Source organism: Adiantum capillus-veneris, chromosome 24, assembly GCF_014529385.1.
Source record: "Adiantum capillus-veneris isolate H3 chromosome 24, ASM1452938v2, whole genome shotgun sequence".
In the NCBI taxonomy this organism is placed as follows: domain Eukaryota; kingdom Viridiplantae; phylum Streptophyta; class Polypodiopsida; order Polypodiales; family Pteridaceae; genus Adiantum; species Adiantum capillus-veneris.
Genome location: NC_140954.1, coordinates 1845816 through 1967711, shown reverse-complemented (window position 1 = coordinate 1967711; position 121896 = coordinate 1845816). Strand labels below are relative to the sequence as shown.

Below are 121896 nucleotides of genomic sequence, written 5' to 3'. Positions count from 1 at the left end.
TCCTTAGTAGCAAACATCTTGAACACATCTGTGTTGTTGTCAGCCATGGTAAATGCTGCACCAGATGTGAGAACTGCCCGAAAAGAGGAGAAACGAAGCGGGAACAACGCTTGGAGAAGACGAAAGAAGCTCAAGGCACACAATAGAGAGTTTGTTACTTAGTGTGCAATGGAAAGATAGATAGCCCTAGAGTGATGGGCGTATATACAATGCTCGGGGGAAAAAACCTCCTAAAGAGGGAAAAAATGTCCGGGCGGTCCTAGTGTGTTCACACACATCACTACCACATGTATATGGTAACAGCTTTTGGATGGAGGCTTTGGCGTTGATATCCTCCCGGAATTGGTATACAGGAAGATGAAGGATGCTTCGTTGGATCCTGCTCCATTTCGAGTAAAGATGGCAAACCAGTGAAGGATTCAACCTATTGGGTTTTTGAGAGGTAAGGAGACCATAATTTTGGGATTGGCCTTTTTTTTTAGTTAACTTTGTTGTCTTAAGAATGGTGGATATGAGGGAGGCCTATTCCATGTTACTAGGGAGACCCTTGTTTCGAGTTGTGAACCTAAAGCATGATTGCGAAAGTAATGGGGTGATGTTTAGGAAGGGAAAAAAGTAAAGTCGTGTAGCATGAATGATGAAATCGAAGTGGACAAAACAGTAAAACCATTAAACGCGCAGTCCATCCAGTTGGCGGCGGATGTTACAGATGATGAGGAGGATCTTTTTCTTCAGTCTAATCCGACTTTGACTCATGTGTTTGAAATTGATGTTGCAAAAATTAAGGATAGATATTGGATGACATGAAAAATGGATGTGGAATGTTGGTAGAGTGAGAGTGCAAAAAATTTGGTCGGGGAGGATTTTCAGCAGGTCACAAAGAAGGAATCGATAGATCAAAAGCTTACTATTCAGGAATCAGAAGCAGATCTAGAAGAATCAGTAAAGAAGGCAGACGTGGTGTATGAGCATACTATGGAGCAAATTACTTAAGTTCAAGAGGATGATTTGTAGGATTGAATTTGGGGAGTAAGGAAGTACCAAAGATTGTCAAGGTAAGTGTTCACATTGATGAAGACTTTAAGAAGCAGTTGTGGGCATTATTGATGGAGTTCAAAGATGTTTTTGCCTAGGAGTATTCGGATACGTGAGGAATGGATCCAAAAATATGCCAACATTGGATTAGTCTTAAGAAGGATGTTGTCCTAGTGATTCAATAGAGGTACATAATGTATCCTAATTATGTACATAATGTATCCTAATTATACAAAGCAAGTTAAGGAGGAATTGAATAAGTTGTTGAATGTAGGATTTATAAAACTAGTGGAATCAGTAAAGCAAGTAAAGCTGAGGATATGTGTGGATTACAAAAAATTGAATGCTGCCACAATATCAAACCCGTTGCCATTGCCCTTTATTGATACTCTTTTAGACGTGGTTGTAGACAAAGAGATGTATAACTTTCTGGATGGGTTTTCTGGGTATAATGAGATTATGATGGCTAAGGAGGATATTTCAAAAATAGAATTTATTACAGAATGAGAAGCTTTTGCCTATGACGTAATGAGCTTTGTATTGAAGAGTGAGCCTTAAGAGTATGCAAAGGCAGCAAATAAGACTTTTGAACCATAACTGACAGATTTCATGAAGGTGTTCATGGATGACTTCTATGTATATGGCAGGAATTTGGAACATTTGGAGCACTTAAGGAAATGTTTCATCCATTGTCAGATGTTTAGGATGTCTTTGGATCCCTTCAAGTGTGCCATTGCAGTGAGAGGAGGAAAGTTGTTAGGAAATGTGATTTTGGCACAGGGTATTTCTATTGATGCTAATAAGATTGAAGCAATTCAGAAGGTACATGTACCAAGGAATTTGAAAGAGTTGCAGAGGTTTAATGGACAAATTACGTGGCATAGTCAAAATTTACAATACCTGGTGGATATTATAGCACCATTGTCTAACCTAACAAAGAAGGATGTATATTTTTGTTTGGGGACCTGCACATGATAGAGCATTCAAGGTGTTGAAAAAGATGTTGCTGGTAGCTTTTATATTGTAGCCCCCAAAGTGGAAATTTCCTTTTCACGTGTTTTTTGACGCTTCAGATGTTGTAGTAGGGGCGGTTTTAATGCAAGAGGTAAGGCAGGGATGGTTTAGACCCCTTTTTTATGCAATTGAGTTACTTTCAACAACGGAGAAGAACTACCCACTGACAGAACGAGAAGCCTTGGGAATGCTTTATGCTGTACGGAATTTTGTCATTATCTTTTCAGCAATAGAGTAATTCTTCATGTGGATCATTAGGCATTGTTGTATCTTAACCGAAAACCTCACCTGGTAGGAAGATTGGCAAGACGGATGCCATTTTTGCGGGAGTGTGATTTTCTCATTGTCCATACACCAGGTAGGTTGCTTGTTATGGAGGATTTCCTAAGCAAGATGGAGCATGGTGAGCCATTTCAAGGCATTTCAAATGAGTTACGAGATGCTCAGATATCCAATGCTCAAGTTCAAAGTGAGATTATCCCCATCCAAGTGCACAATGAGGGATAATATGATTAGCTCTTGGTTTTCTTGATGGACGGGGTGTTTCCACAAGGGTTGACAGTGGACGAAAGGAGGATTTTTTTTAATAAAAAACTCAGCCATTTTTTGTGATTGTTGGTGCACTGTATAGAACAAAAATTGATCAGATAAGCCATTGTGTACTCGATGAGCAGCAAATGCGCTGTTATGGGAGGCTCATTTTGGAAATTTAGGAGGACATTTCTCCGAAGAAATAACATGTAAAAAAAATACAGGTTGGCCTATTGTGGCCAATAACTCTCACAGATGCACATATGTATGTTAAAGGATGTTTGCAGTGTCAAAAGACAGGCTAGCTAGGACCATATGATCGAATGTCAGATCATCCGGTTATACCTTTGGAGCCATTTTAGAAATGGGTCTTGACTTTGTCAGACCCATTAAGCCTAAAGCCTTGAGGATTGGGAGCAGATATTGGTGGCTACAGATTATGACACGAAATGGGTAGAGACAGAAGCATTGAAGGATAATAAGGAATCTAGTGTAGCAAGATTTCTTTATCGAAATATCATGACGAGGTTTGGATGTCTGATTGAACTGGTTTTTTATCAAGGGACACATTTTTTGAATTCTGTTATTGAAGAGTTGACTACTACACACATGATAATGCATAAGAAGTCGATGCCGTATCAATTACAAGCAAATGGACAGGCGAAAAACTCTAATAAGGTGTTGCTGAAGATTTTAAAAAAGATTGTGTCTAAGAACAAGAAGGATTGGGATGATAAGACTGATTCCACATTATGGTCTAGACAACTTATAAAGTTGCAACACAGGGTTGACTCCTTTTAGGCTAGTGTATGGTATGGAGGTAGTAGTGCCCATGGTGCATCTTGTCCCTAGTTTGAATAGCAGCAAAGCATCGGATGAGTCCAGAGGAGTCCTTGGAGCATAGAAGAAATCAATTACTAAAGTTGGAAGAGGATCGAGTCATCAGCTCTTACATAGTGGAAGTCATGCAGAAATGCCGACAAGCCAGGGGGAATAGACATGTGAAGTCAAAGTGCTTAAAGTGGATGACAAGGTTATGGTGTATAACTCTAAGTTGGGGCCACATCCAAGTAAGCTCAAATTACAGTACATTGGATTGTATTGGATCATTGCAGATATGAGTCAAGGCACATTCATATTATGAGATTATTTTGGGATGGATGTTTTGAAGCCAATAAATGGATTCCGGCTCAAGTTGTTTACATGGAGAATACCCAAGGAGGGGTAGCTACAGGGGGAGTCAAACCCAGTGGAAGCGGATATGCTGTTGGTGGGGAAACTTCTTAAATTGCGGGCTAATTCAAATTTTGGAGTGTCAAGTCATTTGATTAGCCTCGAAAAGTGGGCACATCATTATAAGTGTCTTGCAAGAGATATTTCACATGGACGTAAGGAGGAAGTAAGTCATATCACCCACTACACTCCTGTGTTTGCATGAGTGATTGTCACGAAGCTACCATGCATATATCAACACTGGAGAAGTTGATTAAGTTAAACAACTTGCAGAATCAAAGGCCGCTGTAGCACGATAGACTTCTGTAGCAGCTATGCCATCCCCCATGGCAACACCGTGAAAGGCAAAGGAAGAGGCTATGGTGAAGATGGGTATTGTAGTAGAATTTGCAATGGGAGCGTTCATAGATGTAGATGAAGAGGGTGATGAAGCACATGGGAGTGGTCATAGAGGCCGCTGCAATAGGGGTGACTTCTGTAGTAGGTATGCCATCCCCCATGGAGGTACTGTGCAAGGAAAAGGAAGAGGCTAGGGTGAAGATGGGTATTGAAGTAGCATCTACAATGGGAGTGGTCATAGATGTAGATGAAGGGGGTGATGAAGCACATGGGAGCGGTCATAGAGGCCGCTGCAGCAGGGGAGACTTCTGTAGTAGGTATGTCATCCCCCATGGAGACACCGTGCAAGGCAAAGGAAGAGGCTAGGGTGAAGATGGGTATTGCAGTAGCATCTACGATGGGAGCGGTCATAGATGTAGATGAAGGGGGTGATGAAGCACATGGTAGCTTGGTGGAGTCGCAAATTGATATGGCTAACCCCAGTACGACTGAGTGGCTGAAGTGTATTGGCTTATGAGAGTTTCCAACCAAACCAGGGAAAGCTTGGGGGGCGGTAGAGAATGCAACAAATTTTTTGGGTTTGTTGCAGCAAGGAGAGGGAGATACATTAGAAGGTGTGAAGATAACGATGAGGTAGCGTCCAGTGTATTGGCGAGTGGCTGAAGTGTATTGGCTTATGAGAGTTTCCAACCAAACCAGGGAAAGCTTGGGGGGCGGTAGAGAATGCAACAAATTTTTTGGGTTTGTTGCAGCAAGGAGAGGGAGATACATTAGAAGGTGTGAAGATAACGATGAGGTAGCATCCAGTGTATTTGGCGAGGGTTTCCAATCAATGAGCAAAGAAAATTAAGCGAAGCCAATTTTCGAGCAAATATGAGCAACAACCTCAGTTAAAGTTGGCATTTGTATAAGCAAGGTGCATCCGTGCAAGCTCAATACATCGATCAACATACCTAGGGAGGCACACAGTGGTGTCCCACATCTATATGGGATGGATAAGCAAAAGGGATGTGGAACAACACAATGGGAGTGGATGTTGTGACCTGAATACTTCATGCTATGCCATGAGGCACTCAAGAACAGGGGTACACAATGTGTTTAACATGGGTAGGGTAACTATGTTGAGAAATAAGAACATGCGTTATGTCTACTTGGGTTAGAGTTTCACAAGGCGATTGTAGGTAAGCCTATGTTTGTCATGAGGGAAGTGGAATCAAGAGAGTTCAAGCTTGTCAAGTTTTGCAAGCATGCGATATGGTGTGCTTGCTTAAGAGGCCATGCTCAACCCATGTCTCATGAGCAAGCACACCATATCGCATCTATAGACAATTTTATGGCATTTGGGATTCTGGAGGAAAATTTTCCATTTGGCAGCAAATAATGCCCCCAATGGTCTTCGCTGTTTCTCTTTTTTCCCTCTCTATAGACAATTTTATGGCATGTGGGATTTCAGTGGGAACTTTTCCATGTGGCAACAAATAATGCCCTCAGTGGTCTTCCTCGGTTATTTTTTTTCCCTCCCTCGACTTCAAGGTTTGCCATCATTTTTTTAGCATTATTTTAGAGAGAGAGAGAGAGAGAGAGAGAGAGAGAGAGAGAGAGAGAGAGAGAGAGAGAGAGAGAGAGAGAGAGAGAGAGAGAGAGAGAGAGAGAGAGAGAGAGAGAGAGAGAGAGAGAGAGAGAGAGAGAGAGAGAGGTGGCCAAAAGGTGAACGATGTTGGTCTCTTTCTCGCAAACATATCATTGAGGGTACACACACCTGTCTTCGACGCCTGCAGATGGACTATTTCGATGTGATCTTTTGTTCACAGACTTGACACTAGTACTCCTATCGAGGAAACTATGTGAGCCATGAACTACATCATTCACAAGGGGTGGGCCTTCTATTGGGGCACCATTGATTGGGATGCCCAACAGATTACTGGAGCTTGGGAAGTTGCCTCCCGTCTTGGCTTGATCCCCTACAGTTGAGAAACCTCAGTATATCAACCTGCTTGCACGTGATTGGATGGAGGTAGAGTATGCACTCCTCTATCAGAAGTTTGGTTTGGGCTTGACCTTATGGAGCCCACTCGGATCTGGTGTTCTTACAGGAAAATACTCTCTAAAAAGCCCTCCCCCTGCAGATAGCCATTTTGCCTTGGAGAACTACAAGAACTTGGCCAATAGGAAACTTGTTGATGAAATTATGTAGAAAGTGGATGCTTTGAGGCCTATTGCAAAAAGGTTGGGAGTAACACTTGCCCAGTTGGCCATTGCATGGTGTGTCAAGAATGAAAATGTCAGTAAATTATAGTTGGGGCTACAAAAGAGCAGCAAGAAGTTGAGAACATGAAGTCTTTGAGAGCTGTGGATTTGTTGACAAATGAAATCATGACCGAGATCGAAGATATGATAAAGGGCAGGCTTGAAAAGCCGGAGACATTTCGATAAATACAGCTTAGGATGGACCGTTGGTTTTGGTCAAGTACCCTGTTGATTGAAGAGCATGATCTTGTTAGCCATGGAGCCCTCAATTAATAAACGTAGTGTCCATGATAGACTCTTATTTTCTACATATATTTGGTTTAATTTTTATGGGCTTTGTGTATTTTGTTGCTTGTTCTAATGATTTGCAATCAGAGGATTGTTTAAAATAGCGCGAGCGAGCGAGAGAGAGAGAGAGAGAGAGAGAGAGAGAGAGAGAGAGAGAGAGAGAGAGAGAGAGAGAGAGAGAGAGAGAGAGAGAGAGAGGGGGGGGGGGGGGGGGGGGGGGGGGGGGGGGGGGGGGGGGGGGGGGGGGGGGGGCTTAAACGGATCCTTGCTAGGGCTGACGTTCGTCCTCTCTCTCAATTGGTTGGACTCCCACTCCTCTCTCCCTTTCACTGGAGCGGGTGGATGCCCCCCCCCCCCGTCCACTCTCCACAGCCAGAGAAACCTTATCACCACCATTGATCCCCACACTTTAAATGGCCTTATTATCATTGATCCTGCGTACACTCCATAACCTTGGCTTTGACCCGTGGATTCTTCATAACTCTTTGGTTGATGCAGCTCCCCGCTAGGCTTGCCAGCTCCATTACGTGCTCCCCCCCAAGCTCTGTAACTTGCCCCTCTTTAGCCCAACCAATAGCATTCCAGCACACCATGTGGCTAAGCATAGGGAGAGACTGACATGTGTCCCATGTCCCCTTTGAGAAAAGAGGTGCCCTTTGGGTGAGTGGGAGGTTAAGTCAAAGGTTCCCCTAACTTTGAGACTTTCATGCATGGGAAGCTTCTCAACAAGCACCTTCCTCATTAAGTTTGTAGGGTCTCTTTTTGACTCAAGCACCTTACCCCCCCCCCCCCCCCCTTGCATAGGAAGCTCATTTGGCCCCTCTTTAACCCAACCCATAGCATTCAAGCACACCATGTGGCTAAGCATAGGGAGAGACTGACATGTGTCCCATGTGCCCTTTGAATAAAGGGGTGCCCTTAGGGTGAGTGGGAGGTTAAGTCAAAGATTCCCCTAACTTTGAGACTTTCATGTATGAGAAGCTTCTCAAGCACCTTCCTCATTAAGTTTGTAGGGTCTCTTTTTTACTCAAGCACCTTACCTCCCATGCATAGGAAGCTTCTCAAGCACCTTCCTCATTAAGTTTGTAGGGTCTCTTTTTGACTCAAGCACCTTACCCCCCATGCATAGGAAGCTTCTCAAGCACCTTCCTCATTAAGTATGACAATCACCTCAAGTACCTTAGTCATCAAGCATGACAAGCACCTCAAGCACCTTAGTCATCAAGCATGCACCTTAGTCATCAAGCATGACAAGCACCTTAGTCATCAAGCACGACAATCACCTCAAGCTTAGGTTGGGTTCCCACCTCAAGCTCAGCCCTAGCTTGCCTAAGGTCAAAGGACTTTTAACACTAACCATTGGAGGTCTTTAATAAATCTAACCCTAAGGTCTTTTAAGCTCCATTATATGCCCATTGCTCTTTGATAGACTACCTCCTTTTGGACCCCTATTGAGATGTAACCATCTCTCCTCTTGGTCCCTTGTTGAGGTAAGTCTAGAAGTACTTATTGCACATTGCTCTTTGATAGACCATCTCCTTTTGGACCCCTATTGAGATGCAACGATCTCTCCTTTTGGTCCCGAGTTGAGATAGGTCTAGAAGCACATGTCTCTATTCTAACTCTTGTTCCCGTTTATTCTCCCACATTAAATGATCAGTTTAATATAAGAAAATCATTTGGTATAGTTAGATTTTATATTTTATGACATTACCTCTCTCTTGAAATCATAATCGTCCTCGGCTATGAGGTAGAGAAGATAAAGCCTAGTCATTAGTCCATGTTTCTTAGCAGGTAGAGGATCCCTTTTTACCCTATGACATCATTCCAAGATGAATGACTAATCCATTTGGTGCTTGGGAGACATAGCTACCGCAAGCATGTTTGCTCTTTAGTCCATATCACACTTCCAAAGTAGAGTGACAAATTCTACTTGGTGTTTGGGAGACGTCGTTACCACAAACATGATTCTAAGCATGCATACTATTTAAATTTGTGCACAATAAAAAGAGAACTAGTCTTATAAGACAAAAACATTTTTAATTTAAAATGCATTTTCATATGCTTACTCTAGTGCAACATTGTAAGCATTGATAAGGTTCAATATATCCTTAAGCTAGGTTCCTTGCATCCATTTAGCATCTTTAAAAGGATAATTCTTTAACTTAATAAGATATCATCAGATAATCTTACCGTTTCTTAATACCTTGTCTTCCTGTCCATAGGATGGACTTAGATTGAAGTACTTCTTCTTGCTCTTTGATTTTTGGAAGGTCTGCAACTATTGCTTCTTTTGATGGCGCTCCTTTGTAAGGCTTATGTAGGTTCTCATGGAAAACATTGTGCATGAGCCAACGGTTGGGAAACTTCAATTGATAAGCCATCTCATTGACTGGCTTAAGAATTTTAAGGACCATAGTATCTTTTTGCTAGTTTGCCATCATACTCTTGGTAGTCCATAGGAATCTTGCCCGTAGTATGCCTCAGATGAGCCTTGAGAAACTTTAGCAAGACCCACTCATTTTCCTTAAAGGCTAAGGCTCTTCTGTGCTTATTGGCAGCAGCCCTTTTTGCCTTTCTTGTGAGAAGGATATAACCCCTTTAATCTTTGGAAAAGATTCTTGTAGGTCTCGGCTATATTCATCAGCCAGCGAAGATCTTCCTATGTACTTTAAGTAGTAAGGGACTTTTGGATCTTCCTTCTTTAACCTCAAAAGGTACTTTCCCTATAGAAGTATGTACAATATCATTGTACGCATACACTATAAGAGGTAGGTACTTCTATCATTGAGAACATTGATCTACTTCCATGACATAGGCTTTTAGTAGATCAATAATCGTTAGGTTAGTTATTTCACTTTGGTCATCCGTTTGTGAATGATAGGTCAAAAGAGAAATTTAATCTACTTCCTAGATTCTCAAAGAGACCCTTATTGAAATTACTGGTCATTCTAGGATCTTGGTCCGACACTATGGATGTTGGAAAGCCACGATGCTTGAAAATTTGAGATCTAAAGAGGGTTGCCATTTGATGTGCCTTAATAGTCTTTTTGACAGGCATAGAGTGTGTTTTCTTGTTAAGCACGTCGACTGAAACAATCCAAGTTGCTTCCCTCGATCAAATTTCAACTTTTGGTATACCACACATTTTGAAACATACTCTTTTATGTTTATTTTTCATGGTAGACCAACAGAAATACATTTCTACTCCTCGAAGAGTAGATTATGGAATCCCTCTTTACCCCGCATAAGGAGAAGTATGGGATTCATACATGACTTTCGTATTGTATGGGTGATTAACACATAGCCTATTGCCGTTTGGAAGATAACCATCCTTCAAGGTGAATGGTTCTTTTTTTCTTCCCTATTGCAAAGGCTATAATTACGTACTTAAAGTCCTGGTCAGTAGCATACTCATCTATCATAAAAGATAGATCATTGTGAGTTGCTATAGACTCATGAGAGAGAAGCTTTAAACTTCACCATTTGGTAAGCACTTTGTCCTTTGTATCACTTGCAAGGAATTGCTTCATGATGGAAAGGACGATAACCATGGCCTTGCTCCCCACACTTAAAACATTTGTTGTCCTTACGAAAAGCTTCTAGCTCTTTAGGAGAGAGTTTATATTTACCTTTGTAAACTCCCTTCTCCTTGGACCAATTGTTGTTGTTGTTGTTGGAATGGCCTTGGTAAGAATTTTAAGCATTGGATTTCCCCTTGGCATCACTTTTGTCTTTATTTTCCATGGGCTTGACATTCCATCTAGCCCCTCGTTGGAAATTGATGCGCGAAGCAACCATGGTGTGGTGGATTAATTTGGCGATAGAACCAGGCCGTTGAGAGTTGACATACTCGGCTATGTCTTTGGGTAATCCCGCACAAAATTGTTTCTTTTGCACAACAAAGTCTATCTTTTGAAAGATAGTAGTCTTGAGATGTAAATCCCAAAACTTGTCCACATATTTGTGGATAGAGAGAGAAGCTTTAAACTTCACCATTTGGTAAGCACTTTGTTCTTTGTATCACTTGCAAGGAATTGCTTCATGATGGAAACTCGTAGAGTTTTCCACGTCTTTGGGGCTTCGTCGTTGCCACGAAGGCTAGCCCACCATTGACGAGCCGATTTTTGGAAGTGCATAGCTACATGGTGTAGCTTGGAGGACTCCATGAAGCCCTCGTTTCCAAAGGCCGCATCAAATTGTTGGATGAAGGCCAATACTTTTTTGGTAGCACCAAAGGTGCCATCATAGGTGAGAAAAGAGATACTCTTTCCTCCCTCTTTGAACTTCTTTAGATTTTGTGACCTTCGCCATGCAGGGTAAGATTTGCGATGTCCTCCCCTCTTGTATTCTCTAGGAGAATAGCAATAGCTTTCATCGATAGAGGAGGAAGGTGAAGAAGAAGGAGAAGACGATGACCTCTTTCTTGCCCTTTTCTTCCCTTGTTTCCTCTCTTCCCTTTTGGAGTGACGAGGAGAAGGACTATGGGTTAACCGTTTCTTCTTGGGAGAAGTTGGCAATCATCTAAACCGCCATCTTCATGGAGCCACATCTTTTGAGGAACTTAGGGAGTCATTACTTTCATGTTCTTTGGATTCCTCCTCTCGTATGGGAGTCAGTCTTTTTTTGGGGGTCTCACCAAGATGCCTCCTAAGCTTTCTCTCCTCTTTGAGAGGAAAGGAAATCCCATAAGCACAAAGTTTTTGAGTAACTTCGGCTTGCAAAGAGGGGTTGCCCATAGCTTATTGCAACCTAGTAACAAGATAATTAACAAACATGGGGGCATCATCATTAACACCTTCATGTGCAAATCAAAGTTATCAATGTTCATTCTACTCTCTTAGTTATTGTCAGCCATGTTAATTAAACTTAGGTGTTTACTTAGTGTATGCTTTGGAAATTCAAAACCTTAGTTGCTACTCCTCTTAGTCTTTGAAAATAGGCACTTAAGTATCTACACCCACGGCTCGAATTGGTTAATTATAGAGAGTAGTGGAATGAATCTAACATAGCAAAGTTGCCGAGGGATAGCTCCTTTCGGACTTCTTATGGGTCCATAATGGTAAAGCCGTAAGCAAGTCTAAAAAGACTCCATTATTAAGACCAAAGCTTCCAAAGTGTGCACCATATCTCACATAGTGGGCTCAACAAAACCGATAATAGATCCCAGTCCCACTTACCCTAATATAATTAACAAAATCAACCATTAATAGGCTACTTAAGGACCTCTCTTCTTAAGCAAGAAAAGAGAAACCAACTGCTCTGATACCAATGTAATGGAAATGGCCTATGAACTTTGAGAGTAGAGGAATTAGGAAATTAGATGAAGCACTTTTGTGAGATTACTTTGTGAGCATAGCGGGTGAACTTAATTGATGGTAGCAACATAAACATGGTACTTAGTTAACTTGGCATGAACAATACTTTTGCAAGAGAGAGAGAGTTTAGAGAACATGACAATAGTTGAGGACCGGATTCATACGGAGCCGGTCCCCCCTCCAATAGGCATTTGTATTATAACTTGGCATGAACAATACTTTTGCAAGGGAGAGAGAGTTTAGAGAACATGACAATAGTTGAGGACCGGATTCATACGGAGCCGGTCCCCCCTCCAATAGGCATTTGTATTATAGTTTCTCCCATTAAGAGAGACTTGGTACAATACAATCTTTGTGTTCCTTTTGACCTTGGTGATGCAATAAAGATGGAAATCTTCATGCATCACAAGCATAACATAAACTTTGTAGAAAACATTAACTATCCCAAGCCTCAGTCCCAAGGTCTCAAACACCTTCAAAGGTGGAGAGAGCTAGAGAGGAATGAGGGTAGGGAAGAGGGAGAAGAAACATTCCATAGGAGAAAGAAATAGTTACTCACTTATCATCACTCTTCTTGCTAGCATATATATTAGCATAGTAATGAAGATGGAGAAGATAGAAAGCTTAAGCATTGAAGCATGGCTCTTGGTTGGATTTGTATTACATAACCAAGAGTGTTGGTGTAGGCTCTTACTCTCACAAGCTTGCTCTTACTCTCACAAGCTTGGAGAAGGAGGTGGAGTTTCTCTACTTTCACCAAGTGAGAATGAATCCACAAAATGAGTGTGTGTGTGTGTGTGTGGTGTATATCCCCCCAGTACCCCCCTTGCTTGCTTGGGGTGAGTTGTAGCTTTTACACATGTTTCAAGCTCATTGGACCCCTCTCCCCCCTAGCCAATCACATGCAGCATGCATTCAAGTACATGGGTAGTCTTTGGACAAGTGTCCTCCTTACCCCTTAGAGAGAGAGAGCTTGAAAATATCTAAATATTTGTTGGATGGAAATAGAAGCTCATTTGACCCCTCTTTAGCCCAACCAATAGCATTCAAGCACACCATGTGGCTAAGCATAGGGAGAGATTGACATGTGTCCCATGTCTCCTTTGAGAAAAGGGGTGCCCTTTAGGTGAGTGGGAGGTTAAGTCAAAGATTCCCCTAACTTTGAGACTTTCATGCATGGGAAGCTTCTCAACGAGCACCTTCCTCATTAAGTTTGTAGGGTCCCTTTTTGACTCAAGCACCTTACCCCCCATGCATAGGAAGCTTCTCAAGCACCTTCCTCATGAAGTTTGTAGGGTCTCTTTTTAACTCAAGCACCTTACCCCCCATGCATAAGAAGCTTCTCAAGCAACTTCCTCATTAAGTTTGTAGGGTCTCTTTTTGACTCAAGCACCTTACTCCCCATGCATAGGAAGCTTCTCATGCACCTTCCTCATTAAGTATGACAAGCACCTCACTTACCTTAGTCATCAAGCACGACAAGCACCTCAGTCATCAAGCACGACAAGCACCTCAAGCTTTGGTTGGGTTCCCACCTCAAGCTCAGCCCTAAGGTCAAAGGACTTTTAACACTAACCATTGGAGGTCTTTAATGAAGCTAACCCTAAGGTCTTTTAAGCTCCATTAGATGCACGTTGCTCTTTGATAGACTACCTCCTTTTGGACCCCTATTGAGATTTAACCATCTCTCCTCTTGGTCCCCTTTTGAGGTAAGTCTAAAAGCACTTATTGCACATTGCTCTTTGATAGACCATCTTCTTTTGGACCCCTATTGAGATGCAACCATATCTCCTTTTGGTCCCGTGTTGAGATAGGTCTAGAAGCACATGTCTCTATTCTAACTCTTGTTCCCGTTTATTCTCCAACATTAAATGATCAGTTTAACATGAAATCATTTGGTATAGTTAGATATTATATTTTATGACAAAAATAGGCTATCAAGGATGTATAAAACACATTTTTTAGTAGTTTTGGTAGAATATGTTCATGATTTTAGACATAGTTTTGACTTCTCCCTATCCAAACTCCTCAAACTTAGAGAGTGGGCCAAAAGTGCTCTCCTAGCAACCTATAGAATTAATCAAATTGATTAAGATTGGATGGTGTGTTCTTGCGGCTCAAGCTTAAATACCAGAACCAAATCGAGTGTGGTGAAGTAGTCTATGTACTAGAAAGCATAAACACCATGAAACATAACAAAGCCATGAGCAAGATAATACTCAAACAAGTCATGGGATTGGGCACGTACATGCTCAACTAGGACCCAAACTTTATGGTCACGAAAACGCTTATGTTTGCATGGATTTGCCGGAGTACTCATTATGCAAGCAAGGTCAGAGGCACACTTACATGTAAAATGGGAGGCCCAAATGTCTTAAGAGGAGCACAAAACCATGGACAAGCATGTGAATGAGACACAACCCAGCCACTCAAAGGTTGTTGCACTTGTTGTTTCTTTTCAAGTTTGTGGGCTCTTTCTAGATGATTATAGAATCCTATTTTATAGGGACACATGAAGGCTTGACCATATATGATTGCTATACCTCACATTCATAGTTATTCATGTATAGAGGAGTCACATATGTGCATTTCCTCTACTATGACCTATGAGGTATCAACAAGGTACCAATATATCTTCTATCGAGGGCCAGTCCATGAAGGGATAGTATTAGATGCTTTAAGTAGTATGTGAATAGAGTGTCAGACTACCTAGGTTGCACATGCATGGACATTATTTTTTTTGTGTAGCAAAATAACCAAATTGAATATTGATCAAGGTGAAGAAATAAATCTTACACATTTCGGCTTCGATATATTTCTTCACATAGGTTGCAAAAGCACATGCATCATTATGTTTGTGTAGCAAAATAGCCAATGGATTAGGGTGGCGAAGTAAACTTTAAAATTTATTTTAGTAGCTCCCTGCCAACAACCTTCGTTTATCAACCTCTTTCCATAGAGTGCATGGTTCGTAAGTTCAATAGGCATTGGAGGCATTGTATCGATCAATTCGGGCAAAGAGGAGCTCAAGTCCCAAAAAATATAGCTCAAGTCATCAGTTCCCCACACAATTCTTCTTTTATTTCTTCTAGGGTTTATGCCCCTCAATCGGGATCTGCAAGTCAGCTCCGTTCTTCAGTGGCTTGACACGTTAGCAATTTGTGACAGTCTCCCGGTGACTATTGCAGCTTACGATAGCTTCTACAGTGTAGATTGCTTAGTCTGGCTTTCCTTGTTTTAGAGGACGTTTACTACGGAGATTTCTATATCTAGCCTAATTCGGGCGTACTAGATGAGCTCAAGTCCCAAAAAAATTCCAGTCTAGTTTGGACATGCAGCAATTTGTTAAAGTTAGCATCCCTGACCTGCAGATGAAAATAAAAAAACAGTATCCTTAGGCTTGGCATTTGGTAAGCTCCCTAAAAAATCCAATAGTTCCTTTGCCTCTAGATAGCCCAAAAGCACTTAGCTAGGCCTCAGTTAGGACTCCTATTTGGTTCCTTAGGAGAAATTGCTTCAAGTTTAAGGGTTTATTCAGGACTTGCAAAAGGGGGCCAGAATGGGTATGTTATGAAGACAATTGATGAGAAAGGGAGGGAGTGTCCCTTCCTCCCTATTACGTGTGCTGTAGATCCCTAAAGCGAGGTGTGCTTTAGCTAGTCTGTCACCTGTCCATACTGCTTCTTAAAGAACCAATTGAAGGAAATGGGTAGCTTGGTGCAAGAAGTTTATGATAAGGACTCTCTCTAGTTCAAATGATTGAAGATACAGAGCTTTTCTTGGACAAACTTCAAGCTATTATTGAAGAAGTCTCCTAGCACTGGGAACATGCATGTTGAACATATGTATTTTGATCAGCTAGCTATGCTCCTTATGTATGTCCCTCATGTATGCAGGCAACTATGTGAGTGATCCTACATTAAAAAGCGCTTTCCTGGTTTTTTAAAAAAAAACACACACACACACACACACGATTCATTTAGTACACTACTACACGGATGACGGAAAAAACACATAGGATGAAGGTGTGCACCGTGGGCTACTTATCAGTACATGAAACTGTAGTAACTTCATAAATGGGGAAGAACGTACATGAAAAGGGTGCCTAAATTATATGCAGGCGCGCCGTTTCATGAGCTGGGAAGCTTTACACTGAAGTTTTTTCCTCGTGGTCAGCTCAACCTCATCATCACCTTGGAAGATTTCTGCTGCAGTTTTCTGCGAGCATTTCTAGGTTTCATTTGAATAATGCTACGTGACGTGCAGAAGAGCAAAACAGTGTGGATCCCTGGGGTTTGCGGATCGAATGACAAAGGCAAAAGAAGCAACAGAATACCGCTTGGTGTATGAAAATGGCTCCTCGGGGTTTCTGCCCTTCTGTCGTTGGCAATGACTATGACTGATAAACGAATTAAAAGAGTTGCTAGCCACTTCCGAGGTCTAGGCATAATTGCAGCAGCTATGCACAATGTTCTGACATGACTAGAGGCTGTTCTTACTCAACAACATGAACTTCAAATTGCGAGATACCTCCACCTAGTGGCACTCGTGTGTCTTGGTCTTCATAGGCATGGAGGGCACCGGGGATAGCCACAGTGAGCTGATGCATCGTGCCCACACTTATTTTGAAGCATCTTCCCGGTCAAGTTCAACATCAAGTCCCAGCTCCAGCTCTGTTGCCGCAGCAGCTGCTTCTGTTTCCAGGGAGGATGCAGCTTCCCCATTCTTCAACCAGCTACAGCAGGCTACTTTCAAGTCCCAATCTCACAATCAAGCGCTCCCTCTGCATCAGAGTCAGCACTCTACTTATTCAGGTCTCTTTCAACAGTACCCCCTGGCCCAAGATGCCTTGTATCATCAACCACGCTCACTCATGGAGTCAAGTACGCATTGTCGTTCTGTTTCCCAACCATCTTCCTTCTTTCAAAACCTCTGGCAGAGTCCTTCATTCCATCATGGTGCCTCACTTCCTCACCATGATGGTATCCTAACCGTGAAAACCAAGGATGAGGCTCTTTATGTAGCCATGTCTCCTAACTCGGAACCTTCTCAGAGAGTGGCCTCACCCAGCGAAGTCTCAATGAGTGAGCAGGAGACTTCCCCAGCACCTAGTATATCTGGACATTCTATACCACCCCTCCCCCCCTTGTCCCCTTCACCAAATGCTTATCAATTAGCTTCGAAAAAGCATGGTACAGATCTCAATCAAGCACCGCTTGGCCAGATGATGCAGAAGGGTCATAGACGATCACATAGTGAGGTTCCTTTTGGTGTTTCAGCAGGCAAAGAGTCTTTGTTGAGCCGTCCTTTGCCTTTTGGTCAGAGTGAAGATAGCATGGATGATGTGCCTTTACACAAACTAAACAGGTCAAAGTCTAGTTCTATTAAAGAGCTGCACAGAGTGCCGGGCAGGATGGCTATGGAAGTTGTTGGCGAGAGGGAGGGAGAGGGTGTAGATGACCTTTTTTCTATGTACATTAATGTGGATAAGGTTGAGAATTGTCACAACAGTGCAATAGACGGGCAAGGTCGAGCAGACAGTACAAAGCCTTTGAAGAAAAGAGGGATTACTGGAGCTCCTTTACTTACTGACCATGTCAAAACACTATTGCCCTGTCTAGAGAAAGCCAAAAGCTTGCAAGAGGGTTCAGATAGTGACAAAGAAGAGAGTGACAAGGAAGAGGATAGCTTCATGGGGGATAGTCATGAGAGGGTTATTGAAGATGGGAATCAAAAGGGAGGGACTGTAAAAGAGGTTTCCGGTTATGCTCGTCATCAACGAAGTGCCTCCATGGACAATCTCACCTACTCAATGTTTGGAGGTGAGGATGCTCAACACAGTAGTGGTGCCTCGTACAGTAGACAAGTTCGGCACCACCACAGCCTCTCAATCGATGAGAGCCTCAACACCAAGTTAAACTTCTTGAATGGAGAGCTAGATGGGTTGGATATGAAGAAATTAATGGCCGATGATAAGTTGGCTGAAATTGCTCAAATGGATCCAAAGAGAGCTAAAAGGTGAATTCAAAACACTTGTTTTACATCCTTATCTTATTTGGAGCTAAGTGTTTATGAGTGATTTTTCCAGAATATTGGCAAATCGTCAATCCGCAGCTCGCTCCAAGGAGAGGAAAGTGCGATATATCTCAGAGTTGGAGAGGAAAGTTCAGACACTTCAAACTGAAGCCACGACATTGTCTGCACAATTGACCTTGATGCAGGTGTGTGGGAATTCTAGTCATGTGAGTGCGTGTTTGTTGAAGTTTATTAAGCCCTCTTCCCTTTTGCATGGCTATTCTCCTTTTGTAGGTAGGAAGGTCATCCACTTAATCACACTAATGTCATTGTTTGTAAGTTGATTTTCTGGGCATTGAGCAACATAGAGTTTTTTCGACATGGCTATTTCATTGCGGGTAGGTCGTCTATAAATCGTATTTGATTCTATTGCTAAGTATTTGTCTGGGCATTGAATAACATAGACTAATGATCAAATGCATGCTGAAAGCAATGTGAGCCATTAAGGTTAGGGACTGATCAGGTTTCTTGCCACATGCTCTTTTTGGGTTGATTTTGCAGGTTTTCAGTAACTTCTGATTTGGTACTAGAATGGCACGATAACATTCTCATGAGCAAAATGTTTATATATATTTCTCTCTTATGTAATTCTGAATTCAGAGAGAGAGATTCCATAGTAGTCCCTCTCTCTCTCTCTCTCTCTCTCTCTCTCTCTCACACACACACACACTCACACACACACACACACACACACACTTTTGTTAAGAGTTTTAGATTCTTGTTCGGTGGTGGCTCCAATATCTCCCAGAAGGAGATTAGGGCGTGGGCTTTTTTTTGGCTGTGCCCGGCCGTACTTGAGGTATACATACTTTCTTGATGGTGCATTCCACAGTCTTGCACACTCAGTACGCCTGCATGAGGGATCCTTGTTGGTAGGGTTTCTTGGAGTCGGAGTCTCTAGTGTTTTGCATTTTCCCTTCTAAAATGTGGGCTGTATGTCACTACAATGACTTTATACATTTTATTAGGCTTGGCATATATTTACTAGGTCATGGGGTATATCTGGCTGAGTATGGCATTTTTATGCCTGACCTATATAGGGATTTTATGCATATCAGTTTGGAGCAGAGCTTCCAGTGTTTGGGCCAACACTCTCTCTCTAGCGTTTTTGTGTGCCTTGTAGTTCATTCTCTCTTTAACGTTTTTTTCTCTCACTTGTGTCCAACTTGAGGAAATGGCCGAGAGGACAAGGGGTGAGAGTTTAAATACTCCAACTCAGAAGATTTGAACCGAGAAGATGTGGCCGAGAGGCCTAAGGGGTTAGGGTTTAAAAACCTAACCCCCTGCCAACTTGAAGTGCACCGGCCGAGGGGCCTACACCCTAATTATCAAAAGCTTGAGGGCTGGGACCGATTTCCGCAAATTGCATTGACATGCTGGCGTGGCAGGTTCTATGGATTTCCGCGTTTTGTGCTGGCAGTTTGACAACTTTTCATGTGAGGTTTTGGGTGCAGTTGCTTTTGGGGTTAAGTGCTTTTGAATTGATGCTTTTGGGGCTCTGCTCTTGGGCCTCCCTTGTATTGTTTACAATGACCCCTAGGGTTAGTCTCTGACATGGTATCAGTGCCACGGCGAGCTTTCGAGTTGGATTGGTGATTTGTGCGAGTATTTGGTGCTGAAATTTTGGGATGAGAAGAGACAATTTACTGTTTTTCGCTCATTTGGGACTGATTTCGGTTGGAGTGGATTGATTTGGAGGTATCCCTTTATCCATCTTGACCTAGCCTCGCCACATGCCTTATTTTTCTCGCAGAATGGAGAGGGGTGATGATTCTGATTTTAACTCGGTCCATGATGTAGAAGTACAACAAGAGGAAGTTCATGATGGAGGAAATGTCAATGAGGAGCAAGGAGTTTGGTCCCAGTTCTACTGCGGCGCGTAGGTGATGCCTATCCTTCTCACCAGTCAAGATGCCTATCCTTCCCACCTTTCCCTTGGATCGGTAGTTGAATGGCGAGAACTATGCCATTTGGAAACAACCATGACGGCGGTCTTCAAGCTTGGAGGTTTTGTCGACAGTAACTTTCAAAAGCCAAAGGATCTTGTGGGAGCGAAGCTATGTGAGCATGTCAATGCTCGAATCCAATCGTTTATCATCCTCAACAGTATACCATCAGTCACCAGTCACATTTGATCGATGAAGGATGCAAAGTAGATTTGGGATCGGCTTTCATCTTAATATGTTCGAGTTTCTTTGATGAAGTGGATTGCTTTGGAGGTGCAATTGTGGACACTAGATCCCAAGCGATCATACATGAGGGATCATATCAACAAGATGCATGTCCTCTTGTAACAAACTTGGACACCCGAAGTCAAGATTCTACCGCGACACAGCAGAGATTCACTTTAAAACATTTCACGAAAGATGACATGGCCTGGCGTAGTTCCGTGCCAAGAGGTATTGGCCCCAAAGACTGGCGCCCCTTTCGGTATTTCTTTTTATATTAATCTTTGAGCAAAGTACAACTCCCGCGGGTGCTCGCTCTTAGACTCTGCGTCCAGATGGTCTGCAGAGTGAGCCCCCTTGGGTTTATTATAAAGGTTACAAGGGATGCTAAAAGCAGAGCCCCAAAAGCTTCAAACTCAAAAGCAATAGTTCCCAAAGGCAACTGTTTCTAAAAATCTACAGTAAAAGCAGTCAAAATCAGCCAACGTAATTCCCGGAAGTCCGTACGGAATGCCATGTCACCAACCCAACGCAAATTGTGGAGGTCCGTATTGCCTGCCACTTCAGCCTGTTAGCCATAGAAACAGGGGACCCGGGGACGTGACCCTTTTTGGTAGGGACGGAACGGGGGACATAGGGACGCGGGACGCGACGCAGAGGGGTCCCTCACATGGGACGCAGAGGAGACGCGTCCCGGGATGCGGCATGCAGGGGGGACACGAACAGGGGACCCCACACCTTTTTTCTAGGGTTTTCAGAGTCTTGAGCTATATGTCAATGTTGCCCACTAGACTCTACTAATCCACTCTTCACTTGTACATCATTAATTTTTTCCCTCTGAGTATGATGATTGATCATCACATCAACATGTGTGGCACATGCTCGCCGTGTTCTTACCGCATGCCATATTTTGGTATTTATGAGTGCAAAACCCACTTTTTTTTTGCAATCTTGTGCTCTTAGTGTTGTTTAGTATAGAAAAAGTGTTTTTTAACACGCGTCCCCTGGCCCGTCCCCCGTCCCCTGTTTTGCGTCCCCGGGACCTGTCACCTCCCCAAAACCCATCCCCGTCCCCATGTGACTATGCTATCAACGCGTTTTCCGATGGGAATTGCGGCGTGTTTTTCGGCTGTTGCTATCACGTCAGCAGGGGCTGTGTGTATCCGGGGGCACTGCCACGTCACCAGTTTGTGACACATCTAATAGGATATACTTTATATGGGAAAGCTGATTAGTCTTGAGGAAATGGCCATCCAGCTTTTGGCCTAGTTACCTCCTTGGTATTCCAATTCTATTCTTCGTGATTATGAGTGGTGGAGAGGTTTAATGCGGGGAAGAAGTCAAGCTCCAAAGCCTTGGCCGGTTCTTCCAATAAGAAGCAGCAGCAGGTGAAGGGTAAGAAGACAAGCAACAACAATCCGAAGAAGTACGATGCTGAAAAGGATGCTTTGAAGGCAGATCGGCGGGAATTTCCAGAGCAAGTTGGCGATGCTTCGACTTCTTCGACGACGGTATAGTCACCAACGTTTTTTCATTTGGAGACTCTATCCTTAGAGGACTCTTTAGGGACATCGGAGGTTAAGACGGCTCTTGCAGTTCCATATGGTTGGGGTTGGATTCTTGATAGTGGGGCTTCATGACACTGTGGTACTTTTTTCATTGGCAACAAATTTGAAATTCCTATTCATAGTAAGGATTCCATGTAGTTGAAACTTGATTCTAGATGGTAGAGGGGGTATGCATACCTCAAAGGTTCTTTATGCTCCGAAGCTGGGTTTTCATCTTATGTTAGGCACGAGGTCTGCAAGCTAGGCATGGAGGTAATCTTCAGAGTCTGAAACCGGCCCGTAGGGCGGTAGGCGTTGGCTTTCACCCGAAATTCTTTACTTTAAACACACACACAGAGCACTTTGCAAAGAGAACCTGCGACGGGAGTTAACACTTGAATACACACACGGCTCGGAAGCTAGAATGCTCCGAGCAGACGCCGACAACCTGTAGGCCCCAAAATTGGCGCCCCTTTCGGTATTTCTTTATTCTTTAGGAGGGTAAATTACAAGGTAAGGTCCTGGGAATCCTTCACGTGTATCCACCTAGATACCATTTGATTTGGCCAAATTTGGGCAGCATAACAGCCCCAAAACTTGCGCGAAACCAATTCCCCTGCTGGAACTCGCTTGCACTGTCGTATACCCTCTGATTCCTGTCCAAAAACAGTAAATTCAGCATGCTGTATTTACTGGTTTTTGCCCTGTTTTCAGCCCCAAACAGTCCCCTAACTGTCCTTTGCCAGTGGGGCACGATTCCCAATGATCCTGGCGTCCGTATGGCTGAAAAACAGTCAAATTACAGCGCATACACAGCGCTGATTTTGCACCTGTACGGTGAGGTTATGACCCTCACCAGTGCCTGCTTTGGGGCAGCAGTTAGCTACCCCTGTTCCTGCTCAAGGAGGCTCTTGCCTCAGCACAAAAGCATGAACCCACACAACTGTACATCAGTCAAATGAGTAGCCCTCTTGTGGGGCATCACATAACTGCACGTAGGGGAGAAAGAGAGCAGTATGTAGCGTGCGGGGCATCACTCCCGTCACCATACTGTGCATAGAGGGCAAGGTAAGCATTCCATAGCTTCTGTACCTGTTGCAATCCGCCTGTGGCTGAAAATGGCGCCCCCTTTGTTGATATGCAGCTCGTTTTTGCCTCCCAGAGTGGCAGAATCGCTCACAAGCTGACACGTCGCCCAGTTTCCGAGTTTGGGCTTTCCCTGCTAAAAATATCTCAACTGGTGCGTCAGTTGACTTCGCGGCAGAGTTGTAAAGTGTTCCCCTAGTCATACCGAAGGTAATGACGCGAACACATTTCGTGGCCCAAAATAGCAGTTCCCTAAATTTTAGGAGATGCTTACGTTGGGCTCCCACTGGTCTTCTGACCATCTATCCTCATTGGGACCGCATCCAAAAATGCAATGTGGCCCAACTGTCGGATACTTTTTGTTGGTAGTCCCACCTTGACTTTATGCCTTAATTGAGTTCACTTCCTAGTATCCACCAACTTGCTAAGTGCGACGGGGGGACCTATATGATCTTGCTGTGAGCCTAGACATCCTCTTACCATACGAATTCCAGTGCCGACCACTTCCCGTCTGCGGGTGAATCTACCGTTCACATTGGCCATACAATGTCCGACCGTTTGCTACTTCAAGAAGAGGGTCTTAAACAAATAAAATAAACCCCATTGGAAAGAAACCAAAACCAAGGTTAGCAGTTGCCACATCTCTGTGACATGGTTAATAACTGCCACGTCCTCGTGACATACCCCCCTCTTGAAATCGCAAACGTCCTCGATTGCATACCATAAATACACGCCACTGATGATCTTGTGCTATTAACACTCTTTTATCATTGCATGTATCCGCAAGAAAGGTCGTAACATACATAGATACAAATGACTTAATGAGGCCTTCATACTTTTGCCATTTCCATCTATGGCACTGAATTCATATGTACATTTGATGTACTAGCTCTATCATTACCCCTCCTTTGCACACGTTGGGTTGGGGCATAAGTAGGCTGTAACCCAAAGGCTTCAAGGTAAAGCTGCAATACATTTGGTGACTCTGACAGTTCATGCTCTTCCATCCACTTTGCATCCATAGGCGGATAGTTCTTGAACTTCACCAAATAGCGTCTTGCAACTTGTCCTTTAACTTTTCTGTCCTTATGTGCCAAAACTTGCTCAGGTACCAGGATCTCATCAAGTTCCTCAACTTCTGGCTGATCCTCAACTGGCATATCTTCTGGCACATCACCCACGAAGGGTCTTAGAAGACTCACGTGAAACGCATTATGAATCTTCCACGCATCAGGCAGTTTCAGCCTGTAAGCCACATCGCTGATCTTGTTAAGTACTTGAAAGGGCCCATAGTAACGCATGCTGAGCTTAGGAAACAGCCGTTCCTTGCCCTTCATCTTCTTTAACCTTGCCTTTTCGAACCTTAGGAGAACCCAATCACCAGGTGATAGTAGCAATTCACGACGGTGACGATCAGCAGCCTTTTTCTGTTTTGCCTGAGTCTTCTCCAAGGCAACTTTAATCTTCTTATACATCTCATCCAAGTTCTCAACATATCGATCTGCCTCAAAGATCTTGTCCTTTGTATGCAAAATGGGAGGAACCTTTTTGCCGCCTTCAACAATTTCAAAAGGTGCTTTGCCAGTAGACGAATGCACTGTATTATTGTACGCATACTCAAGCATAGGCAAATACTGTTCCCACTTGCCCTTATTATCTGACACATAGCATTTCAGCAGATCTAAGACAGTAGAATTGGCCTCTTCTGACTGTCCATCAGTTTGTGGATGAAACGAAGACGAGAACTTGAGCGTAGTACCCATGTTCTCAAACAATCCTCTCCAGAACAAACTGGTCATGCGAGGATCACGATCACTGATAATCGATTGTGGCATACCATGGTACTTAAACACATTGTACATGAACAAGCGTGCCATCTGATCAGATTTTATCTTCTTCCTGACAGGGATAAAATGGGCCTGCTTGCTGAACCTGCAGATAATGGTCCATATACCATCATTCCCTGTTGGTGTCCTTGGAAGATCAAAGATAAAGTCCATAGCAATGCTTTCCCATGGCTTATCCGGAATCGGCAGTGGTTGTAACAACCCTGGTGCCTTTTGCCTGTCAAACTTGACCTTTTGGCAAACTATGCATGCTCGCACAAAGGCATCCACATCTCTCCTCAAGGTAGGCCAATAGAAGAACGTCTCTACCGCTTTAACTGTTGCATCAATGCCACGATGCCCTGCATACGGTGGGACATGACTCTCTTCCATGACCTTATGTCGCAGTGGCCTAGTGACACAAAGTCTGCCATGCATCATCATAAAACCATCTCTGAGGAGGTAGTGCTCGTGATGTTGCCCCTCTTGTAACTGTTCAAAGATCCTTGCAAAATCTTCATCAGCAATATACTGTTCCTTCATGTCATCTAACTCATGATGATAAGGAATTGACACAGCTGAAATTTGTGGCTTTCTTGATAACGCATCAGCCACAACATTCTTCTTGCCTTCCACATGCATAATCTGGAAGTGGAACATGGAAAGAATGTTTGCCCATCGCATATGCTTTTCGGATAACTTTGACTGTGTCAAGAAGTATCGCAAGGTCTGATGATCTGTTTGGACAACAAAATCAGCACCTAAGAGGTAGTGCTTCCAGCTAGAAAGCGCATGAATCACGGCCAAGAGCTCTTTCTCATAGACTTGCATAGTCCTCTCTGGCCCTTGCAAAATTCGGCTTTCATAGGCTACTACCCGTCCATCTTGCATTAGCACTGCTCCGATGCTACTGCCACACGCGTCACACTGGACCACAAATGACTTCCTGAGATCTGGCAGAACAATAACTGGATCAGAAGTCAACTTTTCCTTTAAGAGACTAAAAGCTGAAATCTCTTTTTGGGTCCATCTGAAAGTGACCTCTTTCTTTTGCAATGCGTGAAGAGGCGATGCTATCTCTGCAAAATTTCTGATAAACCTTCTATAGTAGGAACACAATCCCAAGAAGCTTCTGACATCGTGCACAGTCTTCAAGTCTGGCCATGTCTTGATAGCTTCGACCTTTGCGGGATCCATTCTAACACCATCCTTTGAGACTATGTGGCCCAGAAAGTGGATCTCTTCAAGGAAGAATTCACTTTTCTTAGGATTGACAAGCAACGTGTGACTACGCAGCTCTTCGAACACAATGGTCAAGTGACGCCTATGCTCCTCTTCATTCTTCGAATACACAATCATGTCATCGAAGAATGTTCCAACAAACTGTTGATGCGAGCGGAAAATCCGGTCCATCATTCTGTTGAACGTGGCTGGAGCATTTGTTAGCCCAAATGGCATCACTAGAAACTCATAAAGACCAAATGTCGTTCTAAACGCAGTCTTGTGCACATCCTCTGGGCTTATACGAATCTGATGGTACCCACTCTTCAGGTCTATCCTGCTGAAAATTGCAGCACCCTCTAAACGATCGAGAATATCATCAATGCGAGGAATAGGAAACCTATTCTTGATGGTATTCTTATTCAACGCACGGTAATCAATACACATGCGCCATGAGCCATCCTTCTTCTGCACTAGGAGCACTGGGGAGCAAAAGGGTGAGGAACTAGGCTGAATCAGCCCCTTCTCTAATAACTCCTCAACCTGGCCCATAATCTCTTTCTGCTGCGCCGCACTAACCCTGTAGGGAGGTCTATTTGGTGGGCTACACCCTGGCACCAAATCTATCCGATGGTCCTCAGGTCTCTCTGGCGGCAATTGCGACGGTAATGAATCAGAAAAACAGTCACTAAACTTTTGCAAAAATGCTGACCTTTCTTTATCTAACACAGATAAATTTGACTGATCCCTATCTGAGACATCACGTGCAAAAATCAAGTACACAGAAAGATGATTCTTTATTACAGAAGTGATAGCAGAAGCAGATACAATAGGGACTGACTCTCCTTTAAGCTTTACATCCAAGATGTGAGTTTTGCCCCTATGCTGTACAGTGATCTTTTTGTTGTAGGCATCCAAGACTCCATGCACTCGGAACATCCACGGGATCCCCAACAAGGCGTCACAACCTTCCAGCGGCATGATGTAAAACTCTTCAGTGTCCACATACGACTGAATATGCAGACGCAGTTTTCCAATGATGGGAGTAACACACTCTGAGTGGCCAGGACATGCCAACCCTGCCTCTGCTGTGTATCCCATCTCTTCAGCTTTGATGCCGAGCTTCATAGCTAACTCTGGTGAGATAAAGTTGGCTTTGGCACCTGGATCAAAGAAGATGAGTGCCGTCTGATCCCTAACTTTACCCCATGCCCTGCATAACTCACTGGCATCTGTGTTGGGTCTGTCACCCACCATGTCTGGCACTAAACCTGCCGTGAGTTTAGGCTTCTTGCCTTTCTGGTCTTCTTTATCCTCTGAGTCAGCTGGCCTTTTCCTTTGTGGACAATTGATAGAAATATGACCAGGCTGCTCGCATATAAAGCATTTGTTCTCAGCCATTAGGACCTTCTTTTCCTCGAGCGACTTGCGCACAAAAGGCTTCCTTTTCTGTTTCTTTGCCTGCGCTCCAGAAGTCCCAGCTGAATCCTTGTACTTGGTGGCCTTTTCTGACCCCTGTGACGCATCAGGAGCCGTCTTCACAAAGGGCTTCTTCGCTGAATTTTTCTTTTGCTGCCCTCCTTTATCACTGCTCGGAAATCCACTGTCCTCTCCTTTCAACAGGGCAAGACCAGTGTTCACAACTTCCATAAGCTGAGTAAGGGTAGCCACTCTGTTCTTTGTACAGTAATCGCGAAGCCCTTTAGGCAGCCCACAACAATACTTCTCTATCTGCTCTGTCAGTGGCACAAATCTGTAGGAGGTCACTAAGAGTAATGCTTTACAAAACCTCCTATTATATTCCAGCAAGCTCTTGCACGAAGCTGAAGTAAGCTGGTGCCAATCTGTCAGGACATCGGCTTCAAATTCATTTGATAGCCAAGCAGATGCAAACATTTGCTTGAAGTAAACCCAAGTGGCGGGTGCCTGTCCTTGCATTAACAATGTCGTCCACCATGTAAGCGCATTGTCCTTTAAGAAAGTGGCAGCTTTCCTGACCTTCGAGGCCTCTGCAAAATTCCCTCCCGCATAAGCTGTATCAAACTGCTGGAGGAAAGTGAGTGCCTTTTGTCTTGTCCTCGAAACCACTGAAGGTACTGAACTTTACTGCTGCACCACCCTCTTTGTAAGCCTTCGGCTTCTCTAGTGCCCCCAAGTTGTCATACGGAATGGTCTGCAACATGGGCACTGTACTAGGCATGATCGGCACGTGTTGGCCATTCACATTTTGCGTCAGAGGTGCGATATCTGGCTGCTGTCCAGAAAAACCAGCCATGCCAAAATGACCCTGTGGCACCCCAAACTGGCCCTGGTTGCCGTGGAAACCTTGCTGCATGCCGATAGTACCATACATGGGGTTTGGCATGATGCCTTGCATACCCCCGAACACTGTTCCCGGCATGTACGGCTGACTTCCAGACGCATAACCAGCCATACTTTGGAACACTGATCCACCCCCGAAATACCCAGGATGTACCGTGGGTGGTGGAAAAACTGAGTGCATAGCCTGGTATCCAGCTCCCTGTCCATTCAAGACAGCATGCTGGCTCTGAAAGGTGGCGGGCTGAACTGGCATAACCTGTGGAATAGGCGTTCTAGCCACCTGTTCAAGCACGGGAGGAACCTGCTTTGGAGCCCCCGACTCCGCAACATGCGAGTGTTCCCTTTCCTCCTGCGCCTCATGAAGTACCTGGGCTTGAGCTTCAACAAGCTCCGTACGCGGCGTAGGTTGCCTATTTTGATGTTGCACTGGTGGCGCTTGCAAGAATTCCATAAACCTCGGATTCTGCACCAGCTACGAAAAGACATTCACCGCGGCAACTAACTGAGTCTTAAACGCATCATCCTCAAGTTGCCCTGTCATAAAGCCCTGTACTACTGGAGGGACATTGACGTTGACAGGAGGTACAGACTGACGTGGCCGTGAGCTCTCGCCAATCTCAAAAACCATAGGAATCTCCTGCCTGTCCTTTGGAGAGGAACCCTCTTCCATAATTCCCTTCCCCTTGTCGGCCATAGTGTAATCCCCGTGTTCTTGCACTGTGTGTCTTTACCCTGAACAATCCAGGCTCACTCTTTGAGGAAAAAGTGATTGATGTCCCGGCAACGGAACCATGAAACCGGCCCGTAGGGCGGTAGGCGTTGGCTTTCACCCGAAATTCTTTACTTTAAACACACACACAGAGCACTTTGCAAAGAGAACCTGCGACGGGAGTTAACACTTGAATACACACACGGCTCGGAAGCTAGAATGCTCCGAGCAGACGCCGACAACCTGTAGGCCCCAAAATTGGCGCCCCTTTCGGTATTTCTTTATTCTTTAGGAGGGTAAATTACAAGGTAAGGTCCTGGGAATCCTTCACGTGTATCCACCTAGATACCATTTGATTTGGCCAAATTTGGGCAGCATAACAGCCCCAAAACTTGCGCGAAACCAATTCCCCTGCTGGAACTCGCTTGCACTGTCGTATACCCTCTGATTCCTGTCCAAAAACAGTAAATTCAGCACGCTGTATTTACTGGTTTTTGCCCTGTTTTCAGCCCCAAACAGTCCCCTAACTGTCCTTTGCCAGTGGGGCACGATTCCCAATGATCCTGGCGTCCGTATGGCTGAAAAACAGTCAAATTACAGCGCATACACAGCGCTGATTTTGCACCTGTACGGTGAGGTTATGACCCTCACCAGTGCCTGCTTTGGGGCAGCAGTTAGCTACCCCTGTTCCTGCTCAAGGAGGCTCTTGCCTCAGCACAAAAGCATGAACCCACACAACTGTACATCAGTCAAATGAGTAGCCCTCTTGTGGGGCATCACATAACTGCACGTAGGGGAGAAAGAGAGCAGTATGTAGCGTGCGGGGCATCACTCCCGTCACCATACTGTGCATAGAGGGCAAGGTAAGCATTCCATAGCTTCTGTACCTGTTGCAATCCGCCTGTGGCTGAAAATGGCGCCCCCTTTGTTGATATGCAGCTCGTTTTTGCCTCCCAGAGTGGCAGAATCGCTCACAAGCTGACACGTCGCCCAGTTTCCGAGTTTGGGCTTTCCCTGCTAAAAATATCTCAACTGGTGCGTCAGTTGACTTCGCGGCAGAGTTGTAAAGTGTTCCCCTAGTCATACCGAAGGTAATGACGCGAACACATTTCGTGGCCCAAAATAGCAGTTCCCTAAATTTTAGGAGATGCTTACGTTGGGCTCCCACTGGTCTTCTGACCATCTATCCTCATTGGGACCGCATCCAAAAATGCAATGTGGCCCAACTGTCGGATACTTTTTGTTGGTAGTCCCACCTTGACTTTATGCCTTAATTGAGTTCACTTCCTAGTATCCACCAACTTGCTAAGTGCGACGGGGGGACCTATATGATCTTGCTGTGAGCCTAGACATCCTCTTACCATACGAATTCCAATGCCGACCACTTCCCGTCTGCGGGTGAATCTACCGTTCACATTGGCCATACAATGTCCGACCGTTTGCTACTTCAAGAAGAGGGTCTTAAACAAATAAAATAAACCCCATTGGAAAGAAACCAAAACCAAGGTTAGCAGTTGCCACATCTCTGTGACATGGTTAATAACTGCCACGTCCTCGTGACAGAGTCCATTCAGGATCAAGTAAATAGATCAGAGGGGGCATGGTGGAGAATGGTCTCTATGCTCTTTCTTCAATGATTGGCACTCTCACAGGTGATTTATGGCATTATAGGTTTCCCCATTTGAACATTGATGCTCTTCGTGGTGCTTTTCGTAAACAATTGATTGAGGGCTTACTAGATGTTGGGAGTAAGCATGGGAAATATGTTACTTGCATTCGTGGAGAGCAACATGGAGAGGCTATTCAGAAGCACTCTACACACCGAGCTAATGCGGTTTTGGAGTTGGTTCACACTGACCTTTGTGGACCTATGCAGACTCCGTCCTTTGACAGAGGCCAACCAGAAGTTGTCACAGCATGACCCCTCAAATATAGCGGATTGTTGATCTCTCTAATTTGTGCTTTTGAAGAGTGGCAGGTAAACGAGAAAAGGGCTTGTCCAATCTCCCCTTGTTCCTCCATTGCACTCTGTAACAAACTTGGACACCCCAAGTTTAGATTCTACCGCGACACAACAGAGATTCACTTTAAAATAGTTCACAAAAGACGACAAGAGGTATTGGCCCCAAAGACTAGCGCCCTTTTCGGTATTTGTTTTTCTATTAATTTGTGTGCAAAGTCTGTGGGTACTCACTCTCAGACTCTGCGTCCAGATGCTCTGAGGAGTGAGTCTCAAAAGGATTTATTTATTCTTACAAGGGATGCCCAAAAGCAGAGCCCCAAAAGTTGACCTCAAAAGCTTCTCAAACTCAAAAGCAATTGTAACCAAAAGCTGCCAGCGTTAATTGCGGAGATCCGTACGTACTGCCATGTCAGCAAACCAGCGCGTTTTACAAAAAGTTTGCCATGTCAACAATCAGCGCAATTTGCGGGCGTCCGTATAGCTTGCCGTGTTAGCCTGTCAGCGCATTTCACGGGACTGTGCCGTGTCAGCAGGGTGTGTTCGAGGGCCTGCCACGTCACCAGTTTGTGACATACCCCCCCTCTTGAAAGAATTGTAATCGCCCTCAATTACGCCTGCAAAACAGACAGAGGCAATAAATTGTCTTAGTAGACACTGACTGTTAGTACCGACGCACTAGACACAGCGCATCTAGCACTTGTACAAAACGATAGTCACATCATCGGACATCACAGGATATCACATGACAAATCACATACAAATTCATTCCAAATCTCAGACCATGATCAATCGGCAACGTATTAAGTAATCTCATCTAGATCCATTCGGGATCTTACGGATGCCAGATTAATTAATCCTTATTGCAATCATGTCTATAGAGATTTATGAGACAGAAATGCTGCAGTCATTTCATCTTTCAGTTCGTGTACTCAACAAGTCAAGTACAAATAAATCATTTTTATTTTCAGAAATTGTAACTAAGTCAGACTTTGTAAATAATTAATTTATTTACGAGAAAAGAATTATCTAATTAGTTGTGTCACATCAGAATAGATTTAGCAGTTCTGGGGCCTCAGGTGCGCCCAAGTTTGGGCCAGTGCACCTCAGGGAGACCCTAGTAGAAAATACCCTGAAGCCCTAGCGATTGGGAAATCGGGTCTTCAATGAAGGGGTAGATAGTAGCCTCAGATTTCAGGCTCAGAAAATTACGCGCGCTACTGCAAGCACAGGAATGAGATGGGGTCCTTAGAATAATAATCCTAAGGCCTGAATCATTTTACGGCCTTAGGATAAGTTAGTTAAGGTATTTTTAAATTGTCTATGCCGGACCAAATGACCGGACAAGTGCGAACAGGTAATGCCAGAGCAGTGTCGGTACGGCATTGCGCTGGGGAGCAGCTAACAATTGTGTGTGCAGTTGTGAGTTAATTTGCACATGTCATTAATAGCCTAGGGATTTTTAAAAGTGAAAGTTGAAGGGTTTTTAAAGTTATTAAGTAAGTGTGCCAAGTGGCACACTTACCAATGCAAACTAACTCTCTCACTCTCACTCTCACCCTCTCTCTCTTCCTAGCGCCCCCTCTCCCTGATGGCTATTTAGGAGGCCCTACTCCCCCATTTTCAGTGTTGGCAGTGCTCCTACCCCCCCTATTGTGAGTATGCCCTACGCATTGGAGCCCTCCATGGAAGCTTGAGAGCAGCCCCTTGTGACATATGTGGTGGCCTCGTGCTCCCATTGTCTAGAACAAGGGCTCTCATAGCCATAGCCAGCTTTTGGTGAGGTTTCATCGCGAGAAGTTGCAGCAGGCACTCTCTTCGTAGAGTGTGGTGGCTGTAAATTCTCTGTTTTCAGCCCTTAATCACCTCCATTAGGTTGAATTTCAGCAAAATACATATAGAATCTAGTTCTTCTCTACCTACACTACGCGTACACCAAGTTTCGTGAAATTTCATCGCGGAAAAGGTCTCTTTTTCGGCTCTGGAAGGTGCTCAGGTAACATTTTCAGGTTATGTGCAGAAAATTACAGCAAGCATGTGTGCGTGCATTTTGCGTGTTTCTCCCTTGTTTTTGTTGCAGGAATAATTATGCATAAAGGGACTCAATTAGCGGAAGGTAGACTCTCATTTTCGAGAGCTTCCGTTGAGTTTTGTGGAAGATAGACTCTCGTTTTTGAGAGCTTCCCAAAAATCTCATAGCAGAGGGAAGATCCTCTCAGTATTCAGAGAGTAGCGTTCGCACTCTCTCAGTCAGAAGCAGAATGAAAGAATAGAGGACGGGCTATTGCCCTGTTCTTGTGCTTGTAAAGATTCTCCCTTAGTAATAAAGATATTCTCTTTATGGGGGGGGACCAGCCCATCTTCTGGTTCCCAATGAAGTGTCAAGCTTTTCCTCTCTCTCTCTCCAATTCTCTTGAGTATTTGAAGTACAATTAAAAGTCAGTTTACGCTTCCGTATTTTTGTGACAGAAATTCCAGTTATAAAGTCATATAACAAAATACTACTCAGCCCTTTAGTATCCCTGAAACCCAAAGGGGACATCAATGACTCTATTTAAAATCGGGGTAATCCGTTGACAAAGGAGCGGAGTGACTCCTCTCTTGTGCAAACCCGCTGCACTAGTTTTCACCCTCGCTGAAGTCGGGGTTCTATCAGAGTAGACTATGCTAAACCGAATGCTTCAAGGTAAAGTTCCAAAATTTGAGGAGTATCTGCTAGGTCCTCCTCCTCCATCCACTTCGCATCCAATGCAGGATAGTTCTTGAAATTAACCAAGAATTGCCTAATCACTTTACCTTTTATCTTTCTGTCCTTGTGTGCCAATATTTGTTTTGGAACGAGTATCTCCTCGCTTTCCTCCACTTCGGGTTGCTCATCAGGTTGCTCGTTATCAGGCACATCGCCTTTAAAATGCTTCAATAGACTCGCATGAAATGCATTGTGATTCTTTCAAGTATTGGGCAGCTTCAGTCTAAAGGAGACATCATTTATCTTTTCTTTTATCTGGAAAGGGTCATAATACCTCATGCTAAGCTTTGAAAAAAGCCGCTCCTTTCCCTTTTTCTTTCTTAGGCGTGCCTTCTCAAAACGTAAGAGCACCCAATTGTCTTCCTTTAATTTCAAATCGCGACGGTGTCGATCTGCTGCCTTCTTGTGTCGTTCCTGAGATTTCGCTAAAGCCTCCCGGACCTTGGCAAAAGCAATGTCCAAGTCCCTCGTGTACTGTTCGGCTTCAAAAATTTTATCTTTCGTGGTAAGGAAGGGTGGAACCTTCAGAGCACCTTCAATGATCTCAAATAGCGCCTTCCTTGTCAAAGAGTGGATCGTGTTATTATAGGCAAATTTCACCATGGGCAAATTTTTTTCCATTGAGTCTTCTAATTAGAAATGTAAGACTTCAATAAATCAAGTATAACTGAATTTGCAATCTCAAATTGCCCATTTGACTGCGGGTGGAAAGATGACGAGAACTGCAACCGTGTGTCAATGTTCTCCCAAATAGCCCTCCAAAACAAACTCGTGAATCGGAGATCTCTGTCAGAGACTATTGTCTCAGGCATGCCATGTAGTCTGAAAATCTGTGCTAAATGATCCGGCTTTACTGTTTTCTCATTGAAATTGTAACATGCAGCGGAATGAATTTTTGAACTTTGCTCAAGATGAGTGCTCCAAACTGTGCTCAAGGTTCCTTTTTCTTACGGATGGGAGAGCCTTCCGTTCTTTAATGAGAGAGTGCAATGGACACAAACAAAGTGAATGGACACTGTGCGTGAATGTGAGATCTATAAGGTTCGGGACTTGATCTGTGAGTGCTAAAGGCTGACAACTGAAAACGCTGGTGGTTCTTGATGTTCTGTCACGGTGAATCTGCAAAACGTCGGGGCTGATCTGCAAACCAAAAACGCTAGGGCTGAAATCTGTTCTGCTGTCGTCGGATGTCCTGCAAATGCAAAACGCTAGGCTGATCTGTTGTGTCGTGATGACGTCGGGCTGATCTGCTGTACACAGATTGCCAAGGCTGGTCTTGTAGATGAAAAACGCTAGGGTTGTCCTGCTGATGCAGAAAACGCTAGGCCTCTTGGATTCTGCTGAGAAGTTGCCTGTTGAGCGAGTGCTCCTGCTGCCTCTTCTGCCAGAAAGTGCTAGCGCTAGGTTTGCTTATATACAAACTTAGCAAAATTGCCCTACCTACTTTCCAACAAAAGTCACTTAAAAATAATAAGTGAAAAATGTCAAAAATAGGGAAAATAGGTCTATGCACTGTAAAAATGCTCCTGATGGGTTTTGATGGAAATCTGATGATTATGCTATGCGCAACTAGAGGATATGCATCTAATCTAAATGATTGGTCATGCATGGTCCGCGAACAGACTCACAAAAGTGCTAGAACACTTCTAATCTAGACTGACTGGATTGATGGAACCCTTGTCGTGCTGTAGCTTGTCCACGGACACATAGGGTTGGATGTGTCACGTGACATCCCGTCCTTTTCAAAGTGAGGTATTGGTACCGAACTGTATGGCGTCGAGGGAGATTGCCAAGAGCATCTGGAATCCCGGAAAGGACTCTTCGCCGGCCCACTCTGAAGTGCGGGTCTTGCGAAACTTGAACTTCATAAAGGTCTGCAATGCTTGCTTCTCTGGGCCGCGCCGAAAGCGACACAAAGGCTTCTGTAGCTCCTTCAATGCTTCAACTTTGTCTATGGACGTAGTTCCACCTTCTTCAAGAATCTCCAAGGCTGAAAATTCCTGAAACCACTTCCAACACAAAAACATGAATATACCTATTCCATGTAAAGTGACTGGAAAAAATCTCGTCTTCCTCAAAGACTGTGCATGCAATGCAGATGAACATAGAGATGGAGTACCAAACCGTTCATCAAACTCATGCAAAACATGGAATCCAAACGCGTCTTCTGATCTAAATCAATTAACTGTGGCAAATCACAATGGACATGCCGATGCTTGGTGCTCATACTTTCTTGTGCTCTCTCTATGATTGTGTCGTGTCAAGGAAGAGACCTGGAATGTGACTCCCTTGAATGCAAACATTTTATCTTTTCATGAGAAATGCGCATACATCCGTGCTCATTCATGAGTGAATCGTGCTCAACATACAATATGTCATGCCTATGACAAGGGATCACACAAACACGCTGACTAAAATACCGGAAACGATCACGAATGAAACTCTCGTACAATGTGCGCTGACTAATCATTTGAACAAATAGTACTTCTTGTGGGGGTTCCTTGGACCTAGGCTCGAGAGCCAAGATCGGTTCTTCCTGAGGGGGTTCTTTCTGAGGGGGTTCTTTAGACCTCGACTCAAGAGCCAAGATCGATTTTTCGTGATTGATCAAATCTGCAATGAGGTTAGCTTCACTAGAAAAAGTATCAAATAAACCATCATTCTTGTGAACGATCACATCCTCTTCATGCAAATCATCATACTCGTGAGAAATCACATCTTGATCGTCATGCAAATCATCATACTTGTGAGAAATCACATTTTGATTATCATGCAAATCTTGTGTGTCATGCTTGGGAGAAGAAGAGACTAAGAGAGTCTCCTTTTCCCGAATCTCTTCAATCTTCGCCTGCACATTAGAAATGATTGAGGAGGAATGAACAACGTTCTTGTGATCCAATTCTGTTTTTCTTTCTGCGTACTTGCGATCAAATTCTTTGGCCTCCAAGCGTAATTGCTCGCGCTCACGCTCCATGGCTGCCATTCTTGCTTTGTGCCATGTTGTCATCATGTCCATCATTGTCTTGCACCAAGCCTCCATAGGATCTGGTGCAATCCTTGGCGTAGATGGGGAAGGGGGAGGGTCGGAAAAACCTCCTTGTGGGGAAAATTCTTCTTCGCCTCTCTCATGCTCATCACCCCCAAGCGAAGTATCCATTCCACTTCGAGTGATGACCATCCACTGAAGTCGTGGGTTCTTGTGGGTTCTTAAGGGTCTTGAGGTTCTTGAGTGTCTTGAGGGTCTTGAGGTCCTTGGGTTCTTGAGGTTCTTCTTTCGCTTGCAATCCATGTTAGAGAAGGATCTTCTCTTCGCCCGAGTTCTACTCTTTTCCGTGGTCGCACCCCTTGGTGGCCTTGCGCTCACACCAAGGTTGCTTTTTCCCACCTCACGTCGATTGGCCGGCCGCTAAGTGCACGGTCCGCTCTTAATGAGTGAAAAGAGGCACAAGGGGAGGCTGGACAAGCCCTTCTTTCTTGGGTTTCTTGTCACTCTTCAAAAACACGATTAGGAATTGACACGCCCAAGCGAACTTGGGTTCGTGCAACCTCAACAAGCAAAAAAAATTATGTGGTTCTTGTGGTTCTTTCCTTGAGTGATACAGAACACTGCCAAAGCTCTGATACCAATGTAACATGCAACGGAATGAATGTTTGAACTTTGCTCAAGATGAGTGCTCCGAACTGTGCTCAAGGTTCCTTTTTCTTACGAAAGGGAGAGCCTTCTGTTCTTTAATGAGAGAGTGCAATGGACACAAACAAAGTGAATGGACACTGTGCGTGAATGTGAGGTCTACGAGGTTCGGGACTTGATCTACGAGTGTTAAAGGCTGAAAACTGAAAACGCTGGTGGTTCTTGATGTTCCGTCGCGGTGAATCTGCAAAACACCGGGGTTGATTTGCAGACCAAAAATGCTAGGGCTGAAAATTGTTCTGCTGTCGTCGGATGTCCTGCAAATGCAAAACGCTAGGCTGATCTGTTGTGTCGTGATGACGCTGGGCTGATCTGCTGTGCTCAAATTGCCAAGGCTGGTCTTGTAGATGAAAAACGCTAGGGTTGTCCTGCTGATGCAGAAAACGCTAGGCCTCTTGGGTTTTGCTGAGAAGTTGCCTGTGATGAGTGCGCAGTAGTGTGTGCAAGTGATAGAGCACGAGGAGAAGTGCAGGACTTGAGGCTTGGAGAGGTGGCGCTAGTATGCTGAGATGGGGGTGCTGCAGATCGAAGTAGGAGAGAGAGAGAGAGCGCTCGATATCTTGAGGGGAATAAGTGAGAGTATGTATTGGGCTCTCTCATTCCCTTTATTAAAAGTATAGGACCATTTTTAAGTTAGTGGCCAAGTTCAATGTGAACTTGGCCAAAGGTTAGTAACCTTTAAAAATATACATTAAAGGAGTCATTTGGGCCTTTAACCCAACAACCTCCCACTTAAAGGCATAAATGGCGCCTTTAAGCTACGTGACTTCCACTATCTGTATGCATAGCTGATGTTGTGCTTTGGGTAAGCACTTAGTGAGAGCATCTGTTGGATTTTGTGATGTATGGACCTTAACCAATGTAATAAGGCCATCCTCAAGCACTTCTCGAATGAAGTGATACCGCACATCAATATGCTTTGTGCGTGCATGAAACATGGCATTCTTTGCCAGACATATGACACTCTGGCTATCACAACCAAGCATAGGTGCCTTGTCAGGCAAACCAAACTCGCTACATAGACGTGCTAACCAAATGGCTTCTTTGGAAGCCTCAGTGGCTGAAATATATTCAGCCTCTGTAGTAGACAATGCAATCTTTTGCAATCTAGAACACCATGAAACAACACCTCTTGCAAGAGTTAACACATAACCACTTGTGGATTTCCGTGTATCCACATCACTGGCTATATCAGAGTCAGAAAATCCCTTCAACTCCAATGGTCCTTTACCATCAACAGAGGCACTTGTTTTTAGTCCCTTTCAAGTACCTCATAATGGACTTCACTGCATCCCAATGCAGCCTGCCTGGATTAGCCATAAACCGGCTCACAACTCCCACTGCATGGGCTATGTTAGGCCTAGTAGCAACCATAGCATACATAAGTGAACCACAAGCTGAAGCGTAAGGCACACTTTGCATGTCATTTGCTTCTTCCGTTGACTTGGGGCAATCATCCTTGGAGATTTTGACATATGGCTGTAATGGCACGCCAAGAGGCTTTGCTTCAGCCATGTTAAATCTGTCCAACACCTTTTCAATGTACTTTTCTTGCGACAAATACAATGTGCGCTGGTCCCTTTGCCTTTTAACCCTTACTCCAAGTATATGTTCAGCTGCCCCCCAAGGTCTTTCATTGAAAATGCAGATTTCAGCTGCCTTTTAAGAGCATCAACAGTGTTTCTTTTCTTTGCAGCTATCAACATATCATCCACATAGAGCACAAGAATGATAGGGCTGCCATCCTCATAACGTTTGGTATAGAAACAATGGTCTGCATGGCTTCTTTTGTAACCATGTTTGAGCATGAAGCGGTCAAACTTCTTGTACCATTGTCTACATGATTGTTTCAGCCCATACAAGCTTCTATTGAGCATACATACCAAATGTTCCTTGCCAGGAATAACAAAACCCTCAGGTTGCTTCATGTAAAGCTCTTCCTCCACATCACCATGCAAGAAAGCGGTATGTACATCCATTTGGTCCTTTTCCAAATCAAGGGCAACCACTATGGCAAACAATACACGCAAAGTGGTCATCTTCACTACAGGAGAGAACACTTCCTGAAAGTCTATGCCCTTGGTTTGAACATATCTCTTTGCAACCAGCCTTGCCTTATACTTGGGTTTTGCATCAACTGTCTTGATTTTATACACCCATTTGTTAGGAATAGCCTTCCTTCCTTTGGGCAATTCCACCAAATCCCAAGTATGATTAGCATGCAAAACTTTAATCTCTTCCTGCATAGCAAGCTCCCACTTGTCGCTGTGCTCACATGTCTTTGCCTCTTTATACGTAAGAGGCTCTCCCTCATCTGTCAACATAATGTAATGCAAAGAGGGATCATATCTACTCACAGTCCGTCTTGGACGAGTAGATCGCCTCACCCAATGATCCACATTATCCGGTAATGGGTCTACATCAGGTGGCATGATAAAATCATCAACAATGGGCTACTGTACATCATTTTCAGCATTGTTTCGTGGCTGCAAATGCCCTTCAAGAGCCTCAATTTGCTGCCCAACATCTTCTGGCTCAAACACCACTCGATCATCTACATTTTCAGCCATATGTGGTGCATCCTGAGGGTCAAGAATAGGCCTAACAGGTGGCTGCTCATGCTGAAATTTGACCCTTTTATGGTCATGCTTTGAGGCACAATTGTTTTGAAGCAGCCTTGCCTCATTAAAAACAACATCCCGGTTGCGTACAACCCTTTTGAGCGGAGGTAACCAAATCCTGTAACCCATTTCGCCTTCTTCACCATATCCCATGAAAAGGCCTTTAATGGACTTGGCATCTAGTTTGCTCCTCAACTCAGGTCTAATATGCACAAAAGCTTCGCAACCAAAAATGCGTAAGTGATCATATGAAGCAGGCTTGCCATACCACACCTCTTCAGGGATGTCACCTTTCAAAGACATGTGAGGGGATCGATTGCATATATGCACTGCAGTTTTCAAAGCCTCTCCTCAAAATCTATGAGAGAGATTAGCTGTGGACAGCATGCATCTCACCCTCTCACAAAGTGTCCTATTGAATCTTTTAGCCACACCATTAGAAGAGGGGCTGTATGGCACAATAAGCTCCCTCTTAATGCCCAAATTTTCACAAAATTTGTTAAATTGAGCACTTGTGAACTCCCCCCCATTGTCCGTACGCAAGCATTTCAGCTTTCTACTTGTTTGGGTGGTCACAAAGGCATGAAATTTCTTAAACGCAGCAAAGGCTTCATCCTTAGATTTAAGCAAATAAACCCAAATTTTTCCTAGAATGATCATCAACATAGGAGACAAAATAGCATGCACCTCCCATAGACTTAGTAGGCATGCTACATACATTAGAATGTACAAGATCAAACACACAAGATTTACGAGAGACATCGAAGTAATAAGAACGCTTTACTTGCTTGCCATATTGACATTCATTTAATTGTCAAGCTTTGTGTCTTTAGCATCAAGCTTGTTCAAAGTACAAAGCTTAGAAAGGTCCTTTTGGCTCATATGGCCAAGCCTCTTATGCCATAACTCCATGTGAGTTAATTTCAGCCAATGCAATAAACTTGCCCAACATGGCCTTTCCTTGCATGCAGTAAAGTGTCCCTTTCTTTGTGCCCTTTACAATCAGCCTTGAGCCTTTAGTCATTTTCCATGATCCTCTCTCAAACAAGATGCTGTAACCATGCATATCCATCTGACCAACAGAAAGCAGACTCTTCTTGATTCCCGGCACAGATCTAACATCATGCAAGACAAGCTCATTGTGCCATCTATGGAGAGATGCACAGTGCCAATACCCTCAATGGAACATGCATGATTGTTTCCAAGGTATACATGGCCATGCTTGCCTGCATCAAAATTAGAGAAACACTCCTTTATAGGAGTCACATGAAATGAAGCACCAGAATCAACTATCCAAGTCTGGGATAATGCATCATTGACAGTCAACAAAGCATCAATAAGATCACTCTTGGTGATCAGCATGTCCTGTGAATGAACATTAAGAGAGGCATCAAGGTCATAAGCATCATCATCTGACAAAGTGACACAAGATGTCCTCTACATTTGACAGCTCCTCAATCACAACACTAGAAGCCACATTAGCCTTCTCTTTGTAATTTGAGCTATCTTGTGCATCTGTCTTGACTTCCTTCTTCTCTTTCTTTTTGTCTCCGCCATTCTTTTTCCGTTCTAACTCAGCTTTGTAGTACCTGCAATCGGGTTTCTTGTGACCTTTTGTGCCACATTGATAGCAAGTCACATCACCCTTGCCTTTGCTGACATTTCCCCTTTCCTTACTCTTACTCTTACTCTTACTCTTACTGCTTTGTGCATAGACATTCTTCTTCTCTGTCCTACCTCTAACCATGTTGGCAGAGCTGCCTCCCTCTCCACCTGCTTTCCTCCTGATTTCCTCATTCAAGATAGAATCCCTAACACCATCAAAGGTCAAATTGGGGTTATTCGACAATGAGACCACCAATGTTTCCCATGAATCAGGTAAGGTCATAAGCAAGAAGATAGTATTCAGCTTATCATCAAAAGGAGGCAAACCTGAATCCTGTAACTGCGACAAAGTACCTGTAAACAACGACAAGTGCTCTGCAGCGCTCTTGGACTCATCTAGCTGCATGCCAACAAGTTTTCGCATCAAATGCACTTGGTTGACAGGCGTTGTATTCTCATACATCGCCTTTAATTTCTCCCACATATCAAAAGCATTTGTGAGACCTTTCAAATCAATGACTGTCTCATCGGTCATGGTCATTTTGATGTATGTAAGTGCCTTCTTGTTCAGGCTAACCCATGCTTCATCTGACATATTCTGTGGCTTTACCTGTTTAAGTGCCCCTTCACAATCCTTAAGAAATATGATTTCTTGGATCCTGTCTTTCCAAAGATCGAAACCTGTTCTATCGAACCTCCTAATCTCGAAGAGATTCTTTACATCCGAAGAAGATGAGACCATAGTTGCACGAATAAGAGAGCTAATATGCTGTATTTTTGGGCAAAATGCACCAAAACCGGAGTATAGGCTCATAGAAGTGTGCACTACAGCTCCAAATGGTCACATGAGCAATTTGGGGCAAAATAGGTCAATTTAGGCAAAAAAAACAATTTCTGAAATTTATGCGCAGGAAATTTCAGTGAGTGAATTGGTGCTCAAAACAACAATTTTAGTTGTTTTTAGCCTCACAGAACATACATAAAGCTAATGCATAGCCTTTAGAAGCATGTATGAGCAAAAGCCCCAATTTGTAGCATCAAATTGCAGAAAATTGAGCCACAAATGGTCATACATAGCCAAAACTTATCAAATGTGCATAAATTGCATCAATTTGCACTTTCCTCAATGTAGATACATAAAAAATACGCTTGTAAAAACCTGTGTAAATCTGAAATTTGCTGAAAACACTTGTTTTGGGACCTGTTTCTCGGCAATTTCTTTGTTTTCGGGTAGCGGGGACCTAGTAAAGATGTTCCCACATCTTAATACATGATTTGCAAAACCTGTATTTTGCTGTCATAACCTGTAATTTGCTGATTTTGACCTAATTTCAGCCTGTTTTAGGTTAATTTGACTAGTCGAGAGCACTCTAGTGTCCGGGGACGAGTCCTTTGGCGATAAAATTGCAAAATCTTGCGTGAAAGTTTACCTCCTTGGCTGAAAATCAGCGTTTGCAGGTTTGGAAGAAAACCCTAATTTTGCTATGATACCAGTTGATGAGTGCGCAATAGTGTGTGCAAGTGATAGAGCACGAGGAGAAGTGCAGGACTTGAGGCTTGGAGAGGTGGCGCTAGTATGCTGAGATGGGGACGTTGCAGATCGAAGTAGGAGAGAGAGAGAGAGCGCTCGATATCTTGAGGGGAATAAGTGAGAGTATGTATTGGGCTCTCTCATTCCCTTTATCAAAAGTATAGTACCATTTTTAAGTTAGTGGCCAAATTCAATGTGAACTTGGCCAAAGGTTAGTAACCTTTAAAAATATACACTAAAGGGGTCATTTGGGTCTTTAACCCAACAGCCTGTTGAGCAAGTGCTCCTGCTACCTCTTCTGCCAGAAAGTGCTAGTGCTAGGTTTGCTTATATACAAACTTAGCAAAATTGCCCTACCTACTTTCTAACAAAAGTCACTTAAAAATAATAAGTGAAAAATGTCAAAACTAGGGAAAATAGGTCTATGCACTGTAAAAATGCTCTTGATGGGTTTTGATGGAAATCTGATGATCATGCTGTGTGCAACCAGAGGATATGCATCTAATCTAAATGACTGGTCATGCATGGTCTGCGAACAGACTCACAAAAGTGCTAGAACACTTCTAATCTAGACTGACTGGATTGATGGAACCCTTGTTGTGCTGTAGCTTGTCCAGGGACACATAGGGTTGGATGTGTCACGTGACAGAAATGAAGCAAGATTGCTTGCTAAATCTGTCGATGACAATCCAAATGCCATCATGCCCACTTTGTGTCTTCGGGAGATCAAAAATGAAATCCATCACAATACTTTACCAGGGACGGGTAGGAATGGGTAAAGACTATGACAATCCCTGTGCCTTATGCCTATCAAACTTGACCTTTTGGCATACTATACAACTGCGTACAAAGTCGTCCACATCCTTCTTGAGTCTCGGCCAAAAGAAGTAATGTTCCACACCTTTCAAGGTGGTGTCGATTCCGTGGTGACATGTAAAAGGTGGACAATGGCACTCAGTCAGATCCTTTTCCTTCGATGGTTGTGTAACACACAACATTGCTTTCTTCATCAAGTAGCCATCCCTTATGGAATATCCCGCTACTACCTCCCCATTCTGTATTCGAATGAATACATCTGAAAAATCTGGATCTGTGATGACCGTGAAGTCGGCTCCAACTTCCAAGTATGTAATGTCGCCATTGAGTAAGAGCATGAATCACTGCCAAAAGATCTTTGTCACAAATCTGTGTTGTCAATTCTGGCCTTGAAAACAATCGGCTTTCATAGGCAATCACATGGCCTTCTTGCATTAAGACCGCTCCCAAACTACGACCACAAGCATCACAATATACTTCAAATGACTTTTGCAAATTCGGCAAAGTCAATACTGGTCCAGTAGTCAATTTCTCTTTGAGTGTCTGAAAGGCCGTTACCTCTGTGAATCCCCATGAGAAAGGGATACCTTTCCGTATCAGAAAGTGCAAAGGGGAATCTACCTCAGCAAACTTTCGAATGAACCGCCGGTAGTAAGAACACAAACCCAAGAAGCTTCTAACTTCACGAACGTTCTTCAAAGTTGGCCAATCACGTATAGTGTCAATCTTGGCCTGGTCCATCTATACTCTTGCTGCTGAGACGATGTGTCCCGAAAAGTGTATCTCCGGCAAGAAAAATGCACTCTTTTTGGCATTGATAACTAACTTGTGATCTCGCAATGCCTGAAAGACCTGTAGCAGATGGTGTCTATGTTCTGCTTCATCCTTAGAGAAGACTATAATGTCATCAAAGAAAGTGCTGACAAATGATCTATAGTCTCTGAAAATCCATTCCATCATTCGGTTGAGAGTCCTGGAGCATTGGTAAGGCCAAAAGGCATCGCCAAAAATTCATACAAACCGAAGCTCATTCGAAAGGCTCTCTTGTAGACATCCCTCGGCGCGATTCGAATCCGATGATATCCATTTTTCAAATCAATCCTGCTAAAACAAGAGGATCCCTGAAGTCGGTCAAGAATATCATCGATCCTCGGAATCGTGAATCTGTCCTTGATGGTGATTTTATTGAGAGCTTTGTAATCAATGCACATTCTCCAAGATGCGTCTTCCTTTATTTCTCCAACACCGGAGAGCAGTAGGATGAAGTACTCGGTTGGATAAGACTCTTTTCCAAAAGGTCTTTCACTTGGTTCATGATCTCTTCATTCTGGGCTTGGCTAACACGGGAAGGTGGCCGGTTCGGTGGTGTGCTTCCAGGAATAAGATTAATGGTGTGATACTCAAGTTGAGATGGAGGCAACTCGCATGGCAGGGCCTCAGAGAAGCAATCGGCATGAGTGTGGAGAAAATCTTGGCGTTCTCTATCAAGTTCAGACATGTTCGTTCTGTGTTCATCATTAAAATCTTTCAAGTAGATCGAGTAAATAAAGAGACTGGATTTCATTAATTTGGAAATGGCCGAAGCTGATACAATAGGGACGAACTCGCCCTTCAGTTTTACATCAAATACAAATTTTCGGCCCTTTTCATTCATCAAAGTGTTGTTCTTATGGTACCAAGGGACTCCTAGGAGGATGTCAACCTTCCAAGGGCATTATGTAGAAGTCCTCGTGCCCTAAATCCCCCTGACAATGCAACCCAAGTTTGCCAATGACAGGTGTAATGGCTATGTCCCGTCCGGGTGCCGTTAGAACTTCCTCTACTGGTGGTCCCATCCTATGGGGTGTAATCTCGAGCGGTACCGCCAATTCAGGTGAAATGAAGTTGGCCTTGGCTCCTCCATCGAGGAAAATCAAGGCTGCTTGATCTTCACTTTGCCCCAAGCTCGGCAAAGTTCTGTACTTTCATCAATGAGGCTTGGGCTGGTACCCATGCAATCTGGTACTAGTCCTACTTTCATCTTGCCTTTTCTGCCACGTTCGTCTGCTGCTCTCGAACTCTATGGCCTGTTTTCAGTTTGTTCTTGCTGTGCCTTATTGGGGCACTTTGCGGAGATGTGCCCATGTTCCCCGCAAGCAAAACACTTCCCCTCTCCGATGTAATTCACCCTCTCTCGAAGGGTGAGCCGGGGTCGTGTATCCTTATCCTTCTTTTCTTGGGAACTCTTTTTTCTTTCTACTTTCATTGTTGGAGGTGTGTCGGGTTCTTTGAGTCAGAATCTCATTTGTGGGGTGAGTCAAATTTTCCAGAAACCCCGTTTCATATGACCCATTAATTCTTAAGTAGAATTTGACTTTTGTTCCAAGCAATAGTCTCGGATGTCTGTAGGGAGTTTGCAACAAAACCGCTCAATCTGTTCCTTGAAAGAGACCTTAAATGAAGAGGTTGGTAGAAAAGAGTCCCAAAATCTCTTGCAATAAGCGTCCAAAAAATCTCCCTTGGTCATTCTTTCTATCTTTTGTGGTGCGTATGCCCTATCAACTACCTCATTTTTGTGCTAATTTTTCCTATTTAATGCTTCTTTTAGTGCTAGGCTTCATTATGGCTGAGTCTGCCCTTGATCTCCGGAGTCATGACAGAAACTCAGTACATTGAACTTTGTGTTGATGTATGCTCGTGTGTGTGTGTGTGTGGTGTTGTGTTTGGGAGCATATGTTAGTACCTAGTTCTACACCCACAATTGGGCACTGACGACGTTAGTGGGGATGTCGTGGTATTTAGTCATTACTATGCATGATGGAGTTGATGGTTATATTGTCTTGTGGGTGACTACCATGGGTCTATAACTTGCACTTTCCTTTATGGGTGAATCTGGGCTTATTTTGGATTCATCTAGGTATATATGGTTCCAAGCGGTTCGTATATCCCGTTCGTACTCGCAGGTTAGCCAAGAAGAAATAAAGAGCCTTTTGAATTTCAACCACTTCCTTCCTCAGAAGAAGAGTGGACCACCATGTTCGAGCATTGCCTTTAAGAAAAGATGCAACCCTCAGAAAAGATGCAACCCTCCTAATCTTGGAGTGCTCTGAGTAGTGCCCTCCAGAGAAGGCTATGTCAAACTGCTGAATGAATGCCAAAGCCCTTGGAGCATCTCAGAACCAAAAAAGGATTCAAATTTTATCGACTGTCCACCTTAGCTTATTAGCTGTTATGTTGCCGGAAATTTCTCTTTAATCAATTGATCCTTCAGAGAAGGAGGCACCCTCCACAATTGCTTGTTGTACCAATGCCTGTGGGATGCTTGACAACTTGTGTAATTGTGCTAATGAGCACGAAACGGCAATAGTATTGCACCGCCATCGCCAAGTTCTAAAGCTAGATTGCCCAGGGATGTTTACATGCGGATAATGTTGTGCCTCTTTCCAATATGGGTTGGACGCGCGAGGATGATGACACTGCATCAAAATGCAAGAAACGCCACAAATACGATGATCAGACAAGAAAGGGAGAGAGTATACCTATAGTGGAAATCTACGCGAGAAAAGATCATCGAGACATTTATTAGAGATCAATGCGATCTGGATGTGATGGCTAAATAACTCATAATGATTACGATTTGTGTTCGACATTCCAACGGGGATAATGATGGGGATGTTATTGTGTTTGTCTAGTGATCGCTGCTCTTTGTTCTAGTGCATGGTTTGAGTGATCAAATGCATGTACGCATAGGGTCAGTGTCTATTGAGGTGGTTTGTCGAGGCTTGATCGAAAAGGAACTCAAAACTAAAACTAAGTAGGCAACGTCTGGATGAGAGTACATCATCGATAAAAGGCAGCCCAAACATTCCAGTAAAGTTACTGATCAACTTGGTGTGAGGGATCATGTAAGATACATTCTCTTGGGCTCAAGAGGAGTGTTGATAGATCTACAGGTCTTTATCCCGCAATTGTCGAGGATGTCTTGCAGCTCAGAGAAAAGGCCTTGTGTGTGTCCAATAGACAATACGTGTGAAGAAATGGTCAATTCTCTGAAACCAAGGTCGAGGGGCTTGCTTTTGAGGCAGTAGAGTGCCTTGTGCAGTCAATCTATACACATGATTGTCTTTGCTTGCAACTTTGAAGCTAGACAGCTGTTCCACATAAACGTGAGTGCCATTGAGCAACGACCCTTCATGTCTATTTGATAGATAGGCTAGCCATGATGGGCCGCTAAGCCTTAAGGAGATCACCATTCGAATGTGGTGCGAGGAGTAGGAAAGTCCATGCCACGGTGCTGTGCAAAGCCCTTAGCCACATCTTCCCTTGTATTTCTCAATGGAATTGTCAGCTTTGTACTTCCTCTTGAATATCCATCTGGTCCCAAGACTTTTTGTTTCGTAGCCCAAGAAACCAATGTCCAAGTGTCGTTCCACTCTATTGTGTCCAACTTTGAATGCATGGCACATGTCAAGAGTCGTGTTTAAGGGCTATTTCCACCAAAGAAAGCTCAACATGTGCAATGTGAATTTGCGGCTCTAGGGTGAAGTTCATGAACCAAGACGTTGAAGGGTAACATAGGCTATGGATCCCTAAGCTACCGACCGAAGCTCAAGCGGTGGGGTAACTCGGTCAAATTGATGAGGATACCGTCTATTACAGCCAACAGGTATGTGTTGCTTCTTATAGGGTGCCGCCGAAGTACCCTCAAGAGAGCCCTCAACATCATCAAAATCATTCTTTAAACTAGGATGATTTGGGGAGTATATTGGCTGCAATGTGGGTGAAGCTGGCGTAGCAATAGTCTCTGTCTGCTGAGGTGTAGCTGGTGGAGACACTAGAGGAGGTACAAGATAAGATGGCATGGGAACAGTCCCAAGAAATGCCCCCTTTGAAGTAGGAATGAAGGTCTTGTTGACGCTACATCATGACTCATTGTAGTGGTTCTGGTATCTAGGTCATGAAGAGGAAAACCGAATCCTAAGAATATCTAACAAATATCATCCTGGTTGACTTCGAATCCAGCTTCGTTCGCCTCTCCTTTGGAACATGTACAAAGGTCGGATACCCAAACACTTTGGAGTGTGCCACCGATGGCTTGGCTTGCACCCGAAGCAAGGTTGAAAAGGTTTCTTATCCTCAAATGCAGCAGTAGGAGATCTATTCAGGATATAGAATGTTGTAAAAAACTCGAGGTAGGGAAACATGCTTAAATATCATTGGATCCATCTCCATGATTGTTGGGTTCTTTGCTTGATAACTCCATTCTGCGATGGAGTGTAGGGAGTGGTCAACTATCGTTGAATGCCCTCAATCTTGCACCACTATGAAACATACTTGGAGGTGGACTCACCCCCCCTGTTTGTGCGAAGAGTGACAATCTTGAGATCCTTCTCTCTTGACCGTAGTCCTCCAATCTCGAAAGTCGGTAAAAGTCTCCAACTTGAGCTTCATGAAATAAACCCAAGTGTAACCGTTGAGTGTGTGTGTGTGTGTGTGTGTGGAAGAATATCCGTTGTCCGTGAAAGTATTGCATTGGTCGTTGAAGAGCATCATCAATGTCCGCCTCTGTAAATAGTCGTACGGGACGTCTCCCATGTCGTGCTAGAATAGTCTTGATCCTCTGATGGAGCCTCCGTCACTGTCGTGGTCGCCCTCGTAGACGTGCTCTCCTGAGCTAATGGCTCTGTCAACTAATATACCTCTGGTATAGGTGGGCTCTGAGGTCTACTGTGAAGCTTGCTCATCTGATTTCCGGGTCCTTGCTCTAAAGAAGTTAGTGATCTCCCTCTGTGAATGTCTCCCACTTGATCTCTTCAAGAGACTCTCTGTGTGTCTGTGCAGCCCTAGCAAAAAGAACCCGAGACATCTCTGATCCTGATATCTCATGACTCTAGCCAATGGTCCAAAGCCCTCTTTGAATAGACAATGAAAGCGGCCTCGTATCTCATAGTATACCAGACAATGACAAATGTGTTTTAACTCTGTCTCCGGCTCTATATGACACGACTGGCAAATCGTGGCTTGTGCTCTCCTAAATCTGCCAGTCTCAATCTTTAATTGATGTGATGATGTGCGCATCTGACCAATAGCACATCGTATCGCATGGGATGAATGAGTATCATATAGGCCGGTTGGATCACATATCCATCCTCTGTTAGCTGGAGAAGGTGCTCTCTATAGAAAGCCATCTTCGTGCCCAACTCCTGTGTCGGCTGTATCCATGTGCTCCTGGTATCTAGCTGAATCGTAGGAGTCTAGTGATCTCTGTTCGTGTGAGAGATATGGAGGGTGCATCCAAGGAGTACTGAAACGGAGGCAGTCTATCCATGCTGAAACCATGTGACTCAAACCATGATGTCATCTGCCCATACCAGCATGCTGTATCCCCCTGTAGCGCTAGCTGTCGGGATGACTCAAGGGCTAGCTGAGCATATCTGTCTCTAGGGAGGTCCCACCAAATGGTAGTATTTCCCACCTGAACCGGTGGCTAACTTCTCTCCCGGGAGGGAATGTGGGAGGAGGACCAAAACATGCCACTGAGAGACTCTACTGGGACAGGAATGGGCTGTTGTGTAGGGCGGGGTAAGATGGGTCGTTGGTTATCCATACATCTCCATCCGTCACTGCACCAGATTTGCCATGGTAGTCTAGTGAGGGTCGCCAAATCTGAACTCCGTAAAGCATAGCTGAAGCCACTACATGTCAAAAAGCCAGAACTTTGTTCGAGGTTCTCTTGGGGGGGGGGGGGAGAGAGAGAGAGAGAGAGAGAGAGAGAGAGAGAGAGAGAGAGAGAGAGAGAGAGGAGAGCTGGAGTTCAGCATGGATTTCTCACTTGGGGATCTGTTTCCTGGTTGATGCCGATGCCCGGACCGCATCTTTTCTACGAGGGCTCAGACACAGATCCAGCTCTTATGCTTACCGCGACTGGTTACAGACGAGGGACTTTGGCTATGTTACCACAGATTGCTTGGCAAGGAGATCCTCAAACACGTGATGAAATCTTCTCAGTAATCACCAGCATTGCACTCTGGAATGTTTGGAGAGCTCGTTGTCTTCATATTCTCAGTGCGGCACCGCAGCTCCTTCAGGATACCCTCACTATCATTTGGCTGGACATCATTCACACCCTCAATTGGCAGTGGGATTCTTCCTCAGGCACATCTAGAGCAGCCGAGGCTCGTCGATTTGATTTCCTTCGGCGTTGGGCAAGATCTCCACTCTTCTTCACACTTATAGGTGGACAGATTACATGGCATTATGCGCCTCCTCAGTGGTTTCTCCTCCACTCATCACACAGACCACCATGAGATTGTACTAGTCGAGTTGTCACTATAGTGGCTCTCATCCTTACATTCAGCTTGTACACCCCACGTGACAGGCTATTTTGGCATCCGTTGGGGATTCTATTGTACTCAGTAATATACAGCCCTGATTTTTCCCAAAAAAAAGAGAGAGAGAGAGAGAGAGAGAGAGAGAGAGAGAGAGAGAGAGAGAGAGAGAGAGAGAGAGAGAGAGAGAGAGAGAGAGAGAGAGAGAGAGAGAGATGTCGAACCTGACAACATGATAACTCCAAACGACAATATATACAATGGATACCCAATGAATGGACCCAATGACAAAAAATACAATGGAGAGAGAGAGAGATGTCGAACCTGACAACATGATAACTCCAAACGACAATATATACAATGGATACCCAATGAATGGACCCAATGACAAAAAATACAATGGATACCCAATGAATGGACCCTTGTAAGTGTGCCGGAGGTAGGTTGGGGCTTGGGCATCATCGAAAAATCCATAAATGGGGGGACATAGAAAATGGGCAAAATGCGTGGTGTGCCCAGTAGCCTTAAAGGGTGATCAAGGACCTTTGCATGAGTGAAAGCCCCTAAGCAGAGTCAAGCATGTGGAAGGACCAAGGTAAAAGCCTCTAAGCAGAAAAAAAGCATTTGGAAGGTGAACATAAAGCTTACCCCAAACCCCCCCCCCGGTCCCCCAAACATCAGATGCGGAGGAAAATACCGGAGTCCTGACACATCTGGAGAACGGAAATGAGGGCCAAGCAAAAAACAAACAACTGTCCAGCACCAAGTGATGATGACCGATGTGGAGGTTGCACTTATTAAATCGCACATGGAAGCTGAATGGCAACAAAATGGAACAAGTCGTGGAAGAGGAGGAAATGGAAGTGCCAAAGATAGCTTATGGGCTAAGGTGAAGTAGGTGGAGGAGAGGTATGCGACCAAAGGTGAAAGTCTGTGAAGGTTGAGAAGGAACCGACAACACTCCCAAGTCCGAAGGAATTGACATAGGAAGATGATATAAGCGAAAATGAAGAGGCTAAAGGGATATCCCCGCAACTGATTTCTCTAACAAGGCATTCGGAGCAGCTGGGGTAGAGGCTGTCCCTTTCCAAGTCGAACCATGACATCTTTGGGACGAATATGACGTCTCCGATATCATCTGGATGTCCATGTCTTCCACAAAAGGTGTAGGTAACATCAAGTTGATTTTGCTAAGTAGCAGTACTGAGACGACCTTGTGTAGTGGTTCCACCACCATGAGCAGTTGCTAAAGCAATATTACCCTAGCAGTGTCAGAGGTATCTCTATTCTGAATATGCTGAGAAATCTACTGCAAGGTAGGTAGAAGATCCTCCCAAGTGATATGACGAGCAAAGGAAATAAGTGACAGGTAGAGAGAATCGTATTGAGAGGGAAGCTTGGTCAATAATCTTGTAGCCACACAACAAGCTCATCTCAAACATGGTTGCCAAGAAACTCATTTCTTCAACCAAAGAAACTTATGATACATTTCAAACGTTTCGAAACTTCTCTTGAAACATTTGAAACACGAGTGCTTTCGACTAGTATTTTAAGTCACATGGTCTTGTCCATATGTTACCGTGACTGAACTTTTCAACTTCAAGGTGAGTTTTTGAATCTCCTGGTCTTTTAATGTTGATTTGTGTGTACATGTGTTACGAATGTAAGCTCTAAGCATACATACTTATGGCTTGACACAAAGATTTTGACGAAACTTCTATGGTGGCGTTTCATAAACTAGTTGAAACCATTTCAAAACTTTTGAAACTTGTTTCGTACAAAACTTCATGGCTAGCATGATCTCGAAGCTCTTGCATGCGAGAAATGTCACGTGACACATCCAACCCTATGTGTCCGTGGACAAGCTACATCATGATCAGGGTTCAGTCAGTCCAGTCAGTCTAGATTAGGAGTGATCTGGCACTTTTGTGAGTCTATTCGTAGACCGTGCATGCCCAGACACTTAGTGTAGATGCATATCCTCTGGTTGCACACAACATGATCATAAGCATTCCCATCAAAATCCTTCAGGGGAATTTTCCAGTGCATTTAGCCTATTTTACCTATTTTTGACATTTTTCACTTATTATTTTTAAGTGACTTTTGTTGGAAAGTAGGTAGGGCAAATTGAGTACGTTTGTATATAAGCAAACCTATACTAGCACTAAATGGCAGAAGAGGCAACAGGAGCCAAGCTCAGCAGGCAACTTCTCCAACAAGACCTTGGTGGACTTCCCTCCAAGCAAGACCCATCTCTAGCGTTTTTGTCATCAGCAAGCTTTATCGCCGGAGACCATAGACCTAGCGTTTTGGACCCCAAGCAGCATTGCCAGGCAGCCCCAACAGCTAGCGTTTTGCATCAGCATTTACTAACGCCAGCAGTAGCTCTTGCCCTAGCGTTTTTGAAGATCCCAGCGTTTGCAGATTTCAGCCTTCGCCATTTTCAGCCCTAGAAGAGTAGCAGATTCAGCCCGGTAAGACGAGCAGTTTTCAGCCCTTAAGAAACCTCAGTTTTCAGCCTAAGACTTGCAGATTTTCAGCGACAAAGATCATCAGAAAACAGCCCCAAATCAGCGTTTTTTCAGCAACAGCAGATTTCAGCCCATAGCGTTTTTGGACAGCAGATAAAAGATTGCAGATTTCAGCCTTAGGTCGGTCTCGCCATCACCGTCGTCGTCATCGATCTAGCCTAGACTTGCATCAGCCACATGCATTCAGTGTAAGAGACTTGGATACTCCAAGTCAAGAATCAATTGCGACAGCACCAAATAACTACTTCAAAACAAGTCACAGATCACAATAGATTTACACTGGCCCGGCGGAGTTCCGTGTCGAGAGATATTGGCCCCAAAGATTGGCGCCCCTTTCAGTATTTCTTTTTATATTAATCAGATCAAAGCACAAGAGAGTGGCTAGGGTTTCACTCTCAGACTTTGCGTCCAGATGCTCTGAGAAGTGAAGCCTTGACCACTTATTTAAAGGTACAAGGGATGCCCAAAAGCAGAGCCCCAAAAGCTTCAAAATCAAAAGCCCCAAAAGCCAAAAGCACTTTTTTTTTTAAAATTCTCCCTCTTTCTCTTGCTATTTTGCGTAGAAAAAGCAATAAAAAGTTGTCAGGTCAAATTCCAGAATTCCGTACCAGCTGCCACGTCAGCATCCCGGCAGATTTTAGGGTTTGCTAAAATTAGGGTTTCAGCCAGAACTTAGGGTTTCTGCAAATTAGGGTTTCTGGCAGATTTTAGGGTTTTCAGGAATTTTAGGGTTTCAGCCAGAAATAAGGGTTTCTGCTGTCCGCCACGTCATCACTTTGTGACATACCCCCCTCTTGAAAGCATTGTAATCGACCGCAATTACGCCTGCAAAACCGACAAAAGCCATAAACCGTCTTAGCAGACACTGACTGTTAGTACCTACGTACTAGGGACACACATCTAGCACATGTACCAAATCGACAGTCATATCGCACGACATCATAGGACATCACCAGACATCACATGACATTCAACATTCATTCGGATCTTAGACCATGATTTATCGGCAATGTAGCTAACAATCACATCTAGGTCCAATCGGGACCTCATCGATGTCCGATTGACTAACCCCTATTGCAACCATGTCTATTCGAGATCAATTAGACCAAAATGCTGCATTTATTTTGGCTATCAGTTCTTGCACTCAAAAGAAGTCAAGAACAAATCAGTATCATTATCAGGAATTCCATTTCATCAAGTCATACAGCAGAATACTGTTAGCTCTCAGTATCCCTGAAGCTCAAAGAGACATCAGTGACTCTAGTGTCTAAATCAAGGCATCTGTTGACAAAGGAGTGGAGTGACTCCCCTCTTGTGCATCCCACTGCACCAGATCTCCGGCCAAGCTGAATTCTGGGTTCCATTTGGAGTAGACTATGCTAAACCAAAAGCATGGAGGTAATGTTTCACAATCTGAGGAGTATCTGCTAGGTCCTCCTCCTCCATCTACTTCGCATCAAGTGCAGAATAATTCTTGAACTTAACCAAGAACCGCCTTCGGACTTTACCCTTATTCTTCGTATCCTTATGTGCCAAAATCTGTTCAGGAACAAGGATTTCCTCGTTTTCTTCCACTTCGGGTTGCTCATTAGGCTCCCCATCATCAGGCACATCACCTTTAAAAGGTTTCAAAAGACTCACATGAAATGCATTGTGAATCCTCCAAGTATCTTGCAGTTTCAATCGGAAGGAGACATCATTTATCTTTTCAGTAATCTGGAAAGGGCCGTAGTATTGCATACTAAGCTTTGGAAAAAGTCTCTCCTTTCCCTTTTTCTTTCGTAGGCGTGCCTTCTCAAAACGTAAGAGCACCCAATCATCTTCCTTCAATTTCATGTCGCGACGATGGCGATCCGTTGCCTTTTTCTGTCGTTCTTGAGACTTTTGTAAAGTCTCGCGAACCTTGGCAAATATCGTATCCAGATCTCGCGTATATTCATCCGCTTTAGAGATCTTATCTTTCGTGCTCAGGAAGGGTGGAACCTTCGCAGCACCTTCAACAATCTCAAATGGCGCCTTCCCTGTCGAAGAGTGTATTGTGGTATTATAGACAAATTCCACCAAAGGTAAATATCTTTCCCATTGAGTCTTCTGATCCGAGATATAAGACTTTAATAAATCTAGAACCACTGAATTGGCAATCTCGGATTGCCCGTCAGTCTGCGGGTGGAACGATGACGAGAACTGCAACCGCGTGCCAATGTTCTCCCAAATTGCCTTCCAAAACAAACTCGTAAATTTGGGGTCTCTGTCGGAGACAATCGTCTCAGGCATGCCATGTAATCTGAAAATCTGGGCCACAAACAGTCTCGCTAAGTGATCCGGCTTGACTGTTTTCTTCACTGGAATGAAATGAGCCTGTTTGCTAAATCTGTCAATAACAGTCCAGATACCATCGTGACCACTCTGTGCTCTCGGGAGATCAAAAATGAAATCCATCGCTTTACTTTCCCAGGGGCGGGTGGGTATGGGTAAAGGCTGTAACAATCCTTGTGTCTTATGCCTGTCAAACTTGACCTTCTGGCATACCAAGCAACTGCGCACAAACTCTTCCACATCCTTCTTGAGTCTCTGCCAAAAGAAGTATCTCTCTACCCCTTTCATGGTGGTAGCAATGCGGCGGTGACCCGTAAAAGGTGGACAGTGGCATTCAGTCATAACCTTTTCCCTCAACGGCTGTGTAACGCACAACATAGTCTTTTTCATCAAGTAGCCTTTCGAAGGGAGTATCCAGCTACTGTCTCCCCATCCTGTATCCGTGTGAAAATATCTGCAAAATCTGTATCTGTGGCATACTGATCGACCATATCCTCGAAGCTCCTATGAAGTATTGCGGAAATAGCCAGAACCAATGGTTTCTGAGACAAAGCATCTTCCACCACTTTCTTCTGTTCCTGCACATGGACAATCTGGAAGTGGAACTGTGACAAGATGTTTGCCCACCGCATCTGCTTTTCCGAAAGCTGCTTCTGTGACAAGAAGCAGCGCAAACTCTGACGGTCTGTAAAGACAGTAAAATCTGCTCTGAGTAGGTAATGCTGCCACTGAGTAAGAGCATGGATAATCGCCAAAAGCTCTTTCTCATAAATCTGTGCTGTCATCTCCGGCCTAGAGAACAAACGGCTCTCGTAAACTATGACATGGCCTTCTTGCATCAAGACCGCACGCAGACTATGACCACAAGCATCACAATATACTTCAAATGACTTCTGCAAGTCCGGCAAAGTCAAAATTGGTCCCGTAGTCAATTTCTCTTTCAATGTCTGAAAGGCAGTCACCTCTGTGGGTCCCCACGAGAAAGGTACTCCTTTCTGTGTCAAGATATGCAAAGGGGAAGCAACCTCTGCAAACTTTCGTATGAACTGCCTGTAGTACGAACACAGTCCCAAGAAGCTTCTAACTTCATGGACATTCCTCAAGTCAGGCCAATCACGGATAGTCTCTATCTTGGCCGGATCCATTTGCACTCCTGCTCTGCTGACACAATGTGTCCCAAAAAGTGTATCTCTGGTAGGAAAAATTCACTTTTCTTTGCATTAATCACTAACTTGTGATCTCGTAATGCCTGAAAGACCTGAAGCAGATGATCTCTGTGTTCTGCCTCATTCTTGGAGAAAACAATGATGTCGTCAAAGAAAGTGCCAACAAATAGCTTGTACTCTCGAAAAATCCTGTCTATCATCCGGTTAAATGTCGCAGGAGCATTGGTTAAGCCAAAAGGCATCACCAAAAACTCAAATAACCCAAAAGTCGTCCGAAAAGCTGTCTTGTAGACGTCTCCCGATGCTATCCTGATCTGATGATATCCACTCTTCAAGTCAATCCTGCTAAAGCACGAGGATCCCTGTAACCTGTCGAGTATATCATCGATCCTAGGGATCGGAAATCTGTTCTTGATGGTGATTTTGTTGAGAGCTCTATAGTCGATGCACATTCTCCAAGATCCGTCTTTCTTCAAAACCAACAACACTTGAGAGCAATACGGTGAAGTACTAGGCTGGACAAGACCCTTTTCCAAGAGGTCTTTCACTTGGTTCATAATCTCTTCATTCTGTGCTCGGCTCACACGGTAGGGTGGCCGGTTCAATGGTGTACTACCAGGTATCAGATCAATGATATGATCTTCAGGATGAGTAGGTGGTAACTCACCTGGCAGGCTTTCTGAGAAGCAATCGGCGTGAGTGTAGAAAATCTTGGCGTTCTTTATCAAGTTTAGACATATTTGTCCTATCATCATCACTCAACTCTTTCATAAAGATCGAGTAAACAAACAGGCTGGATTTCATTACTTTTGAAATGGCCGAAGCCGATATAATAGGGACAGACTCGCCCTTCAGTTTAATATCAAGTACAATTGTTATGCCCTTTTCTGTAGTCAAAGTCGCTTTTCTCGCCCGATAATCGACCACGGCATTGTTCTTGTGGTACTAGGGAATTCCCAAGAGAACATCACAACCCTCCAAAGGCATTATGAAGAAGTCCGCATGCCCCAAATACCCCTGACAATGCAACCGAAGTTTGCCAATGATAGGTGTAATGGCTACGTCCCTACCGGGTGCCGCTAGAATTGCCTCTGTAAGTGGCCCCATCCGATCGGGAGTAATCTCGAGCCGCGCCGCCAATTCTGATGAAATGAAGTTGGCCTTGGCTCCTCCATCAAAGAAAATCAGGGCCTCTTGATCTTTCACTTTGCCCCAAGCTTGGCAAAGTTCTTACTCTCATCCATGGTGTCGGGATCAGTACCCACACAATCTGGAACAAGTCCTATTTTCATCTTGCCTTTTCGTACACGGTCCTCAGCTGCTCTCGAACTCTCAGGCCTTTCGTCGTCTTTCTCATTTCGTTCGTTCTGTGCCTTTTTAGGGCACTTCGCGCAGATATGTCCCAGTTCCCCTCCCTGATGAAGCGAGCTCTCTCCCGAGGAGTAAGCTTGGGTCGTGCATCCTTTCTCTTTGGGTTGCTCTTTCTCTTTCTACTTTCATTCCCAGAAGTCTGTCCGGGTCGTTGTGTTGTGACCTCGTCTCTGGGGTAGGTCAGACTGCCAGAGTGAATTGCAAAGCCCCGCTTCACATGACTCATCAACTCCTGAATAGAAGCTGACTTCTGTTCCAAGCAGTGATCTCGGATCTCTGTAGGTAGACCCAAGGTAAACCGCTCAATCTGTTCTCTAAACGAGATCTTCTTGAATGAAGAGGCGGGTAGAAAAGAGCTCCAGAATCTTTCACAGTAAGAATTCACTGTATCGCTGTTGGTCATCCGGAGATGGTTCCAAGGAGCTCGTATATCTCGTTCAAACTCTTGAGTCAACCAAGAAGAAATAAAAAGCCTCTTGAATTTCAGCCATGCAACTGGCACAGTCTTGCTTAATAGAAGCGTGGACCACCAAGTGCGAGCATTCCCCTTAAAATAAGAGGCAGCTCTTTGAATCTTGGAGTGCTTTGAATAGTGTCCTCCCGCGAAAGCGATGTCAAACTGTTGTATAAAAGACAAAGCCTTCGAAGCATCGGAGTATCCCGAAAAAGTATCAAACTTAAGTGCTTGGCCACCTTCCTTAAACTCTCGGACTTTCTTGCTTTTATCTTCGAGAAAGTCAAACTGGTTGGCTTTGTAAAAATTCTTCTTGTTCACATAAAAGTTTCCATTGTCAGAGTGTGAACTGTCCGTAGACGAGTCCTCTGTAGAAGTGTCACTCACTGGGCGAGACTTAGACTTCTTTGCCTTTTTCTTGCCCTTTCCGAAGCGTTGTTTCTTGCTTTGCTTTTTGCTTTTTCTGTCTTCTTCGCTCGAGTCTAAAGAGCTAGAAGAACTATCAGAAGAAGAAGAAGAAGAGCTGGGTAAGCCTTCAAACTTGACACGCTTCTTCAGTTTCTTTACCTTGTCGAATGTCGACCGACGACCCAAATATCCTGGGAAGTCAGTGCCTTTCTTTTGCTTTTTGCCTTGCTTTTTGTCTTTCTTTTGCACGTCGAAAAGCTGAGCAATCCGTGCATCAACCACGTTCTCCATTTCCTTCTCCGTATATTTCTTGGAGGCAAAAGGTTTCTTGAGAGCGGGTTTCGGGAGTGGTGTTGTGGTTGCCTGCCACTCCGTCTGTACCTCTTCCAAAGAGGTCTGGTTCATATATTTTGCCATCTTCGGGTCCCCGGAAAAATTGAGCCTCATCTTTGTTGCATCACCGATCAACTGGCGACACTCCATCTCTCGCCGCTCCGCCTGAGTAGGCCGAGGCGGGCCATACTTTCTGCCGGCATCTTCGTTGTGGTCCCTGCCCGCATCTCCAGATGCAGAGGGAGTCGACTGATCCTTGCGTGAAGCCATAGGTGCCGCGGAAAAAAAATTGGGGATCGGATTTCTCGTAGAAGAGAAATCGACCGTGCTCTGATACCATTGTAACAGACTTGGACACTCCAAGTCAAGAATCAACCGCGACAGCACCAAATAACCACTTCAAAACAAGTCACAGATCACAATAGATTTACACTGGCCCGGCGGAGTTCCGTGCCTAGAGATATTGGCCCCAAAGACTGGTGCCCCTTTCGGTATTTCTTTTTATATTACTCAGATCAAAGTACAAGAGAGTGGCTAGGGTTTCACTGTCAGACGCTGCGTCCAGATGCTCTGAGAAGTGAAGCCCTTACCACTTATTTAAAGATTACAAGGGATGCCCAAAAGCAGAGCCCCAAAAGCTTCAAAATCAAAAGCCCCAAAAGCCAAAAGCACTCTTTTTTTAATTCTCCCTCTCTCTTGCTATTTTGCGTAGAAAAAGCAATAAAAAGTTGTCAGCGCAAATTCCAGAATTCCGTACCAGCTGCCACGTCAGCATCTCGGCAGATTTTAGGGTTTGCTGAAATTAGGGTTTCAGCCAGAAATTAGGGTTTTCTGCAAATTAGGGTTTCTGGCAGATTTTAGGGTTTGCAAGAATTTTAGGGTTTCAGCCAGAAATAAGGGTTTCTGCTGTCGGCCACGTCGTCACTTTGTGACATTCAGTTTGTACCAGTTTGTGCAATCATAAGTAGACCACTCTCGCCGATGAGAGTGGGGCCTTCGGAGGAGGGTTTTACAACGTCTCTGGTGTCGTATTCTCTTCTCTATCTCTTAGTCTCCTGCACTTCCATTCACTGTGTCCATTCACTTTGTTTGTGTCCATTGCACTCTCTCACTAAAGGAACGGAAGGCTCTCTCTTCCGTAAGTAAAAGGAACCTTAAGCACAGTTCGGAGCACTCATCTTGAGCAAAGTGCAAACATTCATTCCGCTGCACCTTACATTGGGACACATTCGTAGAACGAGCACATGAAAGTATCAACACCAAGCATGTGCATTTTCGTTGTGAATTGCCACAGTTGATTGCTCTAGATCAAAAGAGGAAGATTCGATCTCATTGTTTGCATATGTTTGGTGAACGGTTTGTCACTCCGTCTCTACGTTCATCTACATTGCATACACAGTCTTTAGAGAAGACAAGATTTTTTCCACTCACTTTACATTGAATGGGTACGTTCATGGTTTTGTGTTGGAAATGGTTTCAAGAATTTTCAGCCATGGAGATTCTTGAAGAAGAAAGAAGCATGACTCTCGATGAAGTTGAAGCATTGAAGGAGCCACAGAAGACTTTGTGTCGCTTTCAGTGCGGCCCAAAGAAGCAAGCGTTGCAGACCTTTCTGAAGTTCAAGTACCGCACGACCCACACATCAGAGTGGGCCGGCGAATAGTCCCTTCTAGGATTCTGAATGCTATTGGCAATCTCCCTCGACGCCATACAGTTCAGTATCAGTACCTCACTTTGAAAAGGAGGGGATGTCACGTAACATATCCAACCCTATGTGTCTGTGGACAAGCTACAGCATGATCAGGGTTCAGTCAGTCCAGTCAGTCTAGATTAGAAGTGATCTGGCACTTTTGTGAGTCTATGCCCAGGCACTTAGTGTAGATGCATATCCTCTAGTTGCACAGAGCATGATCATAAGCATTCCCATTAGAATCCATCAGAATCCTTCAGGGAAATTTTCTAGTGCATTTAGCCTATTTTACCTATTTCTGACATTTTTCACTTATTATTTTTAAGTGACTTTTGTTGGAAAGTAGGTAGGGCAAATTGAGTAAGTTTGTATATAAGCAAACCTAGACTAGCACTAAATGGCAGAAGAGGCAATAGGAGCCAAGCTCAGCAGGCAACTTCGCCAACAAGACCTTGGTGGACTTCCCTCCAAGCAAGACCCATCACTAGCGTTTTTGTCATCAGCAAGCTTTATCGCCGGAGACCATAGGCCTAGCGTTTTGGACCCCAAGCAGCATCGCAAGGCAGCCCCAACAGCTAGCGTTTTGCATCAGCATTTACTAATGCCAGCAGTAGCTCTTCCCCCAGCGGTTTTGAAGATCCCAGCGTTTGCAGATTTCAGCCTTCGCCATTTTCAGCAGTAGAAAGACCAGCAAGATTCAGCCCTAGAAGAGTAGCAGATTCAGCCCGGTAAGACCAGCAGTTTTTAGCCCTTAAGAAACCTCAGTTTTCAGCCTAAGACCTGCAGATTTTCAGCGACAAAGATCATAAAAAAACAGCCCCAAATCAGCGTTTTTTCGGCAACAGCAGATTTCAGCCCATAGCGTTTTTGGACAGCAGATAAAAGATTGCAGATTTCAGCCTTAGGTCGGTCTCGCCATCACCGTCGTCGTCATCGATCTAGCCTAGACTTGCATCAGCCACATGCATTTAGTTTGTACCAGTTTATGCAATCATAAATAGACCACTCTCGCCGACGAGAGTGGGGCCTTCGGAGGAGGGTTCTACGTCGTCTATGGTGTCGTATTCTCTTCTCTATCTCTCAGTCTCATGCACTTCCATTCACTGTGTCCATTCACTTTGTTTGTGTCCATTGCACTCTCTCACTAAAGGAACGGAAGGCTCTCCCTTCCGTAAGTAAAAGGAACCTTGAGCACAGTTCGGAGAACTCATCTTGAGCAAAGCGCAAACATTCATTCCGCTGCACCTTACAAGAAATGAGGGCTTGGAGGGAAGAGAACTGTGAGAACTGAAGGTTTAATAGAGTCTTCTCCAAAACAAGGATCCTTCTGGGGGATTGTGCCTTGTACAACTTGCATAGATACTCTCAGACCTCATGTGCTGACCGAAAAGATGTAAGAAGTGGTACCACTTTGTTGCTTCATGTTGGTCTAGGGCATGTTGGTATGGCTAGTGTGTCTCTTGGGCATGCTACCCAGGTTGTGCCCCCAACCCCCCCCCCCCCCCCCCCCCCCCCCCCCCCCCCGAAAAAAAAGAATGATGGACTTTTACCCTTAATTCTGTTTAATAGTATTTCCTATCCGTATTAGTAAGGGTGCTATATTGCTGCTAGGTCCTTCTCTTGATCTAGTTTGCAACAGATTCACTTTGTATGAGACTGTTCCATATGCTACCCATTTTACCTTCATAATTATTATCTCATGTGATGCCTCAGATGGTGTGAAGCTGGTTTGAAATGACCAGCACTTTTGGTGTCAGTGAATTGGAGGAGAAAGACACCGTTGTTCCTAGTTTGTGTTCTTGTGTGTAGCTGCACTTTCCTTCATAGGTGAATTTGGGCTCTTACTGGATTCATCTAGGTATATATCTGTGCCTATTGCTACTTGCACGCTCAAGTTTTGTCAAGGGATATCCCGGAAAATGGGTCCTTTTCAGCCCCATTAGACCGAGTTCCTTGAGAGAGGGAAAAAAGCTCAGACAGACGTTGAGTCATCTCTGTACCCATCCTTCTTCATGGGGGGATAGTGTTAATCTCCAAATAGAGTGTACTCTTGTTATCTATGTCATGCTTACCTGGGTGATTAACTTGAGCAGTGAAGTGCAAGGTTGAGTCTTAATGCAATCTACTTTTCCAAAGTTATATCAATCATGTCTGGTATTTTCATCATTTCAGAGGGACTCAACAGGGCTTAGCAATGAGAACAATGAGCTTAAGCTCAGACTGCAGTCTATGGAGCAGCAAGCTCAACTACGTGAAGGTATGAAGTCAGGTGTTAAAGTTGTGAATGAAAAGTCTTGTCCTTTTAAGTGTTTTTGTTGATGCCAGACGTGTATTTGTAGCTCATTAGCGTTTTTTTTGTACTCAATCAGCTTTGCATGAAGCCTTGAGAGACGAGGTTCAGAGGCTGAAAATAGCCACTGGACATATCCCAGGCCAGCAGGCCTTGAATCACCAATTCTTTCAAATGGCACATCAAAGCCCTCAACTAGCTTCACAACAGGCAAATCAGAAACATCCTCAACCACACTTGCAACATGGGGTCCAAGCATCTAGCAGCAGCCTTCATCAGTCCTCGAACTCGATGCAGAGCTAGCACGAGCTGACATTGCTGCTTTCTGAAACTCGTTCATAAGATGTAAAGGTGCCAAAGCTAGGGACTGCAAAGAGGTGATTTGAAGTCTTCGGCATGTGTTGAAACTGTGATGTTTCATCTGGAATTGTGTTGGATATGGACCTTGCACTAGTGGAAGAGGTTCACATGCGAGAATGCCAATGCAAAGATTTCAGCGAATGCTCTAAGCCTCTCTTCTGATTCAAGCCTCGACAAGAGCGAAAACTTGATAGACTACCATCCATGTTACAATGTCCGTTTTTTTAAATCGTGGAGGATGGTTGTATTTGGGCATATGTATTTGTTTTCTAGTATTGAATTCTTGCAGAGGAAACCCATCTGTATTGGTTCATATTGTGGGCGGTTGTGACACAGAATGTGGCTTCTAGGACCTCATTTGAAAGTGCATGGGGCCTTTGTGTGTGTGCATGTGCGTGCACGTGCGCAAGCATGAATTCAACTGCATTTCAATGAAATAAAACTTTTTAGCAGTTCCATTTGTATGCCTTTTATTGCAAGGAGAATGGCCAGTCCAAAGATGTACCAGGTGAATGAGATCATGTCATAGATAACTTTGTGCTCGGATTAAAGACTAATATGTAAAGAGTTAAGTGTGGTGGCAAATATGTCTGAAGGTCGTTCAAAATTGCGAACGGGGGATTGGGTTGTGCTCTAATAATGTGAACAATTTGGGTGCTGCAACAAGTGCCCTCAATTGGTTGTGGAAAGTGTGTTGCTTTCAAGAAACTCAGCGTTGAAGCTCTTACTCATTATTTCAAACTTGCAGATACCAAGACCTATCTTGCTTTTCAAGTGCATTCCCGAGTTTGAGATGACGAGTTCCTTGGTCTTCTTTCTTGGCAAGCTTGTCTGAAGGTTGACCATAGATGTGAGCTCTAGGAATGGGAGGTGCTCTAATACTAGATGAGTTCCTTTATGAAGATTGGCATTAAAAGAAAACAGTAGTGTAAGGTTTGCTATACAATAATAATAATGTATAGGGAGACGGCGCACCGCCTGATTTTTAGTAAAGCACGAGAGACTCCATCATGTCGTGCACTAGCCACGCTCTTTTTGTCTTCTTCATTATGTTGTGCTCTTGTTTGGTAGTCCAGTTAGAGCACTCCTGCAGCCATTCATCCAGTGTTGAAAGTACACATGAATTGAAGTTGCAAGAGCTCCTTGGTGGGGCCACCAAATGAGGGCCAAAAATTCGGAGGCGCTAGGCCCGGTCAAGAGAAGGTAGCTATTAGAGTCACTCATGATAATATTTTCTTATTTTTGTTTTTTATTTTCTTGGTGGAGTCCTCTAGTAATTACAGACCACAATCCCTCTTTGTGGGAAAATAAGGTATGGCCCCTCGTACATAAGTATAACTCATGTCGTTATCTCTAATAACCAAGATAGTACATTTGATGTTCTATGTGGTTCTTTTTACTAAGTTCTTGCACTTATAAACACTATAGTGAAGAGATCTATAATTGGCAAACACTTTCTCTCATGATGAGAAGCTGCAACGCAAGGAGAATTTTCAAAAATTTCTAATACCAATGGTTCCACGGTGCACGAACGTCAACGACAAACTAATCAAAGACAATGATGCTTATTGGAAGTAAATTATGTGGCTATGGTTTCTACACAAAGGCTTGTGGGACATCATCGATAACACAGAGACAAGACCTGCAAGGTCCAACATCAACAGGTGGACTTGACTTTGAGATGACGAATTTCTTTGATCATGTGTGGTAGCTATGGTGGGTATGCAAGTGAGCCATTCATATCTTAATGAAAATTATAATAGATTAATTAATATTATTCTAGACTTAATCTAGTACTTAAACTAATGACCAATGCACCAAGAGTATATGGTTGTGCAAAAAACAAAAGTAATTCATTAAGCATAAAGTGCCATTGTATAAGTACATACATTCTGGGTCAAGTTTCTACGAGGTAACCGATGCTCAAGATGGCATTCTTTTTTATAACAGGTTAATGGTTGCAAATCTGAGGCGTATCTAGTAGTTGGTTACTACTTGGGTGTCCATGGTAGCTTCTTCATTGCATTGGTCTTCCTAGCTATGTCCACTATGATTTGAAGAGAGGGCGCTAAAGTTCATGCATCTCAAGTGAATGCCTAGTGCTATTTATTTACTTTGTCATTTTAGGTATTTATTTTATTGACATGAGTTTGGGTTGGGTAATTTTGGAGAGGGATACTTAAGGTCCCCCATGAGAGTATACACTTCCATCAAAGCTAGTGTGTAGGACCTCTCAAAAGTTGCATGTCAAAGCCAATGTGTTGTATCTCTCAAGTGCATCAACAAGCTTTGACCAAAACTTGTAAGTAGTGGCATTGCAAACACATGCCACTTTGGAAAATGGAATTCTATGTTATTGTTGAATAGGGAATCTTTGACGTCACGATGGCTTTGCTATTGCCTTATGCATTGGAATGTGGGAGGGCTTTGTGTACTAAATGATGCTTCTAGATGAAATACTAAGGTGATTATTGATTTACTATGGTACCGACTATCACAACATCATGTTGGCATGTCTAAATCACTCATCAATAAGGGCATGATTATGAAAGTATTGGGCATCAACCAATAGGCCGAAGTCTATAAAGTGGAGATGTGTGTTGCGAAGGAAATTATGGCACCCTCTCTCCTTTGAGGTGATGGAGCAGGCCAAACAATTGGTGAACAACAAGTGTATGCTTTAGCAAAGAAAATGTGCCTTTTAGTTCAAGAAAGTTTGTAAATGATCCTCTCACCATGGCATGTCATGTATACAACCTTAGGTATTAGAGGAGACTATCCCAAATCCAAAGGCATTACATGAAACCCATCTCCATTGAGCTTCCTAATTCCCTTCTCCTCCATTTGTGAAAATTTACCTTTGGAGACTCTCCCAAATCTACTTACAAGAGCAAAATTATGGAATCATTCCCAAAGGTGATAAGTATGTAAGCATACCTTTCAATGATATTGTGCTTGGCTAAATTTTTTGGATTTTAATTTTAGAGAGAGAGAGAGAGAGAGAGAGAGAGAGAGAGAGAGAGAGAGAGGAATTTTCCTTTTTGATAGCTCCTATGTGAAGTAACGCTTCACCTTGGGTGAAGTCGCCCTTCACACTAGAAGTGCCTTGGATCTTGGAAATTTTTACCGGCATACAGGAAGTGCTTCTTAGCAGGAGATGTCATCTGCTTCCACCCTTGAGAATCACTCCTTAGGATGGCTTAGGGTTGCTTGATTTTTCCCGAGGGAAAAGGCTCTTAATCCAAGGGGCTTATGGCTTTGGCTTTGGGAGGAAAGGTGAGTGCTCACCATGGGAGCAATGCCTTGTGGACCCAAAAGTGAAGCAAAAGGAAGGTTGTAATCTGGATGGCGTTCGATTACTTCCTTGTGTGCATAAATAGTGCCTACGGACCCAAATTTGGATGCAATGGTTGGTGCCCCTTTTGAGTTCCACCCCACTTCCCTTACCGAAATAAGGCACACATTCAACCTCCATTGAACACAAGACCCCTTTGGATGTTAATGCACTATGGTTATTAAGGTACACCACTCAGCCCATGGGCCTTATGTGTGTGGGGACGCAGAAACACATAAATTTGTTCTTTGTTTTGCAGACTTGCATAGAACGGTTGGATAACCTAAACGGCTTGTTTGAAAGGCCTTGAAGCACACTTCTCACACAAACAAACAATGATAGAGCTTTCCATGAGTGGGAAGGATTATTACCGAAGCTAAATGGGGAAAAACTTTTTTTTTTTGACTAATTGCAGTGCAATAAAAGCTTAATGAAAATTTCTAATCAAGAATTAGTCTTACTAGCTAAGAGAGTAGTGGATGAAGGGGAAGAACTCAACAACATGCTCACATTAACTGGAGAAACACTAATCTTGATCTAGGCATGCTAGACTAAGGATCTAGTGAGATTAAGAGGTAATAATCTCTACCAAGATTTGTTCTCATTTGTAGAGATTAGGGAGGAAAACCATTCATGGCATTAGCATAATAATCAACACTTAATTTCACATTAGAGATCGAAGTATAGTCTAGACACAAACTTTATGACCATATTGATAAAAGTAAGTACAAAGAAGCTCATTATATGGAGCTAGTATAGGAATCTCATATGCCATCGTACATGAAATAATAGGGAAGGAGAACAAGAGAAGAAGAAATAAGTCAAAGGGAAGAAGACGAGAAAATAAGAGAACAAGAAGAAGAAGGAAAAACTAAGATGGAGGAGAGGAGAAGCAGAGAAAATAGAGGAGAAGAGAAGAGATAATAAGAACAATGAGGCATCTAGAAGAACAAGGAAGAAGTATAAGAAAAGAGGGGAGAGAGGTGGCTGGCGGGGCAGGTGGGAGAAGAAAGAAGAGAAAAGACATGGAGGAGAAGAAAACGAGGAAAGAAGAGATAAGATAAAAGAGAATAAAAAAGAGAAGAGGCCATCATCGAGGTTGTAGACACACATCAAAAGAGGGAGGTAGAGCAAAAAGAAGAAGAGAATAGAGAAGGGAAGAGAAGAGAAGAGAAGAAGAGGAAGGAAGGAGAAAATTACACGAGAAAAGAAGACAAGAAAAAAGAGAGAAGAAAAAAGAGAGAAGAAAAAAATAAGAAGGAGAAGAAAATAATAAGTGAAGGGGTTGCCACCGGGGTGCTAGGTGCCCAAGAGAAGAGGGAGGGAGAAAAATAAGAACAAGAGAAGGGAGAAGGGAAGAGAAGAGAAGAAGAGGAAGGAAGGAGAAGAAGAAAAGAAGAGCATAATAGAGAAGAAGAGGAGAGAACACAAGAAGAAGAAGAAGAAGGGAGAACATAGAAGAAGAAAAGAAGGGCAGAATAGAGAAGAAGAGGAGAGAAGAGAAGAAGAAGAAGAAGGGAAGAGAAGAGAAGAGGAGGAAGGAAAGAGAAGAAGAAAAGAAGAGCAGAATAGAGAAGAAGAGGAGAGAAGAGAAAAAGAAGAAGAATAAGGGAGAATAGAGAAGACAAGAGAAAAGAGGAGAGAGGGCCAGTTGCCTAGATACTAGGTGTGTGGGAAGAGAGAGTAGGAGGAGAAGAAGAAAAAACAGGAGAGCGGGCGGGTCTCTAGGGTGCTAGGTGCTTGGGAGAGGAGAGGGAAAGGAAGAAAAGAGATGAAGAGGAAAGAGAGAAGAAGAAGAAGAAGCAAGAGAAGAGAGAGGGTTTCTGCGGCATAGACACTCGTGAGAGAGAGAGAGAGAGAGAGAGAGAGAGAGAGAGAGAGAGAGAGAGAGAGAGAAGAAGAAGAAGAAGAAGAAGAAGAAGAAGAAGAGGAGATGAAAAGAGAGAGGAGAAGAAGTAGAGGAAATGAAGAGAGACAGAGGCCACCACTTGGGTGCTAGGCATCCAAGAGAAGAGAGAAGGATAAAAAGAAGAAGAGAACAGAAGAAGAGGAAGGAAGAAGAAGAAGAGAAGAAGAGAAGAAGAGGAAGGAACGAGAAGAAGAAAATAAGAGAAGAGAAGAAGAAAAAGAAGAGAGAAGACTGTGAAGAGGATCCCGCCACAATGGTGGTGGGGTGGGAGAAGTCAACATGAAGATTCCGGCTGTAGTCTTCTAATAGTTTATTGGAACAAGGATGGGGAGTAGAGCAAACATACAAGTTTGTACCCTTACTGGAGCAACCGGCTGCAACTATGGAGAAAAAGGTGTTATGAGTGCCGCTTAGACATTCCATGAAATATTTAGTATATTTCCCTAGCTATGATATGGCAATGCCCAATGTGATGTAATGGTGCAATACTAGCCCAAATTTATGCCTGAATTTGCTACTTTTATTGATTGGACAATTTGTTTGAAGTTCTAGCTATAAAGTCACGTCATAGAATGTGAAAGAGTTCTTTGCTCGATCTTCAACAAGAAGGTATCCTTCTCCACCCCCAATCTTGACCTCCATTTCCATAGCTTGTGGGCTTAGAATTGTATAGAGATTTGAACTATCAATGAGTTTCTCTTCTTTGCCACTTTTTTTGTCCTCTCCACTCTATTACTGCCATGATACATTAGTGTCAGTCTATTTACTTTTGTTTGTAACTAAGGATGGAACCTTTGAACCTTACGGGCATTTTTACACCAATGGTTGATGTTTTGAGTGGGTTAGTTTTAGGTGAGTAGTTTAGTTCTTGGCGCTGTCTTGTAGTTGGACAATTAGTCTTTTCTCTTATGCAGTCATACTGTTCTCGATACTACTTGTAAGCGGTGGTGTGAATGACGATTATACAATACCTTCTCTTTGTTTCCATGATGTTATTCAATACTCTCGTATGCAGTAAAGTAATGTAGTATGCAACATTTCTGTGTACCTGTATTGTAACTGTTAGGGTGGTTAGCCCCTAACACTTTGACGATCCTGCTAGTGTCTCTTTGTGGAGAGGGGAACAAGCTTTTGATATCTTGGGAGTATTGGTGAAGCCGTTCTTGCAATTGGTTCGAATTCAACCTGAACCATATGGCACTCAGGAATTCAATAGGTTCTTGACATGCTAGTTGACCTCGACCACTTGAGGGAATTATTGAATTGGGTAACTGCACAGGAAGAGTCTGAGGAACATACATCAAAGTTATTGGAGAATTTCTTCACGAATCTGCCAAGGGAAATCAAAATTACAATTGTTGACAAGTTGCAGGTGTTTGCAAGTTCTTGACAGTTTTTGTGCAGTTTCTGTGGAGTCAATTGCAATTTAGTTCATGCAGTTGCAGATTGCTGTTGCAGGCAGTTTTTGTTTCTTAAAAGTATGCAGTTTATGCAGTACACAATTTGATGCAGTCTTTTGAAGATTATTTCAATATGTGATTATTATTGTCTATATTGCTTTGATCTTTTCTTTATGGCGACAAAGAAGAAGAAGAAAAAGTGAGCTATTTGTCAAAAAGATGGGCACTATGTGAAGCGATGTCCTTACATGTGTAAGCCTTGTCAAAAAGAGGATGTTTCTGTCAAGTATTACATGCCAAAGTTATGCAGAGAGTTGTATCAAATTATGCAGAATTTTCAAGATGCATCATGTCATGAGGACACGTGTGATGCTCAAGAGGATCTAGATTGTTTTTTGATTTTCTAGATGATGCACATAAGTGGCATAATAGATGAGTCGGTAAGAAGAGAAAGTCATGTTCAAACGTAAGGCAAATATCAAGGTTGCAAGAAGCGGTTGAAGGTCTTTTAGAGAAGTATGAAGAGGAATTTGATGATTACCTTAGTGACGATGATGTCCAATTGTCTTTTTATCAACCTACTAGTGGTTCTAACATAAAACAACCTCAAGTTATTAGTTTTCCGTTACCAACAATTTTTCAGGCACTTGTAGTTTCAAAACCTGAAGTTTCAAAGCCTGAATCTGATTTTTCAGCACCTGAAGTTTTTCAACCTGATTTTGATGTTCTTGAATATGGGATCAAAGTTGTAGATACTCAGATTACTGAAGACAAGAAGTTGATTCAAGAAGGAGACGTTGTTCAATGCAAGGGAGATGTAGTCCAAAAGATGATGAAGGAAGAAGGAGGAAGCCAAGAGCAGCTCATGAGCCAAAGGACCCAAGAGAACTACAAGCTATCCCGAAACCTCACATCAAAGAGACTCACCTCTTTACAGGAAGAGAAGGCAAGTTGTCCAAAAGTAGATTTGGTGATTGAGAAGAAGGGAATCCAAGTGGAGGGGAGAAAGAGAAGCCACTAATATCCCATACAAACCTATATATCAACCTTGGATACCAATCTTGAAGAGGATGAAATTTAGGGAGAGATCGAATTTTAGTGTATTGAAGTGGAAGAGATGAAGATAGATAAAGACATAATGTGTGCTGAAGATGAAGATGATGTGATGAATCAGTTTTTGATGTATCTTGATCAGGAGTATCCCGCAAGTGGCAGTCAGGAATGTGCTTATGGAGAAGTGTTTTTTGGAGGTTTGAAGACAGAAAGCCAATTTCCATGAGTGGATATGAGTTATTTGGGTTGTGAAGACAAGGATCTTGAATTTCAGGTCCTTGAATTACAAGTTTTAATACCGAAGGTCCCTAATTTATTGAGTTCCACAATACATGTCCCTAATCCTGAGATTACTGATTTTCAAAGAAGTTATGTACCTGAATTTGCTGAAATACAAAGTCTTGTTATTTCTCAAGTTGAGATGATCCATAAGCTTTATTTGGATTTGGAGAATGACAGGTATTCAAATATGGTTGTGGCTAATGAATCGGTTTCCAAAATCAGTCAACTTCAAGAAGAGAAAGCATCATTGATTGTGGCGATTTCTCAGGTGCAAGCAGAGTTTGACTTGCATATTTCTTACTTCTATGAGGTTAATGATTCTCTTAAGCAAGTTGTTTTAGAAAAAAATAATTAAATTGAGGATTTGAATCTTCAACTTACTCAAATAAACAATATGGAGTCTTCTTCAAACCTTGACGTTACGGAAGGTGTTTTGAATGATGTTGTCGTCTCATCAATAATCTTTATGATGTCGATGCTTTTGTGAATTCAGTCATGGAGATTGGAAGTCCATCTTTTTCCAAGGAAGTTCAGTTTATTGATGGTATTCTTGAAGATTTGTATTCCTTATGTGGTCATGCTCCTAATTTCAATGGTTTTGTTGATGCTGAGGAGATGGTTTTGACTGATGATTATGCAAGTCTTTTGCAAGTTCTTGATAAATGGTGAAGTGGGTTTTCCTAAAGATGGTTCTACATTTCTATGTGATTTTGTTGATGGAGGAGATGATGTTGATATTCTTATATCTTATTAGTTTTATGTCTTCATGCTTGATGACATAAGGGAAGTTTTTCAGGGAGCAGAAGAAGTTTTCAGTTTCAGGGAGATATCACCGATTGGAGAGATGTGCATCTATAAAGTGGATTTCATTAAGTTTTTGAGAGGAGATGTGAGCAAGCCATCTTGGTGTTTTTTATGTGTGAAGGAGAGTTCAACCTGTTATTTTTAAGCCTTGAATCAGATCAGTTTGATAAAGAAGCAGATCAGTTTTGGTGTTTCCCGAATCAAATTTTTTAGGATAATCAATTATTTTGGAATACAGATTCTAAATCAGGTCTCCCAGTGTTTCATCTACATTTGGAGATATTGGATATGTTCAAGAGGTAGTGTCTAATGGTTGCAAAGTTTTCATCCTACCTTGAAGAGAAATCTGAACCTGACCCTGAAATTGAGCCTGAACTTGAACCTGAACCTGCTAATGTGTTTAGTAAGCCATACCAGGCCTTTGCTGAAGAAGAGGCTAAGGAAGAAATTGTGTTGCTGCAGAAGAAGTTCACTGAATTGAAAGATCATTTTATATAGTTGAAGTATAAGAGGGAACAATAGGTTCATCACCAACCTGAACTAGAGGGTGTTGAATGTCAATTGATACCAATGGATAATGCTATCTTATAGTCAAGGAAGTGTTGGATAAGAACATTAAAGAACATACAATGGATGAGGTTGCAGCTGAGATGGAAGTAAGTATTGACGCAGAGGAAGAAGCAAAGGAGGAGAATTTGTTATTGCAGAAGCAGTATGATGAACTGAAGCAACAGTATGAGGAATTTCAGTTTCAGTTGAGTTACACACACTGATGACACAAGTGATCAACAACAACTTAAAGACCCATTTAATAAACTTGCTCAAGTAATCTCATAAGATCCACTTACTGAGGTTACATTGGTGGAAGCTGGAGATGATGTGGATGCATAGTCAGGAGGAATAGCTCAAACTAAAGAAACAGGTGTTTAAGAGCAGTAATTTCAAGCCAGACTTCATTTTGATTTTCAAGTCTTTTTGTCAAGGGTTTTGTGGGTTCTTACAATGTTTTGCAAACATTGCCCACCGGGTGTGCCAAGTGTTACTGGCCTAATACATCAGTGTCAGTCTATTTACTTTTGTTTGTAACTAAGGATGGAACCTTTGAACCTTAAGGGTGTTTTTACACCAATGGTTGATGTTTTAAGTGGGTTAGTTTTAGGCTAGTAATTTAGTTCTTCACGCTGTCTTGCAGTTGGGCAGTTAGTCTTTTCTCTTATGCAGTCATACTGTTCTCGGTACTGCTCGTAAGCAGTAGTGTGGATGTTGATTATGTAGTAATACAGTACCTTCTCTTTGTTTTCATGATGTTATTCAATACTCTCGTATGCAGTAGATTAATGTAGTATGCGATATTACTATGTACCTGTATTGAAATACTACAAGTGAGTATTTGACAATTAGTGCATGCTTCTATGTGTAGAGACAAATATTGATCCCTCCCATGTTTGCATTTGTGCACTCTCTTGAGTGTGTATATGTGCATCTATGTTCATTGCATTTTTAGTTATGTGTGTGTATTTGTGTGTGGGCATTGTTGATTGAAGTGATGCGTAGAGTGTTTTGAATGAAGCAGGAGCACCATTTGTGTGTGTGAAAATTCTTTTACTCACTGTTATGGTGCCTCATGTGCCCTAGTTGGATTGGAATTCATTGCATTGCTCATCCTCTCTCTCTCTCTCTCTCTCTCTCTCACACACACACACACACACACACACACACACACACACACACACATTTCATCTGACCATGAATTCTTCATCCAGCTACACAAGAAACACTTAAGCTACTGTTGTAGCAAGTAAGTATCTTGTCCTATGGATGGGAACCTTAAAGTGTATACCTTGCTATACTTTCACCTTGTTGGAAGTGATACATTTATATATACATAAGCTTGCACTTCCAAATGTAGCTGATGGTTATTGTATCTTAGGGGTGATTACGTTGTAATTTCCTAGTACTTACTTCGGTTTTCAATTTAAAGGCGTCCTACTAGAAACTCACACTTTAAAATATCCCACTTTTCTAGCTGCATGCAACTTTTAGTAGTCTAGACTGAAATTCACACCTCATAATTTCCTAACTTAAAAAATCCCTTCTCCAACAATCCAAAAAAGGTTTTTTTAATAAAAATAACCCCCACCCAATTCACTCCTCCCCAAACTTCAACAGTCCCCCCCCATTCCATCTCTCTCTGTCTCACTTAGGAATCTGCACTTGTTCTAGGTAATTAATTACCCTATGGGCGCATGCCCTAATGCCTTGGTAAAAAATGGGTAGTAATTTTTTTGCATAACCTTAAATGGTACTATGGATTTTAAAGCCATTTTGTAGTCTGTGGGAGTTCTTGGCGTCTGATAAATCGACTCTCTTCACTCAATTTGTGTCCTAGGCCTTGCACCGATTATGGTGGCTCATCTAGAGGGATTCCTAGAAATTGTCCCGCCTGTACCTGGGTGGTCTATATGATGTAGACAACTGGCTTTTCTCTCTCTAAGATATTACACATCTTGTAGATGCTATTCTATTCCCCTACTTAGCTTACTCTGCATAGTTGGTAGCCTTGGATGCTAATCTGATTCTGGGAAGCTTAACTATTGGGATCCTCTCCTCACTCGATTAATGTTGCCGCATCCCTCAAACACTATAAGTATAGGTGATGGATGATTTTCCTCTCACTTAGCCTTGGCATACTTGGGTGTGCGTGTTCTAGAAAGAAAGATTGAGTGTGGTGGATACTTGTTGTTGCACTGTCACTTGATTGCTTAGGAACTATGGAATTGTTTGAACAAAATCCTCCGTCATAGGTTGGTGTTGCACTCACTGCATAAAAATGATATCTTCTTTTAACAAAAGCAAATATGTCGTCTGTTTTTTAATATGATTCCATTCACAAATGTATATATTTTTTTGAAAAAAATGTATATGTATGTTGGGGGATTGATTGAGCAAATGAAGATCCATCCCCCTGGTTTGATGACGTGCAACACTTTTTAGTTAAATGAGGCTTAAAAAAAACTTAGATCAGTTGGTGTATTCTCATTCCCATGAAAGGTTTGTCTCGAGCTTGACATTGCTAGCTTGCATTGATATGGTTAAATTTTGGCCCAATGCTATTTGGGCTTTTCGACAAAGCATTACCCAAGTCTGACATTGGTTTGATTTTTATAAAAAACTCACATAAGGTTAATTAAGTCCTCTTGTGGAGCAACCAAAATGAACTCATGGTTTTTAAAAAAAGGAAAGAGAAAGATTGATTTATTACTGGTTGTTAGTAGTCATGTACTGTTGCATTTCCTAAGGCACTCATACTACTTTCTCAAAACTTATATAGGCAAAGACTCTCATCCAATGTAAAGTATACCACCTCTCATCACATGATTGGTATCAGAACCTGCATATTACGTGTAGATAAGGCATTGAGCACTTAAACATCATATTTGTTGTTCTTGCATTAAGATACAAAAAAGTATTTATTTTTTGCCTTTACTTACTTACCTAAAGTACATCTTGTAGACTACCATAGTTTGGGACGAGTCGTTCTGGCTTATACCATACTTTAACTAAAATTCCAAGCGATTTTGTTTGACAAAAATACGTTAAGTGTTCCTTTTAGGCCACACTCTCTACAAATTAAGATAGATTGTTTAAAACATGTTCTTACCCTGATGGATTCAAAATAGGGCAAAAAAACCCTATGGGACAGTGACTTTGATAAGACATTTGGATTAGAAGGGGTATTGGCCTTTTTGATCAAAATTTGATTTATTTAAATAAATATAAACCTTTTTACAAGATTGAAACATTTGGTACCATAATAGAGGCAAAGAAACCTTGTGGGACAATGATTTTTGGAAGACATTTGGATCATAAGAGGTGGTGGCCTTATGATCAAAACTTACTTTATTTAAATATATAAACTCTTTTCTAAAAAAATGCGGTCACTTACTATCATTATTTATAACCTATGATTTCATTTTAAAGTAGAAACTGAAGGAGTGATGACCTTGGGTTCATAAAAGGAGTAAGAAAATGATGATACCCTCTTAGAAAAGTCACGTGACAAAAAAACAACAAACAAATTTGGATGGTAGGTTTAAGGTAAAAATATTTTAAGTAGGACATATATAAAAACTGATAAGTTCATTGACACCTATAATATGTATTCAAAGCTAAGTTCATTGACACCTATAATACGTATTCAAAGCTAAAAAATCTCCTAACTTGTTTATATGGATGCAGGTGCATACTCTATCATTACTTAGGGTCTTTTTGGCTTAAAGCTACTGTCTACCACTGGTGCACCTTAGCCCTTTCAACTATAGACATCACCACTCGTAACTATCCATTGTACAAGAACATTGGAATGATACTTCATTCTCATTGTAAAATGCAAAGAGGAATCAAAGACCGAGTCATTTTTGTGCTTCTCTCTGTCCTTTTTATAGAGCCGGCTGTCTTTTGAACAAATATGTTATGTTGTGTATAAGTATTAGTTTAAAACAACAACACACATGTCCTAAACACAAGGTTCTCCCAATTATCTAGAGAACCGGGACGTTGGCTTTAAAAAACTATTGGACTATAGGGCTTGGATGGACCCACTGTCTGTAATTCTTGTTTCGGTTGAATGGTGTTAGGTGGTCCCTCTTTGACTATAGTTTAGGATTCCTGCTTACGGCTATAGTAGTCTTTGGACTTTTACCATAGTTTAGGGTTGCAGGTTAATCCATAATTACTCACTCACAACTTTTGATATTTTAAGTACACAATATTGACAAGATGACTTCTTGTATGAGAGTCATCCATGAACCGCTAAAACATGCAAGGATTATGGAAGAAATTACACAATACTTAATGGATCATCCTCCTTCAAAAGCCCTGTCTAGAACTAGAACCATACCATTCCTTCCTAGAAAGGATAAAAGCAATGCGAAGTCTTATCTCAAATAAACCCTATCTAATCTTCCAACTCTATTTTATAGGCTTTTTCCCTATCCTAAGGACTTGAGTTGCCCTTTGAACCCCTTTCTATGGCTAGTTCTCTTGTTCTTTGGTGTATAAGCAATCTGGACGCTTCACAACTTATCTATGGATCAGTCCTAACAACTGACAAAAAGTCATCTATTTTGCATATGTTGTCCCTTTGTACCCTCAATGATTCTACCCTCTTAGAAATGGTTCCTAAAGTCTCTAAAGTCTTTCCTTTCTTGCGAGTTGAGCAAATTGAAGTTGAGGTTTTGGAGTAGACCATCATTTATGGATTCTCCCCAACAAATCCTTTTCAACCTATACTAAGTGAAATATGGGTTTATTTGGCCAATCTTCTAGCATCTAATGTGGAAGATTGCAGACTCAAAGTACTAAAAGGTGGACAATTTTTGGATAAAGGAAACTCGTCAAAGCTCCTTTTAACCTTAACTTTATTGATCATACTGAGTGTGCCTCTAATGCTGGCTTTTACATACACATTAAAGGGAATATGGAGTTAACCAAAAGCAACCCTGACTTCTACACTGAGTCAATTTGGAATGTATTGCAACCTTACATAAAGTGTGCCTGTAAATTCCTTGACCCTAAGGCTTCCTGTGAATCCAACATTATGTGGTTCAATCATGCAATTTGGTACATTCTCGACCATTTAGAACATCTGTTTTTGGAAAACCAATAGATTTACATTCATCCTTAATTTTCTCTTGGCTTGGTGGGCAAGCCAAGTCCGTTGTAGTCTCACAGATTTCTTTCAATGCCTTTAGAAACTTGATGCTAGACATTCTCAAGGAGCTAAAATCTGATGACTTATCTCACCACGTATGCTAACTATAAAGGAGTCAAGATTGGCCACTGGTCTGCTCAAACCTTGTATCAAAGATGATGACTCTCCATCTCTAAAAAGGCCCAACTCTTTGACCAACCTTAATAAATCTTTTACACATAGCAGTTCAAATAGCTATAACAGGGGTAAATCTCGTAGTTTTACGAAAGAAAAAGGGAGAAACACCCCTGTTTGACATCTTCTTGACTTGTAGCTTATTTTAATATGCAGGTGATCTCAAGCCCTTGCAGGAGAAAGAACATTGGCAGCTTTAGTTTGCAAGAAATTATATTTTTGTACATTGTTTATATCACAATGAACTCCTTGATTGGGTTTCCCTAAATTTATCTTTTGTGAATGTTTTAAACTTCTTTTTGGTAATCATAGCATGTTAGATAATTTCATGATTGGATGGACGTAACATCAACCCATAAAGAGAGTTAGTTTACAACAATGACTCTTTGCGAGACAATACTATTCTAGAATGCTTTTGTGAAGAGTTGTTTGATAACTTTTGTAAAGACTTTGGAGATCTTGGTAATGTGTGTACGTGTGATCTTAGCATTATTCATAATTCTGCAATTCAAAAAATTATGGGTAAAGGTTTGAACCACATTTCAATGTTCCCAAAAACCCATACCTTGCCGTTTCAACTTTACTTATGTGATTGGTTGACCTAGTCAATACTTTGCAATTGGAGAAGGCAGTCCTATTGAGCTTAACAAATCTAGTTAAACGATGTTTTTCTCACAAGATCTCTCTCCTACCACGAAACTGGCTAATTATTGATAGTACTTGGATTACTCCACATTTAGGTTTGAAATTTCAAAAACTTTCACAACAATGGTTCATTGTTGGTCTTGATAAAGTCGCTAATTGTCCAACCTTTATGTGAAAAAATCTTGCTTGGATGTTGCACAAGCAAGGCTTACTGAAAATGAGTTTTCACTACTTAACCTTCCTCCTAGGCAGGCCACAAGCCATATCATTAAAGATTGTTTAGATTGTGGCTATTCTATTGACTCTGTCAAACTACCTGTGCTCTTTCCAACCTATAAGCATCACAAACATAAATTCAAATGGTTTTTGGATGCCTCAAACTACGTCTTTACTAATATTACTAAGGATCTCACATCCTACCTGGATCTTATATTATCTGGATTTGTATGTGCTGTTAAGAAAAAGGTTTGTTTGGATTTTCTTAAAATCAATTATAACCCATATTGGATTGTAAAAAACTTCATTGAGGTTACACTCAACCTACCCAAATTAACCTTTCATCTATTCTCTATAGCTATCACCCAATGTTATGAGAACACCCCTCTCTGTGGTGATCCTGGGCTTAAGTGAAATCTAAAAAATAAATGATTGAATTATGACTTATTATCTATGCTATCACCCAATGTTATGAGAACACCCCTCTCTGTGGTGACTAAAAAATTTTAAATAAAGATGATTAAGATTGCTTTAACAATTATGCTAGCTTAAAAAATCTCTCATTCATTTCTTTGGTTAGTAAACCAAGATGGATTAGAGAGAACCACTGAACACATAATGCTCACTACAATGAGCTTAAATTATGCAATCTTGTCTCATGGCTTCTTGACAACTGCTCTGTACAATCTGGGGGCAATTGCTACAATCAAAGCCTAGGTAATCCTATGGGTTTTCTTCTGCTCCCCCTTCATGTGTAACCTATACCTAGCCTACTTTGAATACAAATGGTTCCTTAATACCAAGAGTAATTCAGATACCAAACATAAGCTTTCAAATTTTAATGACATCTATAGATATATGGATGATATTCTTAGCCTTAATAATAGATCCTAAGCTTTCAAATTTTAATCACACCTATAGATATATGGATGATATTCTTAGCCTTAATAATAGATCCTTTTACAATAAAATTTCATCCATTTACACAAATTGCCTCAAGATTGAACTAACATTAGGAAAATGTTTTGATACCCCCAGTGGGTTCTTTTCTACTTATATACAATTCTTAAACCTCTCAATTTTGCTACATAACCCCTACAACAGTAACTATGATCTTTGGTTCATTTGGAAAAGGGATAACCTTAAGGTCCCTACTGCAGAATTTGTATTAAAAAAAAAAGCGATCGGCCACCTAATGCTGCTCTAAACTCGTGTATATGTCTGCTTTACATGATCATACACTCTTCTTATAACAGCTTCACTGTCTAGGAGGAAATCAAATGCCTTATTGACAAATACTGCCTTAATGGTTTCAATAGAAATGACTTAATCGATACTATTACTAAAGCCATTTTTCGAGAAAAATGGCCTAGCCTAAGAATGAACCATGACAATCTCATTCCATTAATTATAGGCAGTAGGTTACTCAATGGGCCTAGTGCTGACTCATTGAGTATGGTGCTTGGGTAAGGGTGGGCGTGCACACACGCACACATATGCTTGGTAATATCATATGACTAGGACTACTTCATCCAGCTACACGACAAACTCTTAAGCTACTGTTGTAGCAAGTAAGTATATTGTCCTACCTTAAAGTCTATACCTTGCTATACTTTCATCTGCTTGGAAGTGATACATTTAGATATACACAAGCTTGCACTTACACATGTAGCTGATGGTTATTATATCTTAGGAGTGATTACCTTGCAATTTCTGAGTACTTACAACTATTTGCAATTTAAAGGTGTTCTACTAGAAACTTGCACTTCAAAATATCCCACTTTTCTAGCTACTGTATGCAACTCTAAAAGTCTCTGGTCTAGATTGAAATTAAGAACTCAAAATTTCCTACCCCTCGAGGATGTCTAAGTCCATGTAAATTCCTCCATGATCAAACTATCAAAAGTGGATGCAAATTTTGATCTTAGCTTTGGAAACACAAAGGATCATTTGGCTCTCATGGCCAGATGGAGGGTCCGTTTGCCACCAAACTTCATGAGCAGCATCGACATACCTTCGACAATCAAGACATGTGGTCAAACATTAAAAAAAGCTTGCTGGACCAACATCCAGCTAAAAGACGCTTTCAGAGCAACAAATTGTCATAAAGGACATCCATAAGGCTGAAGGCTACACCAACGGCATGGAAAGGTGCCCCACAACATTACAAGCTTAGGTGATCAAGCTCAAGTGAAATCATTGCAGGAAGTTGTCTCAAAGAGCAAAAATCAACTTCAGAGTCCAAAGTACCAAACATGAAGTTTTTAAACTAAACTAACGAATTTTTAAGGTTGAATGAGAGCTAAAAGGCCTTAGGGCACTAGCAGAGATCTTTCCAATGCATTGAAACCTAAATTTTGCATCTGAGACATCATACACATATGATGTTTGATGGGCCTTTTTACACATGCAAGTGGTCAAATTTCCACATCAACCTCCTTATCATGCTCATTGCAACTCACATACCAAGTCTCATGCAAATTAGACCACATAAAGCCACCATTTGGTCAAAGTCCGCCGCTAAGTTGGAGTCCTTGAGAAAAATATGGTCTTATCCATAGAAATAATGCTCCAAACTCAAGGAAACTTGACACAAGGCATGCACATAGCCTATACATCCTAACTCTATGCTCACATTACAATTTTTCAAGAATAGACATCATACACGTATGATGTCTACACGTGCTCAATAGTGACTCTATCATCATTTTTGTTATCCAGAAGTCAATATCATGTCATGTATAGCATCTACACCAAGTTTGGGCATGATTTGGTCATTACACATCTCATTTTTCAAATTCAAGTGCCAAAAATACCATTTATAGCCTTGGGCACATGAGCACTTGTCCAAATTCAAATTTGAACACATCAGAGTGATGCACACATCATGAGCAAGCTAGACATTAAGTAGGAGCCAAAAAAAACAAGCTAGCATCATACACGTATGATGTCTAGACCCCTAAATTTGACATGTTGCAATCTCCAGTGCCTTTATCACATCTTTATTAGCTTGCCAATTTTTTTAAATCATATTTGGATATCATCTAGCCTATTTTCACCCATATGATGGAAATCTAAGCGTATAAATCCCATTCTTGGCCTTCCAATTACAAGCTCAAATTAAATCCTGATGCTATAGACACTATAATGGACGTCCTATTATATGAGTTTCAAGTGATTTGGGCACAAAAGACATCATACGCATATGATGTGTCAAATATCAAAGTTGGCATTCTGAGGTGGTTTTGACCATCTAATGCTCTTACGATGTTCTCATGAAGCTATTCCACAAGCTTCAAGCCATTTGAACCTCATATACACAAAATATAGCCATACTACCATTTCGCAGTCTGAAAAGAGTTTCTAAGCCAAAATCTTGCTCATTACATGTTCAAACCTCATTCCAGGCATATATGTGTGATGTACATGCTATGAGCTATGCATATTTCAAATCTCATCTCATTCAGAGCACATAGACATCATACACGTATGATATCTCATAACATAAAATGAGAACCCAAATGCAATTTTTTCCACTTGCATAACATCCTTAGGCCCTAATTAGCTTGTGATTCAATTTTGAAATCATTTTGGATAGCTAGAAGTTGAAAAATCGCCAGATTGAGTAAAAAGACGCTAACTTTTGGACTTGGAGTGCACGTAGGATCAATGGAAGCCGATAAATCACTAGTAAAGAAGAAAAGGCTCACCTTGAAAGACATCATTGTAGCGCAGAGCCCTTACAATTCCCAATGAGACATTGAATCCGACCAAAGCATGGATAGACAAAGCAACTCTAGAATTGGAGGGCATAAAGCTATACCAAGGGACATTTTGGGATCCACAAGCAATATAGTGGATGTGTTGATGATTCCAAGAGAACTCATTGAATATGATTCAGTTTCCTCTTCAAATTTATGTAGCCCATTCCCTATAGATGTGTTCGGTATGTCCAGGGGGGTAGGTCTACTCTTTCAAACTCTATTGGTGGTGGTACAATTTGCTGGGCCGACACAGATTCTTTAGCTCGTAGGGCACTGATTGTTTGATCTTTACTTTGCACCTCCTGAGCATGCTTCTCAGCTTGGCTAGCTAGATCAGCTTTTGATTTTTCTAGATGTTTCTAAAGTTTGTTGATTTCTCGATCTTTTTTATTCTCTATAGCCAATTGGCCGGCTATCATCATCTGTCTTTGGTATTTGTCTTCTGTGAGATCCACCTTTAAAGCTTTGATTTCCTCCGTTATGGTCGTAGATGACTAAGAGGTGGAGGCTGGAGTGGATGCATCTTGCATGGCAAGGAGAGTTGAGACCGTATGTTTCACTACATCATAAGATTCACTTAAACTTTGTGCGCCTTTGTTGCTCTCTTGCCAGCTTTTCTTCCAACTTGTCTGTTGCTCCACCTAGAGATCACTATTAGTCGCAATTTTATCTTTCAAGTCTTGAAAAAGACTTGCCACTCTCTGTTTTCTCATTCTAATGCACCTTGTAGGCTTTTCTTGTGGTCTTGGAGACAGACAACCCGGTAACGAGCAACGCAACCATGATTGCACGACACAACACTTGTTTTGACTTGATATCATCGTGCAAGCATCTTGAGGAGTCACAGAGAAATATTATAATAAGTAGAATTTCCGTTGTTTTCAACGAGCTTTAGATAGATAAGAATAAGAAAGGGTAGTAGTATGTTAGAAATTATCGAGAAGAGAAGAGAATATAGATGCAGAAGTAAACTGATGCAACAAATTTTCATTACTAGATTGTGCCTAGGCGTTTTTGATCTCTCAAGGCCTTGTAGAAGCTTCACCAATGAGTAGCCCCATCAACAGAGTCTCCCTGTCTTCAAGTGTGTCTTTTTGTGTGTACAAAATGAGTGGGAATTGATCTTTACATAGAGTTTTGAACCAAGTCATGCCCATACCTCCCTACTCACCCCCTCTTGCTAAAAGAATGTGTGGAGGTGTCACAAGCTCCCCACTCCCCTTTAGAGATGTCCTTCTATACCACGTTTAGGTCATGTAATCTCCATGCTTATAGTCAACCATTCCATAAGAGATGGGTCCATGGCTATGGGTCATCTATGGGCATCCATGGACATACATACACATGCACATACATGCCCATGCATACGCATGCATATGCATACAAATACATACCTTAGACTATGAATTAATTTATTAATATTAGGATAAGAATTAATTGGCTAAAGTGAGCTTAACTTATCAAAATTTAATTTTGAAAGTTGTTAGTAAAAGACAAGCTTGAGGATGACAAGTTAAGGTATGAGATGCAAACACCTTCTATATTTAGCAGCTTTTTGAGCAGCCAACTATTTTTTTGGAAATTCAGGAAAGCATACATTTAGATGAGAGGATCACGTGTGGATGGACATAAGCAACTCAAAACTTTCTATTTTGGACAAAAGTGACCAAAAAAGTATTTTAAAAAAATGGAAAGCTTACATCAATATATTCATCATTAGCCAATCAAAGGTGGAAAAACTGTCAAAATTAGAAACTTTTTATTTATGACCAAAATGGCCTAATATTTTTTTCCTTTACATGGGAATCCCCTCTCCAAGGGCGGCAGAGACCTTACAGAGGAATTTTATGTAGCACAGCCTCGCGGTTTTATCATTAAAGGACAGGAAGATAAAGTGTGCAAATGTAAGAAAGATCTGTATGGGTTGAAGCAATCTCCTCGTGCTTGGTATGAGAAGGTTGACGCTCATTTGGTCAAACAAGGCTTTTGCAACATTCCAACAAAAAGTACATTGTATGTAAAGCGTGAGGGTGATGTACTTCTCATTGTCATTCTCTATGTGGATAATTTGTTGATCACTGGACCAAATGAGAGACATATTGCTGAATTTAAGGTTGATTTGAATGTTACTTTCAAGATGAAATTTTGGGGATGTTTCATCATTACTTGGGCACACAGTTTAAGCAGTGTGATGCTTGTAATGCCTTCTGTCAGACAAGTTACAAATAGACATTGATTTGTAAGTTTGGACTTGAGGATTGCAAACCTATTGCCACTCCCATGGAAACAGGGTTTAACTTGAGTCTTCATGATGCTGGTGATCCTGTCAATATCACTCTTTACCAAACTACTAGTTGACCCATAGAAGATTTTGATTTGGTGAGTTGTTGTAGAGTTTGAAGTACCTACATGGTTGAACTCTAAAGCTCACATATGGATGTGTGGAGCTTTTGAATGTGATAGCCTTGCAAAAGAGGAGTGTAAAGGGCATAGGTTGTTTTAAGATTCTAATTATATACTTGAAACTTTCCCAGAGAAAAGAATGGAACCCCGCTACCTTAGATGTGTGTGTCAATGAGATCACCCCTACAAAGTTTGTGATGAGGAAGGCTTTAACATAACTCCATGTTTTATGATAAAGGTACTGAAGGAAACTAATGAAAATTTTAAGTGTGAAAGTAGTACGGGTAAGACAAACAGGTGTGTCATGGATCACCATGCATAGACACGAACAAAGGAAGAAAAACCACCACGAGAATTTGTCATCATAAACATACGTAAAGAATCAACAAAGGTTGTTTCAAGGAAGTCAACTCCAAAAAAAGCGCAAAGTTTCCAAGTTCCACATTAGAAGTTCAACGAACACAAGATCACCAGAGGGACAAGGATACAACAAAAGACCAATTGTCTCCTACAACAATCATATTCAACATATGTGGAGAAATAGGACTCAAAACCACATGTTTAGTTGTGATAGATCCTTATGCAACAAAGAATCCAATATCTTGTGGTACGTGGATAATCATGGAAAATCTGTCAATCAAAGAGCTAGAAGAAATAGTGTACACTAGTTCCAAAATACCGATTCCTAGCTTTGGAGTGGTAGAAGTTGTGCTCAAGTTGAGTACTGGGGAGCTCAAAGACATTTTCTACATACTTGACTCCCATCACATCAAAGAGAGTCTAGTCCTAGCAAAAAGTTGGAGGGACAAAAGATTCAACAACAACACCAAAAGCCTCAAATCACCTCAAGTACATGCAAGAAAAAAAAAAACAACCATCGCGGAGAAAGGTAAGGATGAAGAAAACACTAAATCAGATCAACCTCGCAAGTTGAATTTACCTTCAACAATTCTCCAACAAACGTACTATGCAACCTCTACATCAAAATCCAAACCATTAACAATGCAATAGAAACCTAAGCAAAAAATTTATCAACCAAAGTCTCCATCACAAAAAAGCCTCCAAAAGAAGCCAGAGAGAATCAACCAAGTGTTAGTATCCAAAGAGCACATCCAAGTCAAAGATCCAATTTGGATACACAAGGCCCAAAGTCAATCTCAACAACCACAAGTAATAGGGTGGGTAGCATCACATGAGTAAATCATTGTTTAAGGCTACTTTCAAGGAAAAACAAGTGCTTGGACCTACTCACCTCAAGAGAACACTTCTACAAAGAGAAATCTCAGCTATCAAGAACAAAAAAGCACCTCAACCAAGAGAAAGAGCAACAAAAAAAGAAAAAAGAAAAGACCTTCAAAGCAACAAGCAATGCGACAAGTATGGGTACCAAAGCTAAACTTCTACCAAGCTACCCAACAAAGATAGGTGAAGCAGCAGATGATTCTAGTTAAGCTACTTGAAGCACAAGAATTTTATGAAGGTAAAACTCAAATCTGGTTATCAAAGTTAGTAGCTCAACCTGCAACAACAAATATTAGTAAGGTAGCACAAGGGTCCACAGAAAGGCAAGCAAGCAATCACAACCAAGAGCCAACAGAAGCCAATCACAACCAAGGGTGCTACAACCTCTAGATGGATACCTCATCATCTACTAACAAAAGCAAAGCTTTTACAATAGTAATAGCCACATATGGATACCCAAGCATAGTGTCCATTGAGTCAAAGTAGAAGGGAAAATGCAAAATATGGTCACACAAGGAGAAAAGACAAGGTGGGTTCCAAAATCGCTATTGAAAAGTCCATCACAGAGAACCCAAATACATCTACAACCACTTCTCATGGGAGATAAAGCGAAGGCTTCATCAAACCCTATTACAACCAAAGATCCAATTTCACAAAGAGAGATCGATCTACAACAAACAAATCAAGAGGAGCAGAAGTATACCAATCTACTGGAAAAAATCGTGGCATCCAAAGACCAACACAATAAAAAAGGCCTAAATTTCAAGAACCCGATGGGATTGGGTTTTTATCCTTGAATAGTACATCCAAGTTGCCATTAAAAATACATGGCATAAGAGTTAGAGTCAAGAAGCTAAGCCACTAAAATGAGTGAGATGTTAGTCCCAAAGCTTCAATTAATATTCTCTTTGGTCTAAGAGTCTTAGCTATTCTAGGTATTGCTTAAGCTGTAAGAGTTGAGCACATTTATGTTGTGTTGCTCATGCTGGTGTAGGTGAGCATAAAACTCAAAGTCTATGTATTTTTAGTTTGATGAAGTGAAGAAGGAGGTCCAAAATATGCTCATGCATTCAGCACAGTGAGGTATGAGTGGAGACGCTTCTACATCAAAAATCCTTCATGGAAACTTGGAAGCTATTGAGTCGTCCTTTGATGTCACATGTGCTACATTTTCAACTCCATCTTTCACATTGCATGCTTTTTTTTTGTCAAATTTCTCATATGCATATAGAGTGTCCCATAATTGACACTTGCATTAGGCCCTCTTCCTTTGTTTCTCCCAAGCACTCACCTTGCATAAATAGGTACTCAAGTCCAAGTACTCAAGTCCAATAAGAGTGTATACCAAAGGCACTTTTTTCCCACCGAGTTTTTTCCCTTTGGTCATCTAGAATTTAGACCCTAATCTAGAAACACTCATTATCATTCTCTATATATATTGCATCTACATCAGCAAAAAGGAAATTTTCACCCACATCAATCGTCAAAGAGAGCAACAGCTACAGGTCTCAACCCTGCTTGTCAAGTGCAACTCTTATCTTCAAGGACAATGACAAAGCTACAGTAAACAATGGAAAGTCAGATAATGACATACAAATAACAGACAAGCAATGACACATTTGGCAACATAGCTATCAACAACAACCATAAGGAGGACTTGCAGTGCATGGAACCAAGAGCAAGGTCCATCATCAATTCAATGACCCCAAAACGCTCAGTTCCCACACCAAAAGCCACCTTCATGGCCAACAATGGCCACACAGAGGAGAATACGCAACAAGATGCAAACTTGCCTCGACAAGAGGAATCCCAAACCTCGAGCAAGATTTTCCAAGCGACCTATAAATCGAGCAGACAAAGGAGAGATAAAAATCTCAAGTACAACAATGATATGGATGTTCTGGTAGGGGCTATGACTATTTTGCTCCTTTGTGACGTTTGCAAATTCTTATTACACTCTTGTTCAATACCCAAGGCAAATGTATGTGTGGAGTTATGATGGTGGTCACAATAAATTGGGTCGATGCATGTGAAAACTCTTATTGTTGCCGTATGATTTCTAGCTCAAGAGGACTTTGTACCTACAAAGACTCTATATTGAGGACAATAGAAGAAACATCTAAATATTTAGAGGAGGCAATAGGGTACATGTCGTCACATAAAACCTTTACCTACTATAGCTATGGCTTCGATGCACAACTAACATCCTACACAACAATGGGTGTAGTGTAGCCTCCACCGTCGCCCCTCTCTTAACTTTGACTTGACAATATTCTCAAGGAGTTGATAAAAGTCCATGAAATTTACTTAAATATATCATAGTCAAAGGAAAATTATTTTGAAGATGCATTCATATTGTTTTGGATTTGCACGCATTCACTGTAATACGAATACTTGCATGTCAAGGTCGAGCTAGATGCACCATCCTCAAAATTGGGGCAAGATTGCTAGCACTAGACAAACCATTCTCACAGTTGTAGGAAATAAATTGTCTCCTTGGATATACCTTAAAGGGAATTTTGTATGTTTGTGAGATTGATTTTTCTCAAACATTGGGATGGGTTCAAATGGAGCACTCTAAGGAAAAATAAGTTTGTGTCACATGGCTTATCATGACTGGAGGCTAAACCTTCCACCTTGCCCCAACTTCTCCCCCCCCCCCCCCCCTTCTTTCCCCAGGGCAGAAATGTAAGACTACTGCTCAAAAAACCGATAGCAACATGCCACCATGGATTTGAACGTTTCTCCATCCAATAGTTGAAACATATAGTTTGTGTGACCATATGAGAGCATCAGAGCTTTTGCGTCTTCCGTTGAACCTCCAACAAAAATTCAAAACCTATTTTCCTCTGCCCACCATAGAAACTCTCAAATATATTGATTCTCACCTTTTTGAAAAGGAGTGAACGAGCACTCTAATGTGGTCTCCATAAAATCCATAGGTACATGCCATTTCTGTGCTCTCAATAGTTTCCTACGACGTTAAAACTCTCTTCTTCTTCTTCTTCTTCTTCTTCTCTCTTCTCTCTCTCTCTCTCTCTCTCTCTCTCTCTCTCTCTCTCTCTCTCTCTCTCTCTCTCTCTCTCTCTATCACGTCAAGTCTTGCTTCCAGCTGTACTTCTTCTTCTTCCTCTCTCTCTCTCTCTCTCTCTCTCTCTCTCTCTATCACGCCAAGTCTTGCTTCCAACTGTACTTCTTCTTCTTCCTCTCTCTCCCTCCCTCTCTCTCTCTCTCTCTCTCTCTCTCTCTCTCTCTCTCTCTCTCTCTCTCTCTCTCTCTCCTCATCGACTAGATCTTTAAGGTCTCTTGGGATAGTTTCCTACGATGTTAAAACTCTCTTCTTCTTCTTCTTCTTCTCTCTCACTCTCACGCCAAGCCTTGCTTCCGGCTGTACTTCTTCTTCTTCTCCCTCCCTCTCTCTCTCTCTCTCTCTCTCTCTCTCTCTCTCTCTCTCTCTCTCTTTTACATCCATAAATTCACATAGATAGCATTCATGGCTTAGATACAACACCCAAAGTAAGCATTACATGGAGATAGAAGTAAACTGCAGGGATTATCAGGTTGGGACCCTCAAAAGAACAACCTGGAGGGCGCCTCGGAGCACCGCAATTGTGTTGTATGCAACGCACCATACCGCGTCCTCCATGAACAAGCTCATAAACTTGCAAAACGCCATCTCTAGAAAGCTGCAGCAGCAGACGATCAACCACCCACCTCAGCTCTCTCTCTCTCTCTCTCTCTCTCTCTCTCTCTCTCTCTCTCTCTCTCTCTCTCTCTCTCTCTCTCTCTCTCTCTCTCTCTCTCTCTCTCTCTCTCTCTCCTTTCTAGTGTCATGCGTCTGAGCCTCTCGATTTTCTAGCCAGACCTGAACGCCCTGGACGCTTTCCTCATCCTTCATCTGTTGCGGCTCAATGGTAGCCCCCATGCAAGAAACTTCGTCTAGCTATCCACGCCGGCGTGGACAGCTAGAGAGAGTTTGACAAGGGTATGCGCGGCTGTTAAGTCATTTCGCCAAGGCTAATGGCTAGTTTATTTCTGGCTTTGGTTATCAAAGACTGTCTCGCCACTGTGGCTTTGGTTATCAAAGACTGTCTCGCCACTGGAGACATAGCTAATCCTGAAGTTGAAGGCATGGTTTCTTTTTTGTTGCCCTCTCTTCTACCTCGTCCAGCAGCCCCATGCCTTGGTGGCGGGATTGCGGGGAGCGCTGAAGAATATTTTCCTTGTACGTAGAAAACAAACTAATGGTATGTTATAAAAAATAAATCAATTAACGCACCCAACTCCCCCTCCTGATATAATCCACGCTGCTGTGTCTGGGCCGGGAAAGGTAGTAGCAGTGAGCTCTCCACTATCGCAATGCATGCCGATGTGCAATGCTACACCTCTCTCTCTCTCTCTCTCTCTCTCTCTCTCTCTCTCTCTAGCAGTCCACGCCGGCGTGGGGTGCTAGAGAAAGATTTAAAGCTTCTTCCAAATGGCATTTTGAAATCGGACCTATTGAAGTTATCAAAGGCCTTTGAAGGTAAGCAACAGTGTTCGGGAGAAATCATCTTTCCAAACATTCCAAATTCCTGTCCTCTTTTATTTCAAGAGGAAGTTTCAAAAAATTAGGCTATTTTTTATGATTTTTACACTATTTTTTGTCGATTATGGGGCGGCATTTCTCCTTTTTTCCGTGCCCTCAACCGGCATCTTTGAAATTGCAAACAGCACGATATTAAGCTGAGATACATTTCTCCCAAACTTTGGTGAGCAATATGAGCTACTCAAAGGGTGCGCACTCGTACTTTGAGTGGAGTGCCGCTTGGAAATAAGGAAGCTGCCACACGAGTCGCTTTGTGCACACATGCTTTCTCTCTACAGGAAAATCGCTCTCTCACTCTCAAGTTTCGCCCTTAAAATTCGAGCCGCAACATCCAATTGTGTGCAAAGCTCTAATATTACGCATTTGCTGCAGCGGATTGCGACATCAAGTTCTTCTCCCACTGCGGTTGGCTTTTAGCTGCATGTGTGCACCTCTTCAAGATATATCTCGAGATTGCTTTTGTCTCTCTCTCTCTCTCTCTCTCTCTCTCTCTCTCTCTCTCTCTCTCTCTCTCTCTCTCCCCAAATATGTATAAATATCAGCTCACGTCAACCTGGTCTACTAGAGAGATATTCTCATGTGCATTTTGTGAGAAACTCCAGTTTATAATTCCTATTTAAAAAATAAACTCGAAAAATATAACTATATAAAAAAGAACTGGATTTTTCATGCTCAGTGAAAAGTAGTACATTACCAAGTAATCATGTAAACATTGCTCGTGCATGACTAAATTCTGTTTGTTTTCTTGAGAGTGCAATGACAAAACTAGAGCTTCATTGTGTGGACAATGAGCCCGGTTGTTTGGAGAAGATGTCCCTCCACACATGGGCATCACAATTCCATTGCATGTAGCCAAATAAGCACACAAAGCAGTGTAATAAAGAAGAGGTAGAAAAAATAGGGTATGCCCACGTTCCTAAGGAGCTATGACGTGGTTGTCAATTCAAGTTGATACTACATTTGCATTCAACGGTGTGCAAAAGTGACGCAAAACAACGTTCATTGATGCTCATTTACAATTTTCTCATACGTCTACTTCATGCGATAAGGTCTATACGAGCATGAGACAAGTTCATAAAACCATTAGGAATAAGGGACACAAGTCAACTGCTTGAGCTGGTAAAGTTAAGGGCTAGAAGCCTAAAGTTACAAAGGAGGAGAAAAATCAGAGACTTAAGATCCACAAATAAAAAACATATATATAGTGTTTTCTCTGGCACTACTGTCTCACTGTAATTATTGGATTTGAAAGATAGAAATACTTGAACAATTTTGAAAAGTAGTTTGCAGGGTGGTCTACCTCAAATGTATATGTATCTATATTTACATGACATGCTTAACCTTTTAAGGCGGAGCAAATGTTGGCACAAAAGGAAATCATCAAATATGTAAGTATCAAACAATATAAAGAACCAAAGCACTCAACAATTAAAGTCTACCATAATACGTACATAGTAAATAGGGTGTGAATAGATCAATGATACACTTAAAATTTTTAAGGTGGAGGAAAAGTTGACACAAGAGAAATCATCATATATGTAAGTATCAAAGAGTATTAAGAACCAAAGTACTTAACCAAAGTACTCTAATTAATCTATGGATCTCGCTTGGCTTTTGGTTTGCTCGAAAAATCTCGCTCGGTGTTTGGTAGGACTCCCTCGACAATAGAAGACCAACTCATGTATCAACAACAACATAAGAGATATGAATCACTCAAGGAGGGGGGAGGAATTTTGAATGCGGACCTTGTTGATCAAATTAAAACAAAAAAGTTGTTTTACAATTTTGGTGTTATAATTTGCATTTTATTTTGCTTTTGACCAAAAAACAAATATGCCTTGAAAAGATGAAGTATATCTAATATAAGGAATAAACGCCAGATATGCGCCCTTAGGTGTGAGTACTTATGTACATATTTTAGAAAAATTTTCCCCTTATTTCATTATTTTTCTCTATTCTCTATTGTGTTTTTTATTTTCTTGAACTTTAAAAAAAAAAACTAAAAAGTAGAGAAATTGCAAGAAGAACAGGATATAGGTACAAAGAGTCTATGAAGTAACAAGAACTTCCAAAAGTCCAATTGGAGGTTATTTGGTCAAGATTTAAAAGAGCATAACTCGACCAGATGAGGACCAAAATCTACTTGCAGATTAAGGGTATCTAAGTTTCCAAATTCTATGAAGGAGCTTCTGATGGTTATACAAGAGATATACAAAACAACACAAAATGAATGCCCAAGAAGTGGAGCCACAAGAAAAAGCTGAAAGAATTGCCAACCTACACTTTCCTCCTGGAGACAAAGAGATATTCATTGCACATCCTTTACTACCAAACCTATACTCATGTCAGGGACGACATGGAGTAGGAGGGGGGGAGTGTTGAAAGATTCCAACAACAAATGCTTTTTCAAGAGAAGGAGATGCTCAAGAGGTTTTTTAAGCCCTTGCAAAGAGAAAGTGATTGTAATTTACCCATTAAAAATCATTTAGATCTTTGTTGACTTTTCATTTATGCTCAATCCCAGGCTATGAGCTTCCAAGTTGTATCATAAGTTAGACAAGGTTCCTGAATAGGTCACTTATTTTTCAAGCAATTTTAGCCTTTGTACGTATAAGACCCTTTGACAGGGTATAGAAGGCAACTTTCTAAGGTTTTGAGACAAGTTCTATTATCGCTAATCAAAAAATAAGGTTTTCTTTGTACGTCGTGAGCTCCCTCTTACTGTCAAGATTTCATCTCTTTGCACCGCACCGCACAATTATCCTATTGATAAACCAAGAGCATCAATGCATTAGCCTCAAGGAGATCTACATGTTGATATTTACATTGCAAGCGTTTTGTGAGATCGAGCATCGACTCCCACGACCTTTCAGGTGACATATCTCACTATTCAAGCGTCATTTTTAGATTCTGTGAATTGCATATGATTCCTAGTGCTCAGGATCATCTAGTAGGTGTGTTTGGCATCACATTTGGTGACCACAAATTTTTTGTTGGAGAAAATTGTGAATTTTTTCAAGTGTGCAAATTTTAGGTTTGCTGGTCCATAAGTGTTTTTGGCCTAGTAAGCAATGTGCTTGCCAGTTTGGTGTTGATCGGAGTTGATTTGCTACTGGTTTTTCATGTGGATGTGTGATTGGATCGAAGAGGTAGAAGTCAAATTTCCCGCCGTTAGAGAGTTCATAGATTGTTCCCAAGGAGTGTGTTGTGTTCAAACAAGAGATTGTTCCCAAGGAGTGTATTGTGTTCAAACAAGAGATTGACAACCTCTTGGTAGGTCCCCCAGGCCCTAGCTGAGTCACTTGCTCCCTCGGATTACCATTTTAGTCTTGGGACCGTCTCTTTGTAAGATATGACAGAGTTGTAAAAGCCTCCCAAACATATGTCAAAATTGAGCAAGCCAATGAAGCTCAATCTACCTTACAGTGATGGTGTTGGCAGATATGCCACAAGAAGAAGCTAGCATAGCAAGAACTAAACCAACATACCAATATATGCCACAAGAAGAAGCTAGCATAGCAAGAACTAAACCAACATACCAATATGTCGGCCAAGGACGTAGCTTGACTCGCAGGTGTGTGGACGCAAATAGATGGTTGTCAATTACCTACTCAACCTTCTAAGACAATCGCTACTCGAGAAAACCAAACCCAAACATCCAATGTGCTTGTGACTGCAATACAACCTACAACGCACACTCTACCTTAATCAAGACCAAAAGTCCTTGAATCACTTTGAAACTCATAGGGGCTACTCTACTTACCTAGAGGTCACTACCCTATGGACTCTGACCCTATATCCTCCATGTAACCACTTGGTGCAGCAAAGGCATATAAAGATAGGCAGTTTGTTACACATCATTGATTCTCAACTTGTATGATCCTAATTTGTAGCTCTACTTTCCATGAACCTACTGGTATGAAAAGCTTGCAAAACAGACACATAGTTTGCAAGATAACTTAATCAAAAGCTCGTGGGAGCTCACCTCACGACGAAACCAAAGCTTCGCAAGCTTGGCATTGGTGCATAGCTCTTGCCGTTGATAGATCTTTGGTGGTGTCCGCTTTGCAATGGTTGCTCTGTAGCATTCATAGCAAAGAGATAAGATCTCTCTCTCTCTCTCTCTCTCTCTCTCTCTCTCTCTCTCTCTCTCTCTCTCTCTCTCTCAGACACGACAACACATTAAACCCAAAGATTGATTAATTCAAAAGTCTACTTAGAATTACAAAACTTTTGCTTATATACATTCCTCTTGAGGGGAACATTCCCATCATAAATAATCTCTCAAATTCATTATAATTAAATATTTAAAAAATGAGTGATTCTTCTTAGTGTTCCATCAGCCAACACTCCGCCCCTCCGCATCCATGTCATCCTTGACATGAATGGTCCATGTCTTGGTATGGTCTTTAGCCCATTTCTTTGCTCAATAGAACCCCGATGGATTAATCATCTTCAAGTAGGATACATATATGATGTTTTCAATGCTCACCGTTGGTCCAAGAATCTTGCTGTCATATGTTAAAAAAACATGTATAGGAAGCCTCTTCAAATGCTTGCATGTGGAAGGTAGGTAAAAACATCAAGAATTGGTAGGAGTGGTGTAGCACTTATGGTGATGGCTGAGTGGAGAGGTTGTAAGCCAATTTGAGGAGAGTGTCACCCATTGACAGTAGACTTGAGTCTGTAGTTTTGTGCGATGTAAACACCTCAATGAAAGCCAGTAGTGTTTTGTAGATCTTTCTAAGAAATAAGCACTTCAAATCACGAGAACCAATGAAGAGCTTAATGGTGCTCATTAGGGTTTTCACCATATAAGTCCCACTTATTCTCTCTCTTCTTGTTTGGGTGTTGGAAGCTTAGGATAATTAAGCCAGGTTGGATGCTTCTCTAAAAGCCTTGAGTGTGTTCCTTCCAGGTTCTCATCCTTGATACTGAGAAGTAGGAGACATCATGCTTGATAACTTTGGAGCATCAACTAGACATACTAGGTATGTACGGTAATTTGTGAGCTAGCCTTTTCTCCACTTTGGCTGTGAGTCCACTATTCTCTTAGAGTCTACTTTATCTTTGATGTCTCCATCAAGTAGTGGTGTCGTCTCCTCTACTTGAATTCTTTTCTTTATAGTGAGCACTTTATACTTGAGCAAAGGGTAAGGGAGGGATGGCTGCATCCACTCTTCATTGATTACCTTTGTATCTAGCCATAGCAATCCCACATTGTGCAGCATCCTCTACTCCCATTCTATTGTTGCTTGGACACCTTCTTTAGTGGATTTCTCTATCAAACTTTAGAGACATGCCTCATCCTCTCCTGCTCTTCCTCTTGAATTTGTGGATTTATCTCCACCAATATAGGTTCCTTAGAGCTTTTTGGAATCTCCATTGGCTCTTGTTGGGCATTGACTCCTGAGTCACTTGGACCCGGATCTGTATCTAACCTCTGGCTCTCTCCACTTCTTGTCTTAATTTGGCCACTTTTTGTTGTATCATTTTGTCTCTTTTGGTGGCTTCCTCTGCATTGTTTACTATAAGCTCTTGGAGTGTTTCTTATTGACGGTTCAGCTAGCAGTTCTCTTCTGGAGCTCTTGATGCTCTTTCTTGAGTCTTTCCTCAGCTACCAAGGAGCCTTCTGCTATGTGAACTCTTTGTCTTTGCTCTAGTTTTACCTCTTTTTGAAGTGTTGTGATATGAGCTTCCAAGGCCTATATGGCCTAGTTGTCCGCTCATGCACTTGCTCTTGTAGCCCGTGGGATCCCTCTTAGCGTTTGTATGGTTAACTCTTGGAGCTCTGATTTGTCCTTAAGCTCTATTATCTCATCCCGAGCTGACTCCAACTCATCTTCTATCTTCTCTTTTTCCTCTTGCAGATTGGAAATCTCTTTAGATACCTCATCCATTTGAAGGATGAGGGTATTCCTTTCTGCTTTCGCTTCCTTTAGGATTTTGCAATACCTCCCTCCTCTTTGGCCTCTTTTTCTTCTTCTCCTTGTGCTTCAGGTTGCTCTTGCAACTTCCTCTTAATATCATGAACTTCCTTAGCAGTGAAAGGCTCTAGATTCTGTTGTTCTATCACCCCCTCAGACTCTTTATATGATCAAATGCTAAAGAAGAGCTCAAGAAATGGATATTACACATCCCTGATCACTCTCACAAAGAGTTTATTCTATATGATCTCAAGGTACTGGATTCAATAGATCTCTTAATGATCAAGCCAAACAAAGTGGTCAAGAATTTTGGCCACGAGATGATCCCCTTGCCATTGATGAAGCAAGAGGCACTACTATGGAGAAAAAAGCTCCTGCCATCACTTGAGTCGAATCCAAACGGAGATTATGAAGAGGTGCCAATCGATGCAGATCAAGTGCTTCTAATACTAGAGAGCCAACCACTTTGGAGAAAAGAGGTGTTTGAGAAGCGCCCACATGATGAAACTACATATAGAAGTGCTCCACAACATCTCATGATCAATCAAACCTTTTGTCCATTTCCCCGACAGTGATCCTTGGATAGCTACTACATCTGGCAAACCATCAACCATCTGTCCTCAACTACCCAGCTCTATCAAAGCCAATGAACAAATACAAGCCAACAGAGTCCTACATGGTGCATATATTGACAGCAATGATTACTCAAATGCGAGATGTCCCAGATTTGACATGTCAAATGCTCACAAAGATTGCAAAGATGATTATCACGTGGAATAGCCTGGAATCTGGAAACAGAAGTCCCCATCCACTTGCAATATTATTATGGGAATGTACGTGAGGATCATGTTTCTGCCTTGGCATTACAACCTGGAATCTAGAAACAAAAGTCCCCATCCATTTGCAATATTATGATGGGAATGTACGTGAGGATCATGTTTCTGCCTTTGCATTACATCCAAACATTTGAAGAGGCATTCATGATCGACTTCTTTGAAATGGAGTCCACTATTTTTAACCCTCTCACCAAAGACCTACAAGCACGTCACATCACCTATCAGAGTGCGGCCCACAACAACCCTTTCAAAGACCTTTCTATTCAAGCAGACATCGTCGCTCAGGTTGAAAAGACAATTCAACTACTAAATCTAAAGACAAGCTTGCACAAGGACTTGCAATGATTAGGAAGGGGGGAATGTTAGCAGAATTGTTGATGTACTCCTATTATTTTTTTGGAAAAGCCTTGTATAAAAGAGGAGTCATAATGATTGAGTGCATTTTTGTACACTCAAGTTGTAATTCTTCTGTACTGATCAAAAAGCCTTGTAAGCTAACCATTGGCCAAATGAGAATCCCTAGTAATAGAGTTCAAATTTTCTAGTTTGAACACACCTTTTGTAACATTATCTAAGTTTTTGAAGAGATATGTGCGTATGACTGAGAGCGACAACTCAACAACATCTTGAAATCAATTTTTCTCACTCTTTGGTAACCAAAATTCAATTCCGAAACGTGAATTGTGTTCCTTGTCTCTTTTCCTTTCAATTAAGTATAATCATTCTCAATTATGATGTGGTTCATGACTACCTATCCGTGAGCTAAATCTGCAGTTTTGAGTGCAAAACTTGTTGTTTTTTGACATTTTGACCATAGGAGAGTGATCCTAGGGCAACCATTATGGATAGTTTTGTTGTATTTTTTACGACCTAGACCATGATGGATTGGGATTTTGGCACCTTGTCAGATGACCTCCAAAATTAGGTAGGATAGAAAATCTGGATTTCCAAAAGCAGTTTACCCAAATTCAACCCCCGCTAATCCAACCTACTTCTTCAAACACCAAGCCTGCTCATCCCAAAGAACACAGAGCTTCTCATGACCAATTGTCACTTTCTCATTGGATAGCAAAGCCAATCCAACCCAACCACAAGCACCCCACAAAAACCACTTGGCAATGGAGACCAAAACAACGTCAGCATTAAATTAATCATAGTCTCCACACTTCTCATCAAAGCAACTCCAATGGATCCCGAAAAAAACCACACCAACTAAAGAGGATATCATGTCATGTTTACCAATCTCCACCATCAAAGAATGTGCACGTCTTTTTCAAATCCTTTTATTCAGGCCTCTATTTTCAGAGCAACCTCGCCAACATAAGCCACTGAACAAACAGTTCAGAAACCACATTTTGCATAGCATTCTATTACCCAATGCATCTCTTCAATTCGCATAGCAGGGCCACATTACATGGCCTTGCATAGACACATAGTTTGCGCCCATGCACCTCGCCACACCTTCGTCCGGGACGACTCAAAATGGAAAGGGGGGAGTAACATAGACTAGCAGTGGTGATAGCAACCAATAACAATACCTTAAGCTACGTGATGATCATAATTTTGTATATACTGTTCTCTTGTTAATTGTTTATCTTTTCACGAGCTTTTTAGGAGTTTTTATCTTTTAGCAAAATAATTACTGAGCCGTATAGATGCAATTTGTGATAAATAAGATGCTAGACTGAGAGTATATATACATGAGTGATTTTTTAATAATTTTCTTCTAATTTTAAGCTAAAAAAGCTAAAGATTAATAAGTTGAGCAAAGAAAGCCAAAATTAAGTTTTGAAATCAAACGCCAAATCTACAAAGTAAGGTCTTTAGACTTGTAAAATATGAAAAGGTTTGGCATAGGTCAAATTTTGGGCCAACCTATGAGAGATCAAAAATGCAGAATAGAAGCCATTTGGTGACCAAATGTCCAAATGATGAAGCATTTGAACCACAGGTGGTATGACAGTAAAGATAGGAGCAATCAAGGTAAGTATGCAAAGGGCATTCCGAGTAGGTCGGGGACATATGGTCAGAATGGAGCAAATCAAGCTCATTTGCATTCACGTGAGAGAGAGAGAGAGAGAGAGAGAGAGAGAGAGAGAGAGAGAGTTCTCTGCCGTGTTTCTGCCAACTGCGATCACCCCAATAGCTCTTACTGCACCAAATTTGTTAGGTATGATCATCACTAACCCAACAAGAACACTTGCGTATATGCTACATGCTACATTGCACTAGAAACGTCAAAACAACAGAATATATCAAATCAATGGTGGGAAATCCGCAAACTATTTGAGCACATTGGGGGTAGTTACACATGTCAAAATGTAAAACCTTTTTATCAGTGGGCTCCTGGTATATGACACAATCAGGACAGACAATCAGAGTTGCAACAAGGGGTGGAACATGGATCGCAATCCATGTTCCCAAAACCCTAATTTCAAAAATAAAAGAGAGTAGTCTCTCCATAAACCCGGGAACATACTGTGCTAGTTAGATCTTCCATTTATGCTCCAACATGGATCGCGATCCATGTACTCTAATGACAGATTCAAGGAGAAACTTTGTCTATGGTTAGAGGTAGCAACAAGGAGCATGCCATGCAAATTGGGCACAAAATGGATCACCAAATCACTAAAAACCAAGAGATCTAGCAGTTTTAGTCTATGAATGGTCATTTTGGATCTAGCAAATGCTAAAGTGATCCCAATTCCAAAACTCTATGTCCAATGGCTTAGAATATATACCAAAAACTAACCCACCAAGTTTGATAGCATTTGATCTCAGAACATGGATTGCAATCCATGTACCTCCAAGGGAAATTTTAACAGCTTTCAACAATTGACAATCATTAGCCCTATACAGGGGTACATGATAAAGGATGTCAGAATAGTACACAGACGTTTGATTATGAAGTTAAGAGCAAACTTATTGAGGAACCAAAAGGCCAAAGCAAAAACATTCAAAGTTTGTGAAACCTAGCTAAGAAATGCTTTCAAAGTCATTGAATTTGACTAGCTAAATCTCCCACCTCAAATGAAATTAGAAAGTATTAAAAATTGATAGGCAATTGGAAGCAAGGTGATTCTTAGACACAAATCACCAGAAGCCAAGGACACATCAGAAGGTAACCAAGAGCATTGATAAAAAAAGGGGTTCAGGGAACAAATATGGTCAAAGTCAAAGAAACATGGCCATAAACTAGGAAATGAAGTAAGCTTAGGAATAACATCTCCAAACTTGAAAAAAGTTCACCAGTGTGCTAGGATAGACTATAGGAACATGTGTGCCAAATGGCATACGAGAATCCTGCTTAACATGGATTATGATCCATGTAACCTTTTCACCCAACCAAGAAAGAACATCAACATCTAGTCCTAGACACCATACAAAGTTTAGCCCTGAAGTATCAAGTCATTTGGATCTCAAAATCCCAACGAAAGAGCTCAAATTTTCTAAGTCTGACAAATTTTTCAAAATTTGATCTAAAATCTTAACCTGTGTTCCAAATCTCAAAGTTTTTGGACCAAAGCATCACCTTGATGTGCCCTACTAGGTGGTATCATGAGCTCATTAAAACATGCTCCAACATGGTCGCGATCCATGTACCCCATAACCAAATTTCATATGAGATCTCTTGCCCTAGTGGCAGTAGTTGTCCTAGATGCATTGGTGAAGTTTGGTCAAATTTGGAGTAGTTTTGACAAAGTTATGCTCATTTCTCATTTTATGGTCAAGTTGCATTTCTTCCTTTTCTTGACAACCTTTTGATCATCTCCTAACTCTAAAACAGCTTAATATCGATCACGGGATACCTTGCAGGAAAGCCCAGAAGGAGTGGGAGGTGGCACCCTATGAGATCACCAACAACTCATCAAATGAGAAGGCTCGTATCACTGATCAAGAGCTAGAAAAAAAATACTATCGAATATCTTCATCAGAAGGTTCCAAGCGGCTGATGGAACAAAAGTCAAGACCACCATATTCCCCAAGGAATTATGGACAATACACCAAAAACCTAAAGTACTAGAAGAAGCCAAATGCTTACAGCTGGATAAATTTTTTTGGTTACCACCATGGGAATTTTTTTTCCAAAGAGCCCATGAACTGATTAGTTCCATCCAATACAATGGGGAGGCTACACTAACAAACAAAGATGGGGCTATAGTGAAAGTGAAGATCACCCTAGAAATCATCAATCAAGATCTTCATTTGCATCAAGAAACCCAAAATCTTTGCACAAAACCAAGGGAATAGATCATGACATAGCCTTCCTCAATCAAAGGGGTCACAAGATGACTTACCAAGATCTAATCTACTCCGAGACAGAGTTGCCTCTGTGGTTGATATCCCCACACTTCAAAGTGCCAAAGCCACCCCAATACATTGAATCGAGATGTTGCATATGGCAGTAGTGATGGCCATGGGGCTGACAGAAAGGAGGGTGGTCAAATGTAATTTCGAAACCTAGATTTTGGAAAACTTAGTGGAAGCAAATCTTAAGGGGAGTGATAAAAGAAAGACATACATGAACGTTGGACCAGTGCTTACTATGATAGCATATCAAGTACTTAGAATGATTGAAGATCTCCCTCCAACAGAATCTTAGTTGGATCTACTACACAAAGCAAAGCATACGGTCAAGTCAGTGGGAACTTCTTCTACGACACCAAAAAAGAGAACAACAAGGGGAAAGGCAACCAAAGTGAAGCCCTTGAACAACGAGGAAACAAAATCAAATATCTAGTTCAGTGGTGAAATAACAAGGAAGGACAACATTTCTTCAGACTATCAATCCTCGGAGTTCCACTAGAGCGCAAAACCAGACTCGTTAGAGCAAATCCCCACATCGCAAACAAGACAAACTATGGAGGAAGTGCAAAAGGCTCAAGAGGAGAAAGAAGCAAAGAAAGCAGCGGAGGTGCGGCAAACACAGTCCTCGGATTCAGAAGAACTAGATGCCATATTGGTCTTAAAGAGAAGCGGTGAAAGAAAGCGCAGGTCGAGCGGATATGAAAGCGCATTCATGCAACACTAAAGAGAAAGGCGGAACAAAGATTTGAAGAGGAAGCAAAACGTCAAAGAGCAGTTGATCCGGAGTCTCCATCGGGGACTCTCCTCTAAGCGCTCTTGCTCAACCAAAAATCGCTACTCAAGAAAAGGCATTGAAAGTGGTCGACCAAGCTAAAATAGAGGAATTAGATGGACAAACAAGAATTCTCGAGGCATCATCACAAGAGAAAAGTAGGGAAGAGAAGCTTCCACAACCGCAAACTCTACCTCAAACTATAAATCTTCCAGAGGAAACTCAAATGCAAGAGAACAATGAAGCTGCAAACACTATTGTTGAACAACAAAAGGAGCAGCAGGAACCAAGGCATGAGCCAGAGGCCGAGGCTTTGGAGATTATTGCAGAATTCAACATTGATAAACACTTGGAGAGGCTGAGACTTCAGTGCAAGTGCTAAAGAGTGATAATTCAGCTAAGGACCGAAAGCAAAGTATTCTAAGGCCAAAAAGGAAATTAGTCGACTCTTGCTGCAAGTAGAGAAGATGCAAGAGGAAAAATCCAAGTTGACAGAGGATCTGGCTAAGGAGAAAAAGGATGAGGAACTTTACTATGAAGCCCTAGGGAAAAAAATTACAGCAAATTCTAAATTCCGGGTCAAGTATCAAGCTCTAGAGGAGCCTAAGGAGAGAAAACGAACGAGATATACAAAGCTCAGTGGCTCCTACAATGTAGTGAAAGGCACTCTCTCCACCCTCTTGCCAAATCAAGACATGAATCCTTTTACCTCCACACAACCCTCTACATCAACAACAAAGGAGATTTTAAAACTGAAAGCAGAGCTAGAGAAGCTACATACACAAGCGATCATGGCTAGAATGCTGACAATGACCAGTCAAAAAGATCAGCAAATTCAAGAATTGAAGGAGGAACTAGAGAAGACACGTGATGAAATGGCGGCACGGAAGGAGGATCATGTCAAAGAATGACAAGCCAAAGAGGCCCTAACAGCTACCAGCGGTGTAGGAGTTTCGGCACAACCAATTGGCCATACATTACCTAGACAAACTGAAGCGTCAAAGCCCCTCAAAATGAAAAAATTGCCAAGCACGTCCATGATGGCAGATTTCCCAAAAACAGAGGAGACGGAAGGATCAGTGGATGCCAGGGAAGAGCTGCGAAGTTGGATATCGGCCTTGAAGGCATACACAAAGAATACATGCAATATGAGTTGAAGGTTCTTGAGTTTGCAGCACTGCTAATGATTAAACCTGATGAACAAATCAAGAATTTTGGCCATGAGATGTTGGCCATGCTGCTACTCAACAGGAAGCAATTCTATGGAAAAGAAAATTATTGCCATGTCTGAAGCTCAATGCATAGGGTAACTGTGAGGGTGTGTCTATCACAGCGGAGCAAGCAACACTTATCTTGGAAAGCCATCCACTGTGGAGACAAAAATGGTTGAAGCACCCTACAAATGAAACCCTTTACAGGAATATTCCACAACACACTAGGATCGACCCAACATATTGCCCATTACCACAAAGGCAATCCTGGGATACATTTGCAACATGGCAAAGTCGAAGCCCGTCAATTCTGAACTGTGTAGTATTGATAGAGCCAACTCATAGCCATCCTCCAACAGAACATTACATGAAGTATACGCTCAAGGCCACCATTGACCTTCTTAGAGATGTGCCAGATTTCACGTGTCAAATAACTTGCAAAATCGCCAGGATGATAGTCACATGCATCGAAGCTTTTGACGATGTGGAAAAGGTTGATTATCCATGGTATGTATTTCTCGAAGGCACAAGGGACATAAGTTGAACTCTAAAGATAGAAGTGCCAACAAAGAATCTCATTATGGGCATGTATGTGGGCTTGTCCTCACACTACATGCAGACTTTTGAAGAGGCTTTTGTCACATTATTTTTTGAGATGGATTCCACCATCTTCAACCCTCTCACAAAAGACCTCCACGCAAAGCATGTTGCATATCTAAGCACTCTGCTCAACAATCCATTCCAAGAACTATCTACCAAAGCAGACATCATGGCGCGGATAGCCAAATTCAACAAAGTCCTCCAAACCATGGAGAAACGACAATTTGACTCTACTAAGGAGTCACCCATGGCTTGCATGAGGACATGCAACGAATAGAAAGAGGGGAATGTTTGGAGGATGCAACAGACGGGCACCCAAAGAGCCAACCACAAGTCACATTTCATTGTACTCTTATCTTTTTTTTGAAGAAACCTTGTAATTAGAGAGCAATGATTCTTGAAGTGTACTCACAAAGCCTATTATTCTCTATCTTTCGCTAAAGAAACTTACAAGCCTTGTAAAGTGGCCGATGGTCGTGGGAAAGGGTCCCAAGCCTTTGGGTCAAAACCCTTAGTTTTTAGAGTAACATTATCATTATTTGTAAAGAGTTTTTGGACATCGACTGTGAGCTGCAACTCGGCTACAACTTGTAATAAATCTTTCTCTTTGTTTGATAATCAGAAATCGATTTCAATTAGTGCATTGTGTTCTTTGTCTCTTGCTCTTGAATCTAAGTGGAATCATTCTCGGTTTTGTTGTGGTTAGCAAGACAACCTACTTATGATCTAAAATGGTTATTTTTTGATGTTTTGACCATGGAAGAGTGTTTCTACGCCATAGAGCAACCTTTTCCAATAGTTCTGTACTGTAATTTTTAGTACATTTTTTATGATGGATCATGATTTTGATACCTCTTTTATGACTACAGGACTTGGTAGGACCGTGCCCTTAGGTGTTGTAATACTCCTTCCAAAATTACGTTGCATTCCGACTCTGTTTGCGTAACGACCTAAAGTGATGAGATTAGACACATGTAGATTTTTGGGCTAGAGAGATAGATTTTCTATAGTAGCCAATTGAGTAGTTTCGTAGGTTCACTTCTTGAGATTTAAAACCTCAAACAGTCTTCGTGTCCCATCCCGAGTCGCTTCCCTAAGTATTGACATTACGTAAGTGTCGAATAACTATGCTACAGACGTCTGTCGTGGCGACCCTCTAACAGAAAGCAACTACACTCCACCTACATTTTGACGTTGAAGAGCGAGAAGTACATTTAGTACATATCAACAAAATTGTAAGCATAACAAAACTACAAAATCAAAACCATAAACATGACAAGCTTCCAAAAGCATAACCATAACTTTACCTCGACTCCCAAACCATAAACACAACGATATGAAGATTCTCAAACCATAATTGTAACATGACTTGAAAATCGTAATTATAACAATATGAACATTCTCAAATCATAATTGTAACATGACTTGAAATTGTAACCATAATGATATGAAGATTCTCAAACCATAAATGTAACATGATTCAAAAACTGTAACCATATTCACAACATGATTGCAAAACCATAACCATAACCTGATTGCAAAACCATAACTAAGGTTTCATATCCACAACATAATTATCAAACCATAACCATAACTTGATTTCAAAACCATAACCAAAGAGCATATCCACAACATGATTACCAAACTATAACCATAACCTGATTGCAAAACCATAACTAAAGAGTATATCCACATTATGATACAAAATCATAACCATAACTTGATTACAAATCCATAATCAAAGAGCAATTGAAATAAACCTGACCATAACATGTACCCAAAAGCATAATCGTAATCATAACTTGATTTCAACACAATAATCGTATCAGATCCCAAAACCATAAGCATAAACATCTAACCATAAGCATAAATGTCAAAGTCTATATAATGAATACAATCATCATTATGATCATAACTAAGTATCTTTGAAACCCTCACCTACATGCAATACTTAGTCAATGCTTTATGATTTTTAGGTTTTACTCGGACAATCATGCATGTCCGAAATGTGCTCTCCAACTTGGCTTCTGTCGCTCTGATTATTTGAGCAAAACAGTAAGACAGTTTACGAGGAGCATGGTAGATTTTTGTCTGAAGGACATGAGCTACGTGGACCGAGCATATACAAACACGACATGCATCCACTAAAAGCAAGTGATTGAAAGAACATGTGGCTAGAGAGAAGAGATTTTAATCCACCCTGCATAAAGAGACTCTCTATTTTCCATGAACTCCCGTATTGGAGTAACTAACTTATTAATCATCTGCTCCACCCAATGCACATTTTTAAGAATGTGGGGAAGATCCTATGGAAGACCATCACTGGAAAAAGGGAGAGCAAGGTCCAAAGAGACAACCTACAGGTTGTGGGTTGAATGCCAGAGATGTGGCCTCGACTTACACTCATTGGAAATTTTGCTATACCAAAAGGTTCATTGGTTTTAAGTCGTGCAGAGGAGCAACAAGTGAACAAGACCATATTTTCATTCAAGACTCCTATTGGGTGCATGTCATGTTTGAAAACGGCTTTTACTAGAGATGACAATCTTAGTTGTCTTAAGTTTCATGATTGGCATAAATTTTTACAGTTTATCTTATCAATTTCCATAAAAGATTGTGTGACACATTTGACATTAGAAACACAATTTATAAAATTAGTGAGATAGTGCGTTGGATCTTATCAAAAGGGATAAGAAAGAAAACATAGATGTAGCTCACTTAAATGCTATCGAAGTAGTGTGTATGGTGGAGAAGTATTTTTGAACAAACATTCTTACTATCCAAATGCATTTACTTGTGCATGTGGTCGATGAAGTTGCAATTACTAGGGCAGTCCATAGCAGGTGGATGTTCTTCTCGAAGAGATTCATGAAGACTTTTAAAAGGTTCTTTCGTCAAAGGGCTCGACCTGAGGGTAGCATGGTTGAAGGATGGCTTGTGCAAGAGTCTCTTGTTTTCATTAGTGAGTTTTTGGGTTCAATTTATCCAGAGATGCCCCCAATGTGGACTAATGAGATCAATGCCAAGGTGACAAGAGACAAGCCGCAAGGACAAGGCACCATAAGAAAGATGGATATCAAAATGCGGAAAAAGGTTATGAGATTTTGTCTTTTTAACTCAAAAGTCATGCAAAAGTGACTAGATAGGTATGAAGAGAAAAAGCAACGGCGTTTGGCAGATCACTTGCAAATCAAGCGCAATCGTGCCACTAGAAGCCTTCCTTTTCTTGATCATCTTAAAAAATTGCCAGATCATTGAACTTTGGGTTGATGCTTGGTATACATTAAATTTACCTGAAAAGCTCTGTGATACTTCTTGTCAGACCACCCATAAATAGACTGCAGCTTAAGCATTGTCAAAGCGGTATGGAGAATTGAAATTTTTGCACCATTGTAAAGCGGCATGCATACAAGAGTCCGCATCATCTCACCTTCTTTATCGGTGCTCTCATGTCGTTGATATGGACGAGAGGATTGAGGTTGATTCGCATTGTTGCCTTGAATGTTTTCGTCACCTTGGCTTTCAATGATGGGGTCCATGTCAAAGAACACATCCACATTTGTTCCATCTCAACTTCTTGGAATGTGGCATTGAGTGAGTAGACTCCACTAATAGCATTTTGTTTGATATTTGCCTTCTTTGTTATGAGATTGGAGCAATATATATTTGTGGACGTTGACCAATTACCTCTGAATCATGAGCCGCAGATCTTATAGTTTCTCTCTAGGAAAGAGACAATTATTGTGTATGTGTTGATCACATATCTTTCGTTTTTGAAATATCTGATGCTTGCAGCGCGCACAAGGACACCATCCTATTGTTTATAATTAACCTACAGATGATGCAACAGAAATTAACAAATCACTCTTGTTATAAACCTTAAAATAGAACGCTCTAATTTAGTGCACTCTAATTTAAAAAACACCAAGCTTCTATTTAAAGTAACATCTCTTTAGAGCAGCTAATCCTAACCAGACTAGAAAATGGCCGAATGCTTTGTTTCTGACGTCGTTTGCGTTGTTTCTGAAGTCCTAAGCAAACTAAAATGACCAAATGCTACCCTAACCCGCTGTAGAGCCGTTTGCGTTTTATAAGATCGTTTGCGTTTTTTAAGACCGTTTGTGTTTTTGAAGTTTGTTTGCATTATTGAAGTGCGTTTCTAAACTCTGTTTGCGTTTCTGAAGTGCACAAGTCGTTTCTGAAGTCTGTTTGCGTTTTTTCTACCATAATCGACCAAACACATAAGCACCTTCGTACGACCAAACCGTGATCCTAGCAACCTAACCATAAGCGTCTTCGTACGATCAAACCATGATCGACCAAACTAGTTACCGCTAACTCTAATTGTCTAAACCATAAGCATCTTCATACGGCTAACCCTAATCAGCCAAACTATAAGCAGATAACAATATAAAATATCTCACATTCTCTAGCCATGCCCGATCCTCGCACACCTCGATCTAAAGGTGCACGAAGATCAAGACCATCGGATAATACTTTTGTCTTTATTGATCAATCTCTATATTCATGGGTGCGACACAAGTACACCCATGTCTAATGACAATGGATGTAGATCCAGTACAAACCCTAATATTATACCAGTCGATGAAACCGGCTTGAAATAGTCAAATTACAAAGAACTAAAACTTAAGCAGCTAGCCCTAAGCGAAAAACTCCGAGCGGTAAAAGCAAACATCGCTTTACCTAAGGGGCATGAAACAACCAGATTGCAAAGACCTAACACCTAAGCGGCTAGCTCTAAGCCCTAAATCCTAAGTGGATTGAAACAACCCAATCGCTTACCCTAAACGGATTACTGAAATGGATAAAGAAATGCGACACTAAGCTTATTTAAAGCCGCCAAATCTAAAGTGGCTAGCACTAAGTGACCTGAAACAATCAAATTGCAAAGTAGTAACACCTAAGCGGCTAACCCTAAGTGGACTGAAACATCCACCACTTATCCTAAGTGGCATACCCTAAGCGGATTAATGAAGTGGCTAAAGTAATGCGACACTAATATAAGTCGTTTTAGAGCGTCCAAATCCAAAGCCGCTAACCCTAAGCCGCTTGAATTCAAAACAGTCAAATTGGAAAAAACTAACACCTCAGTGGCTAACCCTAAGCGAATTAAAACAACCCAATCGCTTACCCTAAGTGGATTACTTAAATGATTGAAGTAATGCGACACTAAGCTGATTAAAATCGATCAAATCAAAAACCGCTAATCCGGTTAAGCGGCTACCTGAAACAACCAAATTGCGAAGAACTAGAACCTAAGTGGCTAGCCATAAGCAATTAACCCTAAGAGGACAGAAGTAACCTAATCTTTACAAGGCAAATTACGTGCAGTCGACATAGCAATGCTGCTTTACCCTAAGCGATATAATACACATCGCCAACCACTAACTGCTAAACCAATAACCGTTTACCCTAACCGATCTAATACGGACCGCCATTTATTAGCAACCAAATCAAATGTCGTTAACCATAATAATCTAACCTAAACATATTAAGACGATCAAACCTTAATTATCAAACGTAAACCTAACACTATAACCTAAATCTAATCTGCTAATCCTAATAACTTAACGTTAACATATTAAGACGGCCGAACATATAAAGATAATCAAATATAATTAAGACTTAGCACTAAAACTCAATTAAAAATATTCTAATTAGCATTTACAACACCTACAATAGGCCACAATTTAAAAAAACAACATAGTATATTAATTTTTAAATAAATTTATTAAAAAAATAAAAACTTATAAATTGATCTAAATAATCTTTTTTTTTTTAAATAAAATTTAAAAATATATTGCGCGTGCACATGTGCTTAAAATGTTGGCAAATTAATGTGCATTTTTATTTATTTACGTGATTATGTACATGTGTATGATTATGTGTGTGTGTATGTAAGAGAAGATAAGGATAGGACACTTACATGCGGCCTATGTGAACACGAAACACTTGAAAAAATGTTGCTAAATCTGCAAAAACACATACACACTATCTCTCTCTCTCTCTCTCTCTCTCTCTCTCTCTCTCTCTCTCTCTCACACACACACACACACACACAAAAACGAAGAAATTTACCGTAAATCTCAAAAAGAATTTTACCTTGTTGATGCAGGGGAGTATGTAAGTGGATGTCCCAAGCTCGGCAAGCCCTGCAGCAGTAGAACTGAATCAAGTGAGGAGGAGGAGAGCAAAAGAGATTTAGAAAAATGGGATGAAAAAGCAAAAAAACCCCGCGGGTTCTTTTTTACAGGTGACATCGCTGCAGGTGCCGGTATTGGCGTTTGTATAGGCGTCAGAATCAACGTTGAAATACGCATCTAGATGAGCGTCAAAAGTCAAAAGTTCAGATTGTGTTTCTAAACACAAAATTGGGCTGGAAACACTACTTACCTGGGGATTAATGGGTTGTTACTTAATTAAAAGCTGAACGGGTTATGTGTTATTTGAATATAAAGAATACTAGATATCTAGCCAATGCCAGCTGACATTTTCAGGAATGTAGTGTGAGGACATACTGTGCCTCTCTCTAAGACCTTACAAATTGCTCCCTTCAGCAGGTCTCCTCACACTTATTAGCCAAACAAATATCGCTTCAATCACACAATCCTTACAAGGCCCATCAGTTTCCCAGCAAATGAGAGAAAACAAAGTGCAAGTTTTCAGAAAAGAAAGAGCAGTTTATATTCCAATTTCTGTATATGAACTCAGCTTTTAATGCATCCATCAGACATCCCGGTGTCTGTCATAGTTTCTTTCGCTGCCCATGCAGCCTCAAACAATGCCTCCACAGTGCTAACAACATATATCAAGCACGAATCTGGATAAGCAAGCAATTTGGCTTGCAATCTTTTGCCCTTGGAAAAGAAAGAATTATCATCACTTACAGATCGTTGACTAACATATCAGAAGCTACAGCAATATGTATCAAAGAAGGATACACATAAAATGGGTTTACATTTTCATCAACTCAAGGGAGTAACTCAAGGATCACATATTCATATGCCAGATCAACTCAAATTCAAAAATGAATTTGGGGATACTTTGAGATGTCTCTTGAGAGACAAAAGTTGGCTTGTTTTCCTTGTTCACCCTGACTTTGTGAGAAGCAATGTTAGATGCCTGAAAGTGTACCATACATCTGAGAACATGTGTAAGCCTGTCGTGTATCTCTACTCCATTGGGTTCCAAAACTTTCAAACAACAAGCAATGGCTTCCAATGTTGTCATACATCCTTTGAAAGGCTCCTTCCTGATGATCAATTCAGAATTTGCAATGCAAGATCCCTCCTGATCGGCATCAAAAGGAAGGCAAACAGGGACAACAAACTTGTTCAAATAAGGGGCGCTCACTTTGATCATCTCGTTGGCATGCTGCCATGTCGCATCTACGGCGATCAGCAAAATGTGAGGAAAACATGTGCCTTCTTGCTGCGAACAAGCATGTGCATCACATGCCACACTTCTGCCACGTTGAGAGAAGGTGAAATCTGAAGTTTCTTTACAACACGCAACCTGAGTATTTGAAGGATCTGGTCGACGGTGTGCCAAAGCATGACAAGATGTGCAAATTGGCATCGAAATATCTGTTGAACATTCAGCAGCGCTAGGCTCAATGTTGCAAGTGGGGAGACATGTGGCTGCCACAGCATGCCCTGGATCGGGGGAGGCACCAAAATCTTGTGATGGGTGCATAACATGGTCATACCAAGAGGAGATGGGCTGCGCTGAGGGGGTGGGGAAAAGGAGAAGCGCCTGGAAAAAAGGGGAAGGGTGGTGCGAAGAGAAGAAGTCCAGAAGCGGCGACGCCCCTGCATGGAAGCGACGGCCGTGAAGGATGTGGCAGTTGGCGATGCACTTAGCCAGCAGGGGTAGCGTGGAGAGCTTGTGGCGAGCCTCGTGAGGATGCTGCAGCACCACCACGGTTGTGCGCGTGGTGGGCAGGGGCGGTGAGGGCAGCTCCGCGCACAGGCACACCCTCATTACCCTCTCGCACCCGCTGCAACGCTCCCGACCCATCCACGGTGTTGATGGGTCTGGTGGCTGCGTTCTCATACAAGATTCCCCCATAGGCCCGGCTTTGGGGGAGCTGCTTCGCAATTAGTGGAGGGTCGAAGGGTCGAACCAGGATGCTTGCAACAAAGCACGATTTACGAGAGTACAAAACTTTGCCGAGCTTACGTGAACAATTGAAACAGTGGGGTGTGCCTGCCTCATCACTAATTGACACCTCCTTGGGATCAATGGCCCATAGTAGGCATCGCGAGGCGGGTGCAATCCAGATCATTCGATAGCCGGTTGAACTCGGTGTGAACTAAGAAGGTGTGAATTCGGTGTGAACAAAGTGTGAGCTTGGTGTGAACTGGGGAGGGTCTCCACACCACACCAAACTTGGTGTGAACTAGGTGTGAACTTGTCCGTGACGCCATGATCTATAAACTTACCACACACACACCCTTCAACAAATCCGTGATAGCTTAGTCGTTAGAGTTAATTCCGTGGGGGAGAGGGTAGCGGGTTCAAGCCCCGGATCTAAAAAAGTGGGAATCTTTTGCATTCCATAGGCAATCCAACGGTCACAATCAACCGGTGATCATGAGCCATTGATCCCACCTCCCAAAAGGAGGTGTCAATTAGTAACGAGGGTGTGCAACTGGGGGCTGCATCTGCTACTCCTTAGAGATCGCCTATTTTTAGAGGCCCCTCTCGGCAGAAGGTGTTCTTCCATGCTCTATGGACAGGTGCTCTAAATTGTTAGCCTAGGTAAGTGCAACTTTGTTGTGCCTCTTGTGTAAGGGTGGTCGTTCCACCATCCAAACCAAGGATGCGCCTCTCGCATCGATAATTACCAATTTTAAGAGAGAGAGAGAGAGAGAGAGAGAGAGAGAGAGAGAGAGAGAGAGAGAGAGAGAGTTTTGATCAAAGCGTGTGACATTTTTTTACCTGATAGTGTGTTTGGAGCAGCAATCATAGTATTTGAGAGGTGTACCTTGCAAAACACCACAAGGGTTAAAGTTTTGTCAAGCTCAATGTTCATAGTTATACAAGATGTCAGTATTATTAATCCTTTGGTGTTGCATTTTTATGTCTAAAAAAACATGCAAGTTTTCTTGCATGGGAGAGTTTCCACAGTCCTCTCCAAATCATCATAATACATGGGAACTGCCATCCCTCGACAGCATAATTTTCAACGTGTTTGTTCACTGCATTTTCAATGTCAAAAATCAAAGATCAAAAGATGGTAGTACTTACTCATTGCATGATTGAATGTCTCTCGTTGATGCACAAAAGTTGCATTCAACTTTTCGGATGGCCTGACTGTTGGAGATAAACACGATAGTGAAGACGGAGTGGCCATTCCATCAATGCGAAGGCTGAAGCTGCCTCACTAAGCTTTGGTATGGAAGAGTCAAGACGGATCTTTTGCAATGGTACTGGAGCGGCATGGGCGTAGTAGGCGCATAGTGGAGGCAGAGTTGCCAATTTGAAGGTTGAAGCTACATCACCAAGCTTTGGTATGGAAGAGCCGAGAGGGCTCTTTTGCATTCGTAAGGGACCGGCATGAGGGTAGTAGAAATATATGATCTCCTGCAGCTAGATTCGTCTCCCTTGCAGATACTCCATATCTCCATCAACAAATCATTGAGCCTTTCCACTTGCATCATTCCCAAAGCTACATCTTGGCTGCTTCCAAGCACCATTCTTAATCGTGATACATTCAATGTTTTGTACCGCCTCCTACATGCCAATAGCTGCTTAAGTATTACTCATTAGCACATATACTGCAACATTACATTTCTCTAACTCTATTGGATGCTCAAAGGTCAATCGTTCAAGCTCCATGGTTCCCTATTTTCTGCAAGCACCTAGAAGACTCGACCAAATTGTAGAATCATTAGATGCATAGAAAGGTCAACCATGCAACTACAGTGCTCTTTGCTTGGTGTCTGGTATTGTTTGGTGTTGGCACAAACATGGTGGATTGCATTGCACCGCTTGTTGATATCTGGGTTAACTTTGCAACCTACGTAAAGCAGTGCAAAGAGAACCTACATCTTCCTAAAAAATGCAAGGTTGGGTCAAATTCAACTTGACCCTCTAACGGAGCTTTGATGGAAGTAATGCAAGGACGTTGAAGGTGACAACATAGATACGTCAATGCAAAGAGGACAGTGTTTGGAGTTCCTTGGGACAAGTGTCACAAGATCACCACAAGTGAGTCCGAGTGCAGCAAGTAGGCCCACCACCCTGCAAACTATGCAAGCAACTTTCCCAAAGCAGAACATGTACACATTGAACAAAGGCTTTCATGGCATGTGGAGTTTCATTCAATGTCATCATAAATCCACTCTTTAGGGAGGCCTTTTATGATTATTGCAAAAAAAGGCCTTACCTCTATAACTAAATGCATATGAAATATGCTCATAAAGTTAAGGGTGCCGCGGACGAGATACTCAAGTGAACAATGCTTGATTTTGTGCCAAACTTTGGATGTGCTATAGCACTAGATGGGTGGACCAACTGCCAGAAAAACCATTGATGTACTTTGGATGTACTATAACGGTAGATGGGTGGACCAAATGCCAGAAACTTTTGATGTACTATAGCTAGGTAGGCCCTACATAGGGCATGGTCAGGTGGAGAGTTGCATGCTCCAGTCCCCTCAATCTCACACAGAGCTAGAAGCTAGCATCAGCTATTCCAACAATGTGTACTTAGTAGAGTTCATCATGTATCTCACCCAGAAGAGTGAGAAGTAGGAAAAATTTTCCAAAAGCCTTGCAGAGAGTGGCATTGAGCTTCTTGAGTGTTGGGGTGAAGGCGATGTGTCTCTTACCCCAATCGGGACATGCCAAAGGCGTCCGATCGCACATCAATTGTACACACCTTATTCTTTACTAGATAGAAGAATAAGGGGCTCCCTCACACATTGTGGTGAGCTGCTCCACCCACATCTTGTGGTTCTCTCTCTCTCTCTCTCTCTCTCTCTCTCTCTCTCTCTCTCTCTCTCTCTCTCTCTCTCTCTCTCTCTCTCTCTCTCTCTCTCTCCGCACATGCACTGCATTCGCGCACTCACAACTAGACTATCGGTGAGCTCTATTGAGAGCATTGATTTTGCATGAATCGGTTTTCCGGATTGCAACTCTTTCGGTGCTTGCTTATGTTAGGTTTCAAGCCAGTGGTCGATGGTCGAGCGGTTTGGCCAGGCACCCGCCCATTAACATTATTGGTTATAATGCAAACAATAAGAAGTGTGAGAACATTGTCTCACTAAGCTCCACCAAGACTGTGTATTCTCTCCTTCCTCTTCCCCCTTTCTCTCCTTCCTTCTCTTGCATCATGCACATCCTTCCCCACAAGTGGTATCAAAGCTATGGCCCATCGGCATCCCCTCCCCATCCCACGTGTGTAGGCCCTTCAACTTGAGAATGGAGTCTTGGGAACAAACGAGCATCTGGACAAAAATCAAAGCAGGTGAAGTCAATGCAGCAGGTACAAAATTGAGCCGAGAGTCGGAAGCAAGGGAATCAACTAGCGAATTAGGTGCAATTGAAATGGCTTGAAGCTTTGTGAGCAGCTCTCGGGCGGAAGCGGACAAAATCGAGTAAGGAAGCGGGGAGATGGAATTACGAGCAGACTTTGCAAATCCTGGAATGGATTGCAAGCCTTGAAGGCTTGAAGCACAAAGAAAATCGGGAGCCATTCAAACTTTGAGTAGCGAGCAGCAGACAATGGGCAAAGCTTGACAAGCTGAGCTCGGTTGAGCATAGCACATAACCGTGCACACGCATGGACCGGCCGACCATACACACACATTCCTACTCGACAAATTTGTCAACAGAACATGCAAGCTTTCAACAGTCTGCAACAATTCAACAGATTGATTTTTTAACATTTTTAAGTTACACATTATGGTGTGTACAACCATTCATTCTCACATACAAATGAGGTAGTTCACAAGGGATGTCGTCAATAAAGACATCTTGAAACTCCTTGAGAAAATTGGATAACTCTAATTCCTTGTGATTGTTTATATTTTCTTTTGCTAAAGCATTAGGTTCATTTTGAGAATCTTTAACAAAAATCATGTACACGGAAATAGAGCTCTTTATTAACTTATCGAAAGCTTGCGTATGTACAATGGGTATGGTGTTACCCATCTCCTTAGTGTCTATGTACATATCTTTTTCCCTGAACCTAAAGTAGATTTTCCTTTCAAGGAATTTAACATTGGTAGCCATGCAATCAAACCATGGTGCCCCTAGGATTACATCCTCATGCTTGAGAGGAGAGATAAAGAAGTCCTCTTTGTCCACATAGCTTTGGACATGGAGCCTCAATTTCCCAATTAAGGGAGTGACTGAAGCTTATTGCCCCTTGAAAGCACCATCGGCGGATAGGACATCTCCCATCTCATAGGCTTGCATGCCTAGCTTGGTGGCCAACTCTGTGGATATGAAATTGTGAGTAGAACCAGGGTCAAAGAGAATAAAAGCATCGTGTTCTCTCACTTTTCCCCAAGCATGGCATAGAGAGGAGATCCTTTGTGGTGAGTTTCCTCTTCTTGGATTTAGACCAAGGTAGCTCTAGGAGGCTCATGGTGGGTGTTCTTTTGGGGCAAGTGCGGTACACATGCCCTTGCTCGTCACACTTGAAACAACGGTTATCCTTGCGATAACGCTCAAGCTCTTTAGGAGAGAGTTTGTTTTTGCTTTTATAAACTCCCTTCTCCTTGGTTTTGGTGTTGTTGGCGTTGCCTTTAGGGATTTGTGGACATTGTCCTTCCCCTTAGGCTCATTAGAACCCTTGTTTTCCGTGGGCGTAGGATTTTTCTTAGCCCCTGTTTGGAAATTGATTTGTGAAGCAACCATAGTATGGTGTATGACCGCAGATATGGTGCATGGCCTTTGGGAGTTAGCATACTCCACCATTTCTTCAGTTAAGCCCGCACAAAATTGTTGTTTTTTCTCTCCAAAATTCATCTTTTTGAAGACAGTGGCTTTGAAATGTAAGTCCCAAAACTTGTCTACATATTTGTAGGGAGAGAGCTTCAAGCTTCGTCATTTGGTGAGTACTTTGTCTTTGGCATCGGTGGCCAAAAACTGCTTCATAATGGAAGCTCTTAAAGCTTTCCATGTTCGTGGGGCTTCACCATTTGCTCGTAAACTAGACCACCATTGCCTGGCGGTTTTTTTAAAGTGCATAGCTACATGGTGTAGCTTAGAGGACTCCGTGAAGCCCTCATCTCCAAACGCCGCATTGAATTGTTGAATGAAAGCCAAGACTTTGTCCGTAGCACCAAAGATGCCATCGTAGGTAAGGAAAGAGATGCTCTTTCCTCCCTCTTTAAACTTCTTGAGCTTGGACGACCTCTTCCATGCGGCATAGGATTTCCTATGGCCTCTTCTTTTTTATGGTTCAAAAGTTGCGCCATCACTTTCTTCAGAAGATGAGGAATTTGAGGAAGATGGAGAAGAGGGTGACCTCTTTCTCGCCTTTTTCTTGCCTTGATCCTCTTTGTCTGCACCATCACTTTCTTCATAAGAGGAATATGATGAAGAGGGTGACCTCTTTCTCGTCTTTTTCTTCTCTTGTTTTCTGTTATCCCTCTTTGAATTATGGTGTGGAGAAGTGTGCGATGGTCTTCTCCATTTGGGAGGTGATGGAGAGCGTTTTGCCCGCCATCTTCGTGGAGCCATCTCCGTCGAGTTGGTAGGAGACTCACTTCTTTTTTGTTCCTTTGGTGCGGGCTCTTGAGTTCTCCTTTGGGAAGGAGATGTGTCATCAAGAAGTAAAAAACTGAGCAAAAACTCAAAAAACTCATCAAATACGCATGAAAATAGACACTCAGTGTCTCAGTAGCAAAATCCACAAATGGTATACATAGCATTGCCAAAGCCCTGGCAAAAGAGCTCACTCCTGACCGAGTAGCTCTATGGACATATACCTATCCAAAAACACCTGTAGACCTATATCCAAAAACACTTGTAGACCTATGAACCCACTATCTGCAAGCTATGGCTAGCTCAAATTGTATCCTCATAATGCATACATAGTATGCAATTGCACAAGACCGTTACAAAAGCTCTGTGGAATGCTCCACACAATCGTACATGAGCACTACATGTGCTGCATCAACTGTACTCCAAAGACTGTACAACCTGTGAGCAAAAGCGATGGGAAAATGGCGCACACTACCTCATCGATTGGTAAACTCGTTGATCGAAAACACTTGCCAAGAGCTCAGCGCGCTCGAGGGAAAAACCTGCTCAAAATGGGTCGTTGAAGCTGTATGTGTCGGTATGTGCCGTCAAAGCCAAAAAATTGGGAAAAATCGTCGAAGGTCAAAAGACCATGGAGAGTACGTCGGAGCTGGGCCTCTCCAGATGGAAGCTAGAGGAGAGCCGATGCCGCTCTTGCTCTACTGTCGCTGCTAATGTCAGGGTTGGGAAAATGATCTTTGATGTCGTCTTCCGCCGCCAGGTGAAAGTTCGCTAGCCGAATAGCCGCATGATCGGTGTCAAAACCGTGTCGAAACTGTGTCGGAACGGCTAAATCGTTGATGTCGTCTAAGTCGGTGTAAAAACCGATGCCAATAGTAGCCGATGCTCAAAGCCGAGGCTGAGCCGATGCGAAACACTAAGAAGAACGCTTTAGCCAAAAACGTCAATGTCAATGTCGTCTCCCGTCTCGCCGGACGGGAGTGGCTGATGCTGAGGAGAACACTGAAATTGGGCCGATGCCTGCCCGGGCTTACTCGCCACCTGTGGTCGAACACATTGTGTTTGCTCTCTACAATCAAGAGAGCTCATAAACTCTCTCTATCTCTCACAGTTGTCTCTCTCTCACTCTTTCTCGGGCATGTGTGTGAGCCGAGGTATAGAGAGCTCAAGGGCCGAGTTTGTCGAGGGCCCCATGGGAGCGATCCCCTTGCACACATGGAGTCGAGGAGTCAGAGTGTGCGCGTATGTCGCACGTGTCAATGCAAGGAACTTTCCGATACACCGTGTGCGAGCCACGAATGGCTCCAAGCACACAACAAGCCTAAACTAGTAAGCTCAAAGAAGGCGATGGTGTGTCACTCACCGCTCTACGCTTGCTTCATGGAGGATTCCTCGCCGCAAAGAAGAAGGAGCCGCCGCTTCGTCGCGCTCAACCGCTTCGCCGCCGCCGTGCCATCGTCGCAATGCTTGATCGCACACACTCTCTCTCTCTCTCTCTCTCACACGCATACACACACACACACACACACACACACACACACACACACACACAAGGAGATGAAGAAGAAGAAGATGGAGATGGAGCAAGAGCACTCTTCTATTGCACAAATGAGAGAATGAATGAATTTTAGGTTTAGTTGACTTTTATATGAGCTCACCCCATTCACACTTGGGCGCCCATGCTTAGCCAACTAATCCCTTAAATGTTCCAGTTAGAGTGCGCCTCTCATCGACGATCACTCTTACCCTTTTCCTATTGGACCGACAAGCCCGGTACCTGACTCTACAAGTAAATAATACAATGTCCGTCGTAGGTGATAGGGTGTCCGTGAGCTGTGAGGGTTAACATGCCCCCCTTCCTGATGTAGATTCCGTCCTCGGAAGCTATTGAGTTGAAGCTTTTCGTTGAGGTGGAAGAGCATTTGAGATGAATGTCCTTAGCCTTCTGTAGTCACTGCAAAATCAAACAACATTGGCACAGTAATTGCATTCTCATAAGCAATTAAAAAGCATATGCAGTTGTAGACAGACAATTTGATTGGTAACAGAATTTTAAACCTTTTGTCAGCAATAAACATTAAATTGCAATATAATCAAACGCATAAACAGCTGTAAAGGTAAAAAATTAAACAAGTCTAGGGTCGCTAATTTAACAGTCGAAAGGCACTAAAGATCGACTATTAATACCATGGGTAAGCTTCTTAATTTTCTCCGGTCAATTAAGTTGTTTAATCGCGAGAGCCAAGTATTTCATGTTCGAGGACTGACTAGACCTTGTAGTTAAGCTATGATAAAAGGAATTTCTCATGAAATCATCGCTTGACTGATTACCTTTTCTTTGACCCCCCAAAGTCTTTTCACAGTGATTCAATTTTGATGTGTGTGCTTATTTTGTATGCCTTGGGTTTTTTGCTTTTCAAGGAAAAGCGCCCACATTGGGAACCTCTAGGGCTCTAGTACCATAGGCGATACATGTGAGTGAAGTACCCAATCAAGCTGAGATTTCTCTTCCAGCTTAAGATTTTACATTGTGTCACTTTGATTTTTTGTTTGTTCATTTTCAGCATTTTAATTTTGTAACTTTGGGGGGGTCATATAACATTGTTACCCTCCCCAGGCTCATCACACTAGTAAACTCCCTTTATAATACTTAAGCTAAATGTCAATAGGGACTAAGCCCACTAGAAAGCCCTAGTACATTTCACACTATGCTGCCTAAATCGGATTAAGAACGTAAGTAACCATTGATAATTAGGAAGGCATTCCCCATGGTATTAAGAGAAGATCTCTAACACCTAGCTTGGTCAAACTA

General features: G+C 42.2%; 2 protein-coding genes and 1 pseudogene across 3 annotated transcripts; 2 read left to right on the top strand and 1 right to left on the bottom strand.

The window, feature by feature from the left end:
* The first annotated feature begins 4411 nt into the window (after positions 1-4411).
* On the top strand, positions 4412-6585 carry LOC147425828 (putative voltage-gated potassium channel subunit beta; annotated as a pseudogene).
* Positions 6586-16064: 9479 nt separating this feature from the next.
* Positions 16065-64618, top strand: LOC147425827 (bZIP transcription factor 29-like). Its single transcript, XM_086498765.1, has 4 exons — positions 16065-18023; positions 18094-18226; positions 63681-63765; positions 63878-64618. Exons 1-4 carry the CDS (start codon positions 16576-16578, stop codon positions 64099-64101), a joined length of 1890 nt encoding a protein of 629 aa, XP_086354891.1. The 5' UTR covers positions 16065-16575; the 3' UTR covers positions 64102-64618.
* Positions 64619-90572: 25954 nt separating this feature from the next.
* On the bottom strand, positions 90573-113445 carry LOC147425826 (DTW domain-containing protein). Of its 2 annotated transcripts, none has more exons than XR_015186247.1 (4): positions 111463-111502; positions 111287-111332; positions 95671-95764; positions 90573-90783 (listed from the first exon to the last, which is right to left on the bottom strand). XR_015186247.1 is itself a non-coding variant. In XM_086498748.1 (4 exons), the coding sequence occupies exons 1-4, from the start codon at positions 113428-113430 to the stop codon at positions 109154-109156; spliced, it is 831 nt and encodes a 276-aa protein (XP_086354874.1). In that variant the 5' UTR covers positions 113431-113445; the 3' UTR covers positions 108438-109153. The 2 variants fall into 2 exon arrangements, 1 of the variants encoding a protein (XP_086354874.1); XM_086498748.1 differs by lacking the exons at positions 90573-90783; positions 95671-95764 and adding exons at positions 108438-109171; positions 112714-113445 and having other exon boundaries at positions 111463-111512.
* Positions 113446-121896: the final 8451 nt, after the last annotated feature.

Excerpts from the sequence above, each read along its gene's own strand:
- LOC147425827 (XM_086498765.1), top strand. The coding sequence starts at position 16,576 with ATGGAGGGCACCGGGGATAGCCACAGTGAGCTGATGCATCGTGCCCAC. Across the intron at positions 18,024-18,093 it reads GATCCAAAGAGAGCTAAAAG|AATATTGGCAAATCGTCAAT; the intron begins GTGAATTCAAAA and ends TGATTTTTCCAG. Across the intron at positions 63,766-63,877 it reads GCAAGCTCAACTACGTGAAG|CTTTGCATGAAGCCTTGAGA; the intron begins GTATGAAGTCAG and ends GTACTCAATCAG.
- LOC147425826 (XM_086498748.1), bottom strand. The coding sequence starts at position 113,430 with ATGGGGGAATCTTGTATGAGAACGCAGCCACCAGACCCATCAACACCG. Across the intron at positions 111,513-112,713 it reads ATGCCAACGAGATGATCAAA|GGCTTGCCGAGCTTGGGACA; the intron begins GTGAGCGCCCCT and ends CTACTGCTGCAG. Across the intron at positions 111,333-111,462 it reads TACTCCCCTGCATCAACAAG|ATTTAGCAACATTTTTTCAA; the intron begins GTAAAATTCTTT and ends GTGTTTTTGCAG.